Source organism: Wyeomyia smithii, chromosome 1 (genome assembly GCF_029784165.1).
Source record: "Wyeomyia smithii strain HCP4-BCI-WySm-NY-G18 chromosome 1, ASM2978416v1, whole genome shotgun sequence".
NCBI lineage: Eukaryota > Metazoa > Arthropoda > Insecta > Diptera > Culicidae > Wyeomyia > Wyeomyia smithii.
The window spans coordinates 195,324,782-195,455,365 of record NC_073694.1 but is presented as its reverse complement, the minus strand read 5'-3'; the positions used below and the strand labels follow the sequence as shown (position 1 = coordinate 195,455,365).

Below are 130,584 nucleotides of genomic sequence, written 5' to 3'. Positions count from 1 at the left end.
GAAGCATTATTTGTCGATTCTGAGCTAAATTCGGGATCATTTTCTATTTTGGCTTTTTCTGTCCTTTAGAAGGAGTTTTAGGCGATTCTTAGCTCAATTTGGGATCATTTTATACTTTCGCCTTTTCTAACCTTTAGAAGCATTTTTTGGCGATTTTGAGCGCAATTTGGGATTATTTTTATTTTGGCCTTTTCTGGCCTTCAGAATAAGATTTCGGCGATTCTGAGCTAAATTAGGGATCTTTTTGATTTTGGCTTTTTCTGGCCGTTAGAAGAAGTTATCGGCGATTCTGAGGTCAATTTGGGATCATTATCTATCATAACCATTTCTGGCCTTTAGAAGCACTGTTTTGCGTTTCTGAGCTCAATTTGGAATCATTTTTTGATTTGGCCTTTTTTGGCCTTTAGATGGGGTTCAGCGATTCTGAGCTCAACTTGAAATCTATTTCTATTTTGACCTTTTCTGGCCGTACGGATGATATATACAATTAGTGTATTTACAAAAAAGCTGTTCATAGCGGAAATCCTAGCGGTTCGAAAGGAGCTCATTTTCTCCTGTCCACCTGCACCAATATATCTGCGTTCGGTTCGTGCAACGGAACTCGCCGCCCTGCACCAACTACAAAATTTCAACCTATACGATTTATTAGCTGCACAATCATCATTGAATAAATTCTCGTTTACTAAACAAACGAACGGTAATGGCACAGCATATAATCCATTTCGCACCTTTTCCCTCCCGGCGGCCAGTATGGGTTTTTCAGCACGATCAAACGGGAACGCAAATCACTGCCGCCCCGTGTATGTATTCATTTTTACCGAACGGTGTGCGCGCGCCTTAGGAGTCTTAGGAAATCAATGCGCGGTGCAACGAATGCAATCAAATAATTTACCCATAATGGCTTATTACTATATCATGTCTACATGTTTTGCGTTGCTCTCTGTGTCCACAGGAATGTCGGCGACCGGCGTATTTCCCATTGGTTTCGGCCGCTTGTTTTAAATTGTTCTCGGTTGCCAATGAGGTGGTAGGAACACGACAGTCCGTAAGAATGATCGCTGCCCTTCGAACAGAACCCGGCCATCAGTTTCAGTCGTAGACGTCGTCATTCTCGTTCCCTTCGTGTGGCTCTTCGCCCTCGTCGGACAGTAGACAGTGCGCGCATAACGATTACGTCTCATCATTTATGCAATCGGCATAGTTTATTTTCCGTTTGGGGCATGTGTTCTCGCTCTTTTTTTTTGTTTTTAGAGGGCGCACCCACGGTGGCGGTGACGGTGGCAACGGCAACCGCGCGAACAGACAGACGGATGGGTCTCGAATTCTCCCGGCTATACTAGGTTCACTCGCTGTGCCCGAGAGATTTCAAATCTGGACTCACCAAATTAGGTGCAGAGTCGTATCGTGGAGGCGGGGTACATTCCAGCAGTCTCTTCTTGAAACACAGTTTTATTGAAAATGAAAACGTTCCAACAAAATTCTGCATATTTAGAGATCATTTTGGCTGCCAAAGCTCTATAGAATATTAAAAAAAAAACCTTCAAACTCAAATCCCACCCTGACGAACAAATGCTACAGTGATGCTTGCGTTGTTCCCTGTACAGAAAACCGATAATTGAACATTAGAATAGGTCGGTAATATTTGCATGTTATTCCACCATTAAATTCATTCATAATTTTCCCCAGTACAACGTTCTGTCGCACCTCTCCCAGCCAGCCGTGGCTGACTCAGGTTTAGTGTAGTGTTGTGGCTACTTCGTTAACTGCCCTCTCTCCGCCCCTAGGCTTGGACCACGGAGACGGAACGCTTAAAACGTTTCTGCACGCAGGTTTTATGCAGCTAGCGTGCCAGTCGCGAGATCGTTTTGTTTTTTTTTTTTTTTGTGTATGGATGCGCAATTATCGCAATCCTCTTCGTAAGCTGTGCGAATGGTGATTATCTTCGACGTCTTCTGGTGGACGCCGTGATACTGTGGCCACTTACCTGTACAGTAATTTGATTGCTTGTACTGATCCGCGTGAAGTGCCCATCGCCAGAGGCGGACTCAGCACTAGTTTTTGTTTTACCATTTGTGGCGTTACAAGATGCTTCGTTGCGAAATAGTTTCTATTTATTTTTTGTTCCATCAAACTTGACTGAGTGCAACGGCAACATGAAAAACTCCCTTGAAAAAGTACACTTCAGCTCTGCAAGTTACCCATCGTTTAGGCAATAATTCTAATTCTAATGGCAATACTGCTTCGGGCATGCAGCAGTCGAATTTTCCCATGGCGACCCACACACTGGTGGTCAAAATTTGGCTGTCGGTAGCAACAAGCAACTTACCAATTGTGCTGCAAGTAGGTTTCGGTATTTGCTGAGAACTACCCAGAAAACGGCTGAAATTCCATAACCGCGGGCGCCTCGGATGGGTCAATTATTTCGCATTCCCAGCTCACGTTTTCGGCGGTGATCTGTGGATTTCCTAAAAATAAGACAGAGCGAATCGTTAGTGCATCTTGTCTCATCCGTTTCGCGTTATTAATTTACGGTGTCTGACGAACGAACTCGGCCCGAAATCCAGGACCAAGCAAAGAACACCCCAGGAAAATAAAACTTTCGGATCCTTGTGACCCCCTTTATTATCTATCCCATAAAGCTTCCACAATTCGACGATTCCGTTTTTTTTTTCGTTCGTTCGTTCCTTCTGGCTCAACTGGCCGGATGGATTTCGGCAGCGAGACTCGTGATGGCCAGCGGTGGTGATTCAGCATGGTTTTTCGCATTCACTGGTGGGCTTCGCGAAACGAAACCCAAAATTGTCCGGTAGTAATAGACAGCGAGTTCAAAACATGAATCAGGTAGGCTATAATTTGAATTAGCGGCAAAAAGTTGAAAAATTTTCGAATCGGTGCAGAATAGGTAGGAGTCAGAACAAAAACTACTCCGCCAAAAGTTGCATCTTTCAAACATGCGGCTCTGACTGGGTAGATTTGTTTGCAGCGAATTTGCCGAAAATTGCAATCATACTGAAAATGCAATCGATCATAATCAGTTTGCTGTTTGTAGAGGTTAAAATAATAATTTGGCAAAAAAGTAAAACTGCTTTCGTGCGAACTCTAGCGAATTCCAAACCAGGGCGATGAATCATGACGAGCGCACCAATTTAGACTATTTTGAAGGTGAGGATTTTAAAGTTGCATTTCCACCAATTATATTGATTGAATGAACACGAAACTGTGGCTGATGGTATCAGGTAATAAAACATTTTAATAAATTGCCTATTGATTTGGTGGATAGTAGCGGTTACGAAATTAGCCTAATGCCCCTACACAGTGTTGTTGAGTAAACATCGGATAACATGGCGCGGATGTTTGGGAATTAAAATTAATTAAAATAATTCTTGCTAATTATCATGCTCATATTTAGTGAATTCTCTTGATCCCTTGTTTAAAACATCTAAGTAATTTTTTAATTCTTTCAAAGGTTTTCACGTGCGATTGTCTTAATATGTAACAACAAATTTACCCTACCGGTCAGCTGCTGGCCGAAGTGTCCCTTACTGTTCGAGGAAGTCGACTTTATTCAATTCGTCCATGGTCCCGCAGGTCGTTCACCACTTGATTGAGCTACTCGCTCGCTGCGCGCCATATCGCCTCATTCCAGTCGGGTCGTTACCAAGAACTTTTTTCACTGGCATCTTTACTTCATGCCCAGCCCACCGTTGCTTCTCGATTTTAATCGTTTGAACGAAGAGTGATTCTCCCAACAGCTGAAGCAATTCGTGGTTCATCCGCCTCCATCTGCACTTCACCGCAGATGGTACGCAGCATCTTCCGTTTAAAGACCCCAAGTTGGTCTTCCATGAGCGTGGTCCTAGTTTTGTGACCGTAGAGGACTATCGGTTTGATTATCACGAAGGCATGAGAACAAAAACCTCTCTTTTCGCCGCAATCTTAGAGATTGATTTAGAAATAATCTCGGTCTCGGTCTGACCGTTTAGCCAAAGATTGCTCACCCGTTTTAAACTACCTTATGCACTACATGAATCGTCTTAACCTATTCTTGAAAACGTCAATGGTTACATTGAAGTCAAAATAGTCAAAAAATCTATTGAATACGTCACACATCGCCCTAATAGGTTCGTTCTGGCCGTAGTTAGTACGTTGGTAGTCAAGTCGTAGAAAGTTCCATGATCTCAGGCTTCTCGCAGGCACATAGATGTTGAGTTGAGAGAGAATGGCCGGGGCATCAATTTGTCCAGCAAAAAGTTTCCCCACAAAAACAGCTCTTGATATATTTCTCCTTTTTGCTAAAGTGTCCATATCCAGTATGGAGGAAGCTCACTCGGTTTACTCCATGGTAGAGTACGTAGTGCGTAACGGATGAACCTGCTTTGCACTGACTCAATTCTATTCTTCCAAATCTCCGCATGAGGGCACCAAATAACAACAGATGTTTCTAGCACCGACCGCACCAGGGAAAAATATTATGAACGCAGGCAATATGGGTCTGAAAATTCTTTGGCGATTCGAATTATAAACCCTAGGTTTCTATTCGCTTGTGCAATTATGCTCGTGTAGTGATCTCAAAAGGACATTTGAGAATCTAAGAGCACACCAAGATCGACTCTTTCAAGCGGCTGACCAAAGATTGTGTAACTCCATAGGATTGGTTTTTTTTTCTACGGGTGAAAGAAATCGCAGAGCATTTGGAGATACTAATTGTCAGGCAATTGCGTGTGCACCAATTATAGAAAGCATCAATGTACTGCTGTAGTTCCTCACAGTCAGCTGTAGATCTTACGACGAGTAAAATCTTTAAATCATCGGCGTAGAGTAATTTACATCCTGGCGGAATGACAAAACAAACATCGTTGAAGAACAAGGAAAATAGTAGCGGTCCAAGGTTGCTCCCTTGAGGCACGCCCCTGCTCCATTGCGAGGCCCCTGCTCCATTGGTTAAAATAGTCCCCCACCACCCACCATTATTCGTGACTATAAACGCCGAATCGAAACGCGACCTTGACACTGCATCTGCTACCGTATCTTACGACTTCCGCAAGGCTGATCACCAGAAAATCGCTGAGTTTTTCTCCGAGCTCGACTGGAACTCCATTTTTGACTCCGTCGATGCCGATGTCGCCGCTCAAACTTTCTCCAACGTATTGGCCTACGCCATCGATCGATACGTCCCAAAGAAGTGCCAGCATCCTGCTCCCCGACAGCCGTGGCAAACAAGAGAACTTCGGCAGTTGAAATCCCAGAAGAGAGCTGCCTTGAAAAAATTTACTAAGCACCGTACACTGTCCCTAAAACGTCATTACGTGAGAATCAACCACACCTACAAAAGTGTTGCGAAACGATGCTTTCTCCGATATCATCAAGATTTACAGAGAAAGCTCAAGGCTCGTCCCAAACAGTTTTGGCGGTTCGTCAATCAACAACGACATGAAGGTGGTATACCCTCTTCTATGACATTCAACGGTAAGGAAGCGAGCACCCCGCAGGACATCTGTCAGCTTTTCTCCGAAAAATTTGCCAGCGTGTTCACTGACGAGACACTGAGCGATCATCACGTCGAACGTGCCGCCAGTAATACCCCACAGTCCGGTCAAACTTTGAACACTTTTCATTTAGACGCGACAATGATTTCTAGAGCCTGCTGCAAACTCAAAGCTTCATTAAACCCAGGTCCTGACGGGATTCCGTCGACGTTTCTTAAAACGCAGATTGATAACCTAATATCTCCGCTTCTGCATGTTTTCCAGCTATCTGTCGCTTTCGGCGTCTTCCCGTCCTGCTGGAAATCGGCGTACATGTTTCCAGTACACAAGAAGGGAAACAAAAACGATGTGAGCAATTATCGTGGCATCACATCGCTCTGTGCTGTTGCCAAACTGTTCGAGCTTGTTATCATGGAGCCTTTGCTCGCTCACTGCAAAGCTTTCATAAGCACTGACCAACATGGATTCACAGCCGGTCGCTCCACCGCCACCAATTTACTTTGCCTTACTTCGTACATCAGTGACAGTATGGCGAAACGTGCTCAGACGGATGTTATTTACACTGACTTGACAGCTGCCTTCGATAAACTGAATCATCGCATAGCCGTTGCAAAACTTGACAATCTTGGAATCAACGGGAATCTTTTACTATGGTTTCAATCGTACCTTACCGGTCGCCGTCTAACCGTTGCTATTAGGGATTGCCAATCCTCTTATTTTGATGCTACGTCTGGAATACCGCAGGGAAGTCACTTAGGACCGCTAATCTTTCTGCTCTATTTTAATGACGTGAACCTAGTCATTAAAGGACCACGGTTGTCTTACGCGGATGACCTCAAACTCTTTCTTCAAGTTCACACAATTGAAGACTGTCACTTTCTTCAACGTCAGCTAGATGTTTTTGCCGATTGGTGCCATCTGAACCGTATGGACGTTAATCCATCCAAGTGCTCGATTATATCATTTTCGCGAAAAAAACAGACTATACACTACAAATACGCTTTGCTAGGAACTGAGATCGAGCGCGTAAACCAAGTTAAAGACTTGGGGGTAATTTTGGATTCCCAGCTCACTTTCAAGCCTCACATTTCATTCACTGTCGACAAAGCCTCTAGAGTTCTGGGATTCATCTTCAGGATCGCTAAAGACTTTACGAATATCTACTGCCTTAAATCATTGTATTGCGCTTTATCTCGCTCTATACTGGAGTACTGCTCGGTTGTCTGGACTCCTCATTACAACAATGGCGTGGAAAGAATAGAATCAGTTCAACGGCGCTTTTTGAGATTCGCTCTTCGTAAACTGCCATGGACGGATCGCTTTCGTCTACCAAGCTATGAAAGCCGCTGCTTATTAATTCGTTTGGAGCTTCTGTCTGTCCGTAGAGAAACAGCCAGGGCATTGTTCACCACTGACCTTTTACAAGGCCGCATAGACTATCCCGCTCTTTTGGAACAAGTAAATATAAACGTGCGACCTCGTGCTCTGCGAAACAATTCGATGCTACGACTGCCTGCTCAACGAACTAACTACAGCATTTTTGGCGCAATGGTTGGTCTCCAAAGGTTGTTCAACAGAGTATCTGCTCTATTTGACTTTAATTTACCTCGAACGCTTCTTCGTCGGCGATATCGTTTATTTTTTTCAAGATCTGACTAGTTCAAATGTTATATTGTTTGTAATATGTAATATTGTATTGACTCTCTGAAGATATTTTAATTGTTAGCTTTAAATTACACCATTTGGGCACCTGCCTGCCTGTTGGTGAATATACCAAATAAATGTGAATTTTTATATAACGCCCTACAAGTTTACAAAACTGTATGACTCGCTGTTTCCTAGTTTCACAGACAGAGTACGACCAACTAAGTAAGATTATAGCCAGCCGACCAGCTCAACTTTCGCCAACAAGATGTTGTGATCCACGCGATCAAATGCTGCTTCGAGATCCGTGTAAATAGAGTCTACTTGAGCACCATCTTCCAAATTTTTGATACAATGAGAACAGAACTGTAGCAGATTCGTTGTTGTAGATCTTCCAGGAAAGAAAAGAGATGTACGCTTAGCTTTCGCGAAGCAGGACGCCTCCTACTAATACACTAAAGTCGCTTTTTACGCGGGGGATACAAAAAAAGCAAAGCCTTGGTGCTACATTCCGATTCGGAGTTTGACCTTCTGTTTACTATACACAGACTTCGCAGCGGGGATACATGCCGCGTAAAAAAAACCGCGTAAATTCCGGAATCCGCATAAATAAAACCGCGTGAATTCCGGAGTCCGCGTAAAAAAAAACCTGCGTTTATTCTGAAGTCTGAGTGAAGAGGAACCGAAATCTGCGCAAAAAAAAAAAAAATAACGCGTAAATTCCAGAATCCGCGCAAAAAAAAAGCCGCGTAAAAAAACCGCGTAAAAAGCGATCTTAGTGTACTTCAAAAAGTTTGGACCCAGCGCATAATGAAGTTATCCCGCGATAGTTAGTTATATTCTGTTTAACCCCTTTTTTGAAAACTGGGAACATTGTTGATTTTTCCCAGCGCTCTGGAAACACTCCTTGCGCCAGCGACTGGTTAAATATTAATTTTAATGAACACAAAGGGCAGTAGCACATTTTTTAAATACACTGGCAGGAATTCCGTCTGGACCAGGTATCATAGATGACTTTAATTTCTTCATTCCAAGCATGATATCATTGTCGATGAATCGAACATTGCCTAAATTCATAACATTGTTTGGAACGTTTTGAAGAGCATTTTCTACCTGTATAGCGCTCGCAGAAGATGCGTTGAATGCACTAGAGAAGTGCTTGGCAAACAAGTTGCAGATGCCATCGCGAGCGTTTGCAACTTCTCCTTCCAAAAACATATGCGAAGGGAGTCCGCTTTCCTTCCGTTTGTCATTTACAAAAGCCCAGAAATCTTTGGGGTGTCTTCTGAGGTTTGACTGTGATGTGATGTGATGTGCTGTGAATAAAGGATACGGTTATATGCTCTGTAGTTATTACTGGCCTGGGTGAAGTCTCGCTTTGTCAAAGGATTCCGTTGATGTGTGTATCTGTGAAGTGCTTTTGCTCTCAAACGTTTTAGTGGTGGTTTCGGTCTGGGACGAGGAGCTGGAACCGTGAAGACTGAACAGCTGATCCAAAGACTACGCAATAGAAACCTCCGTTTGCGTTCGTAATTAGTGAACTTCGCGTGCAACGTTGTTCGATTCATCACTAACCATGGGTGGTGGAGATGCAGACGTGAAATAAGTCTCCAACAACAACGACTGTGACCCCTCCTTCCTTACAATCTCTTTTTCTCCCTGATAACCTCAAGGACGTGGCCGGCGCCGTTATAGATCTATACAAAGCGGAAGCTACTAATTTTTTGTACATTAAAGATGGTAATCTAATCCCAAGCAGCCTTAAGGTGCTGTCACACGAAGCACGAAAACTATGGCGTAGTTCCCTATGACACCTATGGGTCAAAAGTATGAGTTTTAACTGCATAGAGCGGGATTGTACTGCCAAAAGCTATAACATAGAGTTTCTGAACTAATAAATTATGACGGAATAGTTTAAAGCCTACTATTCTGTCATGAAAAAATGCGTATAAAGACATAGAAACTATTGCAGTAGTGTAGTAGCGTCCGTGTGGCGGCACCCCTACACATAGTTTTCTGTGCAACTTCACTAGCTCAGATCCATCATGAAGGAGCAGGGGCCTGGAGACAAGTGAATTTACCGTAACACAATATGGCGTAGTTTGGTCACATTAATTAGGGGAGAATGGCCCTCTTTTGTGATGTTGGTAATTCTAGAATATTATTAAATTAAATTAACTTTAAATTAAGATTTGGGTACGGTAATAAATAATTATTACCGGTATTCGAACCGGTGATGTTTTCGTAGTCGAGCACATCCAACTCGGTGATGCCTGCAATCATCAAACTCGGAACTGCACTCGGCAATAACTTACAAAAAAAAATTCTTGTTCGCAGAAGTGGCGAGAACAAATCCTTGCGCTTGTTTTGCTCCCAGCAGCAGGCAGATTTGACAGTCCAGAAATGGAGAGAAGGCTTACATGTGATACAAGCTGTACTATTCACCTGTATGTTGAAACTCCACCTTTACTCCATGCAAAATGCATGTTACTATCACAGGACGGAATAATGCATTTCACCTTTCACAACATCACACGATAAGCGTTACAATAATGGTATATTCGATAAAAAATCGCAACAAAATTAGCGAAAAAAACCCGAAGCATTAATAAACAAACTCGGAAATATGAAAATATAACCACGGTTACCAGTCTCCCATACTCGTGATTGCGCATGAAAAGAAACGTCAAGGACAAGGTTGATAATCAATAACCTATCGAAAACGCCGATAACGATACCGTCTGTTATCGTTATCGACGATGACGCTTACGTCTTCAGACATTATCGTCATTGTCAAAGACGATAGCTGCTGGACGGTATCGAAACAATAATGTATGTTTTTCAACAACCGCTGCCAGAGTAATTTTTGTATCATTAAATATATAATTTAGATGCATTTTAAATGCAAATATGACAAGGCGTCGTGCACAAATTACGTATCGCAAAAAAATCTAGATTCCAGAACCCCCCCTATGTAACGATTGGTAAAGTTCGACATGACTCCCTCCCCTAAAATTACGTAACGCTGATCAGCCTGACCCCCCTCCGAAATTTTCAATTTCGAGCAAACATCACAGTTACGTAACTGTTTCTACTACCCCCCCCCCTCCCCCCTACGTAACAATAAGTAACGCTGACTCAACCCCCCCCCCCCTTCCCTTCATGCGTTACGTAATTTGTGTACGATGCCCAATGCAACATACCTTGCTATTCATATTAGTGCTGCAAAAAGCGCCTCTAAAGTTAAAACAATCAAAACTCAAAAAATTTTTGCGTGGTGAGCAGCGAAACATAAACAAATAAGGAAAAGTTTTCTGTTGCCTAGTGATGCTTCGTTTCCAACCCTCCGAAGTGAAAAAACGCTTCTTCACCTCGTGCCTGCTTTTTTAACAAGTCAGTACACCACTCGCTACCACAGCAGACAAAACTGGCATAAGACGTTAGTGAGCTGATAACGTCTAGTGACTATCGTCATCGCCGATAACGTTAATGTTTGGAGGTGTTATCATCATCGTCAATAACAATACCATACGTTATCGGTAACGGCGATGGCGATTATCGACGATATTCTATCGTATTAACAACCTTGGTCAAGGAACCATTGGTTGGTTCAGCATGGCGGCGGTCCTTGTTACGCTAGCTTTTTATGTAATCTGACAGCCACTGCTAGCCCTTGTGGAGGAGCAACTACGAAACGTGCAGTCGTCAAGCTCAAGCTCAAGCTCAAACGTAGAGGACTATAAACTGTCTGATTAGTGTATATGATCAATTTCGTGCAGCAGTTTTTTTTTCTGACGGAGCGTCTTCTGGAGTTACAGTGACCCCAGGTACACGAGCTAGTCTACCAGCCCGAAAAAAACTCGTGCCATTCGTGACGCTACCAGTCCCACGTACCACACCTCCTCAAGCGATGTTAAATAGCGAACACGATAATCAATTACCTTGCCGTAACCCTCTGCGTGATTCGCAGGAACTCGAGAGTGTCTCCGAAACTCGAATTACGCACATCATCCGATCGACCGTTGACTTGACCAATCGTGTCAGTTTATTCGAGAAACCATAATCGTGCACAATCTGCCATAGCTGATTTCGATTGATTGTGTCGTACGCCGATTTATAGTCAATGAATAGATGGTGTGTGAACACGTAGTATTCATGCAGGACCTGCCGTACCGCGAATATTTGGTCTGTAGTGGCGCGTCTGGTATTGCTCTACGAACTCCCTCTGGAAGAGTACCTTGTAGGCGGCGGGCGTTCAGCAGCGTGATTGCACGGTCGTTACAGCAATCCAGCTTTTTGCACTTTTTGTAGATGGGGCGCACGGTACTACCTTCTCCTTCCAAATCTTGGCGATAACCCGGTGTAGCTCCTTAGCCAGTGTTTCAATAACTCATCGGGAAGTTGGTTAGCTCCAGCGGCTTTGTCGTTTTTCAGCTGGGTGATCTTCTCTTTAACTTCCTTGAGGTCAGGGGTTGAAATGCTGTCGTCATCCACCTAGTACTCCATCTATCGCCACTGCTAAATCATCGTTAAGATGCTCGTCGTAGTATTGTTTCCACATTTTAACCACCACATACTTGTTCGTGAGAAGGTTACCGTCCAGGACTACGGTCCCCACAGGTAAGCTTGTAGCACGTAGCCTTTGCGGGAACTGTTTGGCTTCTCGTAGAACTTTCGTGTGTCGTTTGCCCGGTACAGTTCCTTCATCGCTTCACGATCTCGATCTTGCTGCACTTCTTCCCCTCGTCATCAAGTCCCGCTTCATGTAGGTAGTGCACGTTGATGAGACTTTAGTTAAAATAACCGACTCCTAATTCTTAACCTACACATTCTCGCATTGATCGGCTGCTACACGATCACGCGTTGGCGAATCTTACCCAACAAAATAAAGCTGGTACCCAGCTCGTAAGTGGTGCCATTTACTCACTTACTTGCTGTCCTAGTAAACATTCCTCGAAATTTCGCCTGCCAACAAACTCAGTCCACAGCAGCTTGTCTCCAGTTTATAAAGCGTCCTATACTTTCATAATCTTGCTTCATTTGGTCCAACCAACAAGTTTGCAACGTGCCTTCACGTATTGTATCGCCCATCGTATTCTCCTATTTTTTGAGACCTGCTGAATACTAGGCTCGCCGTAGAGTTTTACCAACTCGTAATTTATTCTTCGTCTTCATACGCCATACGCTATTTTCTCGGAGGAGACCGCCGAGCACGTTTTCTTCGTATGTCCACGTTTCGCGCGCGCGAGAAGCGATATGACGGCAGTGAGTCGGATGGACACTACTCCGGACAGTCTAGTGCGGAGGTTGTGCGAAGATCCGAACACATGGAGAGCTGTAAATGCGGCCGCATTATAGCTGCTAAACAGGTATCAGGTTGACCACCAGAACGCAGACGTTAGCTAACTACCAGACAAAGGCTAAAAAAAGGGGGGAGGATGCGCAGAGCATAAAAGCCGCTCCCCAGAGCAATACTCAACGGCAGCAGTGGGGAATATTATGGGCTGGAGACTGGGTCGAACCCCAGACATCGTTTGAGGTTGGTCGCTCATTCGTCTGGCAAGCAGATTTCCTACCAAGAAAAAAAAACGCCATCCTCACTTGTTCCGCTGAAAATGGTCCTAGACACACATTGTTTGACAACGGCCAGTGCATGCATGTCCTCCTAGAGCAATGTCCATATTTCGTGCCCGTAGAGAACTACCGGTTCTATAGGCGTCTTGTAAATGGTGTACTTGGTACGGCGGCAGAGTTGACCAGACTTCAAGGTCTAATTAAGTCCATAGTAGGCATCATTTAGTTGGTAAATGGCTGGGCACGTGTTACCTGAGACCCTATTGTGGTCATTCATCTCTACCCAGTAAATTCTATCACAACCTCCGCGAGGGTCGACCGGGATACGAGTAACCTTAGCGGAGATAGGGTAACCAACTCACAGTGAAAAATATGATCGCATACTGACTGGGAAGGAGGATCGTACGAGGCTGTATCCCCATGTTAGGGGTGACGTACAACAGCGGCTGAATCACGAAACGTGATGCCTCGCCAGCTATTTCTAAGACGACAGCCCCGTCGCGAGACTAGGTATCGCAGCCCTAGTAAGGTAGCATACCGAATATTAAATACTACGAACAATCCAGATATAAAAACGGAACGGAATAATCGGCGTGGATTTAGGCGAACGAAAAAGGACAACGATTATTAGAAACTCGGTACTTGAAACGTATGGACTCTTCTCAAACTGGCAGGTGCTAGAGAGCTGAAGAGCTGGCCGAAAACGGGAGAACGCGAATCCCGGGCAGTAGCGTAAGGAACGACTTAGGCAGTGGCGCCTATTTTAATCAGTCGAAGAAAACAAGCCTTAAACTCCTGAATTTTGATCAATATCGACAATTCCAAGGTATGGAAACGAAAACTTTGATTGTCTAGCTGTCTTACGAATATAAGAAATACCGTTAATCACAAAGAAATCTGTGAACAAACATCATTCTGAACAAATCGACCTATATTGCAGCTATCAGAAGTCACTTCGGGTGCTGGAAAAAAACGCCTGCAAAACAGATGGAAACTGCTTAAAATAGGTTCGGGGTGATTGGAATAGTGTCCCTCGATTGGTAACTTTAATTGATTATTGTTAGACCTTGCTGAATAGTTTTTACAATTTGAAAAAAAATCTGACAGAGAAAAAGATAGAAAACAGATTGATATACTTCTGTTTGAATTCCACCCAACACATTTCGAGTATATCGTCTCAATACACAGGCGGTTCCTAAAGCTGCTTAGCATATGTTCCCTACCCTAGATCCTATTGCGGGCACTTTATTTCAGCACCACATCTACTACAGTGACGGCATGAAAGCAGAAAGGGGAGTCGGTTTCGTGCTCATAGGGAAACAGATGCTGCGTTCCATTAGATGGAGGCCGATCAATGACCGTATATGCGTGTTGAGAATTAAGGGCAACTTTTTCAACTATAGCCTGATAATTGTATACGCACCGATCAACGTCAGGCCAGAGAACTTCTTCCGCCCCGTGATTGGTAGAGAAAGCCTCTATCTACTACGAACGACAACGGCTTGAGGCTTGTCAGTTTCGCTGCAGCCGTGCCATCTGTAGCACTCGTTTTGCACGACGGGATATACATAATAGGGTGGGGAATCGTTACATGAAAAAAACGAAACTTGATAGCAGAAAGCCAGAACCAAGTTTTTTTTGTTCTATTTGGAGCCCACAACAATCCCAAATTTATCGGGAGTCGATTGGTTTAGTCTCCGCTTGGCGCATTGAATTTCAAATTTATATGGAGATTTTTATGGAAAAACCAACGTTTTTGCATTTTCCATTCTAAAGAGCTCGAAGCGGCTCAAACCATAGGTTTCATGACTTCAAATGGTAGGTTTTTTGATGCCTAACAACTTGGCCGAAGACATCAAAGAGCTAGGGTGTCCCAAAAAAATACTGTAGCTGTTCAAAGTTGAGTATGTCGAAATTGATGTTGCAAATCATTTTTTCTGCCAACACTGCCGCCGTACCGGCGTTAGTCAGATTCCCATCAGAAGTAACCTCTGAAACACGTTGTAGTTTCTACCTACGCCTAGAATATTGACCTGAATTTGTTTGTTTGATCCAGCTGAGTGTATAAACTCGTTACGACAGGTTATTTCTGATGAGAATCCTACTGGCACCGGTACATTGGTAATGTTGGCAGAAAACAAGATTTTTTGCATTTGAATCGACATACTCAACTTTGAACAGCTATAGCTCTTCTTAGGGACATCCTAGCTCTTCAGGGCCTTCTGCAAAGTTGTTAGGCATCTAAAATACTATACTTTTACATAATGTAGTTCATTTTTAGATCATTATTGAGCTCTCTAGAAAGGTAAATGCAAAAAAGTAGGTTTTCCCATATATATTTTCATACAAATTTGAATAGCAATGCGCCAAGCGGAGACAAAACCAATCGACTTCCGGTAAGCTTAGGATTGTTTGGGGCCCCAAAAGGAACCAAAAAAACTTGGTTCTGGAAAATCGATCATTTTTCCCCACCCTAATACATAAGCACACCTGAAGGCACCCAAATGAAGTGACCTGCTCTCAGATCGACCATGTTCTGATTGATGGTCGACACTTTTCAGACGTTGCAGAAGTGAGGTCGTTTAGAGGACCGGTATCCAAGATTCGCACCCGGTTGTCCAACGTATTAAAACCCAGGACGACAAGGAGGATGCAGTTGAACATCCAGCGGCTATCAACTGGAGAAGTGGCTACAGAGTACCTGCAGAAGGTTTATGAACGGATCGAGGATCAAATTGGAGGTAACCTGAATGAAGTGTTGGGTACATCTGCGGCAGCCACGTGGTTTGACGCTGAGTGCCAGCGAGCGACGGATGAAAAGATCCGCGCCAGAGTTCACATGTTAGCCACGGTTGTGACTCGTCAGACCGTAGGAAGATACCGGGAAGCTAAAGCAGCTGAAAAAAGACTCCATCGCCGGGAGAAATGGCAGCATTGGGAGCGTATTCTTGCGGATGCGGAAGGTTGCTTCTAGAGGCACGATGCGAGAAGCTTCTACAAGAAGATTATTGGAATCAGGAACCGCAATATGCCAGCCCCTGTCATGTACAGCCCTTGTCATGATTACCGATAGAACGGAAGTGGCCAGGCGTTGGAAGGACAAGGTGAAGAAAGTAGTGAAAGAGCTGAAGAACTGCAAGGGAGCTGGCAACGATGGCAAACCAGCCGAACTCTTCATAATCGGGAGTGAACAGCTGTATCGTGCTTTACACCGGATAATGCTGAGAGTTTGGTCCGATGAAGAATTTCCCTCGAACTGGTTGGAGGGTCTCATATGTCCGATCTACAAGAAAAGTTCTTGCCTGGACTGTAGAAATATCGGGGCCACTTCTCCCGTTTACAAACTTCTCTCCCGTATCCTGTTCCCAAGACTGAAGCCGTTGTCGGAGACCTTTATTAGCGATTTCCAATATGGTTTTCGAGGGGGACGCTTTACTATGGACGAAATGTTCAGCTTGCGACAGCAAAGCAAAACCTTGGTGCTTCTTTTCGATTCAGAACTCGACCTTCTGTTTTTTATACACAGAATTCGCAGCCAGCTATTAAAGTGTACAGGTCAATTACGGTGCTACGATCCTACTGACACTAAGCAGTCTCTTCCGAGCCGAGACTCGAACCTAAGACAACTGGCTTGTTAGGCCAGCATCGTACCTCGAGACCAGCCGGGTCTTACCCCGCGACAGATCCTCGATAAATTTCGAGAATTCAACTTGCAGACTCACCATCTGTTCATTGATTTTAGGGCAGCGTCCGATGCAGTTAAGAGAAATTAATTATTGCGAATTTTGGTAGAACATGGTTTCCCAACAAAACTAATTAGCCTGATTCGTGCCACCCTTGAAGGCTCACATCATTTGTCAGGATAACCGGTGAGATATCGGACACCTTCGTGACGTTAAATGGTTTGAAGCAGGGAGACGCACTGTCAAACTTACTGTTCAACATCGCTTTGGAAGGTGCTTCTAGGTTGTGCGGATGATATCGACATCTTTGGTATCAACCGTAGAGCAGTGGGAGAGGCCTTCGGACCTCTGGACTCATCATTAACTCTGCCAAAACGAAGTGCGTTGCACCGCTAGGAAGATTAATTGTGTTTTTTTTTTCGTGAGATTTCGAATCTGCAAATTTGCTTCTATGAATCGCGTCTTTAAACGCATAAGGAAGTAAAGTCGTTAGCCTTGGTCCGTTATTCAGTGTTAGCACCGAGAGAATGGGTTTAAAAGTTATCCTAGTTCCACTCGATATGTTAGTTGACTCGGTATCAAATGACACGATGAAGTTACTGGAAAAGTGAAAGAGAATATCCGTGGAGGATTCATTACTCAGCAAGCTGCTACTCATGCTTAAAAATAAATTATTTTGGTGAAATTAATGCTTGAATTTGAGTAGAGATATTGTTTGTACCAGCAAATTAACCTGAATTCGCGATCCCGTAAGCTACCTTTTTATTATAATTTAAAATTGCCTAATTGATTATTTTTTAAGCAAAGGAAAACGTGGTCATCGGGAAGAGTGAATATTTGGCTCGTAGTAGTGACACTGATAGTGTAAAATTAAAAATACAATCAAAACTAAACCAGTGTTTAATTTCATCCCCGCCGAAACTCTTAGGGTCCTAACTAGAATAGCTTACCCGGGGGTATTGAAGATTTTTACATTTTTGCCATTCGTGATATTTGAGACGTTTGCAGAGTTTTTCAAAATATTTGGAGCGTTGAAGATTTTAGTTTGGGATATTGATGTGAAGCGAACAAATTGTCGACCAATGTTTTATATTTCAATAACTTTTACAATAATAAAAGTTCCTATATTTTTCATAATATCCTGAAAGTCGTTCACCGTTTCTAAATTGGGAAACTTTACAGGCAAACAGTTTTTCTAGCAACAATGTTTTCGCATTTTTCGAATCGTGGATAATTTTAGTGGAAATTGAATAATGGAATATTAGTTTGTGAAATTCAATTGATAAAATATCAAGAAGTAAGGTGAAAAAAATTGAATTACAACTTAACTGTTCCAAGAAAAGAAAAAGCTTGTTTATTAAATCACAATTTCCACAATTGGATGATTTTATAACTTGAAAAATTTGCAAACTTTACGCCAAAGCATATTTAAGGTAACAATAAACAAACTGTTTAAAGTTCGGCTTGAAAAACTCGATGGTACTTGGTTTTCCATGAATTCATTTAGTAACTTACATGCATACAGCTAAATAACATCTACTTGCAATTCAGAAGTCAAATTCTGAAGAACCTTTTGTAACACTACACCCCGCATCACCCGACTGTGTCCGTCTGTGTTGACTGCTTAATTCTTTCACAGCACCATTTGTATGCACAAGCTTCTGCATGGTGATATCTTCATTATCCATTCATTGCGTTTGAATTCATTCATTCCGATTGCCCACCATTTCATTCATTCGGCGAATTGCATGTTTCTTCAAATGTTTTTATTTGTTCCGTTTTCGTTTCTTGTACGTTTTATCTCCCTCCTGCTTAATGCTTAGACATCGGATATCATTTCTGCCGAAATAAATAGAAACAGGTTTCCGACAGAACCTTTCGACTGCGTTGTGCGCCGCGAAAGATTTACGAACTCTTACAATGTTACCGTTTTTTTTCTTTATTTTTGTTTTTTTTTTTGTATCTTTCGACTGCACCCACTTGTCTTGATGTTTCCAGTGTAATCATATTCCGCTTTTTGTGTTTGTTCCTAAATACGTGACTGCAGCTTAAATTTGATCGGGCGCATTCAAATTGTTCTGATAAGATGGACAAAAAAGTGCTGAGAAATTTTACATAATTCCTATTCTGAATTCAATTTAAATATATTTGATATCAATAAAACAGTTCAAATCTGTTTGTACGTTCTCACAGTTTTATTATCTTACGATCTACGGAGAAATTTAACAAAAATCTACTAGCACCACATTCGTACCACACGGATTTGGTCAGACCCTTTACAGTTTGTTTGACAAATGATGTTAACTTGGTTTACAAATTAACCATTGAAAACATTATCAATCTGCATTTGTATACAAAATCCAAATTTTGCGCTTCACTCTAGCCATGAGAATTTGTACAAATTTTTCCGTGGCGTTGCTGGCAGCAACATTCAACTAAACGATTTCGGTTTATATACATGCCCTAACTATTTTTGTTGTGAGAGTTAGTGTGTTTTGAAATCAATGGCTTCCAATTAACGGAAAATAGTACATTTTTCTATTCTAGTTGAGGTTATAATGAATAACACGATTTTACGAAACTATGCGATAAAAATCTATGCGATCAAAATCGGCTATTGTAGGCCGAATTAGAACAATTGATCATCGTACAGAAAAAATCGAAAACTTTTCTCCCTTTTCGTTAGTACAAAATCAACAAAACTATTATTGTTGCCAGTTTCTCCATGAAATAAATATGTATTATATGTTACAAGCAGAATTAATACACGTGTGTTATATGTTGAAAAGATCAATGCATCATATAATATCAAAATTAAATACTCGATGCTGTTGCTTTGGTTTTTGTAAATATCCAACGCAACTATCGTCCCTTCCTTCGTAACGATAAACTGACCCTCCCGGACACGAAAAGCAAATTACGGTTCATCCAGTGCAAACATTGTGGCACTTTTCCTCGATTAGCATTTCTTCCAGTCGCAAACAATGTTTGCATGATAAAGCGCTTAGCAAATATTGTGTGTCCGTACGTTATATGCAAACGGTCCGCTCGACTATGAATCATGCGCCTTAAAGATCTAAACTACAAGAATCCAATCATCGTTCAATCAGTCAGCCCAGCAGACGTATTGGAACAATATATACGACAAACCACGTCGAGAGAGAAAGAATGCGGAGTGGAAACGCGTTATACGCGTTGCATCTAGCAAACATCCAACCAACGAGGGCTCCATTGCGATCGGTCAATAGTGGAAAAAAGCCATTATTCGCTTCGCACCACATCTCCCGTGGATTTAATGATTTAATAAGTTCGTATGCATCGATTTATCCATTCACTTCAGCAGGTTACTGAACCACCAACGTTGCTGTGGCACGGTGATTGATGTTTAAAATAAATTCCTAAAATCAACACCGCTAGCGGCGCATCGACAGGCCTAACATCGTCCTCTCGGCACAACGTGTGACCGCGAAAGAGTAACAGCTAAGTAAATACTTCAACGTGACAAGTCCCGTAATTATGAGCCCTATGCAGAACCGAGAACTGCCATCGGTACCGAACTCCTTCAGACGTTGCTTGGTTCGCCAACTTCAGGATAGAGAGCAACTTTGATTAACTCCGATTGATGGGATTTCAACCGCGGCGCGTGTGTTTGCGGTTTCCAGGTACAGGTTACAGCTAGCCCAGCATCCAACCGCCATCGCGTCCTTTTGTGCTGCACCCTCTCAGCGGTGGGTGTCGTAATTATATTTCGCTGACGACCTCTATCGTTGCAGTTCTATGGCCCATTCACGCGAACTGTGTAAGGCCCGGGTAAGGCACCACCACCAGCACTCGAAACCGACGAGTGCGGTTTTGAGGGTTTTGGAATGTAATTAAACTGCTGGTCAACCACGGTTGCAGTGCTGGTAGATGGTTTGTCGCATGCTGTGAAAATAATTGTGACGATCGCAAAGTGTACGAACTCGAGCTGCGGTTTCAGTTGAAAATGAAAAGAGACTAGAAGTTAAGGAATGCCTCGTTCTGGCAGTTGAATTTGCTGTCAGTGTGGAAATGAGTTTGAAGAGTTACTGCGGAATGTACTCCAGGCTTCGAAAAGTATTTCTTTGTCCAAGGGGTGTGGAAAATGTGCAGCGAAGTTCAATTATCTCAATAGGTTATGTAGAAAACCCGTATTATATCTGTTGTTGAGTATTTCCGCTCGATTACTAATCAACAAAAATGTTGAAACTCGAAAACTAATCTATATAAGAATGTAAAACCTATTTTGTACCTCACGCCTTAATTTGGGAAATTATCTCAAAGCTTTGTCCTTTGAAAGTATAAACTGAATCTTAAAAAATTAGTAAATCAGCTATTGAATTCTTAGAGATAGGTCCATTTAAAAATTTTCTTTTACCTAATAAAATCGAACTTAATGGAAACTGCTGCAAACTGGGTACTCATTACACATTATAACTAGGTTTGGTCTCAGACAGACGTCCAGACTCCCTCAACCTGCTACGTAACTATTTTAATATAGCACCGTCCGCCGCCTCACCTTTCGCTGAAAGAATGTATCTACTTTGATCAGAGTCACTCTTTTATACCTGAGGTGTGCTCGGAAATAGGCTCCGCCTTTTTTTTATGTTTCACACGCTCTCATCTTCTTTAGGTGAAAAATTTCATAATTCAATTTTAGTTTTGTAATCAGCAGAAAAGACCGATGGTGCTCTCTCTTGTTACACAAACACTCACACACACACTCACACATACACACACACACACACACGAACACACACACACACACACACACACACATATCGTGTTGCGGCTTGGAACGTCAAGCGATTTCTTTTGCTCGCTGTTGCGTATCGCATCATGTAGCAACTGAGCGGCTGGGAGACGACAAAATTATGTTCATGCTGATTGACTGATGAATCAAGCTCAAATTATTGTAGTAAAATCGAATTAATCGCCTTTGTTAAGGCGTTTTAGCCTTTCGAATGAAGTGTTCTATACTTGAATTTTCATGCAAACGAAAGGGTATCGGCTTTCAATTTGCACATTACAAATACGAAGTTACTGACTGAATAGAATGAGAAAGCCTTTGCTTACAAAGTCTAGTGCCTGACAACTTTCGAAAAAATGATTAAACTTCAATTATTTGTTTAGTTGCCTTAAGAAGGGCAGTCTGCTGTTTAAAGTCGAATACACAGATCGCAACTTTTGTGTTGCTCCGACAGTGGGCGAGTAAGGCACTTTGACAACACACCCCTTTCCCTTAATAGTTTCCCAGTTTACACCCCCATGTGGTAGGCTAAAGAAAAACGTAGCTCTACGTCAAAAAAATTGTTGTAGCAATAAGGTCACCATGCGGCGCTCGTGTATGAGCGATTTATAACATATTTCTCTTTAAAACTCTAAACAGAATCACGATTAATGTTTCTCTTGCTTCAAGGTCTGTCTGTGGTTTGGTTTTGCCGTACAACAGTACGAAACTGTTAAGGTCAAAAGAAATGAATAAACGAGAACATGGCGATGTTCAGCGTCTGGTCTTTTCTGAATTCTAAACTCGCCTGTTTGTTTCTTGAAATGAAAAAAAGAAGATTTTTCCTTTCCGACCGAGCCCACACAATTGTGAAGGTTAGACATGATGAAAGTCGAAGTAATTCCTATATAAACACACCTACTTGGAGCGGTTTTTTATTTTTTGTAGTAGCTGTCATGTTGATACTAGCGTTGTGAACGATAAAACCATGAATTTGACATTCAAAAAGCGAGAGAAAAGGTTTTGATTTAGTCACCATCAGCCTACACAAATATGTGGGCTCGATCGGAAAGGGTTACATAAAGTAATGAAGTTCATAAGTCTAGTGTTTCCTAATCCTTTCCGCTCGAGTCATCTTTAGTCAGACGTTTGATCCTTCCAGTTCGAATTGCGATTTGATAAAATCTTTAAGTGGTGACGAGGATAATCAGTAAGCGGAAAAGTTACCTTTGAGTGTAACTTCTATCGCTGTATTTTGTTTTGAAATGATAATCTCGCGATGGTCTTTAGGCCTCTAAAAGCAAAGCCTTGGTTCCGATTCGGAACTCGACCTTCTGTTTATTATACACAGACTTCGCAGCCAACTGTTAAGTGTACAGGACAATTGCGTAGCTAGCGCTACGATCCTACTGACACTAACAGTCTCTCCCGACTCGAGACTCGAACCTACGACGACTGGTTTGTTAGGCCAGCATCGTACCTCGAGACAAGCTGGGAGAGTTTAGGCCTCTAATAGTGCGTGAGAAGTTCGACTTTTTCAAAAATTGTTGTCCAAAAGTGATTTATGAAAAAATGACCCTTTCAAGCTAAAAAACCACTGCTTTGTATTTATTTTTGCAATTCCCACATTTTTCCCCATTGATTCCCCTCATTTTTTCGTATATTCTTTTTATTTTTTAAGGGTTATTTTTGAATATTCAACATCGTCTTCAGTTATTTGACTCACAGAGACCATTAAATATCGCAAATAAGTCCATTTTGTACTAAATTTTCAGAATAAACCCTCCAAAACACAAATAAACTTTTGGGCCAAAAACTAAAATTTTTACTGCAGAACAGGTTTTATGACAAAAATTTACATGGCAAAGGGTCCTTGTCATTTTTTTTCATTTCGGGAAATAAAAGATGATAAAATTTAAAAAACAAATGCATAACTGAGTACAAGGTTTAAAATGCCTCCTCATAGAAAATTGAATACTCGTTATATGGGAAAGTTCCTTGTTTCAAGATAACCTAATATTTTGTCGAAGATACCTTGCGATCCTTAATGGATTGATCACCCATCGTTGTAATTAAAAGATGCATTTTGGAATATCCTGGAACATTATGGCTGTAATTAACAATTGAATTACTTTTTAACTAATCGCACAAAAAAGGCAACATTTTCGTAAAAATGCTGAATTTCTCATCACATGTAAAAAAGCAAACATCTCAGCTCCCCGAGAAGATAGTGATTTTTTCGAAGTCCATCTAAAAATTAATTTGGGCACTAGAGGGTTGAGGATCTTTTTTAAATAAATTTTCGTCACAAATCCCGCTTTAGTTCCTAACTGAAAATTATTTTATACACGGTGAGGAATAATTACACAGTGCAACAAGTTTTTTGCCTTGGCTTCTATGTATGATTTTTTGATGAAGTTTAATGTGAAAATAAATTTCCCGGAGTTTGAACATATTTCAACTTAAGGGGCAACAATGGCGCCATTTTGAATTTTTGAGAAACTGGAAATTTTTTATGTTTTTTCGACGCCATTTTGTTTTAAGACCGAATATCAAATTCTAAGAGTTTGTCCACATATTAGCATCTTTTTACCCATCTTTTAAAAAAAAACAGATCTTTAATCGGACAAAAACTGAGCTCAAAACGGAGATTCTACGAAACCGGGTTTGGCATAGTTTTATTTCTGAACATTAATGGTAATTCGCTAATATCTTGAAGTGGTAGTCAAATAATATCTTATCTTGAGTAAAAAAGTCTCAGAAATCGAATGGTAGGTGTCTTATCTACGTAAAATATTTGATATTTGGTCTTAAGTTGTTTTAATGGCGTCGAAAAAACATAAAAAATTACGGGTTTCTCAAAAATTCAAAATGGCGCTATTGTTGCCCCTTATGTTGAAATATGTTCAAACTCGGGGAAATTTAGTTTTGCATAAAAATACACAAAAAATATATATATATATAGAAGCCAAGGCCGAAAAAAAGTCAATTTTTGTTGCACTGTGTTCTCCGTGTTTTTTGACGTGGAATACGTCTTACGGAAACATATACAGGGTCCAACTTCAATACAAGGATTCAATTTCAAAACCGAACACATCGAGAGCGTCACGAAAATTGTCCAATTTCAAACGTTTTAAACTCAGTCATTTTCTAACCGATTTCCGTCTTTTTTGCAGCAATTGATTGGAAAATCATCTAAGCACCCGTCCAAATGCAGAAAATTGTAAACTAATCGTTCGAACTATTGTACTATTGAAAATTGTTGAACCTTGTCGAAACGTAAGTATCGACCTTTGATTGGTCGCTTGCTGCCTTTCCCTGAAAAGGACGACAGAGTGGAGTACCTAGTTGGCCGGGAATGCACTCGTTGGGCTATATAAGAGACTGCTTCTCTTCAAGCAAGCTCAGTTTACTAGCAGCGGGCAGCAGCGGCGGACAGTAGCAGCGATGGCAGTGGGTGGAGGCTGCGTGGAGCAGCAGCGGGCAACAGCGGGGGTGGTTGTGGTTAGCTGCTGTTCCTAGCTCTTTCAGTTCGGCTCCCCTTCGATCTGAGTTGGACCCCACCAGCGGTAATCCAATTCAGATATCGTTGGGTGAATACAGCCAGAAACTGAATGAGACTCGCACCACCAGGTGGTTTGAGAAACCACCATCATCCAGCGTTTATGTATTTATAGGGTGTGTGCACATATATAACGTGTGTGAAAATCTATAGCGTGTGTCGCTAGCGTGCGTGGCTAGCTATATAGCGCGTGCATGCCTATAGCGTGTCTGTGCATATGACTTGCTACATAGCGTGCGTGGCTAGCTACATTGATTTGAGTGATTGATTTCTTTTGAAGGGACTTTAATCCCAAACGATCATTTGTCCCTAACTACTTACATAGCGTGTGTGGCTAGCTTTATAGCGTGTGTGGCTAGCAGTATAGCGATTAAAATTATCATATATAGTTGCAAATGAATCACCTCATGTTGATTTTAAATATCATAGTAAATCATTCAGAATTAAATAAAAAATTTGCCATGTTTAAAAAAAGCAATATTCAGTTATCAATAAATACAATGAATATTGACATACATTATTAACCTCTTTTGACTTCTGCTAAGCCTCAAAGTTTACTGAATGTATTTTAACATTTATTTGAAGAATGTTTGAGCCAGTCAGCCTGAATCACATAATTTTTCGCTCAAGTCCTACTATTTGCAGCAATCAGTTGTAAAATTATATACGCTACCGCAACTTGCAGAAAATTGTTCGTTATCAATCTGGTTAACCAGAAATGCACTGTTGACCCTCGTCTATAACCTCTTCATAGCCACTGTCTAAATTAAGCTATCTCAGTGCAACTTGATACAAAAGACAGCCTCAAAATAATTCAATTTCATTCTTGTTTTGAATACGGCAGCAAGTGAAACTGCATAGCTGCACATTACTTCTGCTGTTGTTCTTTTCGTTACCGGTGCCGTCTATAGAGGTAAACGCCATCTGGAGTAGAGAGACCATTGAATTGATTAACCCCATTGAGTGTATTCTCAAACCTATTGCAAGAAATACAATGACTTAAGACAGGCTGTCGTATTCTACGTTAACTCTGCGGTCGTGTCTTATGAACAACCTCTCCAACTTTTTGTTTCACTGTGTAACTAACATTTGACAGATGTTGAAATGAGCTTGTCTATGCAATTTTTAACCTTGGCTATGTGTAAACAAAACCACGAAATCTCCTTTGAAACAGTGAGCATTTGGTGTCATAATATAGTCCAGTCCATTACGCAGTGCGGTGATCGAATTGTATAAACAAGGAAAGTGTTCAGTAAGTATCGCTAGTATGTTAAAAATGCCTATATAAACCATTAGAGACGCTATAAAACGATATAATGAGCCGGGAAATTCAGAGGACCATTCAGGAAGAGGCAGAAAAAGAACCGCCAGAACCCCTAGGAACCGGATAATTATTCGTCACCGGATTAACCGTGATTCTAGAAGGTCAATTCGGAAAATGACAAAATCATTCAAAATTGACCCGATATCTGTACCAACTATTCTTTACAAGAATTTTGGATTACGTTGTTACGAATTTTCAAAAATCCATACCTAAATGACAGAAAGAAAGAAAATCTGTACTGAAAATCTAAGATTCTGTTGAAAGAATTTATCGATGGACGCCATCGCACAATTTCATTCACCGATGAGAATATTTTCACTGTGGAGCAATTTCGTAACCACCAAAATGACCGTCAGCTTTTGCCTAAAGGCTCTTCGGAACGTACCTCGATCACATCATCCAGTTTCGGTGATGGTTCGGGTGGGAATTACGGCTACCGGCAAAACCCCCTTAATATTCTTTGAAAAGGGTGTAAAAAATCAATCAATTTGTTTACCAAAAGCTTTTAACCGACACAGTGGCACCTTGGGCACGTGTACATTTCAGTAAAACTAAATAGACATGACAACAAGATTGGGCTCCATCGTATGGAGCGAAAAAAAAACACTGGGACTGTGTGGCAGACATTTCCCGAGATATTTAACTAAAGATGAATGGCCTTCAACGCTCCTGATTAAAATCCAATGGAGTATTCCGTTTGGTCTTTTCATGAATCCAGAGCCCGTACAAAACCACACAAATCATTGGATCATTTGAAAGCTAGTCTAACCAAAGTCTGGGATATCTGTGAGAAAACTATCGTCCATCGTCGATAATTTCCCTAAACGATTGAAGGCGTGCGTTGAAGCCAAGGGTGGACATTTCGAGTCCGTGATGTAAATATTACAAAACATGCTAATGTATCTACATTTTGTATGCATGTGTTGTTGTTTAATATTGAAAGAATAAAGTTATGACTAAAACATTGAACACGGATATATTTTCCTCACCCTGTATTCTTAAACCTACTGCAAAAAATACAGTATAATAAAACAGGTTGTCTCAATTTTTCCTTTACCTGGCGGTCGAGGCTTATAAACAACCTCTTCAACTATTTTTTTTTATCAATCGAAAAAGTGTATCAATGACTACTTTGATCCCCCCAAAGTCGTTGAAATGAAATTGTGCATTGAGGCGTTCTAGAAGACAAATCTTTTGAGCATTACTTCTAAGTGATATGCAAAAAGTTAATTTTAATTACTTACTTACTTACTTTACTTTTATGGCGACAGATCATTAAGATCCTATGCCGAATCCAGAATACGTCTCCACAAAACTCGTTCTTGGTCTGCTACTCTCCAGTCTCCTCTTACACCCGCTGCGCTGGCATCCTCGTCGACAGCACACATCCAGCGCGTGCGCGGTCTGCCTCGAAGTCGTCGGCCTCTATCCGGTTCTCTACTATATATTATCTTTGACGGTCGCTCATCCGCCTTTCGTGCTACATGGCCAGCCCACTGTAACCTGTCGTGTTTCATCAGCTTGACAATATCAGCGTGTTTGTATACTTCGTACAGCTCGTGATTCATGCGCCTGCGCCACACCCCGTTCTCTAGTTTGCCTCCGAGTATTGATCGCAGGATTCTACGCTCGAAGACCCCAAGCGCTTGTCGATCGGCCTCCTTCCACGTCCACGATTCAAGTCCGTAGAGCGCCACCGGGAGGATCAGAGTCCTATAGAGCGCAAATTTCGTACGGATCTGTAGGCTACGGGACCTAAGCTGGCTACACAATCCGTAATAAGCCCTATTCGCCGCCGCAATCCGCCTCTTCACCTCGCGGCTCATCTCGTTGTCACATGTCACGAGAGTATCAAGATAAACAAATTCGTCGACCACTTCGAAAGTATCCCCATTCATCTCCACCGCAGCACCAACACCCGTAGAACTACCACGCTCTCTGCCAGCCACCATGTACTTCGTTTTGGCAGTGTTTTTGGTGAGTCCAATTCTCGCAGCTTTACTTTTGAGAGCCGTAAAGGCCTCCTCAGCTGCTCTACGGTTAACACCAATTATATCAATGTCGTTCGCAAAGCCCAGAAGCATGTGAGACTAAGTGATGATGGTGCCGGTTCTCTGCACACCTGCCCTTCGTATCGCACCTTCCAAAGCCATGTTGAACAGCAAGTTCGAGAGCCCGTCACCTTGCTTCAGACCATCTAACGTCACAAACGCGTCCGAAAATTCGCCCGCTGTCCTGGCGCATGATGTGAAACCGTCGAGCGTCGCACGTATCAGTTTAATCAGTTTAGTTGGGAAACCATGTTCTAGCATTATTTGCCACAGCTCGTTGCGTTTCACTGTATCGTACGCCGCTCGAAAGTCTATAAACAGATGATGTGCCTGCAGGTTGTGTTCTCGAAACTTATCGAGGATCTGTCTCAAGGTGAACATCTGGTCCGTTGTAGATCGTCCCACTCGAAAACCGCATTGGTATTCTCCAACAAAGGCTTCCTGCAACGGCCTCAGTCGCTGGAACAGGATACGGGAGACAATTTTGTAAGCGGAATCGAGGAGGGTTATGCCTCGATAATGACTACACTCGAGTCTATGTCCCTTCTAGTAGATAGGGCATATGAGTCCTTCCAACCAGTCCGTAGGTAGTTGTTCTTCAGACCATACCCTTAGGATAATCTGATGAATTGCACTACACAGCCGCTCACTCCCAACTTTGAAAAGTTCGGCCAGTAAGCCATCCTTATCAGCGGCTTTGTGGTTCTTTAGCTGTTTGCAAGCATTCTTCACCTCGTCCAATGTTGGTGGGTCCACAGCTTGTCCGTTTTCCCCAATTTCTATCCTGTTCCCTTCGACGACTCTCCTACCTTCCTCACCGTTCAACACTACTTCAAAATGTTGCTTCCAACGCCTGGCCACCTGCGATTTATCGGTAATCAGGTTCCCCTCCCTGTCATTGCACATGGCAGGTACTAGCACAGTCCGGTTCCTTATTTCGTTAATCGTTCTATAGAAGCTCCTCGTGTCGTGCCTGGTGAAGCAATTCTCCGCCTCCGCGAGGACGCGATCGTAGTGCTCACGTTACTTATGGCGACGAGCCCTTTTTTCGGCAGCTCCCAATATTCCTCTCACATCTGACGCGTTACACGATTAGCCGCTACTAACGTGTTGGCGTAGGCTCGATTCTTCTCCTCCGTCACCTCTAGGCACTCAGCATCGAACCACCCACTACGCGTGATTCCCGTTGTCATGCCTATCACTACTCGCGCTGTTTCGCTGATCGCATCATGGATGTGCTTCCACTGCTCGTTCAGGTCCACTCCAGCTGGTTCACCTATCCGTCTATCAACTTTCCGAGTATACTCTGCAGCATCATTCTGTGCCGAACACGCATCAGTACTGGACGTGTTTGGTGATCGGTCCGATAGAGTATAAAACAAAAGACGTGTGAACAAGTGTTGGCATTGTTTGCCTGGTCGAGTGAAATAAATCCGGGTTCAAGGTCGTTCCTTTGTGCAACTGTTTCGCATCGTGACTGCCAGCTGGTGCGTAAGCCGATTTGGCTGCTGGCTGGATTGTGCTACAGCAGTGGACGAGACACAAACGAGGAAAAAGAAGAAGCCATCAGTGTCAGCGAGTCGTATCGCTGTGTGGAGTGATCTCACACCTGGCTCGCTGCTGGTGGCTGTTTGGTGCTGCTGTATTGGTGCTGCTGGCTGTAACGGCTGCTACTTCGAACGATCGGACAACCAACCTTACTGGAAGGGAGAAATAAAAAGGTACGTGTTCTTGTCAGCGCTAGTGCGCTAAACATAGCGCGATGGATGTAGATCCCTCGCCTCCCGCGCCACCATCCCCGAACCCCTCTGACCCTGACCCTTCTGTTACCCCCTCCCCTGTTCATTCTTCAGTCCCCCCTCGCCCCAGGCTTTACCCAGACGGAGCCCAGGGCAGCTATACTGTTTATTTTCGGCCAAAGGCAGGACCGAAATCGAAAAAGTTGAACCTCTTGCAGATTTCTAAAGACCTGACGAAGGAGTACAAGGGCGTGACCGAAATTTCCAAGGTCCGGCCTAACAAGCTCCGTGTCGTGGTCGGTAACCTGAAAGAGGCCAACGATATAGCTTGCTCTGAGCTCTTCACACGCGAGTATCGCGTTTACATACCCGCACGAGACGTGGAGATCGACGGTGTCATAACCGATTCGAGTCTGTCCGTCGAGTGTATACTGCAAAGTGCCAAAGGGTGCTTTAAGAACAAAACGTGTCCCGAAGTAAAGGTGCTCGACTGCAAGCAATTGCGGTCAGCATCGATCATCGGTGGCAAAACAGTATACACTCCGTCAGACTCGTTTCGAGTTACGTTCGCCGGGTCTGCACTACCAAGCCACGTCTCGATCCACCGGGTTCGTCTCCCTGTGAGGCTCTACGTGCCCCGCGTCATGAACTGCCTGAATTGCAAGCAGTTAGGCCATACAGCCGCCTACTGCTGCAATAAGGCACGTTGTGGCAAGTGTGGGGAGTCTCATGCGGAAGATTCTTGCAGTGTTAACGCTGAAAAGTGTATTCACTGCGGAGAAAATCTGCATGAGCTCTCGACATGTGCGGTGTACATGCAGCGCAGGGATAAAATAAAACGGTCTCTCAAAGAGCGTTCAAAGCGTTCCTACGCTGACATGCTGAAGAAGACCGTTACCACTTCTCCCGTTACTTCGAACCCCTTCGATCTGTTGCCCTCTGAGGAAACCGATTCTGACGATTCACCAGCGGGAGCATCTTACGCCAATCCTGGGGAGTCTAGAAAGAGGAAAAGTGTTTCCTCTCCTAAACTTCCCAGAAAAGGTCCTAAGATTTCTCAAAGTGAAATGAAGGTTACAAACAAACCAAACAGTGCTGCGGAAAAACCGAAGCAAACTCCTCCTGGGCTGGCAAATTTAAAGTCCCAGAAGGAGTTCCCAGCACTGCCAGGAACATCTAAAACCCCAGTTGCTCCTTTTACACTCCCAGTTGATGAAACAAACTCTGGATTAGTGAAATTTTCTGACATTGTGGACTGGATTTTTGAAACTTTCAATGTACCCGATCCAATTAAAATTTTTCTTACAGCATTCCTCCCAACAGTTAGATCATTTTTGAAGCAGTTGACTGCCCAATGGCCTCTCTTTGCAGCGATTGTATCCTTCGATGCCTAATTCAACTGCGTATATGAAGGATTCTATCTCTGTCTTACAGTGGAATTGTAGAAGTATTTTACCAAAAATTGATTCGTTTAAAGTTTTGATAAATAAAAACAAATGCGATGCATTTTCCCTTTGTGAAACTTGGCTTACTTCAAATATTGATCTCAACTTCCATGATTTTAATATTATTCGCCTTGATCGAGACACCCCATATGGAGGAGTACTTTTAGGGATTAAAAAGTGCTATTCTTTCTATCGTATTAACCTCCCCTCGATTCCAGGCATCGAAGTTGTCGCATGTCAAATGACAATACAAGGTAAAGAGCTTTGTATTGCCTCAATATATATTCCCCCCAGAGCACAGGTTGGGCAACGGCTGCTCTTTGATTTAATAGAACTTCTTCCCTCGCCACGTTTGATTTTGGGAGACTTCAACTCTCATGGCGTGGCTTGGGGTTCCCCATACAATGATAACCGCTCCTCTTTAATCTATAACCTTTGCGATGACTTCGACATGACTATTTTGAACAACGGTGAAATGACACGTATCCCGAAACCTCCAGCGCGCCCAAGCGCTTTGGATCTATCCTTATGTTCGACGTCGCTACGGTTGGATTGCACATGGAAGGTAATCCTCGATCCTCACGGTAGCGACCATCTGCCTATTCTTATTTCAATTACTAACGGGTCAACTCGCATGCGACCAATTGACATTCCGTATGACCTCACACGAAATGTCGATTGGAAGTTATACGAGGAAATGATTTCAAAAGCGGTCGAGTCGATTCAACATCATTCACCACTTGAAGAATACAACCTCCTCGCGGGCTTGATTCTCGACGCCGCGTTGCAAGCCCAAACGAAGAAATATCCCGGCGTAACGATCAAAGAACGGCCTCCCACTCCGTGGTGGGACCAAGAGTGCTCCGATGTCTACACGCAAAGATCCGACGCGTTTAAGGCCTACCAGACGGGAGGTATACCTGGCGACTATTTACGGTATTCGGAGCTTGATACCAAGCTTAAAAGCTTGGCTAAAGCAAAGAAACGTGGATATTGGCGTCGGTTCGTGAACGAGACGTCGAGGGAGACATCGATGAGCACTCTTTGGAACACAGCCCGAAGAATGCGGAATCGCGTAACGGTCAACGAAAGCGAGGAGTCTTCAAGTAGGTGGATATTTGATTTTGCCAGGAAAGTATGTCCGGACTCTGTTCCTGAGCAAAATATTGTTCGCGATGCGTCTCCGGGCCACGACGCGATAGAATCACCTTTTACGATGGCAGAACTTTCAGTTGCCCTCCTGTCCTGTAACAATAACGCGCCTGGATTAGATAGAATCAAATTCAACTTGTTGAAGAATCTACCCGGCAATGCCAAGAGGCGCTTGTTGAACTTGTTCAATAAGTTCCTGGAGCAAAACATTGTACCGCAGGATTGGAGGCAAGTGAAGGTGATCGCCATCCAAAAACCAGGGAAACCAGCTTCTAATCACAACTCTTATAGGCCGATTGCAATGCTATCCTGTATCCGGAAATTGATGGAAAAAATGATACTCCGTCGTTTAGACCACTGGGTCGAATCAAATGGTCTACTATCAGAAACTCAATTTGGCTTCCGCCGTGCCAAAGGGACGAATGATTGTCTTGCGTTGCTTTCAACAGATATTCAGCTGGCGTATGCTCGTAAAGAACAAATGGCGTCTGCGTTCTTGGACATTAAGGGGGCTTTTGATTCCGTTTCTATTGACATTCTTTCGGGTAAACTTCACCGACAAGGATTTTCTCCAATTTTGAACAATTTTTTGCACAACTTGTTGTCCGAAAAGCACATGCATTTTACGCATGGCGATTTGGCAACTTTTCGCATTAGCTACATGGGTCTTCCCCAGGGCTCATGTTTAAGCCCCCTTCTTTACAACTTTTATGTAAATGACATCGACGAATGTCTGGCAAATTCATGCACGATAAGACAACTTGCAGACGACAGTGTAATCTCTGTTACAGGAGCCAAAGCTGCCGATTTGCAAGGACCATTGCAAGATACCTTGGACAATTTGTCTGCTTGGGCTTTACAGCTAGGTATCGAATTCTCTCCGGAGAAGACTGAGATAGTAGTTTTTTCTAGGAAGCATGAACCTGCTCAGCTTCAAACACAATTAATGGGTAAAACGATTTCTCAGGTTTTGGTACACAAATATCTTGGGGTCTGGTTCGACTCTAAAGGCACCTGGGGTTGTCACGTGAGGTATCTGATGAAAAAATGTCAACAAAGAGTGAATTTTCTTCGTACAATAACCGGACAATGGTGGGGAGCCCACCCAAGAGACCTTATAAGGCTTTACCAAACAACGATATTGTCTGTTATTGAATACGGGTGTTTCTGCTTCCGCTCCGCAGCAAACACACATTTGATCAAACTGGAGCGAATACAATATCGTTGTTTGCGTATCGCCTTAGGTTGCATGCAGTCGACCCATACGATGAGTTTGGAGGTTTTAGCTGGAGTACTACCATTGAAAAACCGCTTCTGGAGCCTGTCTTCTCGTATTCTAATCAAATGTGAGGTCTTGAACCGTCCCGTGATTGAAAATTTTGAAAGGTTAATCGAACTTAATTCTCAAACCCGTTTTATGACATTGTATTTCAATCACATGTCCCAAAATATTAACCCTTCTTCGAATATTCCAAATCGTGTCGACTTATCAAATACTTCTGATTCTACTGTGTTTTTCGATACATCCATGATAGAAGAAACTCGTGGAATCCCGGATCATTTACGCGTGCAGCAGATCCCTAAAATTTTTTCCAATAAATATCGAAACATCAACTGCGACAATATGTACTACACTGACGGATCACTTCTTGATGGGTCCACTGGCTTCGGTATCTTCAATAACAATTTAACCGTCTCCCATAAGCTCGATAATCCTGCTTCTGTTTACGTCGCAGAATTAGCTGCAATTCAGTACACCCTAGGGATTATCGAAAAAATGCCCACGGACCATTATTTCATCTTTACGGACAGTCTCAGTTCCATTGAGGCTCTCCGATCGATGAAAGATGTTAAGCACTCTCCGTATTTCCTGGGGAAAATACGGGAACATCTGAGTGCTTTATCCGAAAAATCTACTCAGATTACCTTAGCGTGGGTCCCTTCTCACTGCTCGATACCGGGTAATGAGAAAGCGGACTCTTTGGCTAAGGTGGGCGCAACAAACGGTGATATTTATGAAAGACCAATTGCCTTTAATGAATTTTTCGCACTTGTACGTCAGAATACGATCATCAGTTGGCAAAATGCTTGGACCAGAGGGGAATTGGGAAGGTGGTTACATTCCATAATCCCCAAAGTATCGACGAACCCGTGGTTCAAGGGGTTGGATGTAGGTCGGGATTTCATTTGCGTGATGTCCCGGCTTATGTCCAATCACTATAGATTTGACGCGCTCCTCCGTCGTGTTGGGCTCGGGGAAAGTGGTATCTGTGCCTGTGGTGAAGGTTATCACGACATAGAGCATGTGGTTTGGTCATGCCCTGTACACCGTGACGCCAGGTCTAAATTAATAGCTTCCCTGCAGGCCGAGGGTAGACAGCCGGCTGTTCCTGTTCGTGATGTCTTGGCGAGCCGTGACCTATCCTACATGTCCCTTATATACGTTTTCCTGAAATCCATCCACGCCCCAGTCTAGTCCCGTTCCCCTCCGTCTACACCCAACAAAACGACAAGAACACGTTTGAACCTTAAGCACAAAACCAGCAACCAGACCCAGCACAACAGAACCAGGACCCAAGGACTACGAGCCTCTGTCCCAACTCACGACATCGTGGCTCAGCAGAACGAATCCATACATGCCATTCGACGATTATCAGACGACCATTGAACAACAAAACACTGATTGGAAATCCCATGCTAGTTTTAAGTTAGACTTAATTTCAGCTCGTAGTCGGCAGCGAGGATAAAAAATTTGCTTTAGTTTTTAAGTCATCAGATATAATTGGCGCCGTTAAACATTAAATTGTATTTGTGCCGTGTCAAATAAATGTTATGTGAGGAAAAAAAAAAAATATACTCTGCAGCAACTCCTTCCGCTGATGACCTCTGGATGTCCAGATGTATCTTCCTCGCCGATCTAGATTCAAATACATTGGACAACCGGGCGCGAATTTTGCCTACCACGAGATAGTGATCCGAGTCGATGTTTGACCCTCGAAAGGACCGCACATCTATGACGTCTGAAAAGTGCCGGCCCTCGATCAGCATGTGGTCGATCTGGGAGCAGGCCTCTCCTTTGGGGTGTCTCCAGGTGTACTTTCGAATATTCAGACGTGCAAAATGGGTGCTACAGATGGCCATTCCCCTGGCCGCGGCGAAGTTCACTAGCCTCAAGCCGTTGTCGTTGATGGTAGAGTGAAGGCTTTCCCTACCAAAAACGGGACGAAAGAGCTCCTCTCGTTCGACTTGTGCGTTCGTATCTCCGATGACGATCTTTAAACCGTGTTGTGGGCATTCTCCATACGTTTTCTCGAGGAGCTCATAGAACTCCTCTTTTACGTCATCGGTTTTATCGTTTGTCGGCGCGTACACGTTGATAAGGCTGTAATTGAAGAATCTGCCCTTGATCCTCAATACGCATAGACGGTCATTAATAGGCCTCCACTTAATAACACGCTTCATTTGGTTTCCAAGTAGTACGAAACCGACGCCCCGTTCCGCTCTATCGCCGCCACTGTAGTAGATGTGAAACTTGAAAGAAGTGCCCGCGGTCTCTCTGGCCAAGATGCCCACGCGTGCCGGCTCGAGCAGAGTCCTAACATTCCAAGTACCAAGTTTCCAATCGTTGTCCTTTTTCGTTTGCCTAGGTCTATACCGCTGGTTCCGATTCGTATCATTCTCTGGATTGTTCGTAGTATGTTTATTCTCAGCATGCTGCCTTACTAGGGCTGCGATGCCTAGTCTCGCGACGGGGCTGCCGTCTTGGGTGTAGCTGGCGAGACACCGCATTTCATAGTTCAGCCGTCCGCTCCGGATCAGTCGTTGTTTGAGCCGCCCCTGACCTGGGGAACAGACGCTCAGGCAAGCTGCTCTCCAAGGAGAACAACTCCCCCTTTCCTGTCAGCATACGAACAAGTTCCCACCGGTTCACCGATCTTCCCTTGGTTGCTCGTATCCCAGTCGGTACCACGTGGAGGTAGGGATAGGAGTTGCTGGGCATTATGATATGGACTACACTGGGGTCTATCTTATGCCAACTAGTACGGGTGTACTGCTGGTACGCATTGCCCAGCCGTTTACCAACCAGTTAATTTTAATTACCATCCCAATTTTCGTATTTGAATTGGAATCTGCAAACATAAACCAGTTCTAAGGGTTAGTCGGTATGTTGAGCCTTGGGATAGGAGATACACACACACAGATACACACAGACACAGATACACACACATACACACACGCACACACACATACACACACACGTTACTTACACATACACACACATACACACAAACGCTATTCACACACCCACACATACATACCCACAGATACACACCCACACGCTACTCAAACACACACGCTTGATATACGACACACTATACCTACACTATCGGCAGCACCCACACGGCTTCCAAGTCATCCAATGGTCCCTTCTAACGGCTTCCAATGGTCCCCAGTGCCGTTCACGTCCAAATTCGGGCTGTATTCCAACAACGATATCTGAATTAGATTACCACTGGTGGGGTCCAACTCAGATCGAAGAGAAGCCGAACTGTAAGCCTTGATAGTCGATCAGGGAATGATCTTCTCACAACACGGAATGTCCTTTTATAGCGTCACTCAGTGTGGAGAACTTGGGTGATTGGTGGAAGAACCAATCACGTGAAAGCATCTCTGTTTTCTTTCTTTGTCGCTTACGTTGGGTGATGAATGCGATGCCAATTGGCTGGCATTGCTAGCCAATGACTGAATGCGTGAAATCATTTCGTCTATGTTTTTGAAGTCTGCGTTAGGGAAATATACCAATCGTATGAAAAATGTATGTGGATATTCGACCTTGAAACTTTTCCGCAAATTTCACGAAGTAATAAGAAAATGGTAACTAGAATTATCATGTTATAAAAATTTTTTATATTTTAGCTTTCCAACGGTATATAAACTATTGAAATCTGAACAGTTGTTTGAGCGCTATTAGCATCTAAAATCTTCCATTCCGCCTACCAAAAACGTTACATGTTCAATCCAGTTTTCACAGAATGTTCCTTAGTATAGTGAAAAAAGACGTAGTCCCACGTCAAAAGTTGCGCCCATGATGTGAAAATGATGTGAAATCGCTAAGTTTGGCATGAACCCGGTTTATTAGTTTTGTTGGAGAGCACGGTTTGAGCATTGCCTGTCACAACTGTATACGCCCAACTGAATCGTACGCTACCTTAAAGCTTCTTGGTATTCGTCAGATTCAATCTCAAACGTAGATTTTATATGGGTCAAGGGGTTCCATTCTACATGTTTGAATACCAAACAAAGAGCAAATCTGCCAATCTATTCAACCAGCTTCGATCATTTTGAGATCAATGATGCAATCTCGAATCTACAAGGCAAGTAGAAGCCGGGACATCCAGCACCCTGAGTTACAAATTTTTTTGAGGTAATTTAGGTGGTGTATTTGTTACTGGTAAAAAGATTTTTTGCTTCCCGATGTCAACGATTTTAATCGCGTGTTCAAAGATACTGTAGATGACATTCATCTTATTTTGATAAACATCTCGTTTCTTCCAGAGTTTTGGCCGCATAGCAACAATTGAGCAGAGCTTCAATGTCTGTCTTTTCAAGTTTATTACGTTTCTGCAAAATGATTCAACATGTCTAAAAATCGAGATAAATTGGGAACTAAACTGACATAAAATTCAGAAGAAAAATTCATTAGAAATTTAGTAACTATTACACTGTTAAAAATAGGTTTTACCCTAGAGCTCAAACCGAAAAACAAAATGAAAAATTATACCTTTTTTAGCATTCCTGTAAATGCCCTTAGCAAAGATAACATTTCCAGAGACTTATATGAGTTTTCCCGTAAGCCAACGTAGAAGCGATGAACCTGGCGAGCAATTACTGTGCGACATTTTGGCGCACTTCTGCACACGGAAGGAGCTCCAAAAGTCACTGGAACGGTTAAAAGGCTATAATCTCTTTGAGGCAACTATTTTAACCCTCTAGTGCCCAAATTAATTTTTTGACGGACTTCGAAAAAACCACTATGTATCTCTAAAAACATTTTTAAGTATTGACCGAAGCTTTTTAGAGGTTTAACCGAAGACCGTCTGAAGGCGGTACTGGACAGCTCAACCTTTTTTACGCTTTTGTCGACCATTGTTATTCTAGAAAAAAATTTCATTGTATGTATTGAGAAACAATGAAAGTAAAATGAGATCAAAAATAATCAGCAAAAAGTAAATTGGAAAACCAACATCGAATCCATGCAACATTTTGTCTTCTATCTGCTCCAAATGGCAATTTATTCTTCTACAATGGCCAGAAATGTAACCACAAGTCACTGATCTATGTATAAATACTACTAAAACTGTCATTTCCCTGAGCGCTATGGGTACAAATATAAAAAAAAGATTGTATCACATATGCTCTCGGCTTAAAAGATGTTGAAATTAAAAATCATCCGTGAAGATAACTTATCTCAAGATAAATTTTAATATTACGAAAATAAGCACAAAGCGGTGTGCATAGATCTACGTTAGCACTGGAAAGTGTATTATTGATCGACTACCGAAACACTTGCAACATCATCACACACACTATATCGACCGGTCCGAAACATTCCGTTTCCAGCATTGTTTTCGTTTCTTACCGGTGAAAATCTAACATCGTAGCTTTATCATCGAATCGAGCCCGTCTAGTTTATCCGCCTGTAACGTTTTCCCATCCGACTTCCTCCTCCCTCCTCACCCCTCCCAGACAGCAAGAGCAATTTCACCTTGTTCAGCAGAGCATATCCTGCGGTGTGCTTCAGCAAGCTGGAACCAATATATCGGATCACCGCCGTTGAACCCCGTCCCAATCGCAATCGTCGATCCCGTTGTGCTGGCTGGCTGTGTTTGATGCAAATTTAAATTGCATTTCAGCATTGTTCCTTGCAGCTTTACGATTTTCCTTTCAGGATCAGCCGGACCCCGTCGTGTTGTCGGTGGTGGTGGCCTCCGACAGTCGAACTGTCGGACGGATTCATCCATCAAACGGTGAGAGTGCAATCGGTTCCTGTGTCCTTTGTCCGTTCCCTCGAACGGCGCCGTTCAATAATGGTACCTGTCCGGGCCCGGGTGCCGTGTCTGCGTCTGGCCTTTGCTCGCTGTGGATCAATTTGTTGTTTGAAAATTTGTTTATTTACGTCGGGGTTCTACGGGCAGGTATTTTTTTGTGGAAAGTGCCGGTTTTTTGTGTGTCGCTATTGCACCTGTCTATTTTTTCAGGTGCTAAACCGGCACACGAAGAACCCTTTTCCGGTGCCGGCGACAATATAGATTTAGATGGTTCGGATTGAGGGTGCAAAATGAAACATGAAGCTTCTGAGTGTGCATTGTTAGTGCCCAGTCAAACTTTGGTCCGGTTCAGATGAGTTGTACTGTGAAAAATCTACACCCAATAATGGTGCGCTTCAAGAGTTTCTGTTTCTCAAATTTGATCTAATTCATGTCGCGGTCGCCATGTGAGTGACAAACCGGTGGTTTGTTACTTAACAGCAACCGCATGAAGTTAGTGTGTCGTTGCTTGTAACTACAGTATTTTGCTTTTTAAGTCATGAATCTTAACGTTAAGTACAGTAAATTTCAAAAATTTCAATGTGAAACTATTTTTTCATCAGTGTACACTGCAAAAACTATTATCAGTCAGTTTTAACAAAACTTCCTTTCAATCTGCAATTTTTTTCATACTACGGGAGACAAATTATTAACCTGGTTAGGGATGCCTTCGCTACGAACCTACAAATGCTGTGAACAGACTGTTTTTCAGGCACAACACATGTAATTTAAAATTTAGAATAATTAAATTTTCGGAAAAAGGATTTGCAAAAATTGGCTCTTATTTCGTGAGCAATCCTGCGACCCATTTCCGTGTTCGCTCTGTTCAGCTTCGGATTGGATTTGAACGGTTCTGCCGGCAATTATTAGGGTGACGAATAATAGAGAAGGTGTGCAGGCAGGTACTCGACAAATGAAAAATTAATTTTCCTCCCCTTTGCGCCACGGTCGCCACTGAAATAGACATGTATTGTTCGTCACGTGCTGATTGTGTTGCAATTTCCCGCCGAGTGAATCGTTGGCACAGGTTGATATTTAAACCGGAAATGGGAGTGATGTTTTGGATGGGGGGGGGGGGAGGTAGGAGTTGAACGCAATCAATCGACACTCTGGAGCGCGCTTGGGTACGTTTTATACTCGCGGCTTCTGCTATGGCGTGACAAACGAGCGAATTAATTTCCTCCAGTAATCTATTGAAAAATAATGGGAAAGGCCATCCTAGGTGATGATTGATGAAGGTTTAATGTTTCGCGAGATGTTGACGAACCGATAACCGCTGGTGTGGAGGTTTTGGGGGCACATCACTAAAATATGGCTACGAATGTTATTTAATTAGGGTACAGCCTCTGACTGTGGATGACTAATCTAACAAAATTTATCTACTCTTTCCTGAAAACTGTACAACTTTTTGTTTCACGTTGATTGTATCAATATTATACGAAACTAATTGAACAACATTCCTGAAATTAGTTACGACCTCTGATCGCTCAAGATTGCACGGAAAAACAAAAAAGGCATGATAATGTAGAGTGTTTAAAATGCTGTAAAAATATCGTCTCAAGTAGAAACCCCTTAGATCATTGACTCTAGCGGTACTGCATAGGTTGTTAAGCGCTAGGCCAGTTATTAATGCAATCATTGCCGCCCTTGTTGGCTACCGTTTCTGCCGTTCCCAGGCAGTAGGACGATGAAATGTGTGATTATGTCACGCAATTAAAAGCCTCGTTCTACGCCAGGCCGCCGACTGCCATGGTTCATTACTCAGGACTTTTTTCTTTTTCTATTTATTCTAAATGCTTGATGAAGGAAGGGATTACCGCGTTTCTTTGCCGTTGCTTAACATCGACCTTCGATCCTCCCGAGTGGACGCGGCAGAATAAGTCAGCCAGAATGATTTAATTATGTCGCAATCGGTTTTATGTCCTGCTATGTAATTTAGTTCCGCCCATCGTGGAAACACCAGTCGACAAACAAACCTTGAAGGAAGAGGAACGAGAGGAGAAGTAATATATTACGCATTCTGTTGAATTTAGAAGGAGAGATGGTTCGAAAGGGTACTTGTTCACTGGAAAATTATAAACACTTCTGCTTAAGCACAGAATGAATTGATATAAGCGTAATTTTCCACCCTCGACTCGCCGGCTTCTACTCTAAATAAGGTTAAACTTTGTAATGAAATAACATCTATTTTTGTGCCCTGCGCACTCGGGCGGCGGAATTGAATGCGTCCTCGAGAATCAGAATGCATATGATATGCTGCAATTGCTCAATCTACGGCACTCCTGGGGCCAACGCAGAATAAACCTCCGGAAGGGCCGTTCTTTCTCTGTTTCTACTTTCAACTGCGCTCACTCTTGGCGGAACAAGGGCTCTAGGCTGGAGATGAGAACCGCAGTGTATTTCCCTCTATGCTGTTGCTGTTGAAATGGGCAAGTAATTCTAGTAATGATCCACTCGTCCTAGAAACAAAAAGAACAAACGTCGTTGCAGGAAATACGGACTGTGGAGTGAGTTTTAATTATTGTTTCATTTGCCTTTGGCAGCCCAATGGTCAGTTTATCTGGACCAACTAACGACCCTTTGACTAACAAAACCTTGTCACCAACTCGGTTTCGTCATTTTTCGATTATTTTTTATCGAAACATGAAACATTATATTTTAAAAATTCAAATAATTGTTGATTTACGCTTCTTTTTTGTTTTTCATTTTAACTATAAAATTTAGGAAAAAATAAGCACCCTGTACACTAGCACAGCCCGTTTGACGTCAACGAAAAAAAAATCCAACAACCCTCGGAAAAATTGAAGGTCGCCACGTACGTACGGTGGCGTCAATCCCGGCGGAAAAGCGCAAACTTGTCCTCGGTTCGCCCGGGTGCAACTTTTTATTCATGGGACCACAACCTCTCTGCGTTGTAGCTAAAAGTTAGAACCGGCAGCGACGAAAGCATAAAGCATTTTTTTATCGCTTCGGGATGCTGAAGCTGGAGCGCCCTCGTGAATTCTTTGAAGCTTGCAACTAAAACATTTATTTTTTCATGTCTCTTTTGCAAACGGTTGGGATTTGCCCTCATGGAGAGGGGGAAGGGGGAGCAGTAAGTGGTTTAATTGTTGTCGTTCACTGCGAATATCTTGGGGGAAGTGGTGATGATTACATTTACCTTTGTAGGCACTAGCTTTTCTATTGCAGTGTTGATTGTACCTTCTCGCAGCTTGTGTTTGCTTTCCTTCAAACCGTTGTGTGAGAAATGGTCTTTTGTAAGCACATTATGAAAACCAACAAATTGTACCATACTTTTTAGGGGAAAGGTAATTAATTTGAATTTCGTTATGCAAATATGTTGTACCTTTTTGTCATTTCGAATATTTTTTTTAATATATGGTGAAACTCTGTTCAGTGTTAAAATATCAGATTAAACCAGAGAACGTTAGAGCCGATTTAAAAAAAATTTCTCACAATTATAAAAAAAATTTTCACAATTATATTTTAATCATTTTAGAAAAACTTGAATTAGAATCATTTTTCAATGATATTAAAGTATTTTCGGTTAGATTATGAATACTTCAGATTCATCCAAAAATTATTTAATGGAAATTTGTGAATCAATAGAGAAAAATCAAAACCCAGTCGTAGTTCTCAATCATAATTAATTATGTTGTAATCTTTTGAATTCACGTTGGAAAAATTTTAAAATAAATTTAAAATCATTTGAAAGTTTTGTTCATAATTAATGGAGGATTTTCCTAAAATTTCTATAGTATCATTCCTGGATATTTTTATGTTTCTCGTTTTGAAAAATTCGGGTATCATATTTCAGCTTTGAAGTGTGTTTTTTTTTTGTCACTTCCAAAATTGTACTTGGAAGTAATGAGCAAAAGTAACGTCTAGTGAAAAAAAAACTAGGCTCATGTAGTGCTACTAAATATCCTATATGATGGCTTGCATGAAAGATTGTATGCATGGCTGAGTGGACAAACAGTGCTGCTATTTCCAAGTGCAAATGCAATGGAGATAAATATCGATTTTTAACGTTAAGTATTACGTCGAAATAGGGGTACAAAATTTTAAAACTTAAAATTGCAACACGATCCAAATGGTGAATTATGATTATGTTAAGCTAGCTATTGTATTATTAAAAAAGGTAGAGCCTTATTTAACGCATATTTCGGGACCTTCGTAGTCGCAAGGTTACAGAGTCCGCTTTGACAAGCGGGTGGTTATTCGATATCAACGGACTTAACCCTCTAGTGACCGAATTAGTTTTTAGACGGACTTCGTAAAAATCTCTATGATGCTTTATAAACATTTTTTAAGTTCTTATTGAAGCTTTTTAGAGGTTTAACTGAAGACCGTCTAAAGGCGGCACTGGGCACTAGAGGGTTAAGCATGGGTTTATTCTCAGGCTCCCCATTAATCCTTCCTTCACATTGAATTCTACAAAACCTTGACAACCTCTGGACAAAAATAAATCCCTCTCACTATAAAACTGGTCAGAGGGCCATTCAGTTGAAACCTCTCCGGTGAATTGGGATTGGTGATAATATTGGCCGGAGACAACGAGGTTCGGAATAGTAAACGTAAAAAGGAAGGGCATACACACAAGCACGAATTATAATAATCATGTCACTTTCTCTCAATATTGATAATAATAGAAGTGAAGGATACAGTAAACACCCGGCTGATATCACAAAAGATCAATGGTTCTGGTCGCAGTGATGAGGAACCGAACAGGAAAAAAACGCATATTTCGACTAATCAAGGCCGAATATTAGTCGAAAATCTCAATATCAAGTCTGTGTCGATCTAAGCCACTGATCACTATTTTTCCTTCCCAGCACAGCCGACACTAAAATATATAAAAGATTTGACTTTGAAGACGATTTTTTGTTGTTATTTTGCACAACGAAGTATATCTCTCAGTAGTCACGCATTAGAGCTAGCATGCAGAAACGTAGTCTTCATTGTCTATCCGATCCCTGTAGCAAGCGATTGATGGATTGAAAACTGTATCGACCAGCAGCAAGCAGATTTGTCGCAGCATAGCGCAGCGCAGCAGGCGGTGATTTCAAATATAATATGTTTGTAACACTCGATCTGAATGAAACCATGCTGCGTATCTGAGATAAGAGGCTTACAAAGGTAAAAATCGCAAGGCATTCAAGGCGGAGATTCCGCGGTAATTATCGACGTTCCCCTTGTCACCTTTTTTGTAAACCGGAATCATATACGCGAACTTCCATGCAGATGGAAAGTTGCCTGTAGAGAGTGAGAGGCGGAAAAGATGACAAAGCGGAGTAAGTAAGCCGGTAGCGCATCGCTTCAGTAGAATAGCCGGTATACCATCAGGGCCGTCGAGACGTCGATATCGATGTCAGTAAAAGACTGTCCATACAGCGATACGCTGCTTTATCCTGTAACAGTGATTCGTTGCAGAAAACGCTGGAAAACTTTTGAGCAAAGAGGTCGCAAATGCAGTGTAAGTTTGATTACTTTCGCTCGCCGTACTGATGGATACTGCTCCACAGCTCATTTATGTCTTTCACTCCTTCCTCCTGCTGTTCTGCGATCCGTTGATTCAGATATCTGGTGTATTCTGCTTAAAATGTTTCCAGATTTCAACTTAAATTGTTCTGCTTAATATGTTTCCAGCTTCAGGTTAGCGTTGTTTTCACTTTTGTGGTTTGAGCGTAAAAAAATCGGCTTCCACTAAATAAACAGCACTCAAATTGCTACTTCAGGCATACAGCAGTTGTGAAAACAATTAATCAAAGTTTCATGTACGTAGTCTTCACAAATCAAGAAAAAATTAGATTGCAAAATTCGAGTTGATCGCGACCACGTCCCGTTTCACCTTAAAATTTGATCTTTGGAAATTCGAAAAATCATCCAAGGATTTTTTTCAGATGATACCAGATCTCGACGTTTAATGTATTTTAAGCCATCTGGCACCAAGAAAAAAAAATCAAAAACCGAAATTTCATTGATTCAACCTTACCATTTTTTTTAAATAACCATTACCAAAAACACATAGATTCCGCAGCGTAATCTTAAGGATAGTTCATAATTATTTCAAAACCATTTCAGGATCAATTTCGAATTTGTACCAAAAATTGAAAGCACAAATATTTGTTTCGAAAATAGCCAAAATCTTCCGAATTCAAAAACAGAATACGTTCAAATGGAATGAAGAACATCCAAAACTTGTTTAAAACCTATATGGAATCGATACTGACCCAAAATTACCGAAGTAATCAAACATGCTAAACTTTAATATTTTATTCAAATTTCTTAAAATGATTTGTTGAGAAGTTAGTGAGATAAATTTGGTGTGAAACCAATTTTGATGCTTTTATATTTTTTTAAAATAAATTGTTACTTGTCTTTAATCTGAAGGAGAACGTCTAATAAGTAACAACCGTTTTCGGCAACTAAACTTCGAAACAATCAACTCATGCAAGATCTCCGCTTGTTAGCTGCTACTTTTCGCCGTTGCACTTTCGTGACGTGCACCGGAATGATAAATGAAGTCCTTCCGTACGTTTAGAGATCGTTTGTTTCGCCAAACGGTTCCGTGATTGGTGATTGGTTTCGCACCAAATTATCCCACGTCACCGTCGTGTTGTAAAATTTTTCCGCTGTCGACAGTGACAAATGACCCTATCGGTGCTTTAGGAAATTTGATTGCAAATAAAACTGCTGGCATATCAATTAACTGCTTCGTTTTATTATCTTTTTATGGATTTTCGTAAATAATTATCAACAGTAAAAAAAGTCAATGCCTATAACCTTGTGCCATTCAGAATTCAAAAAATAAATAATACTTTACAAAAACTTACTTACACATGTAGTCGAACATGGTGTTACACATCAAGTTACAGCACGTTTCTTTGTTCGAAACAAAAAAGAAAGTACAAATAAAAATATTAATTGCTCGATTACGTCTACCTAACTAAACAACCTAGGTAACTTAACGGCTAAGCCATGCTCTACGCACTAACATTGACAGAGAAGGAAGCCAGCGCGTCGCCAGTGCGCGTCACCGCTCGCACCTGGTACTGGCCAATGTCCTCGAACGAACACTTGGCAATGGTGAAGCTGTACTTGTTGTCCTTCTTCACGAACCGGTAGCGGTTGGAAGACTCGTTGATCGGTTCACCATCCTTGTACCACTCCAGCTTCGTTGGAGCGTCGTACGTTTCGCAGCTGAACACGGCCTTCACTCCGTCCAGCACGCTTAGCGACGCCGGGAATTTGGCGAAGGTAGGAGTGTCCTTCTGTTCGCTCTGCGACAGCACGGTGATGGTACAGGAGCTGAAGCTTTCGCCACCTTTGTTGAATGCTTCGCACGTGTACGTGCCGGCATCCTCGGGGAAGATTTCTGGGATGTGCAGCGAATAGACATCGCCGTCGTTGCGATACTCAAAGTCGGGTGTGTTTTTGATTTCGCGATTATCATGCAGCCAGATCACATTGAACGGATCCGGGCATGATACGTGGCAGGTGATCGTTACTTCCGAGCCGTCCTTGTAGTAGCCGGACTCGGCGTGTTTGTTGATAATCGGAGCCTTCGCTTGGGCACCCTTTTTGTCGATTGGTCGGGTACCGGCACCAGGTCCTTCTGCAAAAAGGGAATCAAAGTTTTGCGTTGTTAAGCGTTGATTTTGTAAATCAAGAGAAACACTTACTTTTCACATCAAGCACACACTGCGTAGAGGTTTCTCCCATGGAGTTCTTCGCCGTACACACGTAGGTACCGGAATCTTCCGGGAAAAGTTCATTGATTCGCAGGCTAGCAATGCCGGATTTGTACTTGATGTCGATGACATCCGATGAGGTCAGTTTCTTGCCGTTCTTAGTCCATACGATCTGTGGTAGTGGATCACCGTTAACGTGGCAGTTGAGTTGCAGGGGTTCACCATCGGAGGCGATTACGTCCTTCAACTTCTTCGTGAATTCCGGAGGGTGCATCAAACTATCCGATTGCAGTGCTGTAGAAGAACATGAATTGAGGAAAAAAGGTCATGGTTTGATTGTAATTTATTAATCTTACGCATCAATTCGCGGGTCGACTGTCGAGAGCGAGCATCTGGTGGTCCAAGTTGTTTCGATGCTGGTGCTGGTCGTTTTATCGATGTTCTTCGGGCTTCCGTCTTGGGCTGTTGTATTTCTGAAGTGTGGCGACGATCTTCAACGATCACAACACTGCTAGTTTCCGCCTTTCCGAGTGGATTAATAGCAACGCACTTGTACTCGGCGGAATCATCCACCTTGGTGTCGATAATTTCCATCGTTACGACACCATCGGTATGGGTCATAGCGTACTCGTATCGGCTCAGCTCGCGACCATTCTTGTACCACTTGGCAGTGGGAACCGGTTTGCCACTCAGACAGCAAAGCAGCTTGCAGGTATCTCTCATCTGCATAACACGAGGACGCAAAGCAAAGGTGAACACCGGGGCGGCATCTGATTCATCCTGCCACAGTGGACGTGGGCTGGGTTCTCTCTTTCTGATGGTAAAGCTCTCAGGTTTGTAGACTGGAATCTGTTTCGACATCGGGTGAACGTTAAGGAAGATAACCTCCTCGCGGGATCCGTAGTGATTTTCTGCACGGATGATGTACTCGCCTCGGTCGTCCAGTTTGACACGGTTGATGATGAAGTAGTAATCATCACCTGCGTAGCGCTTCATGAATTTGACTGACTGTTTCAGTTCCTGGTTGTTGTGATACCATGTTACCACAGGAGTTGCCACACCAATAATACGGCAGTAGAATTTGCAACTCTGTCCTTCGTAGCAGAAGGCCGATTGGGGTCGGATAACGAATCGTGGCGCAGCCTGGCGACGGTCGAACGAAGTCTCGTGAATCTTGTATTTGGTAACCAGCAACTTGCGCAGAGCCGAATATTCCGACAGCCGTCCAAGTGGAAGAACGAACGACGCCCAGTTGTCGTACTTTCTGCGGATGTGATCGCGGATAGTTTTGTAGCGTTCGATCGAAATCAGCGAAGTAGAGCTGTTGTAGCTGTCACTCAACCAGGCATGCGACAGACAATCGTGGGCCGTCATACGTTTTTCTGTGTTCTTCACCAACAGACGACGGATGAAGTCCTTACACTCCTCCGACACATCTTTGAAAGCAACCTCGTCAAAGTCCCAGGTTCCTTGTTTGATGTTCTTCAGCGTGTCAATATCGGTTTCTCCAGCAAACGGTGACAAACCGCTAACCAGAACGTAAGCCAACACACCAATCGCCCACATGTCAGTGTAGAAACCAACCGGTTCACGCTCAACAATTTCCGGAGCCGCAAACTCGGCCGTTCCAGTGGAAATCTTCACCATCTCGTTCGGGTTCAAACGCGTGGCCAGACCGAAGTCGATCAACTTCACCTGATTGCTGTTCCTTTTCTGACACATCACATTCTCCGGTTTGATATCCAAATGAATGATGTTCTTCTCGTGCATATATTTGACGGCCTCACAGATCTGCTTCATGTATTCGATGATCTCCTGTTCGCACATACTGTAACCTTCCATAGTGATACGCTCGAACAGTTCACCTCCCGATAGGAACTCATAGATCAACACAAACTCATCGTCATCCTCGAAGGCGTCGTGCAGGTGGATCAGCTTGCGATGATGCAACTGGTTCATGATGTCGATTTCCTTGCGGATCAAGTCACGCTCGGAGTTCGTCGACACTGGAATGAACTTGGCAGCAAACACATTTCCGGTCTTACGTTCACGGCAACGGTGAACCACACCAAACGCTCCGGTGCCGATCTCTTCCAGGATCTCGTACAAATCGTACACACTCTTGTTGGAAATTTCCACCGGTTTCGGGTGATACTTGGAGTACACATCGAACACATACGTATCGTAGTCGGAGATCGGTTCCCGTTTGTCTTGGCGCTTCGGTTTTCCCGTTTCGTCCAGCTCGTACTTCACTCGCTTGGTTTGTTTAATGCCCAGATCCTTCAGGCTGACCAGTTCAGTTTGATCCGACGGATCGGAACGTCCGTACACATTTTCGGCAAAGACTCGGAACTCATACTGATGGCCAGGCGATAGATGCGGAATGATGAGCTGGTTGAATCGAGTTGTGCCAGCACGAATCCAGGTGGACAGTGGAACTTCACGCTTCTCGACGATGTAATTGGTGATGCTTGCACCTCCATCCCATGACGGAGGCAACCAGCTGAGTGTGACGTGATCCAGTCCGATTTGGTCAACCGTGAGGTTTCTCGGTTTGTCCGGACGATCGCTGATCTGAATCTTAACATCTGCTGTGTCTTGTCCGAGTTCGTTTTCGATTGTAATGGTGTAGGTTCCCGAATCCAGTTGGGATCCATCACGGATGGTTAGCACGGTGTGCCGCTCACGAGTTTCGATATGGTAGTGGCTACCGGATTCGATCTGTTCGCCCTTCAGAGTCCAGTGGCATCTTGGTTTCGGGAAGCCGGTGAATGGAATCTTAATTTCAATGTTTTCACCGTTATCGAAGAAGGCAGTATCGCGGAAGCGTGGTGGAACGTTGAGTTTCGGTGGTGATTTGATAACCAGTGAGGCCTTCGTCGATTTGATACCACCCTTATTCACCGCTCTACAAGTGTACTCATCAGCGTCCTCACCAAAGACATCGTTAATCGCCAGGTGATGCGTATCTCCATCGCTGTACATGTGATAGCGCGCTCCGGAGCAAATCTCGCGAGCACCCTTGTGCCAGGTGATCTTCGGACGTGGCACGCCGGTGATCTTGCACACAAACTCAACGTTTCTGTTTTGTACGCATGTCAATGTGTTCAGTGGTTTGACCACCTCCGGTGGTTTGCAGACGTCCGGATCTTCAGCCTTCACAAGTTGCGAAGCCTTCGAGAATTCGGACACACCAACTTCGTTCTGCGATGCAACCCGGAACTCGTAGAATCGACCTTCGACCAGATTCGGACAGTTGATCGTACAAATTGAGCACAAAACCGAATTAACACGTTGCCAAGTTTCACTACCCTGTTCGCGCTTCTCGATCCAGTAACCTTGAATACGAGATCCTCCGTCGGAGAATGGTTTCTCCCATTCCAGATTGACAAAATCGCCTCCAACTTCGTGGATGATTGGAATACCTGGTGGTGATGGCAAATCGTACGGTCCACGAGCTTTGATCGGGTCGACACCTTCCAGTGCTGGACCCATTCCATTTTCATTGACTGCCGAAACGCGGAACAGATACTCCGAAAATTCGATCAAGCCCTTGATAATGAGCTGCGATTCCTTAACGTAGTTGGAAACAATTAGCCAGTGCTGCGATTTAATGTCACGACGTTCAATGACGTAATGAGTGACCTTACGGCCACCGTCGTAGGTTGGTGGTTTCCAAGACACGGTGCACATGTTTTTAGTAACGTGACTGATCAGTAGCGGTCCTGTTGGTGGTCCAGGCAATCCGGTGACATGCACGTTAACATTACAGGACACACTTCCACTATCGTTCTTGAAGTTCACCAAATAGACTCCCTTGTCACTGTCATCAACATCACGAATATAGATAACAGCATAGTCGTCGAAGACCGTGTACTTAATGTGATCAGTTTCGATCAACTTCTCGCGATCCTTCGAAATATTAACCTCCATTGGCTGATCGCCGCTGAAGGCGAGCTTGATCTTCGCATTTTCACCCTTGACTAGATATACATCCGAAGGAATGTTAACCAGCTTCGGCGGTACGCCGATCTTCACGGCAGCTGTAGTGTGTACCACACCCACGAAGTTAATTGCTTCACAAGTGTAATCACCCTCGTCACGATAGGTGACATTCGAGATGTGTAACGTAAACACTCCATTTTTGCTCTCCAGCGCAAACTGACCACCGTGGGTAATTTCCTTTCCATTGCGTAACCATCTGCAGGTGGGTTCCGGTTTGCCGTGTGCTTCGCAAGTAAGCTGTACCGATTTTCCGAGTGGCACCAGGCTGAACTTCAACCTCTTGACCCATTCCGGCTTCTCCGTGTCCAGCTGCTCGCCGATCCGAACCGAACGGGTTTCCACGGACGGAGGAGAAACTCCGTAGTTATTAACTGCGTACACTCGGAACTCGTACACTCCACCTTCGATGAGATTGGTGACGGTGAGCTCGGTAACCGGGATGTTCGATTCATTACACTTAACCCAGCGAGCTCCGCCCACGTCTCGTCGTTCAATATAGTATCCGGTGATTCGGGAACCACCATCACTAGCCGGAGGTGTCCAGCTGAGGTCCACGAAGCTCTTTCCAACCTTAATGATGGCTGGAGCTCCTGGTGCAGCGGGGGCAGTGATTTTAGTGTGAACCTTGAACTTCTTCGAAGAAGCAGAAGGTTTGCTTACACCAGCAGCATTCTGAGCACGTACACGGAACTCGTACTCACGTCCTGGCAGGAGATTATACACCTGGTAGGAATTGTCTTTGATAAGGAAGTTGCAAACAATCCATGAGCTATCCGTAACATCGCGGTATTCGAAGCGATAGCCTTGAATGCGCGAGCCACCATCCATGAGTGGACGTTCCCAAGTAACGGTGACGTAGTTTGCATCCCAGTCGGAAACACGTGGTGGATTCGGTGGATCTGGTACGGTAAATGGATAGCGTGCAACGATAGGCTCTTCCAGAATCAATGGATCGCTAATTCCGTACTGATTTTCAGCGCGCACACGGAAGCTGTATTGTTTGTTCGCCTCCATTCCCATGTTGTCGTAGTGAGTTGTGCGCACGAAGCTGCTTGCTTTAGTCCAGTATCCAAGGGGTTCATAGCGTTCGACAATGTAGTTGGTGATCGGGCTTCCGCCATCGTCCAGAGGGAGCTTCCATGACAGCGTGCAAGATTCCGGTGTAATTTCACTAACCTCGAGCGGTCCAATAGGGGGTGTCGGTTTGTCAACTACCAGCACCCGACAGGATGCGGTATCCTTACCAACACAGTTAACCAAATGTATAGTATAACTTCCAGTATCCAATCGCTTGGCGGAGTCGTTCTTAAAGATCGCTTCTGTGTCCGTAACCACCAAGTCAATGCGTTCGTTCTTCGAAACCTCGTTTCCGTTGACCAACCAGAAAGCGTCCGGTCTGGGGATGGCGCTGTACGGAACGATAATCTTGAACGGATCACGAGCAATGACAGTAATATCGCGCATTCCAATATCGGAGGTAATCTTCGGAGCAGTGAATGCGGCAGTAACCATAATCGGATCCGATGGCGAGCTGAAAGGACTCTGTCCAGCAGCGTTGACAGCGGCGACACGGAAAACGTACTCGCGATTCTCCGATAAACCGGACACCTTGCAAACCAGATCTTTGAGAGTTCCCTGCTGCACCTTGGTCCAGTTACCTTCCGCGGCCGGTCGCTTCTCGACGACGTAGTGCGTAATTGGTGAACCACCGTTGCTTGCCGGTTTTGCCCAGGTGATGGTAACAGAGTCATCGGTAGTGTCGACGCGAGTTGGTGTTCCCGGTTGCGTGGGCACATCGAATGGATGTCTGGCGACAATCGAATCCGATTGGGCTGGATCCGAGAGACCATACTTGTTCTCAGCGCAAACGCGGAAGTCGTACTGCTGGTTGATACGCAGATTGCGAATTTTCAGGAATGTCGCCGTACAGTAGCTGCTGACCTTTGTCCAGTTCGATGAGCTCTTGTCTTTCTTTTCGACCACGTAATTGGTCACCGGTGAACCACCGTCGTCTAGTGGTGGATTCCAGCAGAGAATCAGATGTTCGCCACCATACGATTCCACGGCAATGTTCTCCGGTTTGGACGGTCTGTCTAGCACTTTTACGTTACAGGAAGCGATGTCGTAGCCGGAAGGATTCTTGAGCATCAAGCGGTACTGCTTGGAATCTGTGCGTTTGCTGTTGGTGACTACGAAGATTGCGGCTTCATCTGTCAGTTGCTTATGGATGCGAGTATCACTATCGTCAAGTTGTTCATCGTTGGCGAACCAAGTCGCGACTGGTTTGGGGAAAGCAGTGTACGGGATATGAATGTTGAAGTCTTCGCCGGCACGAACCGTAATATCGCGAACGTTACGAAGATCCATCATCGGTTTGTTTGGCTGCTCTTGCAGGATAACCGTTATGCTTGGACGGGAAGGATCCGAAGAGCCAATGTCGTTGACGGCCACCAAACGGAACTGGTATTCTTTATTCTCTTCCAGATTTTCAACGCGATAGGTTTGCTCGCTAATCAAGTCGTCTAGAGTGTTAGCATCAAGCCATTTTTCGTCATCTTTAAGGTGGTATTGTACGATATATCCCTTGATCTTTTCCTTAGCGTCTCTGCGAAGGGTGCGCCACGATAGTGTGACACTGTTACGAGTGATCTTGTCGATGGATGGTGGATCTGGTTGGTTTGGACGTTTACGTTGATGTTGGGCAGTGATCGGGTCTGTAGGTTCGCTCGGTTTGCTGCAGCCGACGTCGTTGACGGTCTTAACTCTGAACTCATACCGGAAGCCTTCCACTAGATCAGGAATAGTGTAGGTGAGATTGACAGTCGGATAATTGTTAACTTGAACCCATTCTCCAGTGCCACGTTCACGCTTTTCAACGATGTATCCAACCACGGGTCTAGTTTGTACTCGTGGTGGTTTCCAGGAAATGGTACAAGAGCTTGGGGTGTGGTCTTCGATAACTGGTTTATCGACTGCCTCTGGTGGATCTGGACTCTTTGGTGAGATAGTTTTGCTTTCGGTTGGGTCCGATGCGCCGTAGATGTTCTCAGCGCGTACTCGAAAGATGTACTCGTGATTTTCAGTGAGATGCTTGATGGTGTGTGAGCATCGCGGTACCGTTCCGTAGACCATCTTCCAGTTGTCCGATGGGAACTCTTTGTACTCGATACTGTATCCAGTAATCTCGGAGCCTCCATCATCTTTCGGTGCATCCCAATTGAGGGTGACAGTGTCCTGAGTAGTTTCCAAAGCAAACACATTCCGTGGAGGTTGCGGACGATCAACAACAATGACTTCAAATTCTTTAACATCCTCACCATACTGGTTAGAGGCTTTGATTTTGTAGTTATCGGAATCTTTCCGGTCGCTCTTATCCACACGGAACACAGTTTGTTCGCTGTTGGTGTCGATTGATACTCTGGATGATTCGGGCACCTTGATGGCACCTCGGAACCACTCAACGGTCGGAATCGGAGCACCAACAAGTGGGATAGTGATGACGATCGGTTCACCAGCGCGAACCTTGATGGTTCTCTTGGTGAAACTATCCAAATTGAGCGATGGAGCCTGTTGCATGGGTCTTGCCCAATACTTGTTGGAAATATCACTGGGAGCGCCTTGTCCAGCGGCGTTCACAGCCGATACTCTGTAGTCGTACTGATGTCCCTTGATAACGCCAGTGTCAGTAAATTCAATGTTCGGAATAGGATATTTATTGGCCTTAATCCAGCGGCCAGTAGCAGCATCTCTGCGTTCAATGTTATATCCGCTAATTCGTGAGCCACCGTCGCTGATCGGTGGTTTCCAGGTAAGGGTAATCCGATCGTATCCACTGTCGGTAATGTCCGGTTTGGATGGTGCACCAGGAAGACCGAATTGATCCTTTGCAACCACAGGGTGTTTGCTGTCCAAACCATCCGAGCGGCCTTGTAGATTCTCAGCCATAACACGGAACTCGTACTTGTTGCCTTTGTTCAGACGCGGTACTATGGTGTGAGTATACTTTGGACTGACGTACGCTACAGCCGGAACCCAACCACCTCCGTGGGTAAGATCCTTCTTTTCAACTACGTAACCAGTTATTTCCGATCCTCCATTGTCTTTCGGAGGTTTCCAAGATATGGTAACACTCTTCTCGGTAATCTCCTCGTAATTTATAGGACCCTCCGGCGGATCTGGTCGATCCAAAACCGTTAGATGGAAACTTCCCTGATCGGTTCCACTCGAGTTGCTGATTACGAGTTTGTAATCTCCCGAATCTCCACGATTGCAATTCACGGTGTGTACGATGGTGTGATGTCCGACAGCAGTTAAAGTTGTTCGCTTATCTGTTTCCACTGGTTTTCCGTTCAGTGTCCAGTTAACATCGGGAACTGGCTCACCGGTGAAGTTCACATCCAAGTGGAAGATAAGTCCCGCTTTGACCACCATATCTCGCATCGGGGTAACGATCTTCGGCGCAATGAAACGGGATCTGGTTAGAACAGCATCCGAAGCATCGGAAGGCTCCGATTCTCCCGCGGCGTTGACAGCAATTATACGGAACTCCCATTCCGTCTCTGTGGCCAGATCCGGAACTTTGAGATTGCGTTGGATTCCGGGCACTCTTCCGGCGGTAGTCCAGTACGGGCTATCTTTCTCCTTCTTCTGTACAATGTATTCTGTGATTTGTGCTCCACCATCCGATTTCGGTGGGTTCCACTCCAGACTAACCGAGTTGGCGTCCCAATCGACAACCTCCGGCTTCGGTGGTTGTGAAGGTTCCTCGAAGTCGTTTTTCGCAACAATCGGATGACTCGATTCGAGCGGTTCGGATTCACCGATCTCATTAACGGCTTTAACTCTGAACGAGTAGCGTTTATTATGAATCAAGCGAGAGATTTCATTGATCAGCGAAGTACTCATTCCAGCGGCTGACCAAGTGCCACGTGACATGTCCATCTTTTCAATCACGTAATGAGTGATCGGGCTACCTCCATCGTCCTTCGGTAGCTTCCACTCTAGACGGCATCCTTCGGTCGTAATGTTGGTAATCCTCAGAGGACCTTCCGGTGGAGAAGGTTTGTCCAAAACAGTCACGTGACCAGAAGCCGAATACTCGCCGCATTCGTTTTTCACGATCAGTGTGTACATGCCACAATCGTCACGAATCGAGAATGGAATCTCCAACGATATCTCATTGTTATAGGCTTCACGGATAACCCGCTGGGATTCTGGGATAACGACTCCATCGCGCTTCCACGTAGCGGTTACATTGGGCGACGCTTCAACGGTAACGTTATAGGCAATCTTCTTACCCACTGGAACAATCAAGTCGCGAAGCGCATTCTTGTCGAAGTGTGGCGCCACAAACCGAGACTTGCAGACAATCGGATCGGAAGGTTCACTTGGATCACCTACTCCGGCCTTGTTGACAGCACAGATGCGGAATTCGTATTCTTCGTCCTTTGTTAACTCCTTTATTTTCGCCGATGGTTTGTACAGCTCAGTGAATTCTCCAGCAAACTTCCAATCACCGTAGCGAGGTCTCTTTTCAACGATGTAACTGGTGATCGGTGATCCACCGTCCTTCTTCGGAATGGACCATTCCAGGTCGACATGGTTATCACTCCAATCAACCACCACAGGCTTTCCAGGTTTGTCCGGTTTGGTGTACGGATCCTTCGCCGTGATGGGCTGTGAAGTTGCCAAAGGTATAGATTCGCCCTGCTTGTTAACAGCACGAACCCGGAATTGATACGAGTGTCCTTCGATCAAATTATCCGGACGAATCTTGGTTGAAATAGTTTCACCGACTGGAATCCATCGCAATTGATCTGTATCGAGCTTCTCTACAACGTAGTGCAGAATTTCCGAACCTCCATCGTCCTTAGGCGGACGCCACATAAGCGTAACTCCATTCTTCGAGAGATTCTCGAAACGGATTGGTCCCTCCGGCGGAGCCGGAATATCCAAAACTATAACATTGACATCTGCAATATCCACGCCGTTCTTGTTCTTGGCAGTCAACGTGTACACTCCACTGTCACCACGCTTGACATCCATGACACGAATTTTAGTTCTATAATCCTCATAGATAACCTTAATACGATCCGTGTTGATGATCATGTTATCCTTGTGCGACCATTCCTTAGCCGGAACCGGTTCACCCTGTACTGGAACATCGAACTCGAAGGTGAGTCCAGCGCGGATCTTCACATTAGACAACGAGTTACGATCGATTCTCGGCGGTTGGTTCTTGCTACGTGCGATGTGTGAATCAGTTGGTCTGCTCGCTTCACCTTCCCCAGCGCGGTTGAGAGCTTTCACGCGGAACTGATAAGCGGCTCCCTCGATCAGATCAGGAACCTTAGCGGTACAACTATCACCATCCACTTCGGCACACTTCTCCCAATCTCCCGAGTATTTGCTGATTTTCTCAACCACATATCCAGTAATCGGAGCTCCGCCATCATTGTCCGGAGCTTTCCATTCCAGCTCGACGTAGTCTTTGTCGTAATCCTTGATGACAACATTCTCCGGCCGACTGGGAGCACGGAAGGGATTCTTCGCAACCACTGCATTAGCCATAGACAGTGGCTCCGATTTGCCCATTTTGTTCTGAGCGCGAACACGGAACTTGTACGAGTGACCCTCGATGAGTCCGTCGATTTCCGCCTGACACTTGTTGCTGCCAGAGTCTCCGGCGTACACCCAAGTTCCTTTGGTTTCGTCCAATTTCTCTACGATGTAGTTGTCGATCGGTAGACCACCGTCATCATCCGGTGCACGCCATTCCAAAATTGCACCATTCGCAGTAATTTCAGCGACCTTGAGTGGTCCTCCTGGCGGGCTCGGAACGTCCAAAACAGTGACAAACACGTTCGCCGTATCTTTACCATTCTCGTTCTCCGCCTCGATGGTGTACGTGCCGGATTCGCCTCGAGTAGCCGAACGGATAATGATTTTGGTGTTGTAGTCGTAGTTTTGAATCTTGTAGCGTTCGTTCTGCTTGATTTCGCGCTTGTTGAGCGACCATCTTGTAGTGGGGACCGGTTCACCAGTGACTTTGACGTCGAAGGTAACATTGTTTCCAGCCTTGATGCGGACATCAATCAGGTTTGTGCGGTCGATCTTTGGTGGTTGGTTCTTCGGTTTACAGATGATTGGTGGAGTTGCGTTGCTAGGATCGCTAGGACCGGCATCGTTCACGGCACGAACACGGAATTCGTACTTCTGGCCTTCCATCAGATCCGGCACGACGGCTTCTTTAGCGTCCGCCGGTACCTGCATCTTCCTTTCCCATTCTCCGTATTTGTCTTTAACTTCAACTATATAACCAGTCACCGGAGAACCGCCATCACTAACCGGCGGTTGCCAGGCCAGCTTGACGAAGTCTGGACCCCAGTCGGTGGCTTTACAGTCTCGTGGAGCTGATGGTTCATCGAACGGATTCTTGGCGATAAAGTCACCGGCTTGCTCCAATGGTTTCGACTCACCTTCGGCGTTGATTGCACTCACGCGGAATTTGTATTTCTTGCCATTCTGTAAACCACTGATGTCGGCATTGGTTTCAACGCTGCGTGCATGCGGAACCCAAGCATTCGCTTCATCGTCGAACCGTTCGATTTGATAGTACTCGATATCGCAACCACCGTCGTCACGCGGTCGTTTCCACTTCAGCTTGCAGCTTTCCTTTGTAATGTCCGACACTTGCAGTGGACCTTCCGGTGGGCTTGGTTTATCCGTGACCACCACTTGTACACATACGTGATCTCGACCAGACGAGTTGGTTGCAGTGATTTCATAATCACCCGAGTCGCCGCGATTTGCCGGACGTAGAATAAACTTCGAGTTGTAGTCTGTGTTCAGAACCTCAACCCGTTTGTCGCTTGGAATGGTTGCCTTGTTGATGCGCCATTCGCACTTGGGAGCTGGTTCACCCGATACGCAGACATCGAACTTCAGCATAGAGCCTGCGGAAATTGATACATCCCGAATGGTTCGGCGATCGATCTTTGGCGGGGCGAATCGTGGCTTGGCGGTGAAGGTTCGGCTCGAATCAGATGGGTCAGATTGTCCAGCTTTGTTGACCGCAATAATACGGAATTGGTATTCGTTGCCCTCTACGAGTCCACCAACTGTAGCAGTGGGAGCAGACGAGGAGGTTTCCAGGGCCTTTTCCCAAATTGGGCTGTACTTGTCCTTCTTTTCAACGATGTAGCCTGTAATGGGGCTTCCACCATCATCCGGCTCTGGCCATTTGAGTACCGCATGATTCTCAGACCAATCGACGACAGTCGGAGCGCTTGGAGTATCGGGAACGCCTGTAAATATGGTAAGCTATGAATAAAAGTTAACTTCCTAACTTAAAGGTGATCTTACTGAAGCTATCCTTCGCCACAACCGTTCCGGCCGTTTCCAGCGGTTCAGATTCACCCTCCGGGTTGACAGCCTTCACACGGAATTTGTAGCGATGACCGGGTACAAGACCATCGACCGGGAACTCGGTTATTGGACCGTCGGTTTTGCCAGCACTCATCCAAATGCCGTTGTCCGGATCGAACTTTTCGATTACGTAGTGATCGATAGGAACACCACCGTCGTCCTTTGGTTTCTGCCACTCCAAGCGACAACTGTCCTTTGTCATGTCCTTCACTTCCAGTGGACCTTCCGGAGCGCTTGGTTTAGCTGGAATTCATGAAAGATTGTTGGTTGCTAGAATTACCAATAACGTAGTTCTGTTCAACACTTACATCTCACAGTGACGGTGATCTCCACTTGATCTGTACCAAACTTATTAGTAGCTTTGATCACGTACTTGCCAGAGTCCCTACGATCCGGCTCGGTATTGACGAACTTGCTGTTGTACGGCACGTTGTCGATCGTACGAGTGGTCGTTACCGTTACCATGCGATCGTTGATGGTCCAGTCGACATCCGGTGCAGGTTCTCCCGAAATCTTGACATCGAAACCAAATGGTTCCCCAATGGCAACACTGAGATTTTTGAGATTGCGGCGATCGATCTTCGGAGGTACTAAAAAGGGAGAAATACCCAGTTAATGAAAGAAGCTTCTTCCCTCCGAAAGAAATAAACTTACACTTCCTAGGCTTGGCAGTAATCGGTTTGCTTTGGTCACTCCAAACTCCGGGACCGGCTTCGTTAACGGCTCGAACCTTGAACTCGTACACTTCGCCCTCGTTCAAATCCGTTACCTTGGCTTCACACTTGTTACCGATCACCTCGGCGCACTTGATCCATCTGATGGTGCCATGTTCGCGCTTTTCCACAATGTACTTGGTGATCGGGGATCCACCGTCCGTCATCGGTGGAGTCCAGCGCAGCTCGATAAAGTTTTTGTCCCAATCGTAAGCTTCAGGCGTTCCAGGCTTTCCGGGTTCGTCGAATGGATTCTTGGCTACGATGTACTGTTCGGTAGCCAGCGGTTCCGAAATACCTTCATCGTTAACGGCGGACACTCGGAACAAGTATTCCTGTCCTGGTTCCAAGTTGGCAACTTCCATATGGGTGTCGGGTGTACGACCAACCGGAACCCAACGCTGAGTTTCTTTGTCGAATTTCTCAACGTTGTAGTGATCGATCGGAACACCTCCATCGTCCAGCGGTGGGTTCCACTTAAGCGAGCAACCCTCCTTATGAACGTTCGATACCTTCAGAGGTCCCTCCGGAGGTGTGGGTTTGTCTAGAACGGTTATGTTGATCTGAACTTCATCGTATCCGGATGCATTTTCGGCCTTTATTTCGTATACACCATTGTGGGCACGAGTGACACCACTGATTGTCAGCTTAGCACGGTAATCTTCAAATTCGACTCGAACATCGGGATTGTCTTTCTCCACTCGTGCTTTGTTCAGCAGCCAGTATTTCGTTGGAGCTGGTTCGCCACTGATCTTGCAGTCCAGTTTGAGGGATTGACCACCCTTCAATGTTAAGTTCTTCAACGTAGAGCGATCGATTCTCGGTGGTGCAAATCGGTCCTTCACCAAAACTGGCTCCGAGAGCGGTGAGTATGGACTTTGACCTCCTTTGTTTACGGCCTTCACTCGGAACTGATAGGTGGTACCCTCAAACAGATCCGGAATCTTTGCTTTGTTGACTGGTCCGTCCGTTTCCATAGCCTTCTGCCACTTGGTGCTATTGACATCCTTCTTTTCAATAATATACTTTGTAATCGGAGCACCACCATCGCTTTCCGGTTCGTTCCACTCCAAGAACACGTGCTTTCTCGACCAATCGGTTGCTTTGGGTTTTCCTGGAGCACTTGGAGGATCGAATGGATTCTTCGCGCGGATGCTGGTGTCCGTTTCCAGTGGTTCCGATTCACCCTCACTGTTCACAGCCTTCACTCGGAACATGTAGTCTTTACCTTCCTGCAGACCGGAAACGTCCGCTTCAGGGAATCGGCTTTCACACACCTGAATCCAGCGGCCGCTGTCCACATCCATACGCTCGACCACGTACGATTGGATCGGCTCACCACCATCGTCCTCCGGTGGCAACCACGCTAATTTGCAGCCTTCGGCCGTAACATCCGAAACCTTGAGCGGACCCATACATTTCGATGGTTTAGCCAAAACGACGAGCTCCATCTCAACAACGTCAGTTCCGGAATCGTTTTTAGCGGTGACTTTGTAAATGCCTGCGTCCGATCGTTTGAGATTCCTCACGATCAAGTTTGTCTTGTAATCCTCGTTATCCACTCTGACGCGATCCTCATCTTTGCCAAGAATGAGCTTGTCCTTCAGTTGCCAGGTAACCTTCGGTGCAGGTTCACCGGTAACATCGGCTTCAACGTTGAGCAGTTGACCGCTTCGGAGTACCTTTTTATCCAGGTTTTTACGATCAATTCTCGGAGCCAGGAAGCGCGGTTTGGCAACGACGCTATCGGAAATATCACTTGGTTCCGAAGGTCCAGCTTTGTTCACAGCGACCACACGGAACTCGTACTCATGACCCTCTTCAACGTCCTCAACGACACCACGGGTTCGATCTCCGCTCACCGTTGCCGAATCCTGCCACTTACGACTAGCTTTATCGCGTTTCTGAATGATGTATTCGGTGATGGGAGCACCTCCATCCGATTTCGGTTTAGCCCATTCCAGATCAACGAAGTCTTTGCCCCAGTTGGTTGGCGTGGGACGTCCCGGTTTGTTTGGTACACTGAATGGATCCTTAGCCACAATGACCGTTTCCATCTCAAGAGGCTCACTGTCACCCTCTTTGTTGAAGGCCTTGACGCGGAACTTGTATTGCTTGCCCTCTTGCAAACCGGAAACGTTCGCTTCCGGTGTACTGCTCTGACCACATGGGATCCATTGGCCGGTTAGTGGGTCCAGCTTCTCAATTTCATAACCCTCGATCGGCATACCGCCATCGTCCAGCGGAGGTTTCCACTTCAACTTGCAACCATGCTTGTGCACATCCGACGCCTCCAACGGTCCCTCCGGTGTTCCCGGTTTGCTCAAGATCGTTATCTCCACCTCGGCACGGTCCTCACCCTGTGAGTTAGTAGCAACGATCGTGTACTTTCCGCTCAGATTACGACGACCACGCATGATGAAAAGCTTGGTGTTGTAGTCGGCATTGTCCACCTTGTAGTCGGCGTCGGTTTGGACTTCTTTGTCCCCGCGGAACCACTTAACCGTCGGTGCCGGTTCGCCTTCCACGTCGATGTCATACTGCACCGACAGACCAGCTTTGATGGTCACAGGCAGCAGATTGGTACGGTCGATACGTGGACGCACTGTTGAGAAACAACGGTTCACAGATTAGTCTGGGAAATAATTCATAAAACTAATAGAAATTGGTCATAATTGCTGAAACAGGAATATATATGTAAGATTAGTATAAATCTCAGCATTGTACTTACGATAACGATGCTTGACAGTATGGAAGTTAGTCGGATCAGAAGCCTCTCCCGTTCCGGCCTTATTGATGGCACTGACGCGGAACTGGTAGGTACGCTTTTCGGGCAAATCAACAACCTTCGCTTGACACTCGGGACTGTACGTAGTGAGCGCCGGTTCCCATTTCGATTCTCCGCGTTCCTTCTTCTCGATGAAGTAACCAGTAATGGCTGCGCCACCATCCGAAAGAGGACGCTTCCATTGGAGTGTTGCGCTACTATTGTCCCAGTCGTTGATGACCAAATCTTGGGGAGCTTTGGGAACATCGAACGGATTCTTGGCGACCATGAACTCATCTGTTTCCAGTGGTTCCGATTCACCCTCATCGTTGATGGCTTTGACGCGGAACTTGTAGTGCTGTCCTTCTTGCAGTCCGGTAACGTCGAACTCCTCGGCATCTCCTGGTGCCTTACCAATAGGCACCCATCGACCAACCTTCTGATCGTACTTCTGCAATTCATAGCCTGTAATCGGTTTACCACCGTCGTCATCCGGTTTCTTCCACTTCAGTTTACAACTATCCTTAGTGATATCTTTAACCTCCAGCGGGCCCTTAGGTTTGCTAGGACTGGCCAACACAGTAACTTCAACCTTTTCCTTATCCATTCCATGTTCGTTCTTGGCTTGTATCTCGTACACTCCACTATGCTTACGCAAGCTGTCTTTAATGGTAAACTTTGTGTTGTAATCCTTGTTGATGATCTCATAGTGATCATCACCCAAAACAAGCTTCTCTTTCAGAATCCAGCTAATCTCCGGTTCAGGCTCACCCTTCACATTAACATCGAAGTGAACCATTTTTCCAGCACGGACAACGATCGGCTTCAAGTTTGTACGATCAATACGTGGTTTCACTGCAGATTAGAAACTTGTACTTCATATCCCATAGCTGTAACTCAATGAAAAGAGGATACTTACGTGCACGGTACTTCACCTTGTGCGTGTTTGTCGGATCCGACTCGGGCGACCGACCAGCCATGTTTACAGCAATGATGCGGAACTGACACTCGGTATTCTCCTTCAGGTCCTCAACCGTTGCCGTGCATTCGCCTCCGGGTACTTCAAGGACATCTTGCCACTCCTTGAAACGTTCCTTCTTTTGAACAACGTAGTTCTGAATGGGAGCACCACCATCGGATTTCGGCGGGGCCCACTTCAGCTTGACAGACTTGTTGTCGTAATCTACGATCTCCGGTTGACCCGGTTTCCATGGTTCGTCGTATGGATTCTTGGCAACTACCTCATCCGACTCCAGTGGTTCCGACTCACCTTCCGCGTTCACACCTATGACACGGAACTTATACATTTGACCCTCATCAAGTCCGGTAATGTTTGCTTCCAAAATCTCCGGGCCACCCTTCACGGTACCACAGCGCACCCATTTACCGTTTCTGTTCTTCAACTTCTCGATCTTGTACTCGGTAATTGGACAGCCGCCATCGTCGGCAGGTTTTTTCCACTTCAACTTCAGGCCCTTCTTGGTAACGTTCGATATCTCCAGCTTACCTTGGCATTTACCGGGTGCACCAAGCACCACAAGCTCTACTTCTTCCTCATCTTTACCGGACGCATTCTTCGCGGTAATTTTGTACTTTCCCGTATCGGCCCGCTTGGCTTCCTTAATAGAGAAGTTGGTGTGGTAATTTGCATTTTCGATGTTGATGTTTTCTGTAATCGTCAGTGGAATGTTGTCTCGCCAGCTCCAGAAGATCTCCGGTTCGGGTTCGCCCATAACGTCCGCCGACCAGAGATGTGCCTTGCCGGCCTTGATCGTGACGTTCTTCAGGTTCGTTCGATCGATGCGAGGTTTCACTGTATTCGAGAACACGAGGGTATGCCATTTAGTATGAAATGTATCAATCAACGGTTGACACCCTTACGCGGCAAAACTTTAGAACCTTTTTTGTTTGTTTGTTGTTGACATACTCACTCTAGACAACGATCAAAGCAAAACCGAGCGCACCGATTGACAGCTTATAGATAATAAAGATGAACTTTGCGGGTTGGTTCGATACTCACGGTTCTTGTGCTTCACGGTGTGGTTGTCACTTGGCTCCGATGCTTTCGATGCTCCACCCTTGTTCACGGCACGGACACGGAACTGGTAGACTACCTTCGCCTTGAGACCAGTAACCTTGTGTACAGTGTCGGGAGTTTCGGTCTTAGCACATTCCGTCCAGTCGGACAGGAATTTATTCTTAAATTCAATGATGTAGTGTGTGATCGGTCGACCACCGTCTTTTTCTGGTGCTTCCCATTTCAGCTCAGCGTAGTCGATACCGTAGTCATCGACGGCCGGTTTGCCTGGTGCTTCTGGAGGATCTGTTTTACACGAAAATCAAGATAAAACCCAAATAAAGATGACGCTTTGAAAGTGCGAGATGCTAAGCTAGTCTCACAACTATATCAACAGTTTTAAACAAAACAGATGGCAAATTTTGAGAGAAAAAGCTACAATTCGAAAGAATAATGAAGACACATAAAAAGCACAGCTAAACCACAAAACTCACCATAGGGATTGACCGTCTTTACCGCCAGCAGTGTTTCCAGCGGAGTGGATTCACCTTCTTTGTTGTACGCTTTTACTCTAAACTCGAACTTTCTTCCCTTCTGTAAATGCTGGAAGTCGAAGGTTAGCTGCTCGGCTCCACACTCTCCGGCTTGTAGCCAGGTACCGTTTTCTACGTCCATCTTTTCCAGGATGTAACCCGTTAGTGGACAGCCTCCCGTATCTTCCGGCGGTTGCCAACTGATGACAACGTGGTTTGCTCTGGCCTTTTCAATTTTGATTGGTCCAATCGGCTGAGTTGGAACGTCCAGAACTAATACTTTGGCGAATGTTACAAACTCTCCGCTGCTGTTTTTCAGTTTCAGCTTATAAGTGCCGGAATCGGCTCGAACGGCGTGGCGCACCTGGAGTGTTGTGGCATTGCTTTCCACGTCGATTGTCTTTCGCTTTTCGGAATCACAGATTATCAGGATGTCCTCCTTTTCCCAGACCACTTCGGGTTCGGGTTCGCCACCATATTGGACATAGTAACGGATCGTATTACCTTTCTTTAATGTAAGAGGTTCCAGCCCTTCGCCCTCAATGAAAGGTTTAACGTATCTGTCCCTGATCTTGAGGGGTTCAGTTGTGTTACTAGGCTTACTGGCCCCACCCTGATTGATGGCTTTCACTCGGAACTCAAACGTTTCTCCTTCTTTAAGACCCCGCAGCGTAGTTTTGAGCTGATTCGGACCGACATCTTCGAACTGCTTCCAGTTGGCGGCTGTGTAAGGTTTATACTCAATTACATAGCTCTGAATTGGAGCGCCACCATCGGAAACCGGTACCTTCCAGGAAAGCTCAACAAAGTCTTTATCCCAATCGGAAATGACCAAATCTCTCGGTGGATCGGGTTCCGTCCACGGGTCCTTGGCAATGAAATCTTCCTCCATGCTGCAATATTCGGATTCACCCATTTTATTCACTGCCTTAACTCGGAACTTGTAATGTCGGCCTGGAGTTAAATCAGTGACGGCGAACTTGGTCTGATCACCCGGGACGTCCTGGAGAACATCCCATCCAGACCGTTTGAACACATCCTGCCGCTCGAGAACGTATTTGGTAAGCGGCGCTCCGCCATCGTTTACGGGTGCCTTCCATTTAACCACGCAGCGAGTTTGGAACACATTACCGACCTGAATTTCGGTTGGAGGCTGTGGTTTGTCCTGGAACACAACATTCATTGTGTGTTCTTCCGATCCAGTAGCGTTCTCCAGCACAAGTTTGTATTCACCTGAGTCTTTAAACTCAGTTTTCTTAAATTTGATCACAACCTTATCATTCTCTACAACTATATCAACATCATCCGGTGAAACCGGTTTACCATCTTTGAACACCTTAGCAATGACCTTAGACTGGCGGGACTCACCAGCTGCACAGAGGGTGTTGAAAAATAGAAATCAATTTATGTTGCATTATGACATAACAGCCAAACAGCAGTTTGTGCTTGCGCTTGATGCGCCCAAGCACAAACTGCTTTCCATACTTACTTGTGAATGGTACCTCCACCTTCTTTTCAACCTTGGCTGGCGTTTCTACCTTCGGAGGCACCTCGAACTTCGGCTTGGTCTCCTTCTTGTTGACCTTCAGCTCACACTTGGTGGTGAGTGGTCCGCACTCACAGCGAATTTCACCGGCATCGGTTAGCTCCAGCTGGTTGAAGATCAGCTGATGAGTACCGTCGCCGGTTGCCACAATTTGCACCCGGTCGCTCTTGGTGATTTCTTCCTCCCCAAGGAAGAACTTCACCTCGGCTTCTTCGTCCTGCACCTGTATCTCGAGTACGCACTTCTGCGTCTCGTCACCCGTAGTGTCCTTCAGTCTCTTCAGGATCTTGTTCGGTCCTGGGTTGGGGAGAGAGGTGAGTTGAATTAATTTCGAAAATAAATATCACGCTTATAAACTATGGTCAAGTTATCATACTACAAGTATGAAAAAGTTGTTTTATAATTCATCATGCGGTAGTAAGAAAATAGAAATGAATGGAATGAAATGCTTTCCGCTCCCTGTTTCTTAGTTTTTGTTAACTGTTTTCTGTTTTTTGTTTTCTGTTTTCTGTTTTCTGTTTTCCTGATTCATTATTTCAGATTTGTGACTCCTGATTTTTGGTTTTTGATTTTAAGTAAGCTTAGTGAATCATTTTGAAGTCATTTGCCAGTATTGTATTATTTGAAGGTATTTGAAATAATTTAAAATATTTCTTACTATTATTAGTTTTTTCTGTCATTTTTAGTCGATGTTTGGTTGTTTTGAATCTAACATTGTTTGTTTTGTTTTTTGCCTTTTTTGTAACATTTTCGTATAATTTTTGTAACATTTTCCCGTTATTTTCATATCAGTTTTCTTTTAGTTTTTTTTAATCAATTTTGTATAAGCTTGTAATAATATTATTCCACTTAGGAGTAATTTTTATGGTCCTTTAAAATGATTTCAAATCACTTTTGTATCATTTTTGTGCTAGTTCTCTAGTGAGTTTTTTGAATTCTTCTGAAGTTGTTTGTAACAAATTTTGAGTTGGTTTTGGTTGAAATATTTTGTCATTTGATTTGCTATATTTTGATTTTTTTCCTGTTTTATGTTTGCATAATTCTCGTATTGCTATGTGCATTTTTTTGTATCGTTCTTTAATCATTAATTTTTACTATTTTCTATAATGTTTGTATTATTTTCAATCATCTTTCAATCGTTTTTAAAATATTTGCATTGTATTTTCATCAATTTTGTTACATTTTTGTAGTAATTTTCAGTAATTGTGTAACATTTTTGTCATTAATTTTCATTTTATCGTTATTTTTTTTATCTTTTTTTCAAAATTTTGTGTAATGTTTTTATTATAATTTTGTTATAGTATTATGATTTATGTTTGTAATTTTTGTTATTTTTGTATTACTCTTTTTTGTGTCATTTTCGCATTATTTTTGTTTCGTTTTTTTAGCCATTTTTGTTTTTTTTATTATTATTTATATTTGTGCATCATTTGTATGATATTTGTATTATGTTTGTGTTATTAACTTATCATTTGTGTATGTCCCTTATGCCGTCTTTATTATCTCGTGTGAATTTTGCAAAAATTCGTTGTTGTGGCATCACAGAATTTATTATTGGAATTTCTTGTATGGTTTTTGCATTATGTATCTTTAATTTTTTTCCAATTTTCACTGTTTCTGTATCACTTTTTATTATTTGTTGTTTATATTTGTGTTTGTCCTTTATAACCTTCATAAACTTGTGTTATTTCGTCAATTTTTAAATTTTACTTGTTGTGGCCTTATTGAGTTGTTTTTTTTTATCATTTTTGTACCGTTCATGTGTTTTTTTTTTGTATTATATTTGTATCATTATTTGTGCCTTTTAGTATAGTTTTTGTAATTTTTTGTACTTTGAATATAGTTTTCGTATTTTATTTGCATAGTTTCAAGATTAATATCAATTTTTATTGGTATCAGTTTTCAATAACGTATATTTATTACAGCATTTACAGGATTTAGCAGCATTTTACAGGATTTTTACCTAAATTTTTGCACAACTTTTGTATAGTATTTCTAAAATTTTTGCATCGTTTTCGTATTATTTTTGTATTAATTCTGTATCGTTTCTGTACGATTTTGAGCCTGAGCAAGCTCTTGAATGACCGCACATTTCTTCTGTATAATTTTCATGCGAATTCTCTGATCAACTGAAATTTAAATTCTATTTGAACATCACATTTTTAGTTTCTGTTTTCATATCAATTATCTTTCTTATTTCTTATTGCTATTTTTAATTATTAAGTTTTTTCATTAAATTGGTCTATCTTACATTGTATTTTATTTATTTTAATTCTTTTTTAAAATTCCGTTTTTCATTTTTCGTTTTTATTGTTGATTGTCAATTGTTTATTTATTTTTCTTATTATTTATTTTCAACGCTTATTGTTTCTATCTTATTTTTATTTCTTTTAATTTTAATTTACTTTTTTATATTTCTGTATCATGCTTTTTTATTTTTATATATTTTTCTTTCTTTATTTTGTTTCGTGCTTTATATTTTTTTATTTAAAAATTTAAAATTTTTATCTATTATTTTAATTTTATAATTTCTTTTTTTGTGTCAATTGTTTCCTTTCTCATTATTATATCCAATTCTCATTATTATATCCACATTTTATGTTTATTTCTATTTTTTCATTTTCATATTTTATTTTTATGTATTTCTATTTTCTATTTTCTTTAAATTTTATTGCAAACTAACGATCTTATATTTCTTTTTATTTTAATTCTTATCAATTATTTTTTATGTTGTTTTTCATTATTATTTGTAACCTTTATTTTTTATTTTTGTTTTTTACTTATTTAAATCTTCAGTTGTTATATTTTATATTTTGTTTTATTATATTTTCAATTTTTAATTTTCAATTTTCAATTTTCAATTTATATTTTTTTTAATTGTTTTCTGGTTTTTTGTTTCTTGTTTCTTGTTTTTTGTTTTGTTTTTGTTTTTCGTTTCTTGTTTCTTGTTTCTTGTTTCTTGTTTCTTGTTTCTTGTTTCTTGTTTCTTGTTTCTTGTTTCTTGTTTCTTGTTTCTTGTTTCTTGTTTCTTGTTTCTTGTTTCTTGTTTCTTGTTTCTTGTTTCTTGTTTCTTGTTTCTTGTTTCTTGTTTCTTGTTTCTAGTTTCTTGTTTCTTATTTCTTATTTCTTATTTCTTATTTCTTATTTCTTATTTCTTATCTCTTATTTCTTATTTCTTATTTCTTATTTCTTATTTCTTATTTCTTATTTCTTATTTCTAATTTCTAATTTCTTATTCCTTATTTCTTATTTCTTATTTCTTATTTCTTATTTCTTATTTCTTATTTCTTATTTCTTATTTCTTATTTCTTATTTCTTATTTCTTATTTCTTATTTCTTATTTCTTATTTCTTATTTCTTATTTCTTATTTCTTATTTCTTATTTCTTATTTCTTATTTCTTATTTCTTTTTTCTTATTTCTTATTTCTTATTTCTTATTTCTTATTTCTTATTTCCTATTTCTTATTTCTTATTTCTTTTTTCTTATTTCTTATTTCTTATTTCTTATTTCTTATTTCTTATTTCTTATTTCTTATTTTTTATTTCTTATTTCTTTTTTCTTATTTCTTGTTTCTTATTGCTTATTTCTTATTTCTTATTTCTTATTTCTTATTTCTTATTTCTTATTTCTTATTTCTTATTTCTTATTTCTTATTTCTTATTTCTTATTTCTTATTTCTTATTTCTTATTTCTTATTTCTTATTTCTTATTTCTTATTTCTTATTTCTTATTTCTTATTTCTTATTTCTTATTTCTTATTTCTTATTTCTTATTTCTTATCTCTTATTTCTTATTTCTTATTTCTTATTTCTTATTTCTTATTTCTTATTTCTTATTTCTTATTTCTTATTTCTTGTTTCTTATTTCTTATTTATTATTTCTTATTTATTATTTCTTATTTCTTATTTCTTATTTCTTATTTCTTATTTCTTATTTCTTATTTCTTATTTCTTATTTCTTATTTCTTATTTCTTATTTCTTATTTCTTATTTCTTATTTCTAATTTCTTATTTCTTATTTCTTATTTCTTATTTCTTATTTCTTATTTCTTATTTCTTATTTCTTATTTCTTATATCTTATTTCTTATTTCTTATTTCTTATTTCTTATTTCTTATTTCTTATTTCTTATTTCTTATTTCTTATTTCTTATCTCTTATTTCTTATTTCTTATTTCTTATTTCTTATTTCTTATTTCTTATTTCTTATTTCTTATTTCTTATTTCTTATTTCTTATTTCTTATTTCTTATTTCTTATTTCTTATTTCTTATTTCTTATTTCTTATTTCTTATTTCTTATTTCTTATTTCTTATTTCTTATTTCTTATTTCTTATTTCTTATTTCTTATTTCTTATTTCTTATTTCTTATTTCTTATTTCTTATTTCTTATTTCTTATTTCTTATTTCTTATTTCTTATTTCTTATTTCTTATTTCTTATTTCTTATTTCTTATTTCTTATTTCTTATTTCTTATTTCTTATTTCTTATTTCTTATTTCTTATTTCTTATTTCTTATTTCTTATTTCTTATTTCTTATTTCTTATTTCTTATTTCTTATTTCTTATTTCTTATTTCTTATCTCTTATTTCTTATTTCTTATTTCTTATTTCTTATTTCTTATTTCTTATTTCTTATTTCTTATTTCTTATTTCTTATTTCTTATTTCTTATTTCTTATTTCTTATTTCTTATTTCTTATTTCTTATTTCTTATTTCTTATTTCTTATTTCTTATTTCTTATTTCTTATTTCTTATTTCTTATTTCTTATTTCTTATTTCTTATTTCTTATTTCTTATTTCTTATTTCTTATTTCTTATTTCTTATTTCTTATTTCTTATTTCTTATTTCTTATTTCTTATTTCTTATTTCTTATTTCTTATTTCTTATTTCTTATTTCTTATTTCTTATTTCTTATTTTTTATTTCTTATTTCTTATTTCTTATTTCTCATCTCTTATTTCTTATCGCTTATTTCTTATTTCTTATTCCTTGTTTCTTATTTCTTATATCTCTTTTCCTATTTCCTTTTTCTTATTTTCTGTTTCCTATTTCTTATTTTCTATTTCCTATTTTTTATTCTCATTTTTATTTCCAATTTCTTATTTCTTATATCTCATTTTTTGTTTTTTTCCAAACTGATTTTTTTTCCATAAAAATTTCACAACATTTTTGTATAATTTTCGAATCATTTTATCACCCGTCGATTTTAATTTCAGGCTCACTTCTGTATAAATTTTTTAATAATTCTGTATATTTTTTGTAATATTTCCATACAGTTTTTGAGACTTTTCCAATGATTCCTGTGGCAGTATTGTATTGTTTTTGGAACATTTGTGCTCTATTGCTCTATTTCTGTATGATATGGTGTTAATTGTTGTTTTTTAATCTATTCGAATTAATCTCAATACAGTCTTTAAAAATTCAGGAGCCTTTGAACCGATTTTAGTATATTTTTACTTATTACTATTTTATTTTTTTTATGTTTTCATCAAGGCTATAAATTTTTGTCATCCAACATTGTTGCGATCTTTTAATTTTTGTTGTTATTGTTTCTTTTTCGTATCATTTTGTATTATTTCCGTATCTTTTTATATAGTTTTTGGAACACTTTTGTATTCACATTTTTCTAAATATTTTTGAATATTTGAATATTTGAATTTTTATATTTATTTACATATCCCAATTTTTTTTATCATTGCAACATTTCCGTAAAGTTTTTGCTACATGTCCGTATTGTTTTTGTATTTTTCATATCATCTCAATAGTATTATATTTTCTTTGTTCATATTTACTTTGTACTCAATTTTATGGTCATTTTTATATTGTTTATAATATTTGTGTTATAGTATTTCCATTCGTGCTTGGCATATTTGATCTTTTATGTTTTTTTTTATAATTTTTTTTTTATTATTGTTTATGTGGCGAGTTATTTCCTTACCATTTCTGTATCATATTCGTATTTTTTCTTCTTTCTGACTTTTTTATAGTATTTTTTATCATTCTTGTATATTATATTTGTGTTGAAATATATATACCAACTACCATGTATACCTATATTTTTGGTCTTTTTTATTATCTAGCGTCATTTTTGTCAATAGTTACATAGTTGTTATTGTGGTATTGTTGGGTTGTATTTTTTGTCTTGTTTATATTATTTTTGTTTCGTTTTTGTATCATTTTCGTAACATTTTTGTAACTGTTTCAATCATTTTTGGAGCAATTCTTTATTATAATCATATTTTTTTTTGTTTTCCACATGATTTTGGTATGACATTATCATTATGGTATTTTGTATTAATTTTGCATGACTCTTATACCATTTTTGTAATATTTTCGCTTAGTTTTTGAAATATTTTTTGATATTTCTTCTTCTGTTTTTGTATCAATCATTTCTATATAATTTCTTTAAATTTTGTGATATCTGATTCTTGAATTTTGGTCGGTGTTTTCTGATATTTGATTTCTATTTTCTTGTTTTCATATAGGATATCTGATTCGGGATTTCTAATTTATTTTTTCTGTATTTTGTTTTCTGCTTTCTGCTTTCCGAATTTTGTGTTCTGTTTCACGTTTTTATTGACATTGTTGCTAATGAGTGATTTGGTCTAATCAACCGAAGGCATTTTTTTCTCAAAACAAAAAAAAACAAATACTTACGTTTAACCTGAATATCGGCTTCGGTTTTGTCGGCGTTGCTCACACATCGGTAAATGCCACTGTCGGCCTTCTCGACATCCTTCAGAACCAGCTTGTGCTTGCGTCCATCCTTGATGATCTGCACCTTGTCGCTCTCGACGATCTTGGTATCCCCCTTGAACCACTCGACCTTACCCAGTGCGTGGTCCAGCTCACAGGCCAGAGTAACGGTGTCCTTGACGAACAACTGCTGACTCTTGAGTACCTTGGTAAATTTGTAGTTGTACTCCAAGATCTTCAACTTCGTTTCCGTCTTATCCGGCTGTTTCTCGATTCGACAGGTGTACGTATCGGCGTCCTCCGGCACGCAATTTTTGATAATCAGCGTCACAGTACCGCTAAGGTCCTTTCCGATGACGTACTTATCGTTGCTTTCGAGTTTGGTTTCACCTTTCCACCAGGATATCGGTGCCATCGAATTGTCAACCGCACACTCGAGCGTTGTGTCGTGCGTTATGAAACCCTTCTCCGCTTTCTTGAGATTCTTGGTAAACTTATACACCGGATCGGCCTCTTCGACGGTCAAATAAGCAAAGCAGGAAATGCCCGCAATCTCCAGAGTGTATTTACCTGCGTCCTCCGCTTTTGGATTGAAAATGGTGACAGTGTACAGATCACCTTCGTTTTTGAATTTGTACTTCGAGCCTGGGAACATTTCCTACGGGTGATTGAAACTATTACTAACAGAAAAACTTTGGGAAATAATCGTAAACTTACATCTTTGCGGAACATCCATTTCGCTTTGGCGTTGGGCTTGGTGAAGTTAGCTTCAAATACAACCTTCTTTTCGCGTCCTTCTTTGCAGGTGATATCTACCAGTGGCCTGGAGAACGTGTCTTGTTTCTGGAAGTACAAAGCATATTCATTAGTACCCGTTCTAGATTTTTAAACACAAAACACAACACAAAACATAGAACCGGATTTTAGTCACAACCCTTTCCCCGAACCGGTTTTTGGTTTCGTGTGCGTTGCGATGCCTACTCTTTCGACTTTCTTCAGCTGTGGTTTCGGCTTCTCGACCTCCTTGAGATCACCCCAGTCGGGATCCTTCTCCTCTTTGCCCCACTTGGCGTACTTTCGCTTCTTCAGCATGGCACGGAAATCCATACCACTGGCGTCGGATACGTACAGCTGCACTTCGGCCGAATCTTCACCGTGGGCATTGGAGACCACCACTTTGTACTTGCCCTCGTCGTTGGGTTTGACTTTTCGGATACACAGCGTGATGGTATTGCTCTCGCCATCGGTATGATGCTTGTAGCGACCACCATCGATGAGTTCGGTAATGCCCTTGAAGAACTTCCACGTCGGGGCGGGATTACCTTCAACCTGAACCGAGATGTAACCGGTTTGATCTGGAACGGAATGACTTTTGTTTTGATGCCAGAAAATATTCAACACTCCAAAGCAGCTGGCCAGCGGAATTAGAAAGCGTTAGAATCAAGCGGCACTAAAAGCACTAAGCGACAGTAGCGAAAACACGGGTACGCGGGCTCGAACCTTCGACTGCAGAGTAGCTCTCCTGGAAGTCGACAATAATCGCTGCCTTGCCGTCCTCTCCGATGGCACGTAACGGGGTCGATGGTTGATTGATTTTCTCGTCCATATCTTGAATGCTCGGGCGTCGTACATCGATTGACGGTCGTCGTTTCTGCACCAGCAAGGTAAGAACAACGGTGGGGCAACAAATCAGATTTTATTTTAGCACAGCAGCATAGACCATCCAGTTGTGAAAATTGATATTTATAAAGATCGGTTTAGCGGATCGCAATTCGTTCCGTTGGATGGGTGATGAAACGACACAAACCGATTGTGTTGGTATGCATGAGACGGGAAAACAGAAACATTATTTTAGTAAAATTTAATTCTTCCTGACGATCTTTCAGGTACTCATACTAATTCGCAGAATTAAAAAAAATCGACGACAAGCCAGGAAAGACACTCCAAGCTTGACTTGTTTGGGCTAATTGACCGGCACGGCAAATAGAGATTTCTATGCTAAGTGACACCTTCGGCAGATGTGGACACGGCCAAGTACAAATGTAAAATCGATGAATAATGCAAGATATATTCAATCACATGCGACGATATGTTCACAACCGTCGAAATTGCTGTCGCGATTGACTGCCAGCGCACTATTAAGGGGGAGGAAATTAGAGAACTTCCAATTGACACCTCCATCACCCGAGAGAGGGGTGAGGGCATTGGGTGGTGGAAGAGAGCTATTCCCAGCCCCCCAACTAGCGCACTTGTTGGACGGCTAATTTTAGCGACAAGCCGAAAGTGCATCCCGGTAATTGTACTCCGTGATGTGAAACGTTAATTCGCCCGCAATGAAGCTGGATCTCGATGCTTACCTTGGCACAGGTTGGATGCTACCTCTAAGCTCAAATTTGTGTAAAGCATTGTGTTGTGTGCGCTTTTCTAAATAGGTGTTTTTACATAGTAAATTAGTCACAAGTGCTTAAACTTGTCAGACCAACGTAGAAAATCCAATTCATCTTGATAACATGATATTTGTAATATTGGATTCATACGAGAAGGCTTATGAGATAAAATGATCAATAAGGTATAGAAAATGCTCGTGTTAACAGAAAACAATGACTGTGTGCTAATCCTGAAGATAAATCACGAAAATCTAAAGTGAATATGTTGATCAGAACAAGATCCAAGATTTAAAATCGAAACACACCTGTTCCGAAAAAGCAGCTCCGGTGCACATTGGGTCAAGAATGAAACCTAGTGAAAGTTGTGTCATGATATGACAGAAATAAGATATAAGATATAACTCCTCCAAACTAAGAAATAGTGATTCACTTTGTTCTACAAAATGTGACGGTTGATCTTTTAAGGGGAAGCTTTACTTAATACTTTATAGCTCCGTCAAATTCAGAGATACAATTTTCCGATCTTCTGCAAACTTGCTCAGAATAGTCAGTTCTACAATGTGTCGGAAGAAAATTATCAAGTGTATCAAAAAATTAAAAAAAAAAAATTTTATTTTAGTGTAACCCCACACAAACAAAATATTTACCTGTTAAATCAAGTACATATAAAACTAAGAAACTTTTTAGAAAACATCGAAACGCTAGAACTATGCGTTTCGATAAAAACAGCGATGTCCCACTTTTTTATTTTGTCCCACTGCACAGTGGTCCAATAGTGTAAAAAGTGGAACTTAATTCCATAGCGCATTTTACCTTCATCCTAGCTTAAAAGTGTCTTCGGAATAATTGTTTGTATGAATGACCCGCATGATTGCAAATTGTCGGAAAGTTTGAAAAGTTTACTATACTAAAAATAAAAAAATAAAATTTTTTTGTGTTAAAAGATAGAAGATAGTTTGTTCAGCAAAGCTGTAGAAGATTCAAAAATATAAAACTTTGTCGAACAAATTTAAGTCATATCTTCTTTCGGTACAAAGTTATAAAGTACATTACATGGAACTTACTTAAAAGTTAGTTTTTTGTACTGACCTTTTTTTTAGTTGCATTTTACACGACATTATTGTTCGGAGGAATTGCAAAAGCACACAAAACACTCATTTTTGCCGAAGGTCATATATCTTTAGGACTTTTCCTTACAAAGTTATATCATATTTTAGCTTATTTTTTCGATAACTTCAAGAACGTATAGGTTAAAAAAAGGAAAGTGGAATCATGATGTCAATACTTTTCCTTGAAGTTAAGCTGAAGCACTATAAACTCCTTAAGGTTTTATTTGTCCCATTCCACCCATATTAGAGTACGGCGAGCATATGTTACAAAAGGTTTTCTTATATCCAAAATACTAACTTTTTTGTGTTAAGAGATAGAGGAATGGTTTATTCGGCAAAGTTTAAGAACGTGCAAAAATATGAATCTTCGCTGAATAAATAAAACTCCTATCTTCATTGGGTACAGAGTTACAGAGTATTTCCTGTAAAAGTTACTTAAAAGTTAATTTTTTGCACTTAACTTTTGTTAGCTACATTTTACAAGAAAACGTTGTTCTAAAGAAGCATTTGGGCATACAAAACACACGTTTTTGTTGAAGGCCACACATCGCCAGGACTTTTCCTTACAAAGTTATAGCATGTTTTAGCTTATTTTTTCGATAGGGGAATGTGATGCAGAGCTTTTCTCATTTTTAATTTAAAATATACAAGATTTTGGGGAGGGCCATACAGAACGCTTCAGCAGCTAAGTGGCTTTAAAAAAAATTCTCATATAAAAAAGAGCGCCATAATTACTAAAATACTGGAAAAAACTGTAGAACGGTTTTTGGATCTGTCCAACATAATATTCATAAATTTCATATATGCTTTTATGATTAACTGAATTGAATCTTCATACTCACAATTTTGGAATTTATAATACTGTGAATAATTCAATTTATTTTACTAAATTTCATCTAGTTTTGTTTTTTTTTTTGGGTCAAATTTTACTATGAAGCCCTGCAGAAGATTGCTTGACAACTGAGGATATCTTCTAATGTTTTTGATTTTACTTCTGAGACTTCAAGTGCTTCTCACTTCGCGGGTTGTTTCTGTTAGTGATAGAGGAGGATTGTAAAATACGCACCATTTAAGCATTTACGCAATTTACAACGCATTTTTAAGCGACATGGAACGTTTAGGATGATTATAAAAATTACATAATGCATCTTTACGACGAAGCTTATCCTAGAACACTCGACTTCAATGGTATTTTCATATCATAGTGCATTCTACCCCAGTTTTAATTTTGATCGTTTTTAGGTAAAAGTTGACGAAAGTTAGTAAAATGAATTAAAATATTCATTGTATTATAATTTCCAAAAGTGTGGAAGTTAGAGGAACCACAGTTTTTTGTATTATTTTCATGTCAGTTAATCATAAAAGCTTATATAAAACTCATGAATAAATACATGTTAGACAGATCCACAGCCTATTGTACAGTCATTATGGCACACTTTTTTATATCAAATCTGTTGGAAAGCTGGAATTTTGTGAGAAAAGCGAAGAAATCCGTCATTAGAAGCCACATGTGCGAGTATTTTGGGGAATTAATAGCATGGACCATCTTACCCACGTGCTGCATTTTGTACTCCGCGCTTGAATTTTCGTGTAGAAAAATGTAATGTGAAGTGTGTGAGTGCTACTTTTTTGATTTTCAATTTAAAATATACTAGACTTAGGGGAGAACCGTACAGAACACACCAGCGGGTTAGGATGGTCAAATATATCGATTCCTCAAAATACTAACACATGAATTTCTTCTTTTTTCTCACAATAAACCAGTTTCTTGCATTTCTAATATGAAAAAGTGCCCCATAATTACTAAAATATTTGAAAAATACTGTGCAATTGTTTGTGGTTCTGTCCAACATGTAATTATTCATAAATTTTATGTGAGCTTTGATGGTTAACTGACCTGCAAATAGTACAAAAAAACTGTGGTTCTTCTAACTCACACACTTTTGGGATTGATAATACTGAGAATACTCCAATTCATTCCACTAACTTTCAACATTTTTTCATAAAACGATCAAAATTGAAACTGGGGTAGAATGCACTATGAAGCGCTGCAGTAGATTGCTGGACAATTTAGGGTATGTTCTAATGTTTTTGATTTTACTTCTGAGACTTAAAATGCTTAACTGACGGGCGCACACTGTTTCCAAAGCAGCAAAAGCGTGATCGAAATTATTTTGACCCGAAAAAATATTTTTAGAGCCTCAGAATCCTCAGTAGAATTGTTCCTTTTAATATTCTTTATGTTATAGAAGTTGAAATTTTGTGATTATACTTACCAGTGAGTAACGGATTTTATTTTTTTCAATTTAATATAGAAATCCTCCTTGTTCGGCAAATTTGTTGCACATTTTAAAAGGAACAACTTTGTTGAAGACATCTTACTTGTTAGGCCAGCACCGTACCTCGAGACCAGCTGAGAGAGTTACAATAATTACTTTTTACTAAAAAAAAATATTTTGGAGTCGTAGTGTCTTCAGCGAATTTGTTTAATTGAATAATCTCCATTTTATACTAGTTGGAATTTTGTGATTAATCTATCTGAAAGTGAAAGCGAATTTCTTTCTTTTCATATTTGCAAGTAAAATTCAATTTGTTTGACAAAGTTATGGCTCATTTCATAAAAAAACAACATTGTCGAAGGTAGGGGTATCGGTAAGACCGTCCCCTTAAGCAATTCTGTTTATAGTAAAAAAAGTTGTGGCTGCAATTACATTTTTTCTTCGCTAAGAGGTTCTTCTTTTTAATACCCGCATTTAAAAAATAAGAACTGAAATATTTTTGTTTATTTTCCAGCTTTTTTTTAAATTTTAAAAATTCATTGAAATTGTGCAGATCTTTTCATGCGGGGTAAGCCCGCCCACCAGCGGGGTAAGATAGCCCACCATTTTTTGAGGATAAACAATATTTTTAGAGCCGAAACGGTTGATTCTATCGGTATAGTGTCTCTGACAAAGTTGTAGATGGTATTTTTTTTTTTCATATTAAATAAAATATACACTTTGAAAAATCTGAAAAAAAAAATTTTTCTAAGTTTTAAATTACTTTGTTTTCTGATTATTCAAGTTCAAATCAATGTTTAGGTAACTTTTTTGGTTTTCAAAATAAAAAGATTTTTCAGAATTGGGGTTTTTCAAGATATTGAATTCATAAAATACCTATCTTTAAGCTAAAAATTAAAACTCATTAAACCTGTCTGTATGATTCTTTTGAAGACTTATTATGTATAGAAAAATACTAATAATTATTATTTCATTTATTTAAATTTTCAATTTTCTGTGTTTTTTTTTTTTTGAAGAACAAAATTACCAACGACTCTATACACCAAACAAACCGTAAAAAAAAAATTCTTCACAAAAATTGAGCTATTAATATTTCTATTACTCCATGATCCAACAACCAAAAAATTTTAGCTTACCTTTTGTAGATTTTACAGGCAAAAACATGTTTTTTCAAATAAATTTGAAAAAAATATATATTTTTAATTCTATTTTTATATTTTTTCTTTAAATTTTATTAGAGTGTGTACTTTTTTCGGAAGTAAAAAACTACTATTTTCAATTCTGCCGGAGACGTCATACCAATCAAACAAACCGTCCTGGCTCTAAAATGATTTTGGTTCATTAACACCATTTTCACACAGGTTTACTTTTTTCAAAAATAAGTCTTGTTAAAATATATTACTAGAAAAGCTTCAACCAAATCGAAAATGGTCGATTAACATCGATGTCTTATGTGGCTTGAAGTTGCTTTACTGATCCTGTAAATATTCCCTTTGTAGTGTCGAGGCATTTGGGTCTTGAAGTAAAACAACAAGCAGTTGGATACGTGGCGGTTTTACCCCTTGTATAGTGGGCGACTTTAACCCCCAGTGGAGCATTTTCATATTTGACCTAAAAAGTAGTCAAAATTACAAGATTACTCACGGCCTTCGATATTTCCGAAAGAAGATAGATTCAGGCAAGCGATTAAACGTATATTCACGAACAAAACAATAGATTTTTAGACTGAAAAACCTTAAGTCCCGTTGCCGCAAAACAATAGCGCATTGACTGGTTGCCAGCTGAAAGGTTGTGTTTGATTATTTCTGCGACCGTTCGCGCACTATCAAAACAGAAAAACTTGCAAAATGTTATGTAATTATACTGTAATAGACACGTTAAAGAAATTTTTCAATTATTTTATAACTTGGTAGTAAAACTACGGTGGGCGGTTTTACCCCGCACGGCGGTCTTACCCTGTTTACCCATACTGAACTTTTATCTGCCTACACGCAAAAGTTGGAATGTGCGTAACCAGATCATTTATGAGCGAAATTAGCGCATTTACTGATTAAGTTCCGAACCAGTACAACAAATGTGTGCTGGGCATAACGCATTTGATGCTCTAGCGGATTTTGAATGTATTTAGCACCTCCAAATCACTAGACTTCAAAAGTTTTAACCGGTGTTGGTATCGTCATGATGATTTGTACTGGTATTGGTAATGTTCTTTAGAAGGTTGCTATCGTTGAAGCAGTGCAACCAACAATAAAAACTGATGATTTTGGTCATGTGTGAATTGATGAAAAAACCAACTGATTGGATTCTTATCATGAATCCGGTCATTTAAAAACATCTTCGAATCAATAACAAACAAAAAGACTTTGGGTTTGTTCAAAATATTTTAATTTACCTACGACTCTGGTTTTATTCATATGCATTCGGTTCCACGTTACTGGCACCAGCGTCAGTAAATCCTGTTGCAACAAGGCGCGCTATTGGCTGTTTCGTTTGCTGACGGTGATTAGGGATGCACTAGCCTTTGATACGCACCGGCTCGCGAAAGTAAGCAGCGGTTTTTTGAGCGCCCCGAAACAGATTGTTAGCTCGAAGCCGATGTTTGCCGAAACATCACGAATTTGTGTGTATGATACACATTCTGATTCCGATCTCTGCCCATGTATTCATTGTACAACTGATGCGTTCTGCATTTCACACATTTTTTGTGCGAAATCAGAGCAATCATTGTGCGTTTTGGCAGGACACATTTGGTGATTAAAGCTTGAAATTTTGCGTGTATTTGAATGAAATATTGTATAGTTTCCTTATGATTTTCCTTCAAATCACTTTTTTCAGTATAACTTATCATGGTGATTCTCTCAATTTTCTTAATGTTCCACAATATTGTTGACTATTATGAAATACACAAATTCACGGAAGAGAGTTTATTTTTATCTATATTCATCTAGCTGTTGAAGAGTTTTATTGAAGTGATGCACTAATTTACTTGCAGATATCTACACAGAGAGACAGCGATAAGCCAATATCTGGATTGAATAATAAATTACTTATATTTAATTATTGAAATGGGTTTGTCTGCAGATTTTTGCAGATTTCGTAGATATCTGCTAGTAAATTAGTGCAATTTTTAAAAAAAATTCAATAATCACAGAAATATCAGAGATGAAAATAAACTTCCTTTGATGAAATTGTTTGTTTTGTTATAGCAAACAACATTTTCAAACATTGAAAAATTGTAGAAAATCACTTTTGATTTTTGATTTTTTTTATTTTTTAAAGATTTTCAGTGGCAATCTATAGAAAACTCAACAAAACTCCATTCAAATAGGTAAGTAGAAGACGGTTGTCTTTGACAAAGTTGTTTCTTATAAAGTGTACTACAACTTTGCTGGAAAAAGGGATATTTTATATGCAAAAATGAAAAATGTAAAATTCGTCACAGTAAATGGCTTGCTACATCTAGGCATCATTTTGACGGATCCTTGTGCAATTTCAGCTGATTCTGGTCAATCGTGGGCAACACACGGCAATCAAGTATGTTATGCTATGCTATGCTATGCTATGCAAAAATGAAAAATGTAAAATTCATTTCTCAATTTTTGGTGGATTAATTACAAAATTGCAACTTCTATAAAATGGAGAAAAATTAATGGATCAACTTTGCTGAACGCACTACGCCTCTAATATCAAGTTTTCTGGGTCAAAATAATTTCGATCACGTTTTTGCAGTTTTGGAAACAGTGTGAGGCGCTTGGATTTATTTTTTTTTTCAGTTTTGAGATGCAGAAAAAAAAGCTCGAAAAAAAACACTATCTACTACCCTATTTAGATGCTTCCCTCATTTTCTGAATGTTCGAGAGACACAGTGTAAAGGTACTGCAGTGAACTCTGCTGTGTAGTTATTGTGCGAAATGTACTTCCGTATGAGAAAGCTTACTTCTGTGTACAGTCGAATCCCTTTATAGCGACATCGCAAGGGACTGTCGTTATAGCGAAATGTCGCAATAATACTAAGATTTTTTGTATATATAGAAAAGAAGGTACCGTTGAGAATGTCGTTATAGATTAAGCAATGTCGTTATAGAGCGATTCGACTGTACTGTTGTCGCAATAAAGAATGACAAGTATGAGTTTTGGAATGCCGCTATATAGGATGGTCTTAATCGCGAAATGTCGCAATAAAACGAAGAATTTTAGTATAAAACTGAGGGGCCTTTGAAAATGTCGCTATAGCGAGAATTGTCGTTATAAAAAATGTCGTTTTAGAGGGATTCAACTGTATTATCTGTCAGAAGAGATATTTCAGATTCCACCACAGTGTTTTTTCCACATGCTCCTCAGATACACGCGATTCGTTTCTCTTTCCAAGCAAACGCGCTGATTTGCTCACTCGTGTGAGAGCCAGAGCTCCGAAATCTCACATTCAATGCTTGGAATACAGTGTACAGTGTATTCACCTGGAGTGAAGCTAAGTGTGCACTCACTCTCACCCTTCGCAGTTATACTGAATTGAATCTAGTTACCCTTACCCCAAATTGAACGTTTTACTGATTCGGCTGGTGTTACTTTTTGTCATGCTTTGCCATTCATTCGTTCAAGAAAGTAATGAATGATACAAACTTATACTGCCGTGAGATGACATTGTGACGTAGATCCAAGTAATCAGTTTTTCAGTACGGCCCAAAAACGAAAGAATTCTTCGTCACTTTTGTATGTAAATGTGTGCCAACGTCACTTTGTTTTTTTTTTTTTGATTTTATTCAACGTACGAATAAGTAACAACGAAAAGAAAGACACCAAAAGATAGGTCTTCGAATAACGAACAAATTGGCATGAAAAACTCATATTCGAGAAAGTGGCACTTACGTCACTTTGTCATCTCACGGCAGTATAGCGCCTATCTAGTCTCGTCAGGCTGCAGCAAGCATTGGGTGCTGCACAGGATGAAGCATGATTCTTTAAATTAGTGTTATTATAGAACCATTTTACAAGAAACCAATTTCCAATAGCTATTTCAGCAGAAGCAGAATTGGAAAATAAATATCAATCCAGCGAATTGACAGAATTTTGAACAGAGACTTCAGTCAAGCAAGCGCAAAGCATTTGATATTTGAACGAACGAGAGATTCACACCGCTACCGGCACGGTGAAAAGTTTATGTCAGAGCATGCTGTATGAGGGATAGAATAGAATGAAAAAGGTGGAAATATTGTACTCTGAATGCTCTTATTTTTCGAACGAAGAATGTGCTTCTATGTTATTAGGACTGCTTAGGTATTATAACTAAATCCAATGGTTTCTTTATTCTGCTTTTCGTTACAAATCGATGATGGTAATCCCTGTGCAAGTTGGAATTCGATAAACTTGAATAAAAAAATCCTAAAAACTGTATAACTGGCAGTGAGCTAACAGTTTTGTCCAAATATATCAAAATGCTTGTGCATAAAGAATATCTCGAACCTGAGGGTTCTGAAATGTTAACAGTTTTATGAAATAATAACAATTTTACTAACCCCAATAATAGTTTGCTTTACAATTTGAAACTGCTACATTTACTATGAATAATTCTCACTGAAACCAGCCCATTGAGGTCTTTCAAAAGGGGTATTTATGGGTTCTAATGATCTGAAAGTAGGTAGTGAAAAAATGAGAAAACCACTGTGTTTTTCTATCAAATTGATGGACCTTTCGAGCATCAAAGAGTAAAACGGTTTTCGGAACAGTTGTATTTTGAGTAATACTTGATTTTTTATTTGATATATTTCTCTTAAATTTGTCATTAACATCCTACAAACAGCGCGTCGTTTGACAAGAGAATGATAGAGCTTTCATTTGAAGTATTTGCCATTTTGGATCTCGTCGTGTTTTCGAGCAAGTGCGCAGCCACCGATTCAAAAATTACTACCCTCGGAAAGCAGAGAAAGCTGAGTTCATAAAATAAGGTGGTCAACGAGTTTACCTTGCCATTCAGATTACTTTTTGAAGTTGAGCTTCAGAGACAACGGTGCGTGGGTTAACTTGCTACCCGAAAACTAGGAACACTCACTGTCCACTAGGGCGGCAATCAGCGTTGCAAAGCGGACGAGAAGCAGAACCCTTCTCCTCCTTTCTGCTTGAGAACGAGACATATGCTACGCATCTCAAGCTTTTGCACACACGCTTTCGAGATACTCTTTCTTCTTCATGCATTCCCCTGAGTAGCAGCAAGCACGCACCGACAACTCTTTTTGACAACTCAGCGAAAACTCTTTTGTATTGCTACTCAGCGACTGTAAAAGAGTATGCGATTTCCTGCTAGCGAGTTAAAGTACTCGACTAGGAGGAGTGCTTGAAAAACTATGCTAGAAAACGAAAATGCTTTCTTCATCTACCCGGTTTTGCTTCGTGCACCGACAGCCGAACGAAGGGGATGAATCTGTAAAGTATCGCGTACTGGAAAGTGTAGGGTATCGGACTGCTTCGGTGAGTTTTTTATAGCAGTCTATTGCAAAACCAATCGAAGTAAACCGCTACTGAAGTAGTCCGTTACCATTTTTGGAATAATTTTTTTGTCCCTCCATAACTATCGTAATGCATCTTGTAACAATTGTACTCGGCTGGTTGTGCTCGCGAAAAGGGAAGTGCAAGCTTGTTTTCGGGATAACACCAGATCTCGACGTTTTATGCATTTTTAAGTCATTTGGCATCGAAAAAAATCACCACTTTGAGCACTCTGAGGCAACCGCTAAATCATGTCCGATTGAGCTGAAATTTTGCACAGATGATTATTTTGGGCCGATGAACAAAATGTACATGCTCGGTATCCGAAATTTGGATTTGGTGGCCCTTTTCGCTGCCCTAGGGTGGCATATTGCGTTGCATTGTTATTGGGTCATGCGATCTGAATGGCAATGTAAATTTGTGTTCACCTAGTTTTACAAATGTATCTTGAAACATTTTTTCATAGCTTTCCAATTTGAAATCGGTGATTGCGCACTTGCTCAAAGACACATTTTCTGATAAGATTCAAGATTGCGGCGATATCCAAAATGGTGGCCAATTTAGTTCTATTTCTAGTGAATGATCTATTATTTCTCTCTGAAACGACTTGCTGTTTATAGAGGGTTCAATGACAGATTTTAGAGATATAGATCGATTGAAATACCAAGAATCGCTCAAAATGTAATTTTTTCAATGACCATTTGACCCCTTGGTGCTCGGAGGGTCCATCAATTTGAACTAAACAAAGTAGTTTTCTCATTTTTTCACTACTTTCAATCATTTAAACAAATAAATATTTCTTTCGAAAGACCTCGTATCAGATTTCAGTGAGAATTGCTCAATCTAGAAATCAATGAAATTCCAAACACAGCTATGATTCAACCTGTAAGCTATTTGTGAGTTCCATTTTTTGTGAAGCATCTGTTTCGATCACTTCACTATGGAGTCTAATCCGTATTCACCGATGTTACTTGAAAGCGTAGAAAAGCATTGAATTTGGTTCTAAAGGGATGGCATCTGTATTCTGGGATTTTCGCTGAATAACATTCATTGCCTATTTCGGAAAATAGAGGTGCACATTCTTTTCTTGGAACTTTCAATAAGTTTCACAAAATTTTTAAATGTTTGGTAGCTGGAGTTGAAAAAACTTTGAAAACGAAGTTAACAAAATAAAGGCCGAGTATACTGCCCCTGTTTACATAGTTGACGTAACAACCAACACCATCATTGCGAGAAAAACGCGTTTTTGTTATTTTAACCCAAATCATTATATTGAGATACAATTTCAACTAAATAGTCTGTCAATTTTATGAAGATTGATGTTTGAAAAGAGGCCCCATGGATTATACGATTCGGTCCGTGGTAATTGATCCAGAAAAAACCGCTACGCCAGTTTATGCGAATAAACATGTATTTTTCTCGCAGATTGTTCGCATAGCTTGGCGTAAAAACTTGACTACTTCCTACTCTGCCTCGCAGTTGATTCAGTTTTATCAATCGTGTTTCGGTCGAACGTCAGTTATTGTCCATCGGCAGTTTCAATTAGACAAACACGCACAAACACACATACAAACACACACACAGAAACACATGCATAAAGACTTACATTTACGCTAAGGCGGGTAATCGTTACATGGAAAAATCCAAACTTGACAGCACAGAGCCAGGACAAAGTTTTTCTTTGGTTCAATTTAGGCTCCCAGACAATGCTAAACCTGCCGGATATAGATTACTCGTGCCTCTGATTGGTCCATTACATATGCATGTACATAAATTTGTATGGAAATTAGTATAGGAAAACTTTTGCGCATGTTTCTTTCGAGAGAGCTATCGATCAATCCTCTTCCGGTAGTGTCAGGATTGTTTGGGGCCCCAAATAGAACCCTAAAAACGTTCTGGCAAATTGATTAAGTTTACCCACCGTATTATACACACACACATTTTAATTATTTCATCTGATGCTAATATCCACTAGTAGGAGGAAAGGACACGGTGACTTTACACCTTCCTGAGGCTGAGTGTTTTGTGAAAATATTCAATATTCAATCCCACTTTCCCCTTTACCCCTTTCCATGGAATATTTGTCGTATTAAACGACTTAAATTAGACAAACAGACCGTAGTAAGACAGTCGAATAAAACGACTTAACATAAATAATTGCCCTTGTACGGAGTGACGCCAGTTTTTGCAACCAATTGGCAGTTACGCCAAAACGTTGTTCCAATATTTCTCAAAGTTTCAGAACAAAATGGTTTTCTTTTTGTTTGTAGTGTATGTAACTTAGGGAAAGGAAGCTGAACCAACGAAAAAGTGCATTTTGGTCATTTTGGCTCTTACGTCAACTATGTAAACAGGGGCAGTATAGCATCAAGCATTTTAAACTGGAACAGGAGTCATACAAAAATAGCTTAAAAATACACAGTTGTTTTTACAGTTGACATTACATTTTCTGCGAAACGTAAAAAAACACATCAACAGACTGGGAAGTATACCGTTAGCATTTGGGTGAATAATCTGGCCTCGACGCGGAACCGCCTCTAGCCAGCAAAACGCGCGGCCGTCGATGTCGATGTGTCTACCGACAGTTCCGGCTTTCGCATCTTGTACCAGATATTCACCTTTCGTTCGTCGATTACTTCTCCCGGTCGCAGTTTGGTCTACGGGGTCGAATCGCACCGTTCAGGCCCGGCATCCGAGTGGCAATGTGACGAGTTGAGCGAGGAAATATATAGAATTAATTGAACAAAGCATTAACCGACAGGAAAAGCGTTGCTTTTCGCTGCGTTACCGATGGTACAAGTTGACAGTTGAGTGAATAGTTCAGAATAGAATCATTTCGGAGATCTCCTTCTTTAGAATTTCAGCGATACATCTTTGACAGAATATTAAACAAAAAAATAACACAATCACGTTGTCTCACAAGATTTGTACTCACATCATCACCCATCAACAAGCTCGGACGACGGTCATCCAGAAATGAACCTCGACGGCTGCCATTTTTGCTATCACGAATGATCTCGATGCTTGGAGCTTCCAGTCCCTTCTGTGCTGCTGGTGGCTGCAAAACGAAAAACGTTATGACTTTCCCAACGAAGCAGAAATTTCACCTAGATGTTTACCTCTTTAACCTTTGGAACTTCCGGTTTCGCCTCCTCCTCAATTTTGATTTCAATTTTCTCCTCCTTCTTGGCTTCTTTCTTGGCTTCCACTTTCTTCTCTTCTTCGATTTTAATTTCGATTTTCTCCTCCTTCTTCGCGGCAGCCTTCTTGACTTCCGCCTTCTTTTCTTCAACCTTCTTCTCTTCAACCTTCTTCTTCTCCTCGACCTTCTTCTTCTCTATCTTAATTTCTGCCTTCTTCTCTTCCACCTTGACCTCGGCCTTCTTCTCCTCGACCTTCTTGGCTTCAACCTTGACCTCGGCCTTCTTCTCTTCGATCTTCACCTCTTCGACCTTCTCGACGCCGTTTACTTCAATCTTCGCTTGCTTCGTCTCCACCTTCTTCTCTTCCACCTTCTCCTCTAACTTTTCCTCCTTCTTCACTACCTTCTTCTTCTTTTCCTCTTCTTTTGGTTTAGGTTTAGCCTTGATCGAAACCTTAGCCTCGCATTCGTCGCTCTGAGTTTCGTTGCTAATGGAAACCTTATACATACCGGCGTCCTCAACAGTACAATTCTTGACCTGTAGCCTGGCCATGCGCCCACTGAACTCCTGAATGACAGTCTCACTGGCCTTCAGGATCGTTTTGTTCTTCATCCAGTACACCTTGAAGGTGCGATCGGGATGGACCAATCCCACGGCCAGCGTCAGGTTGCCACCTTCGTCGATTTCCACATCCTTGAATTTGCTGTCGATAATCGGCTTGGTCGGCGGGGGCTTCTCGAGCACGATGTCCTTGATCTCGATCACATGCGAGGTTGCCTGACCCTTGTCGTTCTTGGCAACCAGTTTGTACGCGCCGAAGTCGGCCTCGCTCAGCTCGGTGATATTCAACTTGACGGCGAATTCACCCTCGCGCGTTTCTTCGATCTTGATCATGTGACGGTGCGTTTCCTTGATCACCGTCGTCTCCTTCATCCAGACGCACTCCGGCTTGAAGCGGGACGCTACCGTACACTCGATCGCGGCCATTCGTTTCTTCACGTTCGTTACCAGCTTCGGTTTTTCCTTGATAACAGGAACGACTGTAACGAAATAAGAATCAAAGTTAAATTTAGACGTCCATATTATGAAGCACGATACTTACTCTCAATGTTGAGAATTAAATTGGCATTTAATTCACCGAGAAGATTCTTGATGTTGCACTTGTACGTGCCGGAGTCTTCCGTCTGTGGATCCTTGAGCACCAGGCTGACGTGGTACACGTCCTTCTCCGAGGTCATGGTTATCTTCAGTTTGCTTGTTTCCTTCAGCAGTTTACCTTCACGGGTCCAGGTGATGTCGGGTTTGATATCGGTTTTAACCTTGCACTCCATGCGTACCAGCTTGCCATTGTCCAGCGACACGATGTGGGGTTTCTCCACAAACACCGGCGCATTTTTGGTCGATTCCTGTTCGCTTTCGATATTCAGATTTAGCGTGGCGCTGCTTTCGCCGAACTCGTTGCTGATAACGCACGAATAACTGCCACCATCTTCCGAGCTAGGATCCTTGATATTCAATGTCAGCTCGTACGTGTCCTCGTCTACGGTTTTCACCTCCAGCGTGACCTTGTTGGACGATTTGACTTCCTGTTTTTTACGCATCCACTTGACGGTCGGTTTCGGTTTCGATCTACATCTACACTTCATCGTTATCAGCGTGCCCAGCTTGTTCGGGATGATCTTCGGTTTCTCCACGAACGATGGCGCGAAACCTCTATCGTTCTCATTCGCTGTTTCCGCAAATGGCAGTAAACAAATAAAACAAAAAAAGTCAAAAGATCAATCAGTAATGTTCTTTTTCCAAGGGTTTTGTTTTATCAGCTAGCAGAGAATCTAACCACACTAAGCTATTCAGAGTTTGCTGATGGCTGAAACTTCGATTCCGTGCCCAAGGATTGAATGTGGACCTGGCAAAGCGTGAGGCTGATCTTTGGGCACCCGAGAAAACTTCTACGGCTTAAGATAAATCGTTAATAAGCTCGAACAATAAATACAAACAGATAGAGTTTGGTTTTGTGTGCTAAACTTTGATGAAATGTTGGAACAAAAAACGGGCACCTGTTATTATGGGTTGCAATAATATTTCGACTGAAATACACGACTGCTGATTCATGTGTAAATAAAAAAAACAAGGGTAATGATAAAACTTAGCTAAGGTTTCGATACGAAACGTGAGTATTCTTGCTATCGTAAAAACATTACAGTTCGTGAAAGATAGTAACAGCAACAAACTTGAAGCAGCTTAATCGGTGAGGTATAAAGGTAGAGCAAAAACAGTAAGTAAAATACAGTAGTGAGTCAGTAACAACAATATACCTTTGAAGTTAAGCGTAATATGCGCGTTGCTTTCCCCAAACGGGTTAAAAGCGTGGCAACGATAGATGCCCCCATCGTTGGCGGTCGGTTGTGAAATTTGGAGTGTCAACAGATACGTATCGATCGAGATCGCTTTGCGCAAGATTTTGAACCGTTCGCCGTCGGTGATCGTGTCCTGGCCGTGGTACCAGGTAATGTCGGCCACCGGCAGGGCCTCCAGGATGCACTCCATTGAGAGCACTTCGCCCTTCTGGGAAATGGTGGGCTTCTGCGGAAAGCGGGGCGGTTTGCCCTCGGGATTTCTGCCGGATAAGGAAAGACATGTGTGTCAGAACGGGACGTGCAGAGCTGCTTGCGCTACTCATGTTTTTTTTTCTTCTGCTAACCTATCTCCTACAACTTATTGTTTCTCCTGAGGCCATCGATTGAACTGTGGAACGGTAGGACTTCGTGAGGAGGTGGACTGGGTTGTTGAAACTTATTTATCAATATATTTTTATACAATGTTCGGCATCAAATTCGAGATGTGCGAATTATTGAATATATCAACTCATAACAGGTCCCATTATTACTGGTTATTATTATAGTACAAAATAGTTATAGAGATCATATATGGATGCTGGTGAAAGTGGAATTCTGGATAATAGATCACAAAAACAACAGAGTAAAAATGCACCAAATGGTCACCATTATAATCTTTTGAGTCGAACAAACTCCATAATAATATGGTTCATTGCTTGACAGAACCCACAAAATGTACCAACGCAACGAATACATGTTCAACATTTCCTGAATTTTTATTACATAGGCAATTATATAAAAACAAACAGCATTTGAAATTTGCCCTTCACAATGTTAGATTTTTTTTTCTAGTTTTCACAATTGTTGGCCTTCTGTTGAATTAAACTATGCGCCAGTAGGCCATGAAATAAAAAAAAATTGAAAATGAAAAATCAACTGTGTATCGGTTTCAGTTGTCATTTCGTCGCATCGTTAGAGAATTTGCTAAGGAAACGTTCCCCAAATAAAAACGTCTTTTAAGTAGAATATGAGTGTTTTACTCTGTTTATTTTTTTGAAATCGATTGGAAGAGTAAGTGTTTGTCATTTTCGAGCTGAAATCTACCAGGCAATAGAGTAAATTGTATTTATTTACCAAAAACTGTGCCGTACGGATTTTGATCGTTGCTTAAATCGAATCGGTGTGTATCATGTATATACTGTTGAATTTTCACTCTTGCTTTCAGCATATTATGGAAGAAAACGAGCAAAATTATATTGCAAACAATTTCGAAAGAGCTGTAACTAAGAGAAAGTCGTACTGGGAAGCTTCGCGAGGGTCCGGCGATCCGGTGAAATTCGATAAGGGATGCCGTAACCAATCGTTACGAATCTTAATCAGAGGGAGCTCAACCAACCTTCACTGCTGGAGAGGAAAATAGGACCATGAAGTGGGTACTATGCATGGGCAATACTCCCAGCTGGTCTCGAGGTACGATGGTGGCCTTACAAGCCAGTCGTCGTATGTTCGAGTCCCGGCTCGGAAGAGACTGTTGGTGTCAGTAGGACCGTAGCGCTAGCCCTGCAATTGCTCTGTATACTTAACAGTTGGCTGTGAAGTCTGTGTATAATAAACAGAAGGTTGAGTTCCGAATCGGAATGTAGCACCTTTGCTTTTTGCATAGGCAAAGCAATCGAAGGGCCGAGGCATTTGCCTCCCTTTAAATCTGGGCCTAGAAGAAGGCACCTCGTAGCTGATAGTTGAGAAAAATTTTATGTTTTTTTTGTCGAATCATTCAATTGAGACCTACAGCTATACCAGTTTTTATATATCATTTAAAAAAGCCGCATTTTCTGAGCAAAACGTGATTTTCAAGAAAAGTTTATCGTTTTCCTTAGATTTTTAAACGAAGAATAAATACCTGCTCATAATGGCTTAAATGACAGTTCGCTCATGTACTGTCATTTGAGGCATTTCGAGCAGTTTTTTATTCTTCATTGAATAAAAATCGAAGAGCAAAGTTAAACATTTTTTAAAAATCACGTTTCGCATATAAAATTGCACTCTTCAGCTGATATAAAAAAAATTATAAAACTGTGTAAAAATTTAGAAATCAATTGACCGTCAAAATATATTTATTCGTAAATTTAAAAATAAATTGAAAAATAAAAGATGTTAATTTTGGTACTTTTATATCTATACGGATTTTGATTAATTGCTGTACGGACTTCGATCTAGTCTATATCGCGTGCGTGTGGATTATGTGGAATACGTGATTTCTTGGTTTTGTATTGACTTGGTTTTGTATTGGAGCATTTGTGTGCGTAGTGAAAATACTGTTCAATTTTTAATTGTTCTTAGTGTACTGGCACCTCACGCACAACATTCAAAGATAATTTTGGCCACAATCCTAATGATCTGGTATAATTGAGAACTAAACACCATTGTCCGAAGGAAAACGAAGTTACCAGTATCTGTCAAACTCAAATGTGCGCGTCACCGTGTGATATAAGCAATATGAATATTGAAATCATTATTTTATCCGAGCTTCTCGCTGCCTATATAAATTCCTTTCTATCGGTCAGTATATGTAGGAGTGACTATTTTTTCAAGCAGCAGTCATCGGGGTATTAAACAGTTCACTGTGAAAAAAAAAAGGGTTTTAGGGAGTCTGAGGATAAAGCCATGTATACATCTCTTTCACACCGAGTGGCTTTATTCATCGAATGTAATCTATAGAAACGAAAATAAGTCGATGTTGGTGTGTTCAATACTTGACAGAGAACAAATCGACGCATTTGCATGACTTTGTCTGCATTAGTTGTGTATCGTTCTGCATATGATTTGAATGCCGTAATACGCTTTCGCTATTGATTGTGAAAAACGCCATCAGCTTAATACGATATTGGAAGCAGAGCCTGACAAAATCATTTTCAAGTGACAACTATCAGGTGACACTTTGATCCGTCGCTTTCAATGGAAGGTCTTGCATCATTTTCGAGCACTTCGTGAGTCATATGAAACCCAGTCGAAAGCTCTTGCTTTGATTTTAGCAACTGAAAGGCTTGAAATTGATACAAATGCTTTTCAATTGAAAGATTCTCAATTGAAAATGACAATGAGCGCCAACGGAGACAGGAAGCTTCCATACAGCACTTCAAAATGAAACTGTTCGAATCGAAATGACAGCGCGAGCTATTCAGTTTCATTGCTTTGTTTCGAAAATTTAGAGCCCTGATTGGAAGATCAGAGATATTGTTGAATAACATCGCAGCGTCGTTGCCATGTCGGTTGTTAAGTGAACATAAATGCCTGTAGACTTCTCAGCACCGTTGCAATCTAAGAGAATGTGCGTGGAATTCACCTTTGTTTATTTATTTTTTGTTCGAGTTTCTTACAGCAAACAAATAACAGGAGACATGCCGATGGCTCATTTATTAAGCACATTTTTGAACAACTTTGTATGACGAACTTAAAGTCCTCAAGTAGAACTACAACTTTGTCGAAGAAAGTACTCAAACACCGGAGCCGTGAGAGCACATTTAAGAAAATTATAACGATAATTAGCAAAAATGTGCTCTCATAACTTCGGTGTCTGAGTACAAGTAATCATTGACAAACTTGTAATACTACTAGAGGGGTTCAAGTTTGTCATACAAAGTTGTTCAAAAATATGTTCATTAAATGTGCTATCGGCTTACGAAAAAAGGAGGGTTGTGTGCAAAGCCACGACCGCAAGGTTGAAGTAGAATACTATTACAAGAAAGATAACTCGGCTGCTTGCGTGTCAGTCATTTTTTCTAGTAAATAAACGTTGACTAATCAGATCAATCAAATTTTACGCTTCAACAAGGATTGACCATTTTCAATAATATAGTAAGTTGCTTGTCATGGTTGGGGCTTGACAATTTTCAAATTTTGAGATGAAATTTTTTCGGATGTCGTGCTCATGACTAAAGGAAAAGATAATTCAGTACGTTCTGAGACACGGAAATAAAGTAAATCTTAGAACTTTAACAAATTTAAAAATGTAAGTTAACTCAAGAGAAAACATTAACGGTTTAATTATCAGGTTTTTATTTTATCCTGAAAAGGACAATTTGTTGTTCAATTTAGTATCGGATAAGATGCCGACTACATTTTGCGTTATCACTGACAGTGCGAACAAAGTATTCGTTGTGATAAAGTAAACAGTGAAATGCTGATATAACACTCAAAACTAGACGGCTCACGTGTTGTCAAAATGAGTCAACTTTTCATTGAATGCATTTACTAGTGCCCACTATCGCACAGAAACAGCATTTCACAAAAGTGCCTCACTGCATTAGCCGCTGTCGATGCTGAGATTTGCTGCAACTAGTGCGCTATTCATAGCCATGCCACAGTTGTGGCCGCTATACGCTGCCATTGGTATCCGCTGTCCCTGCATCAGCTGGCCCAGCTGCTCTAGTTGCTGGGATCCGCTGCAAATAGTGCGCTATCCATTGCTACGCCACAGCTGTGGCCGCTATCCGCTATCGCTGGTATCCACTGCACTGCTAGTGCTGCTGCTAAAGAAGGACGACTGCTATTGTCGCTGTCTAGAACTATTATGAGCGGCTTCGGCTGAAACAGGCTCTTACATAGGCCAAATAGCATGTTTTAAATTGCATGGTATATGATTCTGTCGACCGTGCTTGGAAAGCAATCATATAACGACCAATCAGAGGTTGAATTTTTCGTTTTGACAAGGCTTGACTATTTTCAATAGTACAATAGTGTGAATAATAAAATTACAATTATCTTCTTTTGAGAAGAATCTTAGAGGATTTTCCAATCTATTGCTGCAAGAACGAAGGAAATCCATCGAATACTAACCGATTTATTAGCATTTGAAATTGGACATATTATTCACTTTTTTTCGGTTTTAGATTTTCATTTCACATCCCTATGTAGCCGAACTTTCTGATAGAAGTATTCTGCTTCAAAAACTCTCATAGCTAACAAAGACAATTATCTCAGTCAAATCAATGTATTTAACAGGGGAGCTCCGTAGCCGCAAGGTTAGAGGGTGCGCATTGATAAGCAGGTGGGCGTGGGTTCGAATCTTAGTAGATTCAGGCCATTTGGTTGGTAAAGGGCTTTAGCATGGGTTAATTTTCAGGCACCCCACCACATACCCTTCCTTCAATCTGAATTCTACAGTACCCTCTGTTGACTCTCCTCCTAACACAAATTAGTCTCTATTATAATAAAACTGGTCTGAGTAACGTACGAAAGTTCTCTCCAAGGAATTGTAATAAGGGGATATTGTTAGGATGGAAACAGGCTCGGTATAGTAGAGCAGTAAGCTTTAAACGGAAAGGTAAAACTAACACATAAGCACGGATATAAATGATAAGCGTATCACTTACTTCAATAGTGATACTGCAAATAATATGAAGTGCGGAATACAGAAAGCACCTGGGGAGTATCACAATAGATCTAATGTGGTCGCAGTGATGAGCCCACACAGGAAAAAAATGCATCGCACCAATACGGAAGCATCCGCGATCTGGAGAGGTTTATGAAGGGAATCGGGACGTGACCGCGATCATCTAGAATTTAGCAAGCTATTTTTTCCTCTGTTCGCGTCTGAGAGGAGTGGCCTATGGTGGTGCGTACAGTCAAACCTGAGACAAGACGCGACAGTTGGTCACCGTTACATGCAACCAATTCGCTCCAGGCCAGTGATGCCACATTTTCGTCTGTATTTTGGAGCTCAAAAATCTTGTCACCTTGGTAAAATTTCGAAGAATCATATACTTCTCGAAAAAAACGCATTATAGCTTGTTTAACACTTATCCCGTGACTCATTCATGCACACGTTTATGCGTAGTATTCATATGCTAATAATACCTCCGACACGCTGAACCGCATTTGAGTTAATTTTTGTTTTTCAACTATATCAAGAAGTTTTATTTACGACCCCATGCAAACCAAAAAAACTGTATTATTTCCAAAAAATCTGTAATCTGTATATGCAGATATCTGTATTAAAAATACGCTAAAAATCTGTGTAAATGCAGATTAATCTGTATATGTGACATCACTGCTCCGGGCTGCTCCAGGTTAAAATTGCCATACACGTAAGGCAACATCCCTAAATAACGTAGCGTGAAAACCCAAATTTTTTACTCCCATCTCCCATATGTAACGAAACGTAACGCCAACACCTACCCCCTAATAAAAATTGCGTAACGCAGTAGAAAAACTTGTTTAATAAAAATGCTCGTTTTTGGCAAGTCACAAAAGAAATTTTCCGTTACGTAATGCTGATCTGACCTCCCCCTCTCCCCTATGTTACAAATCGTAACGCTAAAGGATTCCCCTTTATGAGAGTTACGTAGTTTCAGGATGCCGCCTAACGGTTAAAGAAAAACACAAAGATTAAGGTGTGTTCCGATGATTACCACCTCAGGGTTGATATTTTCAGCGCTTTTGCATAAATGAAAAATAGTCACCATAAAATTTAATGCAACCGTTCTGGTTCAAACTTTGAACAGTCTTAAACTTCGAACACATTACAAAAAAAATCGAATTATTATAGCTAGTGTAATAAAACGAATGATTATTATATACCATTCCGTTCCTTGGAATGTCCTCCACCCAGTGATGTGTAGCTCTTTACTGTTGGGCCTCTTCCAAGGAATCACCGTTGGCGTTGAAAAAAGTGACAGTCAGTATCGAGACGGTTTGCCTATCTATCACATAGCGAGTACGTTGAAGTGTTCGGAATTTGAATCGAAGCCGATTTCTAAATTTTCCTTAATTTCAAGTACAAAACGTGTTTAAATCTATATAAATAGCATTTATTTGCAACAACAAAAAAATAACCTAAACCTCTAAGATCGATGAAAAAGTTCATTTTTCGTTGATTTTTTAGCGCAAAAAGTTACATGATAGTTTAAGTGTTCGAACTTTGATACAGTTCGGTACCGCAATGTTTGTTTTCTAATTACTCGTAATAATAAGAAAATCAAGTCATCCGTCAGTCGCAGTGAAAACGTGTTCGTTTGATGTTTACGTTTCATATTTTCTAAAAACGTGTTGTGTTGAAATTTCGATTTTTTTTTTGTATGGATTTCCTCACTGTAACCAGAATCATTGATCTATTGTGAGATATGCCCAGGTGTCTGCCGTATTCCGCACTTCTATTATTGGCAATACCGCTATAGAGAAGTGGCATATTTTTTTGTTTTATCCGTGCTTGTGTGTAATGTGATTATACCTTACTTTTCACACGCTATCGACCCTACTATACCGTACCGCGCCTCCTTCCTCCTGCCAAATATCGCCAATTATAATTCCCTGGAGAAGTTTCGCCGTGCGCTCTTCTGGCCAGTTTTATTGATAAGAGGAACTCATTTTTTGTAAAGAGGAAGTCACACAAAGGTATTATATAATTCAGTGTAGAAGAAGAGTGAGTGGTTAATAGGCTGAGAATAAACCCATGCTAAAGTCCTTTTTGATATTGAATGGTCTTTCTACAAAGGTTCGAGCCCACGACCATCCGCTTGACAAAGCGGACTTTGTAACCTTGCGGCTTCGCAGCTCCCCTGTAAATTCAATTGGTGTGAAAACTACTACCCCGAATGAAACCGGCTCCGAAAAGTCCGCTCTTGGTTCAATCAAGAATCTGGTACAAATGGTACATAAATTTGTCTGAATCGATGCTAATCTTTTCGGTTCAAAGCGTCACTTCCGTTCTAAAAATACTAATGTAGGAAAGTATTTGAATATCTTCTTTAGTTTTGAATAGCTTTCCAAAAGCATAAAGTTGCCACATTGGATTTCAAAATGCAATCGGACATTTGTGTCCAGTTTTTAGGTGTAATCCGAGAATCGAAAATAAATAAGTATTCTAGGGTTTTTGAAGGCTTTCTATAGTTCAAGTTAACTTTCAATAAACCGGCAACCGCCATCTTGGATTTAAAAATAGCATTGAACAATATGTTCGGTCTCTGGACTTCAAGATTCATTTTCAAGATATGACCGAGGACCTGAAAATACCCATATTCATCGATTTCATTTAGAAATTTTCCTTATAAAATCTACACGCTTTTATCAAGAAGAACCCTTTTCCACCTAGCAAGCCCATGACCACCTCCTTTGAATGAGAAATACGAATGCCAGGTTTGGTTCAAATCGATTCAATCATTTCAGAGTTATGATGGAACATAATATATGTATGTGAAATTAACTGGTGGACCACAAGTGAGCAATGATTTGGACAGTAGTAGTTACTTTGAGCTTCAGCTTGAACGATCGCATATTTTGTAGTTGCTTCTCCGTGATGGATTTCAGCTAGTAAAGTTGCACGACTAACCATATATAGATGGCTATTTGGGATTGATTTATCATCTTTAATGTACAACACTTCAGTAGCTTCTGTTTTGTAAAGATCGACTACGGCGCCAGCCACGTCCTTACGGTCGTTAGAGAAGGAAAGAAGAAAATATTATAATCGTTGTTGCCAGAGACCGAGTTTACCTCTGCATCTCTAACGACTTTTAACTTTCCTATTTTTATAGGAAATACTTTTAACTTTCCTATTTTTATAGAACTTTATTACCGAGCCTCGTTTAGTTACTCCGCAAAATATTGGCGATTATAACTGCTTAAAGAGGTATTCATTCAACTGTTCAACTTTTTCTTCTGGAATTTAGCGTATAGGATGGGTAAAGGAGAGGGGTGGAAGAAAGCCTGAAAGTAAACCCATCCCGAGCAGGAGAAAACATCATTATACTATCACAACCAGATATTGGAAATACAACTCATTTTGATCTTAATATGATTTACATAATTGGTAAAATAACAAAAAAGAATACCAAAATATTGTTCCTCCAAGACTGTATGAATAACAAAGCTTGATTTTTCAACAACAAACCAATAATTCGCATGAAAAATCACGAAAATGACCGATTAAGATATTTTCAACTTATTGAACACTGAATGCATAACTGATATATTTTGAATAATCAATAACGAACAATTTTCACTTAAAAACTTACTTTTATTGAGATATTTTAAAATCAACTCAAATATCTCATTGAAAGCATATCAAAAATTTTTATGATATCAAAATTTTATGATATTTTCTTATGCATGTTTGAAACGTGAATATCTTTCGAATAACACGATAAGTCCTAATAGTAAAATATGTTATTGATGAGTTATGATTTTGTTATGCTCTCTTGCCCAGGGTGCGTAAAAGTCCCTTCGACGCCGAATGGTCTGATTCTACAAGGATTCGAACCCATGGCCATTCACTTGTCAAAGCAAACTCTTCAACCATGAGAGCTCCCCTTGATTGCAAGAGTAGTAGTCATTTTCAATCAGAAAGTGTGTTCTGTATTATTCTTCATACTAAAAGGTATTAAATTATTCTTTCGCTACTCTGTTAGAAATCATTCCATTGTTCAATCGATAACCTGCCCCCTAGTTCGACCTGTGCTTGGTGCCTAGCTAGTTGGGTATAACGGACCAGAAACTTACACTAGTTTCGCACTTGAATCGAAGTTCAAGTTTATGGTCGCCGTCGAGTCACCGTGTTTGTTCTTCGCCAGGAAGTTGTACACGCCCCGATCTAACTGCTTGACGTCCTTGATTGTGAACCGTATCAGATAGCAGTGGTTCTGATCTTCCTCTACCTCACTTTGGAACCTGCCGCTCATCTGGATTTCGTTTTTCTCGTGATACCTGAAGAGGGGGAAGTTCAGTCGCGCGAGAGCGGAAAGAAAGAGACGGGCGTACAATTGATTAGGAACACAGAATCCAGGACAAGATCATACTAATCGGCTCGAGAGGTGAAACTACTAATAACACACAAAATAACAAACAAAAGAACACTTGCCATGTGTACGTTGGTTTCGGATCACCGATACATCTACACTCAAATATAATATTCTTGCCGTCATCGGATTGTCGTGTGACAGGTCGTTCAGTAAAGGCTGGTTTAAAACCATCCGCTGGGACCGGAACTTCCTCACCTAGAGAATGGAATGGGGAAATGGGCGGGAAAGCAATAGTTGTGGTTTAAGAAGATGATTTTCTTTTGTTTTCGCTTATGGTAAAGATCTCTCAATACATTTACTTTTTACTCAAAAGAGCGCTTCGTTCGTTCTTCTACCAACTAGTATTGGTTTTATCTTAGTTTCGTATATCTCTCTCTCTTTACTTTTTCGTCCGTGAATATGGTGCATGTATTAATCTCTTATTTTGAATTCAAAAGATAGATTCGTTGGTTTTGCTTCTTGAATATATTTTTAAAGCGACTTTTTTTTGACTTTTTATACAACAACTCAGCCGATATTGTTGTTACGATAGCAATCACAGCGGTGTTTGAGCACTTTATTTAACAAACTATAAGAATGATCTAAATAATGATGATGAAAAAGTTTCAATATTTACAAACAATATTAGACTAACGAGTTATAGGAAAGATAAGCGAATAACTAATATTGCAGTTCAGAAATTGAAACGATCAGAATCACTTTTTATCACATTCTCTATCCAAATAATTGTGATCATTTCAACAAATAAAACGACTGATGATACATGGATGGCAAATCTACAAACGAAACCGTATAAACACTGGCTGCCATTGAAAAAATAAAACATTTGTTAGATGACCTACGGAAGTGATGCGCTTAATGAGAGAAGGCTGTATGAAAGATGGTGACAGAAAAATAAAAACTAGAGGAATGCTTCCAGCGGTCATACTCACTGTCGAAGTTCAAGCTGATTGTGGCGCTCGATTCGCCCAACTCGTTCTTGGCCGTCACCTTGTACTTGCCCGAGTCCTCGAACGTCACGTTGTCGACCTCCAGTGTTGCGAAGTAAAGTTTGCCATCGTTTTGTACTTTAAACTGGAACGAGGGGCAGTAAGTCAAGCGGGGTTTTCAAAGGTTATCTTCAAGAGAGGAGGAGTCTTACCTTATGCCTTGGGGTGAAATCGATTACTTTACTGTTGTGGGCCCATCGGATTTGCGGTTTTGGATCGGCCTGAATCCGACACTCGAAGATCAACCGCTTGCCGTCGTTCTCCTGCTGGATCGAGGGTTTCTTAATGAAGGTCGGCGCGAGACCATCGATTTGTCTGCGAACGGTAATAGTTACGATTAGAATTGTGTTGCTTTTGAATCATAGTAGATAGTGAAGAAAGCTAGGAAGTGTATTCAGAATGCGAAACAGATCTACAAAAAATTCAATGGCTACGCACCGTTCTCGCTTCTCTACTCGCTCTGTGGGTGGAAAAGTCGATCAGCGAGTTTCCAGTTGGTAGGCAAGCGTGGGTCACAGCGAAAGCAAGCGTAAGCGTGTCGAAAAGAGCAGCAGCAGTTAGGCATGTAAAGCATTATTGAAAATTTATAAATTTCTCGTTTGAAAGGTTAAAGAGTGATAAAAATAGCGGTTACACCAAGACTATTCATTTTAACACAACAAATTGTTTACAGACTTACTTCTCCACGGGTTCATCAACGGCTGTTGGTGTTCAACGTGTATCAAGATTACAATTGACGATAGTGATGATTCGAACAATACGATTGGTTAGTCACGTAGAACATGGAAGTGAAGTAATAGAGAAGAGTTACAATGTATTTAGAAATGATTTTCAATTTGTGCTCGTGCTTACAATAGCACCAATCATTTCAGTTATTTGCGATAGACACATCAAAATCCGCAGAATTATTAAAAAATTAAATGAATTGAAAAAGTAATCACCCTTAATTTTTAAAGCACCTTTCGGAGAAGTTCTACCGTATTAAAAATAAATTTTGTGGTCGCTATGTGGCCATGGATGCAACAAAACTCCACCCCTTTATTCCGGAGTTTTATTGGCCGTTTGCTGTGTGGACCAAATTCGCCTAAATAATCGTCGCCAAAGCATGGGATGTGCACGTAATATACTCAACGACGATCTCGAAAAACAATGAAGAAGGACTACCCCATAGCGCTGTTAAAGCAATCAAAGGAAGAAGTAAAAATACGACTCCATTTGTCGAAGAAAGAAGAGCTGTTTTATCAACTATTTCAGAAATTGATATATTGATTAGCCATAAATGAAAGAAACAACAACTGAATTGATTTGAATTGATGTAAAAAATACCTCCCTCAGTGTTTTTTCCTTGTTCTGAGAACCTATTAGGATACTTACTAGATCAAATAAATCGTTTTGACTTTAAGAATATATTTTATCATTAATAATTATTCAGAACTATTATAAAATTCTGGCAGCACGGCTGGCTCTAGTGCATGTTGGAACTATCCGCTTAATTAAATTTGTATTTAATCTGTTTTGTCATCGATTTACTCGCTGAAACTAGTGCGTTTTGTGTAGGGAGAGTGTTGGGATACTGTGGTGGTACTCGTATATCCAACGGATGATACTTAAACATGTACCCACTAGTGAAACTTTTGACATTACTACTGCCGTACCGACCGACATCGTCGGAATAGAAATTAATGGGAGTTGTGACAACGGGGTTTTGCTTAGTGTTCTTATTAGCGTTGCGCCGAATAATAGAGCTGGGAAAGAGTTTTTTTGTGAAAAGTATCGAATTTCAGTTTACAGAATAGTGGTTTTAATTTGAGCTTGTCTAAAGTAAGTCACATTAAGTCAAGAATAAATTGGTTTTTATTTTTCTCAATCTATCATCATGTTTCGTTGAATATTCGGCCGTCTGTTCAGCCGAATATTCGGCCGAACGGACGGCCGAATATTCAACAGAACATGATGATTGAATGAGAAAAAATAAAAACCAAATTACTCATGAATTAAAATGGATTACCCTAGACAAGGTCTAGTTTAAATCATTATTCGATAATCCGAATATTCGGCAATTTTCAAAAATATTTTTTCCCCAGTCCTATTGTTCGGTGCATCTCTAGTTCTTATTACTGATTAAGGTGATTATTTTTATCTATCTTTTTGGCATCTATCTAAGAAGTAATCGCGAGCAAATGTTAATGTACTATGTGCTTAATGCTTCAAAGTTCGCGTTCGTATTTTGTAAACATGTGATAAAAGTTAAACAGCCGGGTGCCATGTTCAACAAGTAATATTCGCTTGTCTGGAGAAAGTGCTTATACATCGATAATATTGCTATACAATGCTATATGCATTCCATTCTTCACGCGCGACATTGGCAGGTGTCTGATCGCCATAATAGAAGCAACGAACCCGGCGAGCACTTACTGTGCGGCATTTTGACGCACTTTTGCATACACTAGAGGCTTAAAAACCCACAGAACAGATTGAAAAGCTATGATCTTGTGAGGGCAACTATTTTCAGCTTCAGGGTAACATTTGTTTACTTCTGTCGACCAAAGAAATCTTTACAACCTGGTTATCAAACAATCATGTTGAAACGCTGGATTTCGACGTGACACGATTCAGCTCGACTGTATTTTTATTGTCATTTTTTGAATAAACTCAACCCCGTTTGGTATATTATGCATTAACGCATATTTTAAAATTTGTGGGTTTGAATGTTTTGACCATTTTTAAATTGATTAGGTGCCTTAGCTTATTCATCTTGGTGAGTTCGTCCAGGCGCGTTCTACACGCAAAAGTTCAAGCTTTAATCATCCAATGTGTTCTTTCAATTCGCACAGAATTTGCTCTGACTTCGCACAACCAATGCGTGATACGCATAACGCAAAAGTTGTACAAGAAATACATTGACAGAGATCAAAATCAGAATATGTATCATATACACAAAAATCGTAATGTCTCGGTAAACTTCGGCTTCAGGCGAACGATCAGTTTCGGGGCGCTCAAAAAACCGTTCTTTACTTTCGCGAGCCGGTGCGTATCAACGGCTCGTGCATCCCTAAAATCGTCAGCAACCGAAACAGCCAATAGCGAGCCTTGTTGCCGCGAAAGTTATTGACGCTGGTGCCAGTAACGCAGAACCAAATGTATGTGAATGAAACCAGAGTCATAATTGAATGCAAAATGTTTTGGACTAATCTCATGTTTTTGTTTGTTGTTAATGATTGATTGATGTTTTCAAATGACCTGATTCATGAAAGTGAATCGATCAGACAATAATTTCTTCAATGGAGTCAGTACCCAACTCATCAGTATTGATTGCTGGTTGCACTGTTTTAACGATGCCAACCTTCCGATGCTCAGGCTGATGCTTTCTAAGTGTAGTGGTTTGGAGCTGCGCAATACATTCAAAATACGCTAGAGCATCAAATGGGTTATGCCCAACGCACATGCGTTGTACTGGTTCCAATTTTAATCAGTAAATGCGCTAATTTCGCTCACAAAAGATCTGGTTACGCACACTCCAACTTTTGCGTGTAGTTTTTTCTCGGAGAGGAAAACGAAACAAAGATTCTGCGCGTGCTATGCTGTTTGTTCCCAGTATGACTATAACTCAAGGGTAAATTGGTATAAAACGCCAAGATTCATTTAGTTCCGAAATATGAAAATAATAAAATACGAGAATGTTGTGAATCTTAAGCATTTCATGGAACCAACCATCAAAAAAAGTTTAGTAGTTATCTCTAACAACAAAAATGAACAGAAATAAACCTGTTCCGTACCTGCATCATTAACATCTCAATGACTAGAAGATGTAATAGAGAAACGTTCAGGTGTGTTTCGTGGTGTTTCTCTGCTTAAAGATTCAATCCGTGTTTTTCTTGAAGCATAATTTGGAATCGAGCGTAACTCCCAGATCCATAACTATCGTATCGCGATTCAAAACAGTTAATCGTAAACTGTCGTCGTAGGGATACAATGCATGTTTTCGACCGCTGGAAGATGGCAGAGCACTTAGACACATTAAGTGGCATCCTGTTAATCTTACACCTGCCCTCGAAGGCTTCCCAATGCAGTTGTGGCATCTGAGCGCCTAGAGATTTTTTAATTGTGCTGTATAGTATTGGAACATCTGTGTAGGATAGGCCCAAGGTGGCTACCTTGAGGAACGCCAGATGTAACGGAGAACAGAAAAGAGGTGTAATCACCGAGTTTGACAGCCATAGTTCTGCCAGTGAGATAGGATCGAAGCCAATAAGCAAGTTGTTGTTAATTCTAATTTTATCGAATTTTGTCAAAGCAATCTTATGGTTTACTTTGCCGAAAGCTGTGGAGAGATCGGTATATATATAGCGTTCACTTGATCATCGCGTTCAATCTCATGAATGATAAACGATGTAAAGGTGATCAGCTTCGTCGTCGTCGAGCGCTTGTACATAAATCAATGCTAGTCCGGGGAGATTACGTGCGAAAAATCATGACCCAATTTGCAAAGATTTTTTTTTTTTTTCAAACAACTGAACGAAGACAGAATATAAGTGATGTGATTCCACGATAATTACCAACAGTCCGGTTGCACCCTTTTTTGTGGATAATGAAGATTTATGAATTTTTCCAGCATTCGGGGACAACACCCATCGTCAAAGATAGGTTGAAAACCTTAGCCAGAGATGCAGCAAGCAAATCTAAACATCATTTTAGAATGAAAGAGGGAATACCATCAGACCCAGACCCAGTCGAAATTTCCATCTGGTTCTCGGCTGCAATCACCATGTCTCTACCAATAATGAACGGTGTAACGAACAAGCTCATGGTAGGAACATTATTTGTGGCATCTGCAATATCAAAGGTATTTATTTTTCCATATAAAATACGCTGCAAAATTGCGTGCAAAACAAGTCGGCAATGTCCTCGACGGTGTCTTCTTTATTAGTCTCGTTAGTCATACTAGAAGGTAATCCAAATTCTTAACGTTGATTTTTCACATAGCTCCAGAACTTTTGTAATTGGGTTTTAGACGATTCTGCAGATTGCATTGGTAGTTTTTGTACGAAGCGCTTTTGTGGCGTTTATAGGCACTATTGGCGCGTATGTATTAAGTTTGCGAGATACAGGTTTCGCCATTTCAAGTCTCTTATAGATCAGAATTTGACCAGATTGGATTAGCTGGCTTACGGTTAAGTTTTTCAGGCACAAACTGATCAATAGCGTAAAGTAGAACATTACACATCGTCGATTCTGCGGGGTAAACATCGGCACAGCTAAGCGAAATGGTCCAGTCGACACTACCTAGAAAGTTGTTTATTCCCACAAAATCTGCTTTAAAAAAGTTGTAATAACCAGGTGATTCCTTCGAAACGATACTCAGGATGTATTTCTAGCGTCATTAGTAGAGGTGGATGATGTCTGCAAAATTCGACAAGCGGCGCCGGAGCCCAAGTTCCTCACCAATAAAACACAAATCAAGCAAACGCTTGTTGGTGTTGGTGGGCCTGGCAGTAAAATACGCATCGAGTAAAGCAGATGGTACTAGTCTGATCAAGCAAGAATTGTTGGGGAATCGAATGTTGTTGATACCGTGGAGACATAATATCGTACTAAGATTAAGGTCGCCGGAATCGCGCACAAAATTGTCAAAAAGACGCCTGAGAGTAACAAATCATTTCCGGTGTGCAACTCCTGATGGGCAACCAGCCACCGGAAAAAAATCAGATTTGAAGCTGCGTCACAATCGCAGCATCGGTATGTAGAAAATCGAAAAATCTAATCAATTTCGGCTCACTAACAAATCGTGTGCACGTTTTTATGTACAATTTTATGGATTGATAGCTAGTTGAATGCAAACATTTATCAATAGCACCGGTAGGGTAGAGAAATGTACTGGTACGCTACAGTATTCACACGACAGCAGCAAGATTTTTGTGATTACCTCTGTGGAATGAAACACTACGCGACAAGAGCCGCTACCGAAGTTTCATACGATCTGCTTTATCTCTTGCTTTTTGTCACGAATTCAATATGAGCGACAATTATCTCGCTCACTTCTTTTTATATTGTTGTCATTGTATAGACAATCTCTGGCTCGTGTGTTATTGACTGTAGCTATCACTTAGCTCAATTTCTATTTGGGCACGAGGACGTTATTTGAATTTGTAAGATTCATGCTTTTATTGTCCTGTTTTTGATTAAATATGCTAAATTTGGATGAGACTTTCGCTACAGCGAACTATTTTCGAATGAAAAAGTTGAGAAGGAGGGATTCAAATTTTCTGGTGTACACGATTGATGATATTTTTCGGCAGTACATACATAGTAATTATTGATTTTCCATCTTATTACAATTATTGTCATTCGCACAATGCGACAGTCGAGATATCGAAGCGTCTGGAGATCGGCACAAAAGAGAATCGTTAACCATCCGTGTTGGCTTTAAGTCACACGATTCTCTCAAATAGAGAAGCGTACAGTTGAACGCTGCTGTCGCAGTCTGCAAGAGAGGCAACAGTATTTTTCGATACGGTGTCATGCAAAAATGTCAACTGTTCGACCCACTAAGCACCGGAAACAAAAATTAAACGCGTTGCCTTTCCCGAGATATAATAAATTACACGTTTGAGAAACAGCTGCTTATTTGGTCTCAAAAGCGTCGTCACAACTGGTTTTCGCTCAAAGCTTCAACAACGTGCACTGCCTCGAAGCGCTTTATTGCTCCTTATTCCGTCGTATTTTGGAATACTCCGCTATCGTATGGTGTCTTTTCTACCGAAACACAAATCAGCGGATTGAAGCTGTGCAGCGAAAATTTGTCCGTCTTGCCTTAAGGCAGTTTCCTCGGCGATTACTCACGTAACCGAGCTACGAAAGTCGCTGTAGAACTACTGGAAGAAAGGCAAAATTTGGCCAAAACGTGTTTCGTAGAAGACCTACAGGGAACCATCGATTGCCCCTTATTGCTCAACTTTCTGGACATAAACACAAAAGGACGTAACGCTTCACTTTCATACGTTTTCAAGCAACCGATCTTCATTGTTTTTTTTTTTCTATTTTGCTCGAAATTGCACAAAGGCAAGTCAATGTGACGGGATTGTTTGCAAGGTTTTTGTATGCAAGTGTTGTATCGTACTCTTCAGGCTTGTACGAACTCTTGAGTTTTCATACGTGAACAATGTGAGAAGAAGCCTCACTTCGAATCAATTAAGGTTAACCTGTGTTGAGGCAAAAAATGGCCGACTCCGAGCCACCACTTCAAATTTTCAAAAGCACGAGACTCGGAAATAGTGAATGCGTTTCCTGTGAAAACGCTATTTTTTGATGGCCTTACCATGGAGTCGTCCACTATTTTTCCATGGTTTTTCCCCGCTTTTGGGATCAGAAACAGCACGAACTTTACCTCTAACCTATGGTATGCAACGCAGAGTAACACTAGCTCTAGAATTCGGCCTACAGGGGAATTAGCACTTCTTTTCTCTCCTGGAGTACCCTAAGGTAAACTATCGTTCCTCAAGCACAACCAATATAGTTCCCAATTAGTTTTTCTTGGGGTTTTTTGATGTTCATAATTCGGCTTTATAACGCCAGCACCAACAGTGTGGGTAGGTGATAAGGGTGAGCAATAGAATAGGTGGCAGTAGAATGTAATACGATTTTTTTTTTGTTAGTAGCTTAAGTATTTATGATAAATATCAGTAAATAATGAGTATGTGTGTCCAATCACAAATGGTGACTTCTCAACACTGTTAGAAATTTGTAATTTTAATTGTTAGTAGGGATTTAAACCTACTTGTCAGAAAAGGGGAAGTAAACTTACAACTAACTTAATTGCTAACTTATTGGCTATAAAGAGAGCTTATCGTAACAATTGAGGATTGCAACGATTTTTGTCGAAAATTGTTAATAATTTTATTTGACATAGCTTCTAATGGTTCAACACCAGTAAGTCTATGTAATTCGAGTGTACCAAACCAAGGAGGACGCTTCAAAATCATTTTAAGAATTTTATTCTGAAACCTTTGTAGCGTTTTCTTCCTTGTTGTTGACCAGATCGGTACAGCATAAAGCATTGCTGGTCTAAAAATTTGTTTGTAAATCAAAAGTTTGTTCTTTAAACAAAGTTTAGAATTCCTGTTAATGAGAGGATATAAACATCTCGTATATTTGATGCACTTGGCTTGTATACTCTCAATGTGCTCTTTGAAAATAAGTTTTTTATCATAAATTAGTCCCAAGTACTTAACCTTGTCGGACCAACTTAAAATAACCCCATTCATCTTGACAACGTGATTATTGTTTGGCTTGAGGAAAGAAGCCCTAGGCTTATGCGGCAAAATTATCATTTGAGTTTTAGAAGCATTGGGAGAGATTTTCCACTTTTGCAAGTAGGAAGAAAAAATATCTAAACTTTTCTGCAATCGACTGCATATGACACGAAGACTTTTTCCTTTTACGGAAATGCTTGTGTCATCGCAGAACAATGACTTTGTGCATCCTGGAGGCAAATCCGGAAGATCTGAAGTGAATATGTTGTACAGGACTGGACCCAAGACTGAACCTTGAGGCACACCTGCTCCGACAGGAAATCTATCAGATTTTGAATTCTGATAGACAACCTGCAGAGTTCGATCAGTAAGATAATTTTTTAAAATTTTGATTAGGAAAATTGGAAAATTAAAAGTTTGCAATTTCGCAATTAAACCTTTATGCCAAATTTTGTTGAATGCTTTTTCTATGTCTAAAAGAGCAGCTCCAGTGGAATAACCTTCAGGTTTGTTAGCTCGTATCATATTAGTTACTCTGAGCAATTGATGAGTTGTGGAATGCCCATGGCGAAATCCAAACTGATCATTTGCAAAAATGGAATTTTTACGTTGATGTGTGACATCATTCCGTTAAGAATAATTCTCTCAAACAGTTTACTTATTGAAGAAAGCAAACTGATTGGTCGATAACTTGAAACTTCAGCTGGGTTCTTATCCGGTTTTAAAATTGGAGTATTTTTGCATTTTTCCATAATTTGGGAAAATATGCAATTTTGAAGCAGCAATTGAAAATTTTCACTGAAAATTCCATTGTGCTCTCAGGGAGAAGTTTGATTAGTATACTAAAGATTCCATCGTCACCAGGTGCTTTCATATTTTTGAAATTTTTAATCATTGATTTAATCTCATTCAAGTTAGTTTCAATTATTTCTGCAGGTAAAAAAATCTAGGAAGAAATTAAATCAAATTGACGTGTGACTTCATTTTCAATTGGACTCACAAAATTCAAATTTGAGTTATGAACACTCTCAAACTGCTGAGCAAGTCTTTGAGCCTTTTGTTCATTGGATACAAGAAAACGTTCACCATCTTTTAAAACTGGAATAGGCTTTGAAAGTTTCTTAAGAATCTTCGACAGCTTCCAAAAAGGTTTTGAATATGGTTTCAATTTTTCTACTTTAGTCTCGAAATTTTGATTTCTCAGAAGAGTAAATCTATGTTTAATCTCTTTCTGTAAATCTTTATAAATAGTTTTAAAAACAGGGTCACGAGAACGTTGATATTGACGTCTGCGGACATTTTTCAAACGAATTAGAAGTTAAAGATTTTCGTCAATTATTGGTGAATCAAATTGCACTTGAGCCTTTGGAACAGAATAATTCCTGGCATCAACAATTGCACATTTTAATGCTTCCAAAGCGGAATCAATATTCACTTCGTTTTGCAAATCAAGCTCATTATTGAAATTTCTCTCAATATGAGTTTTGTATCTTTCCCAATTAGCCTTGTTATAATTAAAAACAGAGCTCATAGGGTTTAAAACTGATTCATGTGATAAAGAAAAAGTTATTGGAAGATGGTCAGAATCAAAGTCAGCATGTGTGATCAAATCACTACATACATGACTTTGATCTGTTAGCACCAAATCAATTGTTGATAAGTTTCTTACAGAAGAAAAGCATGTAGGACTATTCGGAGACAAAATAGAATAGTATCCTGAAGAACAATCATTGAATAAAATTTTGCCATTGTAATTACTTTGAGAATTATTCCATGAACGATGTTTAGCGTTAATATCGCCGATTATAAAAAATTTCGAACGACTTCTGGTGAGTTTTTGTAAATCACCTTTAAAATAATTTTTGTGCTCGCGTGTGCATTGAAATGGTAAATATGCTGCGGCAATAAATAAAATCTCAACTTTCGTCTCAAGATGGGGAAGAGTACGATGTTTGATTCGGCGATGATTAACAATTGCAACTCCACCGCCGTAACCCTGAATCCTATCATATCTATGAACCACGTAATTGGGATCATATTTCAATTTTATGTTAGGTTTCAAAAATGTTTCAGTAATAATTGCAATATGCACATTATTTACTGTTAAAAAATTAAAAAGCTCATTCTCATTGGCCTTCAATGAGCGAGCATTCCAATTTAAAATTTTGATCGGTTTATTTAAAATCATTGCTCAATTTTATTGGCGTTATTGGTACGCTTGGAGAATTTTGTTTTTAAGTTTGTTTTGATTGGGAAATTGATATTTGATTGCGGGTTCAAGTCCCGTCTAGATGCGGTATATTTTTCCAAGACTGTATCGTAATTTTCAGCTCGCTTATATTTCGTTTCCCCAGCTGCATACACTGTCTGCCTTAATGGATTTTTTCATCAAATCTAATAAGGTTGCAAACTGCTCCGGATTATTGCATACACGATATATTTTATAGGTTTGTATTTGGTTATCAGTCCTTAAACTGAAAATTGCCATATTGAGGTTCAAAATGGCGTCAAACATTGATTTTCTGTTTTCAAAGTATCATCCTGGCTCTGGGAGAAATCCAACATAGCTTCTAATTGACCGGAAGTCGCCATCTTGAACTGTTCAGAGAAAAAAGGCGGCATTTTGAATTGGAAAGTGGTGTCGGATATTATGCTGGATATGAACCTCCAGCATGAGAGAGGACCTGAATATAGCCAAAGATAACTAGAACAAGATACCTAACTTCCATATTTTTCATACATTTTGAATATGACCGATTTCCGACGGTTAGTGCTGCCTGATGATCTGATGATCGATGATCTGATGACTTAAATTCTCATAAAATTGTCACTATGAGCAAAACCGATTTATCGTGCATAGTCCGTCATCGATCGTTGAGCTGTTCAAGGTTGTATATGAAAAAAGATGTAGCAGTTTGGTCAGTTCGATGCTTAAGATAACATGCAGATTAATGATATTGTCATTTTTTGCACTTAATGCTATTGTCTCCCAGATGGTCTCGAAGTACGATGCTGGCCTAACAAGCCGGTCGTCGTAGGTTCGAGTCCGTAGCGCTAGCCCCGCAATTGTCCTGTACACTAAACAGTTGGCTGCGAAGTCTGTGTATAATAAACAGAAGGTCATGTTCCGAATCGGAATGTAGCACCAAGGCTTTGCTTTGCTTTGCTATTGCCATATTGTTTGCAATTCAAAGTACGAAAGGAAAGCGTGAAATTGATTGTCAGAGTGGGGGTTTATATCGAGGGATTATATTTATTTTCAGGTCCAATTCTACCAAAACTCAAAGTTTGATATGTCGCAAGTAGGGTTTTAGAACCATTGTGCATATGGTCAGGTTCACCGGGGCACCCGATTTTTGCTTCATTAACCTCGGCAAGAGTGGGAAACTTGGCTGTAGAGCGTGCTCATGGCGGTTATCAGGAAGTTCTGATGGTACGCTTAATTTAAAATGATGCGCCGATAATTCTTGATTCTTCCGGAAAGTTTAATGTTTGAGAACTAAACATTCGTACCGTACAGTCGTCCACATGGATACTTAAATATATGTTTCACCTTTCAGCAATCATGTCTTGGCCTTGTCGTCAGTTTATTTTGACGTTAAGTATACATCATATTAACAGTGTATAAATTAGTTCGACTTTTGCTCACTCGCAGTGACAATCATGTCCGATGAATTTTGCAAGAGTCAGGTATCTTGTTCTAGACATTTTTGATATAACCTTATTCAATAATTACATTCAGAAGAAAACTTTACCCTTGATAACACTGGTTGACGAAAGCAAAAAAAGGTTGCCCCAAAAAGATTATAGCTTTTAAACCATTTCTGTGAATTTTCGAGCCCTTAGTGTATGCAGATGTGCGTCAAAGTTCGGCAGAGTTATTGCTCGCCTGGTTCATCGCTTCTTCGTTGGCTTATGGGAAAACTAATCTAAGTGTCTGAGAAAGATGCCCTCACTAGGGGCTCCGAAATAGACAGGAATGGTTAAAAACAATATTTTTTTCTTAGTTTGAGCTATCAGGCAAAACCTGCGTTTACCAGTGTATTTTGGTAGAATATATAGATATGAATAAAAATCAAACAACTTTTTTGGCACATTTTTCGTCAGCTTTGGGATAGTTTTTAAACTTCTCTTTCCATTCTTTCCGTGCACATATTTCATGTTTTTTTTTTTAATTTAAATTCTACAGCAATGCACGGTACAGTCCCTCCACAATTATTGGTCAGCTGCAATTATGGGTCACTTTTACGAAAATATGTCTATTATCACTGTGCGTGTAACAGTTAAACAGACAACAAAAAAGAACAGAGAAGCACAATGATATGCTACACACGAAGAGCTTAGTGCTACTCTCAATATCGTTGAAAAATACACTGAAAAAATGTAGGCAAGCTTAACAAAATATTTTTTCTGCGATACTAAAATTTTTGAACAAGTATATAATCGAGCACAACAATAAAATTTGAATTATCATAACAAATCAAATCCACAACCACCAACAGCGGGGATACTTACGACTGAAATTGAGATTGATCGAGGCGGAAACCTCGCCCATACGGTTCTTGGCCTTCACCTTGTACAGCCCGGCATCGGTGTCGATGACGTCGTCCAGCTCGAGCACCACAAAGTACTTGTTCTCGCCGAACGACTGGATCTTGAACTTGGTGCGGGCATTCTGTGACAACAGTTCTTCACTGCGGTACCACTCAATCGCCGGTTTCGGCTTCGCGATCAGCTGACACTCGAACACTAGCCGATTGCCATCGTCCTCCTGGCGCAGCTGCGGCTTCTGGGTGAAGCTCGGCGCAAAATCATGGTCCGCCATGTTTTACACACCACCCGCGCACATACACTGAGCTTAAAATACTGCTAAACACTGACTTGCTTGTGGAATTGCTCCCAGCAGTATAACATTTACACTGGTTCCGCAGAGGGTTTCCCTCCTTCCTGTTTGTGTGGCTGGGCTGATCCGGTTTCAGTGGGGTAGAATATCACTTTTCACCTTCACCGTTCACTTTTCACTAATTGGGAACTTTTCCCACTTTCTCGTGACAGAAATAAACTTTTCGCTGACGTACGTGTGTGTGATTCAAATGCTGCGTTCCAACTCTGAATGAAAAAAAAAAAGAACATTAGATTCTAGCAATATACAAAGTGCGTCAGCGTCATTGCAACAAATGTTGGCTGTGAGAGATTTGCGTTGTACGGACCTAATTAGCTTAAGAAACAATTTATTTCCTGTGAAATATTCCTTTTAACTCTACACAAACATCAATCATAGTGTAAACAATCGATCAGTGGTACTGTGAGTTTCATTCATGGCAGAAAGCGTCCAATATCTGGCGTTCCGATCACTAATCGCCTTCCTGCCGTGCCTGTTTCACTTCCGGCGGTGAGCTAAAAATAACCGCGTTGAAAAAAAGAGAAAAAAAAACATTCACCAATTTCCGGCGCTCTGCATGCTACCGACTTGTTTACACTTCCACCCACCGCTTTGCGGCGGCGCGGATTTCGCCATAAATTTGGATCCCGAAAATAGACGTCACCGTTTTGGCCCGAGCTGCAGAGAACCAACAATAGCACTGGGTGACTATGGCTTGAAATAGAAGTGGAGTTAGTCATATTTTTCTTCAAAAATCAGAGAAAAATGTGTGCGAGTTCATATATCTGTCCGATCGTGGCGGGCTAAATTTATCACCCGCTTGAGGGATAGATGGAAATGGCGAACACCCACCAGCGCTGTCCGCCGGGGCTAAGAATAAACTCCCGAGAAGGGGCCAAAAGTTGGTGGTTGGAAACCGCCTGTCTGGTACTGCATTTCCATTAGCGAGTCGACTGCATAACTTGGGCTACACTTGTGTTAATTTTGTCTCTAGTTTGAAGTATATAAGACACGAAGTTGAATTATATGATTTAGCCAAATAACATTATGACGGATTATAACGTAGCTAATTTGAAGATTTATTCATTTATTTTGCCGTCTAGCCATGAGGTCTCATGACTTCTCTAAGGTGGAGATCTGGTAATTGTCCTTATACATTATTTAGTTTAAAAAACAAAATTGTTCATTAGCACAAAATTAAATAAAAAAATTGTTTTATTACTAATTTAGAAATTGTAGTTTAGCTTTATATGTTTCAAAAACCGCTTTGGATTTCGTTTAATAGCCTTTGTAGAGAAAGCGATTGTTATTTATAAAATGGTTACTGGAATGATGGAGTTCCGTTGCTTCCTTGCGATGCTTAGTGTAATTGTAATATACCCCATCATATTTTAAAGTAAATATCTGATCCGCTTCATAGCTGGGATGAATTTTAAAATAGATTTTTTTTACTTTTCTTTTCGTTTCGAAACAAGTTTGAATGTTCGGCGATCGTCTGCGCCCCCATTTTCTTGAACCAGTGGAGTTGCATGGTTATTATTAAGCTGCAAACTAAAGTATGCTGCATACCAGAGCAACAAAGTGCTGGCTGACGTTTGATATTATGACAACCACTGCCGCTTGCGACACGAAAGCTGCCAGGCAACGAACGCACTACAATTCCTGTCTCGGTTGACGAAACTCGATGCACAATTTTGTTGCACAAATCGTTAAAATTGCCCCATCAGACCCATCATCTCACATTGCGAAACAACAACAGCTTCGGAATCGAATTTTCCGCCCAGCCTTCATCGTAAATTCCCTAGGCAATGACCGGTCAGAGTGGCGATAGATTTCACGCCCGACACTCTTCCCTCTCGCTTCAGGGAGGATGCAGAGGCAGTTCGGTATGCAACGTCTGCTGACGCAAGTAATTGAGTAACTGTTATTTTTAAACAATCCCTACTGACCGCGCGGGTTCCATTGAAGTTTACCTTTGGCTTCTGGCAGGCTCGAAATCGTCTGAGGAAAAATCCACTGTGGGAGTGAATGTGGGCACTGATTGAGTGTTGGTTGCAACATCAACCGGGTGGGAGATTTCCGAAGCTGCTAGTCAGGGATCAGCGCATTCTTACATTGTTGCCTCAACACGACTTATTTTTCGTTGGCATACGGTTAAGTGAGATTATCATCAAAAGCGGCAAGTTGAGATTGTTTTTATATAGATATCACAATGAGACACACTATAATGACCAGATTGTGGTTGGCTTGTTTTTTAATTGTAAAAATAGTCACGCTGTAGTCATGTTCTGATTAGTATCTCATTTTTTCCGAAATGTCATTTGGTAGGAATGCAAGCCAAGGCAGAAAACAGTGAGTTACATGTGGGACACGTGTTCTCCAATCTCTAATTGCTTACTGAAGATCTTAAGGTGATATAGTCTCATTTTAAGATATACGAAGATCTGATTATATGGTGACTTTTTGACGGACATCAAGATCCCGCAGTTAAAATGAACCATTTTAAAACGGTTTGAGATCCATTTTGAAGAATCTGATTAGATTGATTTTTGGATAAGATGTACTGGTGGCCATACACCGCGAGAATGCAAAGACAATTTTTCCGCCGCGTTCAGAGCAGATTTGTGCTCTTTTATGTTTTTTTTTCTGATCTCTAGTAAATTGGATTTTTAACAGCGTTCCTCTGAAATTTTAGACTTTATTACGAACTTAGTTGTTGAAGATGTTTTTTAAATTATTTTTTTTAATAAAGTTATTTTTCTTTTCTGGCCTAAAATATTTATTTTCGCTACTTTGTTGTTCCTAGAGACGTTTTCGGTAATTTAAAGCTTAATGTAAATTCACTTTTCCATTTCGCAGTGATTCAGGTCTCCATATCGGCTATTATCTGTTGGTGTTTTGTCATTTTCTTTTCTCTGGCTTGTGGAAACATTTCTTACAATGCTAAGATTTACTTTTGACCATTCAGGAATGTGATTTTGTGATTATCCAAAATATTCCCCTTTCTATGACGTGATTTGATTTTCAATTTGAGACAACCTCTGGTTTTCGAGCTTTCTTGCCAGAGCTCCACATTCCTGGAGCAGGAAGATATATCGAACGGTGTAATTTTTATTTGATTCCATTCGGCTATTGTCATCGAATCACGATTATCATTTTCACTGTCAAACGGGTTTCAAATTAAATTAATGACTGTTTAGATTGACGGAGAGACTGACGCAAAGTATGACTTACTCCCTTTATTCAGCGTGTCAATTGCGATGGCATCCATTAGGTACGTCATGCTGATTCCGATCAATGTTTTTGCTGTTGATCACTGGTGCCTCGTAACCACTCAGGTTTTTGAAACTGGTGTTAGTGTTCACACTTTTCCGAAGCAAGGTATTGAATGTAAAGTCTTTGAACAGAAAACAAACTATGCGATTTTCCACCGCCTGCTTTCTACGTCACATATCCTCCCGATATTTTTTATAATAACGGTCTGTGGGAGCACGGTCCCCCCACTCTACCCATTAATTGAAAGTCACTTCTTTTCTTTTCGAGCCCTTCAGCTGTCAAAATATATTCGAGCAGTTTCCATGTGACTCACAAAGTGCTCGAAAATGAAACAAATGTCAATTGGAAAGGGCTTTTTGAGGCTTTGTTTTCAGCGTTTAAATTCCTATTCAGCAATTTTGGGCCTTATTTGAGATTCTTGTCTGTCTCTTTTGATCCAAGAAACTTTTTTGAAGCTGGTTTCAGAAGAGGAGCTGATTTCATGAAATAATTGTTTTTTTGTCAATTCCCATACAATTTGCAAAAATGCAAAGATATTTCAACAAATTTTGTATTCGTCCTGACGGAATTACATCATCTCCTTCATACGCATTGAATTTGAAATGTTTGCTATCACATTCACTCTTGAAGAAATTCCCATCCTCTGCACTCATAGAGTAAACAAATTGAAGGTGGCAGCACCGTAACTCCGTCAGAGCGAATTCGACTGGTGAATAAATCGATAGATTTTCACTCACCTAGCATTAGGCGCAATCTGTTGGTTTTTTCAAAAATGATGAAAATAATGTTGAGGTAAAAATTTTTTTTTAACTTCTCTAGCACGGACAGCACGAAGATGGGTCAATAGTGTTCCAACTGGAGATGTGCAGACCTCACTCTAATTTGAGCCTCGAACTACGCATAATAGCAGTTTCAGTCCACCAATATATTTTTTTAGTTGTAACACCAAAATTTTAATAAAAAAATCAAATCAAACGACACTTTTTTCATGTGAAAAGTAAGTTTTTCAACATGTAACTTGGATAGTAATATTGAGTTTTTCTCGTTTTATGGACCCACTTCGACCACTACTTTGACACTTTGTGACATTTTTCGAACATTTTCCGTTTAGCATTGGGTTTAATCGTAGCCTGATTGTGTTCGTTACTAGCTTTGTATCGTTTATATGGTTTAATAGGCATGCCAAATTCCAGCACAATCGTTATATTCTACTCAAAACTCTATCAATTTACGATTTAAGCAGTTTTAAGGTACTATATTTTGGAGAGCCTTTTTACCCCACTAACACTTTATCCGAAAATCTCACATTGTGCAAATTGTTGCATTATTGCATAAATAAACATGACCTGAGAATTACAGCCCGGTGAAAGAAGAACATCGATACGAAATGAAATTACGCTTTTGCACAATGAGTTCAAAATTATGATCTAAAACATGTTAACATGGCACATTTTCCAAAAACATCAAATGAAAGCTTTTGAGTTTCGCTACAAAACGTATTCTTTGAATTCATTTTTTTATAGATATTAACGAGAGAAAAATAGTTCTGAAAATCACCATTTTATTAGAAAATGCGAGTTTATCATCATGTATCCTCGACAGCAACTTACATTAACCTGAATTTTGTAGTCTATATAAGGTAGAAAAAACATGCCAAATTTCAGGAAATTCGCTTCTCTTTACTCAAAGTTATAGCATTCTTACGTTTATATCAGTTTTCGGACATCAACGTCTGACCTTAAGTGTCTTTTTTGCCCATTTTGGACCAGACCTAGATCCTGATTTTTCTTCAACGTGATTTTTGATGCGAGCTTGTATTAATCAAGCTAATCAAGAAAGAAATGATGAAAAAATATTTTTTTGACTTTCCACAACTAAGTTTCAACATGGGCTCTAGCATAAAAGAAGCTTCCAGAATATTGATAAATAGTACAGAACAAAGTCAACTGTTAGCTAATAAAAATATTTTTATCAATAGTTTATGTTGTTTTTCCAGCTTCAAAACAAATCTTGAAAAAATGTATTTTTGAACACATTTGCGCAAAACGCTCTTCTCTCTATGGAAGAGAACATTCCCAGCTATCATATGCAGAAAACAGAATTCGTTTATCTCATCTTAGTTATGCGTAAAAAATTCTTATGTAGGTACTGAAAATCGAACACTTGGTCCATAATGGATTGAAAATTAAAACTTTCCTATTCTGATATATTGGAGTTCAGTCGACTGTCAAAACAACATTTCCAGAAGGTTGTGATTAACACCAGGGATGTTACGGATGTGATTTTTCAGACATCTGCAAGTACGGATGCGGATGCGAATATGTGATTACGGATGCAGATGTTGATGCGGATGTAAATTTTCATGCGGATGTTCCGCATTTGCGGATGCGGATGCGGATATCCGTTACAACCCTACTTAACACTGACTAAAAGTATTTTTAAGATAAATTTATTTAATCCATGAAATATTTCTAAGCAAATTACGTTGGAAAATAGTCCATGAATCAAGTTTAGGGGGTATTTGGATCTAGAGCCCGATAGTAATATTCCAGAGAAAAACTTCATTTTACAGAGTTGTTTCGTATTATAAATCGTCTATTCAAAATTCATAATGATTTTATATTATTTTCTAATAAAAATACTGAGATTTTATTTCTCGTTATTTTTTCTTAAAACTAGAAATAATTAATTTAAATTTGATCCAAAAAGATAAAAGAGTCGATCAACTGGTTCAATGCTTATGAATTGTTGAAAAAATGTAATATATCGAATAAAGCCGTTTTTACGGTCACCCAAAGCGCTTCAATTGAGCTGAAAATTTCAGGGATTGATCTTCGTCGAAAATAACACTGGTCAGTAAAAGTGAAAAAAAAAAGTGCTGTCCTAAAGCTCGAAATCGTAACCCTAGGAAGATTATTGCTTTTTACCCATTCTTGTGAATTTTGGTGCCCCTGACCATTACCAAAACGCGTCAACTTACGCAAGAGTTTGCATAGTAGTTGCTCGCCAGGTTCGTCGCTTCAACGTTATGTTCACGATGAAACTTTTTAAGTCTCTGAAAAAATGTTGGTTGCTGGGGGCACCCAAAATCACAGGAATTGGCTTTTTTAGTTCGAGCTTTAGGGCAACACCTGTGTTGACCAGTGTAATCAAACCCGTATTTTTTGTAAGGAGTTTAGGGTGATCTTCAGAAAGAGGTCTCAGTTGATCGATTTTCGCTCTTTTTGGATCACAATAAAGATAATTATTTGTAGTTCCATGAAAAAATACAGAGATATCATAGCTGTATGCTTTTGAATGAAAAACATATAGAATTATTATAATATTTTTTTATTTAATACTTTTCTAAAATTTCTCCATATAGGGCATTGTTCCATTATTCACCTCAGTAATCCGATATTCACTAAGAAAGCACGAATTAAACAAACAATTTTCACGAAATCATTGAACAAATTAAGAAAATATGCTTACGTGCTCTTATAGAATCACTCAGCATTGTATATTTAATAAACTTAGCTAAATTTATCCTGAATTTCGAAAAACAAACTAATTTTCACAACGCTTTCATATCCATCTCGAAACTTAAATCACTGCTCAATTATTCATCTCACGACGCTCCTGTGTTCATCACACTGTTAACCATGAATGAACCACATTATCTTGAATAATCGTAGCCGCAGACCGTAGTAGTAGGTTACCTAGGTATCCGCTGTAGTTGTTTACGTGCAAAATTGGTAACCTAGGTAACCACTGCAGTGCTGTCGATTTATGTCAAAAAAACATTTTCAGTTTGATTTTTTCGTATTAACAGAAGCTGATTTGGCAACTTTTGATTTTCTTCAACGCAGTGAAAACAGATGAAAATACATACAGTTGAAATTTAGGAATTGTAGAAATTCATCTCATATATTTCTGCTAATTCAAGCATGTTTTTGGAAATTTAAGGAGAACATTTCGAAGATTCAAGTATTCTTTGTGTAGTGAGTGATTTTGTTTATTGAGTAAAATTAAAAGTGGTCTGCTTGTGATGAAAACACTTTGGTTGGCTGCTGAACAAGTCTTGTTGTAGCCGTATAGAGCAGCGTTCTCAACCTGGGGTATGCGTACCCCTAGGGGTACTCGAAAGCCCTCAGGGGGTACGCGAAAGAAAAATCAGTAATGGCGGACAAAGCAATTTTTCTCTAAAATACTTCGTTTGTTTTTCAACCTTGCTCTTAAAACATGACTGCAGCAATCAAACAAACCATAGTTTAATTTTAAACCTAAACAAGACTACCACAACATGATCTACCACTACTCTCTCCCACTCTGCGAAAACATTCCAAGCCAGGGGGTACAACCGATATGAAAAATATCGCCAAGGGGTACGCGAACAAAAAAAGGTTGAGAACCGCTGATATAGAGCAATGCGCGGATTTTGTTTTCTGAGATAGGTGATTGAAATAAATGAGTTTTCAAGTGCAGATGACCGACTATAATGTCACATTTAGAGCTTTTAAGTGAGTTTTTAAGAATTTTACTTAATGAGAAATCTAAAGTGGACTAAAAAGAATCCATTCCATGGATTAGCAGATTGGTTTAGTTAGTAAATATGCGTTTTTTCCTGTTTTCAATTAGGTTTTCATGTTGTATGAGATGAATATATGGGCTGAGATGAATAATGGAACAGTTACCCTATAGAATAAATTATGTTCTTCAAATTGAGACCAATTGATATTTTTTATGTTTACCTGAAGAGAACGAGAACAAACAAATGAAAAAGGCATAGAGAAACTGCTAGCGTATCACTTTTTATTTTACTCACTAAACATAATCACTCACTACACTAAGAATACTTTAATCTTTGAAATGTTCACCTCAAATTTCCAAAAACAAGCTAGAGTTAGCAGAAATATATGAGATGAATTTCCACAATTCCTAAATTTCAACTGCGTGTATTTTCATTTGTTTTCACTTTGAACGTTGTTTCCACGTTGAAAAAAATCAAAAGTTGCCAAATCAGTTTCTGCTAATATGGAAAAATCATACTGAAAATGTTGAATTATTCCGACATAATTGACAAAAATCGACAGCACTGCAATGGTTACCTTGGTTACCAATTTTGCACGTAAACAACTACCCGTATTCTTCAGCTGTGATGGTTTGGGGAGCAATATCCAGCACAGGCAGCTCGCCACTGCTATTTATCGACAGAGGCGTGAAAATCAACAGAGCACTATATACAATACGTCATCGGAGACAATTTGCTGCCTTGTGCCAATGAGTTATTTGGAGAAGATTTTTTTTTCTTTCAACAGGATTCAGCGCCAGCGCATGAGGTATTATTGGTTGTTCAGAAGGGGTTCAAGGGAAATTTATGAGTTTTACCAGTACATTGGACTTCAGCATTTGGGATGCATGGTAGGAAATCTGAGTGAAGCGAACCATATGGTTTAAGACTCTTTTAAGAACCGTTTGGAAAAAATCTGGGATGAAATTATGCCGTCGTGCGTGCGGCATGTGTTAATTTTTGAAAGCGTTTGGAAGTCGCGGTCAAATGCAAAGGTGAAAGATTTTAGTTGAACAAATTCTGCTGTAACTTTACTACCATGTTAACCCTTAAATGCGCAATGTTGTTTTAAAACAACACTACTAAAAACGTTTTAAAATATACATATTTTGGTATTTTTTAGAAATAAAATTCATTAGAACAACTCTCTAGACTCTAACGAAAAAAGCTTAACAGCTGGAAGTACTTTATTTAAATGTTTTGTTTTTATTTTTGGTGTCAAAATCTCGGAAACGAAAAAAAATGGTGAAATTCCCGACTGGGGCTGACTGTCTTTAAAAATAATTTTTAAAATAAGGTTAGTGGTTAGTGAAAATGTTTGAATTATCAGTGATTATACTAACAAAAGGTCAATTTTAAAGTTACTATTAACAAAAGTAATTGTTTCGACTTTATTCTGCGATAAAGCCACAGTGTTGTTTAAAAACAACATGGTAATATTTGCACATTGAAAAGTAAATCTTTCAATTTTTTTAATGCATATTGGTTAGTTTTTGAGCAGTTAACCTGTTGAGCAAAAATTTTATGTTTTTAGATGATTTTTTAACATCCTGCGCATTTAAGGGTTAAAAGGAAGGGAAAATACTCATCAGTTCTACTTTTATGGCTTAAATGAAGTGTATTACTTTCACAGTGTCACCCTGTGAATATTGAATTTCTCTAGTATTTCAATAAAGCCAGTGTTTTGAGCCTAAATGAAAAAGTTCAAAATTTTTAGCTCTCGTGCCACTGTGGCACGTGCTGGTCAAATGTACAGTTGCGTAGTTTAGTCAATGATAAATTTCCCGACATTCCTTCGCCAGAAAAAAAGCGCTGGTACTAGCCACCTTGTTACCTGAGGGAAAAAACAACGACGACCACAGGGCAGCGTAGACAAGAAAAAACAGGAAATAACGATGGAATTTTCAAAGCTAAAAAACAAAAAGTTAGAAAAGAACAGGGAGAAAATCGATGAAGAGAATTATTTCTCTCCGGGGTTTCACTATAATTTGTTAAATAAAAACAATCAAGCAACAGATTTGAATCTGGACTGTCGTTCTTTTTTTTCGCACGTACGGGGACTTATGTATTACAAGTCTATGGCGAATGTCTGGAAGATTAAATTAGTTTTTCCAATCGGGCCTCCGGAAACCGTGTCCCAAAGTGTTGACCACTTTTCTGACCGATAGAAAAAAGCATAAAATTTCCGATGTTGAAAAATCTTGTTTGTTTCCAAATATCCTAAAAAAGCAGCGATCGCCGAGATCTGATGTTTCAATTTTCTGAAAGTCACTAATGAATTGAAAGACAAAAAATCGATGTTTTCAAAAAAATAAATTTTTCGGGCTTATACCAGAACTCGCGAAAATCGAATTCGACTATCTCATATCGAATAACTCATGGCATCATAGTGAAACTTTGACCGCGTTGAGGCTACACATCCCGAAGTCCGATGGAGTTGAAGTTTTGCATAGGGACTTTTTCGAGAAGACGAAGCTTTAAATTTTTTCCCATTTTCCATTTTCCACTCTCATAAACAGTATCCCTTAAACTCCCTTCTTGGCTATAACACTGACACGAGGTAAGTGGAAATAATTATAAAAAATGCAAAATTTAGGAAAACTTCGGAAGATAATTGGCACCAAAGTTATACAAAACAGAAGCAACAGAAGAAACTGTGAACTGGTCACATGTTATTTATCTCGCGAATTTAGGTACATTGGAACAAAAATATTAAAAAAAAATTGACAATTGTGGGCTGAGCATTGTCACAAAAGAATAAAAATGGGAGGCAATTAAAATGACACTAGAAAATTCATTATTATTGAAACATAAATATGAAAACAATAAAAAAATATATGAAAAATCGATGGGTAATATGATGAAACCTTTAAACAGACAGATAAATTAGCAGAAAAAATTCTGAACCAACCTCCATTATAAAAATGATTGAATGGAATGGTAGGAACATTTGAACACTAGAAAAAGGTTCCACAATTAAAGCCCCTTCACAATGTATTCACTCGAACAAGCTAATGTGAATAGCATAGCCCTCTTTAATGTTCCTTTATCAAGAAAAGTGCGTGAAACTTGACATTTTTTATTTTATTTTTTATATCTCTTAAATTAATATAACTAATAACTCATGTTAATTCACAGTTTTTGTGTATTCACAGCAAATTTTGTTACCCGTGATAAAACCGATAAACCACTGTAAATATTTTCACTGAAACTGCTACAACTTTGGCTACGATACATATTAACAAATTAACATATTATGATTTATTCTTTAGGATCATTTCTGCATACTTTTTCCCGTGAAACCTATCGTGATCTTCTAGACATCTGTATGTACTGCTCATAAAATCATAACTGTCCCACATGAATTTTAATCAATTTTGAATTAAGCACAAATGTAGCTTATTTATATCTTAGTTCGTCTATAAAAACTTTCTACAAAAATCTCTTGAACTGTGCCATATGACAAGTGCATGAATAACAGTCCCATATTGATTTTATTACATTATAAACGTTTTCTTTTTATATGAGCCAACCAAAATCATAATTATTTGGTTCGGATTATTATTGCATGTTAGAAAACAAGCTCGTTTAGCACGCATTTCTCTCGATTGGCCCTAAATGCACGTTTTCCAGTAGCAGTTACTGGAAAAATACCATTAGAAAGCGCTATTTTTCTCCCCGCATCAAATCCACCCAGTTTTTCTTGATACTTTTTTAAGCGTTCTGCTAAAATACCTTCTTCTCGCATCTCTTGCTGTAGTTTGTTTTTTTGTGAACAAATAATAATGATGCATACATTAAAAGTAATGTATGTTATGTATATGAAGGTAAACCAACCCTTACTGAAAACTGTTTTTCTGAGCATGGACTTGAATAACATTTATTAATGATGTATCAACAGGCTTACAACGTGAACTCGAAAAAATCAAATGGTTTCATGATAACACATTTCTGTTGAAAGAATATATTTTAATATTTTTTACTATCAAACTTCGTTTGTAGTTAAATTGTGAAAGTAGCGAAGTTGAAAAAAAAATGTTTACTAATTACGCCTCACCAGAGCATTGCGATACACTTTGAAAACTTTTATTTCAGAGCTTGAATTGAGATTTCAAATATGTGTCATTATGCAATTATAATCAAAAATAGTTTTGTGTGAATAGCTTCAGTTCAAGAACATAACGTGACGAAACGTTTGTAGTCTTTGCCGTTTCGATTCCAGCTCCCACCGAAAGTTCACTGCTAACAGTAAAAAGTAAACATTCTAGATACTCATCACCGCCGCCCGCTGCTCTCTTCCGAACGATGCTTGCCAGCTTCCGGTGGCGCTCATAGTTCCGGCTGCTAGCGCTCGAACTTCTTCGTATCCACAATCTTAACATAGATGCGTGCGCAGCTCGGTCTGGCTCGCACTTTTCGCACAGTGTGTGTTTTCCTAACAATTTGCCTTTTCTCCCGTTCCCAGCAGAAGGCCACCCAAGCTAGCAAGTTTTATGGCACGGCACAGTTTTCCGACTTTGATCGGGGCCAATTTCTTCCTTTTTGTCCTTTCTTCTTCCAAAATTTCCACACATACAGACACATACAGAAAGACAAGCACACACCGAAACGCATTTTTCGCTCACACGTTCGCTTCGGATCGGCGAAATTTTCATCGCCCCTGCACTTGTGGGTGTCTAAAATTTTCTTCGGCTGCCCGGTTTCATCGCTGCTGACGTCTGGCGTGAAAAATGTACACTAACACTGCGCCAGCAACATCACATTTCTAGCGAATTCTCTTCATTTTAATCGGACTTGCCACACTCACTGTCTGCAGAACTGTTACGTAAGTCACTGATGCTGCTGATATCCAGATCCTTCATTCATGGTACCAGGGCGAACCCGGTTTTCCCCTTTTTCTAAAAATTGTTTCGATAATCTATTAATAGCTATTGGACGGTCGTAAATTTAGTCTTCATGTTTACACCATATCACTGTAAGCATTGCTAAAAATCGAGCAAGTCGAATGTTATATAACCTTCTCTGTAATCCACAAAATTCTTTCCTCACGCTCTTGATCATACATTCCGTCGAACTGTCAGGAATAATTTTTGCTAAGATATTTCTTATTCACCCAGTACACCATCGGAATTCATTGTTCCACCCACAAGTTTTCCACACAATGTAGCACAAGGTGATGAAATCACCTTCGAGATTCAGGCGGCATTGATGTGAGAATATTTTGCACTTGCCACCGCACATTTTCAACCGAGCACAAAATTTTCACCAAAAATTACTCTATCGGGTGCGATGATTCAGCGCTGAAATATTTTACCTTCGCAACAACAACAAAAAAAATATCTCTGCTCTTATTATAATTTAATCTATAAATGGCATCTCGTAGTTATTTTTCAGTGACGCTTTTTCACCGAGAAAACTGCCAAAAAGTCTGGCTTTTACAGTTCAATCAGCCTAATTAGTGTATTGCTTTTCGATCGCAGCACCGCCGCCGATTTCCAGACGCAAATCTCTCCAGCCGTACCATATAAGGAATAAATTGGACCATCTCCAACTAGGGCCCACTTACTTTCACTTCACTTTAAAAAATTTTCACAACTGCCTCCTAGTGTTCTCCGTGTGGGGAGTAGATTTTCCACCTTTTCCTTCAGACTTTACGCATCCGATGAGCTTAACTCGCCGACTGAGCCGTGTTCGGGTCTGACCGTGCGGTATAATTCGACCGATCGCGCGAAGTGGCGCAAAGCTTACGCCTAGTCCCACCCGTCGGGATCGGGCCCACCATCGGGTAGCGATAGCCGAGTGCGACCCGAGCGCTAAAAATAGTCCTACGAGATCTAGATTAAGTAATGAGAGCGGTAAAAATAGGCTCCACCACGCTGCTGTTGTCTGTTGTGATGGTGTTGCTATGTTTTTTACCTCCTTTGCTTTCTTTTCTACATTGCTACACTTGTGCGCGATGGAGCGCGATGTCGGACAAAATGGTTTTACCGCGCGAAGGTGGATTAACCACGTGCGGGCAGTGCTGCCAGCTGTGAATGATGAGTCATTTTGACGTTGGACTAACGTCTTTATCGAAGTTAGGCACCTGAATTTGAAAATCTAGTAATTCAACCGGGGAAAACCAGGGAAAAGTGGTCAGGTTTTGAGCGCTTATATATCAGTCATTTCTTTTCAGAATTTCGAGGTTTTGGCATCAACCGATCAGAAATTCTTTTACGGTTGAATTTTTGTAACAAAAATAACCTATTGTTCGAGATACACTATTGAAAAATTGATAAATCACATCGATTGTCTAAATCATACCGAGCAACCAATCACCACCTCTCTTCACAAGCACAGTCGACACTAACGGATACAACCGATCTGACTTTGTAAACAGTCTCGCAGCTTTCAACCAATAACGAGCTCGCTTTCGGTAGCTGCAACAGGTGTTTCAACACCGTTTTAAAATGCTTCTTTTATCATTACCACTGAATAGATTCTAAACACCAACGGCTTGATTGATAGGGGAAATATTGCGCAAGATTGTCATATAATAATTTAAATATGTTTTCGATACTAAACTAGTTAAAAGTTGTGTTAAAAGTCGTGCACATTCAACCAATCACAAGCTCGCTTGTCCTTTGCACGCGGATGGATTTTTGCTTTGGGCTATATAATAGCCTGTTTCGTCTCATAGCAGTCATCAGTTAACAAGTGAAAAGCCACCAGGCCGGTCTTGTATAATCAGCAGCGGTGGCTGATTCCAGCGGCCAAACTGAGCTACAGCAGAACCAGAGCGGTGGTATCAGGCAGCAGCGGCGGAGGTAGTGGGAAGCTGCATTTCTTCATTCAGTTCGGTGCTCCTTCGATCTGAGTTGGACCCCACCAGCGGTAATCCAATTCAGATATCGTTGGGTGAAAACGTTGGGTGTGTGTGCAGTGTGCACATATAGCGTATGTGCATCTGTATTGCTATGACATTTGCGATGATAGGGATGGCGCTGTTGCGTGTGTATGGCTGGCTATTGCGTGTGTAAGACACTAGCATGTGTAGCATATTATGGCTATTGCGTGTATATCTTCAGCGTATGTACGGATAGTTATAGCTTGTGTGTGGATAACTGCTGCGTGTGTAATGATTAGTTATAGCGTATGTATGGATAGTAATAGCACATGGTTGCATAGCTTATGCGTGTGTATAGATAGTTGTATCGGATGTATGGAAAGGAATAGCGT

At 40.5% G+C, this 130,584-nt stretch overlaps 1 protein-coding gene across 7 annotated transcripts; it reads right to left on the bottom strand.

Moving 5' to 3' along the window:
• Positions 1-46,197: 46,197 nt before the first annotated feature.
• Positions 46,198-129,078, bottom strand: LOC129733949 (twitchin). 7 transcript variants are annotated; one of them, XM_055695578.1, is made up of 27 exons: positions 128,933-129,078; positions 115,175-115,768; positions 103,090-103,111; positions 102,563-102,725; positions 102,354-102,495; positions 101,481-101,616; positions 101,123-101,326; positions 91,607-91,908; positions 90,394-91,020; positions 89,268-90,331; positions 89,084-89,206; positions 88,767-88,805; positions 75,394-75,544; positions 74,875-75,248; positions 74,611-74,736; positions 73,855-74,551; positions 67,141-67,494; positions 65,613-67,022; positions 65,122-65,424; positions 64,021-64,914; positions 63,066-63,956; positions 60,276-62,939; positions 59,930-60,211; positions 59,559-59,864; positions 47,546-59,500; positions 47,181-47,483; positions 46,198-47,113 (listed from the first exon to the last, which is right to left on the bottom strand). In XM_055695578.1, the coding sequence occupies exons 2-27, from the start codon at positions 115,482-115,484 to the stop codon at positions 46,482-46,484; spliced, it is 24,474 nt and encodes an 8,157-aa protein (XP_055551553.1). In that variant the 5' UTR covers positions 115,485-115,768; positions 128,933-129,078; the 3' UTR covers positions 46,198-46,481. The 7 variants fall into 7 exon arrangements, with proteins under 7 accessions (XP_055551553.1, XP_055551554.1, XP_055551558.1 ...); XM_055695579.1 differs by lacking the exon at positions 103,090-103,111 and adding an exon at positions 102,849-102,870; XM_055695583.1 differs by lacking the exon at positions 65,613-67,022.
• Positions 129,079-130,584: the final 1,506 nt, after the last annotated feature.

Excerpts from the sequence above, each read along its gene's own strand:
- LOC129733949 (XM_055695578.1), bottom strand. The coding sequence starts at position 115,484 with ATGGCGGACCATGATTTTGCGCCGAGCTTCACCCAGAAGCCGCAGCTG. Across the intron at positions 75,249-75,393 it reads GAGCTACTCTGCAGTCGAAG|ATCAAACCGGTTACATCTCG; the intron begins GTTCGAGCCCGC and ends ATTCCGTTCCAG. Across the intron at positions 47,484-47,545 it reads GTCGACCCGCGAATTGATGC|CACTGCAATCGGATAGTTTG; the intron begins GTAAGATTAATA and ends GTTCTTCTACAG.